This window comes from Entelurus aequoreus, linkage group LG19 (assembly GCF_033978785.1).
Source record: "Entelurus aequoreus isolate RoL-2023_Sb linkage group LG19, RoL_Eaeq_v1.1, whole genome shotgun sequence".
Taxonomy (NCBI): domain Eukaryota; kingdom Metazoa; phylum Chordata; class Actinopteri; order Syngnathiformes; family Syngnathidae; genus Entelurus; species Entelurus aequoreus.
The window spans coordinates 48,420,819-48,564,997 of record NC_084749.1 but is presented as its reverse complement, the minus strand read 5'-3'; the positions used below and the strand labels follow the sequence as shown (position 1 = coordinate 48,564,997).

At 37.8% G+C, this 144,179-nt stretch overlaps 1 long non-coding RNA gene across 1 annotated transcript; it reads right to left on the bottom strand.

The window, feature by feature from the left end:
- Positions 1-48,712: 48,712 nt before the first annotated feature.
- On the bottom strand, positions 48,713-107,152 carry LOC133634982 (uncharacterized). Its single transcript, XR_009822000.1, has 2 exons — positions 106,194-107,152; positions 48,713-49,651 (listed from the first exon to the last, which is right to left on the bottom strand). It is a non-coding gene; the product is annotated as an uncharacterized LOC133634982 (long non-coding RNA).
- Between the last annotated feature and the right edge of the window lie 37,027 nt (positions 107,153-144,179).

The following is a 144,179-nucleotide window of genomic DNA, read 5'->3' as shown; positions in this document are numbered from 1 at the left end:
TGCAGCTGTATGTAGAAATGTCTGTGTGGGGGGTGGGGGGGGGGTGTAGTCAGCGCTGCTTGCAGGAGGAAAAGTCACCGCCGCTGTCCATGGTTACTGAGGACGAGCGCCATCGAGCAGGGGTTGACGGCGAGACACAGCTGGCAGGTGATTAGTTTTCACGGGTGGTACGTGTTAATCTAATCATCTGTTGTCTTTAACAGTAAGCGGCCGGGAGCAGAGGGAGAGAGAGAGGCTACGGACACGACTGAAAAGTCACGTTCTGGGGAGAGGAAAACTGTTGATAAACATACGATCATAACAACTTTGTTAAAACCTGCAAGCTTGGATCCTGTGAAGTGTCGGTAAGTGGGACCGCTAGGAAGCTACTTCCACAGTCTGGTTGCATCAGCTCTGCTCTTTTAATGTCTTTAATGTTTTTTCTGTTCTTTGATGTTTCCCTCTTACACACATATTTATATGTAATATGGCTATGAGGTTTTTTTTTCCTTGGCCTCAGTCTGGACCCCCTACCCCAAGCGTTTACCTGTTTCTCACCTTGTTTGTAAACTGGCAGACCCGTCAGCGATCCTGTTCTGTCTCCCTGTAATGTTTTTCTACTCTTGAATGGGTTTGTGCTGAAAATCTTAATTTCTCCTCGGGGATTATTAAACTATTTCTGATTCTGATTCTGATTCTGATCCCTTTAAGTCCTCTCTTTATTTTTCGTAAATGTTTTTCCTATCGAGATTTATGTAACTGTGGTGTTGATGCAGCTTGTATACTTCAGATGCAGTCGGTTGTCGTTTGTTCTAGTATAACTTTAGGTAAACAGGCAGTGTTCCCCAAGAATTGCATTCTTATTCAACTGGGGGCCCAAAAGTTCAGTTAAAAAAACAAACCTGTGGAAGACTCACATTTTTGTAGAATATCCTTAAAATCAAAATTTTTTGTGTGTGCTTAGCTGCAAACTACACATCATTAAAGATGGAAAAGAGAGCCTAAAATTCAAGGCGGGTATCGGTGGACCTTCCCCCAGGTGTGTGTGTGTTTGTGTGTGTGTGTTCTTGTATTTCTACCCTTCTTGAGACATCAACAAGAAAAAGTACCTTCCATAGGAGGACCGGTAAACAAGTTAGGACATCAATCATGGTCCCAATACAGAAAACCATTGCATCTAATAGAGAGACAAATACTAGAGTCTGTGAACATTGCTCCAAAGTCAGGAATTGTTTGTTGATTTAATGTGCATACAAAAGTAAACATTGACAGGTGCAAAGGCAGCAATATATGATAAAACAAGACTTCCCTGTTCATCCCCGAAAATACCCGCCAGGTGAACAGATCTCTTTTGCGCCCCTGGTGGTGAAATATTTTATCACAATATTGCCAATTGGTTTGTTGTTCTTGTAAAACAGTGACATTTCTTGAGTAAAATTATGACTTTTTTCATAATTTTGCCAAGTGAAGTTGCGATACTTATTATGATATGGCCAACATTTTACAGTTTTCTCATAAAATTGTGACATTTGTCAAGTAAAATTACATTTATTTTCATAAAATGGTTAAATTGTTTAGCTTTTCTTGTAAAATTGCGACTGTTATTGAGTAAAATTCCACCTTTTATCATAAAATTGCATAAATGGTCAGGTTTTCTTGCAAAATGTTGACTTGCGTTGAGTAAAAGTATGACTTTTATTATAACATTGCCAACATTCTACGTTTTTCTTGTGAAACTGTGACCTTTTTCTTGTGAAATTACAACTAATTTTTCACAACAAGCTTTTTTACATTTACATACTATGTATATATTATTCATGTTGTAAATGCAAATCTTTATATATCTAGAAAGGGTGGGCCTAAAGAGGTAGGCATTTTTCGGAGGTCTCAAGAAGGTAAGAAATACAAGAGTGTGTGCGTGTGTGTGTGTGTGTGTGTGTGTGTGTGTTTGTGTATATGTGTGTTCTTGTATTTCTACCCTTTTTGAGACATCAACAAGAAAAAGTACCTTCCATAGGAGGACCGGTGAACAAGTTAGGACATAAATCATGGTCCCAATACAGAAAACCATTGCATCTAATAGAGAGCCAAATACTAGAGTCTGTGAACATTGCTCCAAAGTCAGGAATTTTTTGTTGATTTAATGTGCATACAAAAGTAAACATTGACAGGTGCAAAGGCAGCAATATATGATAAAACAAGACTTCCCTGTTCATCCACAAAAATACCCGCCAGGTGAACACATCTCTTTTGCACCCCTGGTGGTGAAATATTTTATCACAATATTGCCAATTTGTTTGTTGTTCTTGTAAAACAGTGACATTTCTTGAGTAAAATTATGACTTTTTTCATAATTTTGCCAAGTGAAGTTGCAATTATTATTATGATATGGCCAACATTTTACAGTTTTCTCATAAAATTGTGACATTTGTCGAGTAAAATTACATTTATTTTCATAAAATGGTTAAATTGTTTAGCTTTTCTTGTAAAATTGCGACTGTTATTGAGTAAAATTCCACCTTTTATCATAATATTGCATAAATGGTCAGGTTTTCTTGCAAAATGTTGACTTGCGTTGAGTAAAAGTATGACTTTTATTATAATATTGCCAACATTCTAGGTTTTTCTTGTGAAACTGTGACCTTTTTCTTGTGAAATTACAACTAATTTTTCACAACAAGATTTTTTACATTTACATACTATGTATATATTATTCATGTTGTAAATACAAATCTTTATATATCTAGAAAGGGTGGGCCTAAAGAGGTAGGCATTTTTCGGAGGTCTCAAGAAGGTAAGAAATACAAGAGTGTGTGTGTGTGTGTGTGTTCTTGAATTTCTACCCTTCTTGAGACATCAACAAGAAAAAGTACCTTCCATAGGAGGACCGGTGAACAACTTAGGACATAAATCATGGTCCCAATACAGAAAACCATTGCATCTAATAGAGAGCCAAATACTAGAGTCTGTGAACATTGCTCCAAAGTCAGGAATTGTTTGTTGATTTAATGTGCATACAAAAGAAAACATTGACAGGTGCAAAGGCAGCAATATATGATAAAACAAGACTTCCCTGTTCATCCCCGAAAATACCCGCCAGGTGAACAGATCTCTTTTGCGCCCCTGGTGGTGAAATATTTTATCACAATATTGCCAATTTGTTTGTTGTTCTTGTAAAACAGTGACATTTCTTGAGTAAAAATATGACTTTTTTCATAGTTTTGCCAAGTGAAGTTGCGATTATTATTATGATATGGCCAACATTTTACAGTTTTCTCATAAAATTGTGACATTTGTCGAGTAAAATTACATTTATTTTCATAAAATGGTTAAATTGTTTAGCTTTTCTTGTAAAATTGCGACTGTTATTGAGTAAAATTCCACCTTTTATCATAATATTGCATAAATGGTCAGGTTTTCTTGCAAAATGTTGACTTGCGTTGAGTAAAAGTATGACTTTTATTATAATATTGTCAACATTCTACGTTTTTCTTGTGAAACTGTGACCTTTTTCTTGTGAAATTACAACTAATTTTTCACAACAACCTTTTTTACATTTACATACTATGTATATATTATTCATGTTGTAAATACAAATCTTTATATATCTAGAAAGGGTGGGCCTAAAGAGGGAGGCATTTTTCGGAGGTCTCAAGAAGGTAAGAAATACAAGAGTGTGTGTGTGTGTGTGTGTGTTTGTGTGTATGTGTGTTCTTGTATTTCTACCCTTCTTGAGACATCAACAAGGAAAAGCACCTTCCATATGAGGACCGGTGAACAAGTTAGGACATAAATCATGGTCCCTATACAGAAAACCATTGCATCTAATAGAGAGCCAAATACTAGAGTCTGTGAACATTGCTCCAAAGTCAGGAATTTTTTGTTGATTTAATGTGCATACTAAAGACAACATTGACAGGTGCAAAGGCAGCAATATATGATAAAACAAGACGGCAGCTAAAGAAGGACTTCCCTGTTCATCCCCGAAAATATCCTCCAGGTGAACATGTTTTTTTTGCACCCCTGGTGGTGAAATATGTTATCACAATATTGCCAATTTGTTTGTTGTTCTTGTAAAACAGTGACATTTCTTGAGTAAAATGATGACTTATGTCATAATTTTGCCAAGTGAAGTTGCGATTATTATTATGATATCGCCAACATTTTACAGTTTTCTCATAAAATTGTGACATTTGTCGAGTAAAATTACATTTATTTTCGTAAAATTGTTAAAATGTTAAGCTTTTCTTGTAAAATTGCGACTGTTATTGAGTAAAATTCCAACTTTTATCACAACATTGCACAAATGGTCAGGTTTTCTTGCAAAATGTTGACTTGTGTTGAGTAAAAGTAAGTCTTTTATTATAATACTGCCAAAATTCTACGTTTTTCTTGTGAATTTGTGACCTTTTTCTTGTGAAACTCCAACTCATTTTTCACAATAAGCTTTTTTATATTTGCATAGTATGTATATATTATTCATGTTGTAAATACAAATCTTTAAATATCTAGAAAGGGTGGTCCTAAAGAGGTAGACATTTTTCGAAGGTCTCAAGAAGGTAAGAAATACAAGAATATGTGTATATGTGTGTGTGTGTTCTTGTATTTCTACCCTTCTTGAGACATCAACATTGATTGATTGATTGATTGATTGATTGATTGAAACATTTAATAGTAGATTGTACAGTACAGTACATATTCAGTACAATTGACCACTAAATGGTAACACCCGAATACGTTTTTCAACTTGTTTAACTCGGGGTCCACGTTAATCAATTCATGTTAACATCAGTTTTCTCAAAAAATTGTGACTTTGTTGAGTAAAATTACATTTATTTTCATAAAATTATTAAAATGTTAAGCTTTTCTTGTAAAATTGCGACTGTTATTGAGTTAAAGTTAAACTTTTATCATAATTTTGAACAAATGTTCAGTTTTTCTTGCAAAATTTTGAGTTGTTGAGTAAAAGTACGACTTTTATTATAATACTGCAAAAAATTGACGTTTTTCTTGTGAAATTGTGACCTTTTTCTTGTGAAATTCCAACTAATTTTTCTCAATAAGCTTTTTTATACTTGCATAGTATGTATATATTATTCATGTTGTAAATACAAATATTTAAATATCTAGAAAGAGTGGTCCTAAAGAGGTAGGCATTTTTCTGATGTGTCAAGAAAGTATGAAATACAAGAGTGTGTGTGTGTGTGTGTGTGTGTTCTTGTATTTCTACCCTTCTTGAGACATCAACATTGATTATTGATTGATTGAAACGTTTATTAGTAAATTGCACAGTACAGCACATACTCCGTACAATTGACCACTAAATGGTAACACCCCAATAAGTTTTTCAACTTGTTTAAGTTGAAAATCAATTCATGGTAACCTCAGTTTTCTCATAAAATTGTGACATTTGTCGAGTAAAATTACATTTATTTTCATAAAATTGTTTAAATGTTAAGCTTTTCTTGTAAAATGGTGACTGTTATTGAGTAAAATTCCAACTTTTATCATAATTTTGAACAAATGTTCAGTTTTTCTTGCAAAATTTTGACTAGCGTTGAGTAAAAGTACAACTTTTATTATAATACTGCCAAAATTTGACGTTTTTATTGTGAAACTGTGACTTTTTTCTTGTGAAATTCCAACTCATTTTTCACAATAAGCTTTTTTACATTTACATAGTATGTATATATTATTAATGTTGTAAATACAAATCTTTATATATCTAGAAAGGGTGGGCCTAAAGAGGTAGGCATTTTTTGGAGGTATCAAGAAGGTAAGAAATACAAGAGTGTGTGTGTGTGTGTGTGTTCTTGTATTTCTACTCTTCTTGAGACATCAACATTGATTGATTGATTGAAACTTTTATTAGTAGATTGCACAGTACAGTACATATTCCGTACAATTGACCACTAAAGTAACAACCAAATAAGTTAAATCAATTCATGGTATCATCAGTTTTCTCATAAATTGTGACATTTGGCGAGTAAAATTACATTTATTTTCATACAATTGCTTAAATGTTAAGCTTTTCCTGTAAAATGGTGACTTTTGTTGAGTAACATTCCATCTTTTTTCATACTTTTGAACAAATGTTCAGTTTTTCTTGCAAAATGTCGACTAGCGTTGAGTAAAAGTACAACTTTTACTATAATACTGCCAAAATTTGACGTTTTTCTTGTGAAACTGTGACCTTTTTCTTGTGAAATTCCAACTCATTTTTCACAATAAGCTTTTTTACATTTACATAGTATGTATATATTATTCATGTTGTAAATACAAATCTTTATATATCTAGAAAGGGTGGGCCTAAAGAGGTAGGCATTTTTTGGAGGTATCAAGAAGGTAAGAAATACAAGAGTGTGTGTGTGTGTGTGTTCTTGTATTTATACTCTTCTTGAGACATCAACATTGATTGATTGATTGAAACTTTTATTAGTAGATTGCACAGTACAGTACATATTCCGTACAATTGACCACTAAAGTAACAACCAAATAAGTTAAATCAATTCATGGTATCATCAGTTTTCTCATAAAATTGTGACATTTGGCGAGTAAAATTACATTTATTTTCATAAAATTGCTTAAATGTTAAGCTTTTCCTGTAAAATGGTGACTTTTGTTGAGTAACATTCCAACTTTTTTCATACTTTTGAACCAATGTTCAGTTTTTCTTGCAACATTTCGACTAGCGTTGAGTAAAAGTGCAACTTTTACTATAATACTGCCAAAATTCGACGTTTTTCTTGTGAAACTGTGACCTTTTTCTTGTGAAATTCCAACTCATTTTTCACAATAAGCTTTTTTACATTTACATAGTATGTATATATTATTCATGTTGTAAATACAAATCTTTATATATCTAGAAAGGGTGGGCCTACAGAGGTAGGCTTTTTTCGGAGGTCTCAAGAAGGTAAGAAATACAAGAGTGTGTGTGTGTGTGTTCTTGTATTTCTACTCTTCTTGAGACATCAACATTGATTGATTGATTGAAACTTTTATTAGTAGATTGCACAGTACAGTACATATTCCGTACAATTGACCACTAAAGTAACAACCAAATAAGTTAAATCAATTGATGGTATCATCAGTTTTCTCATAAAATTGTGACATTTGGCGAGTAAAATTACATTTATTTTCATAAAATTGCTTAAATGTTAAGCTTTTCCTGTAAAATGGTGACTTTTGTTGAGTAACATTCCAACTTTTTTCATACTTTTGAACAAATGTTCAGTTTTTCTTGCAACATTTCGACTAGCGTTGAGTAAAAGTACAGCTTTTACTATAATACTGCCAAAATTCTACGTTTTTCTTGTGAAAACCTTTTTCTTGTGAAATTCCAACTCATTTTTCACAATAAGCCTTTTTACATTTACATAGTATGTATATATTATTAATGTTGTAAATACAATTTTTTATATGTCTAGAAAGGGTGGGCCTACAGAGGTGGGCTTTTTTCGGAGGTCTCCAGAAGGTAAGACATACAAGAGTGTGTGTGTGTGTGTGTGTGTGTGTGTGTGTGTGTGACCGAGGCAGCCGACTTGGCAGCCAGTTTGAGGAAAGCTTATCTTGACAAATTGGATAAACATCTTGTGTGTGACAGGATGCTGATGGAGGGTCCGCCTGTCCACACACACACAGTCGCACACAGCTGGGTGGTTGGTTTGTTTAGCCACAGAGCGAGTGTGTCCTTGTTGCGTGTGTGCGAGTACCAACCCAGCCTAAAGGCAGGTAACAACAGGTATCCCTCCTCAAACAGAACATGCAGGTTCTCAGGTGTGTCCGCTTTCTCCCTCTCTACGCTGCCAGTGTTTGTTTGTGTGGAAAAAAAGGGAACTCCACACATGTATCAGGTTGCTTTTGTCTGCGCGTTTGACGGACTTTATGCGTATTTTATGAGTTGCATTGGGAATGTTTGGTGCGATTATCAAAACAAATAAAACAAATAAAAATAAAAGACCATAACATGAGTATTTAACCCTGTGGGGCATACATAATTTAATAGTACAAACCCTGTATCCATATGAGTTAGGAAATTGTTAGATATAAATATAAATGGAATACAATAATTTGCAAATCATTGTATTCCATTTATATTTACATTTAACACAATTTCCCAACTCATGTAGTTAAGTGGCACCAGGGCAAAAAAAGTCATCATAGAGTAAATAGTGTTTACATTTGTTTTATTTCAGTAAACACAACAAATTGTACTATTTTTTTTCCAAAGGGAAACCCTGTGTCAAGGCTTGGTAAAAGGATTGGACTCAGATGCAGAGTAGGGAACTTGACAGGCTTTTATTTTGGCAGCTTCCTTTCACCTCCAAAGTCAAGGAATACAATACTATAATTAACCAAAAAAACTACTCGATGAAAAAGGTTCCAAAAAATAGGAACAACTGAAAATCACTCCGAACGGAGGAAAACACAAAACCAAAGACAAACTAATAATTGGCGCAGTAAATGCTATAAAATGTATAAACAAAAAAACACTCCAACGGGAGGAATAAACAACAGCTATGAACAATTCTACACTATCTTATTTAATAAAGTTTAACAAAAATAGTCACTCAAAAATTGAGGAATTTAACTAATAACTTACCACTTCGGCTGAATAAAGTCAATAACAAAAAAATCACTCTGCTGAGGAGGAAAAAGGAAAACTCAAAATAGCCACGAAGGGATTCAAGAACATGGAACATAGACTGGATACAAGGCATGGACATGGACATGGACGTAGACGCTGGAAAGTACGAATGAACGAAACAATCTGGCACGGAACAAAGGAATGAGGGGGCTTATAAGACACATGAGGGTAATAGGGAACAGGTGGAAACAATCAGGGAACAGGGATGACGTCAGACTGATGACACAAAAGGAAGGGCAAGTGACCTGAAACGAGAGGAGAGTTACTTTTCAAAATAAAACATGAAAATCACGAGACAGAAAAAAACCAAGACAAGACATCCCTCACCGCGGTGTGACACCCTGACATTAGAAACAGAAAACATGCATCAAAATAAATTTAATTACCAATCGTATGTTTTTTCATTGCTAATCTTTACCCCAGTAGCCCAGTCCTTTAACATTCACTGCATGGATGACCATTGTTAGTGTTATTTCCTGTCCAGTGCTCTTATTTGTGTTCCACTTCCTGTTTTTGGTAATGCCTTGCAGTGACTTGATTGGCGATCAGGCTACCCACCTGCCTCTGATTACTAATCAGTGGTGTTTATCTGTCAGTGTCGCTTTCTGGCGATACTGGTTTGTTGTCTATTGTGACGACTGTTCCTTTTGAGCTTGAAACCTCATTACCTACATGTCGCTTCCTGTCTCTGTATCACTTTTTTTTGTCCTGATTAAGAGGAATGTTTCGACGGTGGAACGGTTGAAATGGGTTGAAAAATGTGGAAGGAGTAGTCGCCAGAAAACAGGGTGGAAATAAGGCTTTGGAAAATGAGGAACTCTGGAAAATCCGGGAATTTTTTTCATTTAAGAAGAAGAGCAGTTTGAATTTCCAGATTGGTGAAATATGTTGAAGGTGGAACAGTTTGAATAGGTTGAAAAATGTGAAAATGGTGGAAGTTTGAAAAATGGCCTTGTCGCCAGAAAAAAGAGTGGAAATAAGGCTATGGAAAATCAGAAATTCTGGAAAATCCTGGAATTTTTTTTAACTTGGAAAAAGAGTGGTTTTAATTTTCAGGATGGTGGAATATGTTGAAGGTAGAATGATTTGAATAGGTTGAAACATGTGGAAATGGTGGAAGTTTGAAAAATGGCCAGTTCATTTTAAATGGGAAACATGTCCCGGAAAACCTGGAATTCGGGGAAATCTTGGATTTTGGTGAATTTTTCAAGAAAAATCCTGCAATTCCAGAATAGGCTGAACAGTTTGAAGTTGGAACTGTTTGAATCAGATGAAAGATGTGGGAATTGTGGAACTTTGAAGAATGTCCCATTGATTTCAAATGGAATTTCAGAAAAATTGGGAATTTCGGGAAAAGCGGGATTTTTTTTTTTTAAATGATGAAGAACTTGTGTGAGTTGAAATGGTTGGTGTTGAAATGTTTCAAATCGGTCGTGAAATGTTGAAGTAGTAACATGTTCAATTGTGAAATGGTGTTACGGAATTCCTGGAATTTCGAGAAAAACGAGAATTTTTACAGTTCAAAAAACAACTTTGTTTATTGTCCTGATTAATAGAAATGTTTTGACGGTAGAACGGTTGAAGTGGATTGAAAAAATGTAGAAGGACTTGTCGCCAGAAAAAAGAGTGGAAATAAGGCTATGGAAAATCACAAATTCTGGAAAATCCTGGAATTTTTTTTAACTTGGAAAAAGAGTGGTTTTAATTTTCAGGATGGTGGAATAGGTTGAAGGTAGAATGATTTGAATAGGTTGAAACATGTGGAAATGGTGGAAGTTTGAAAAATGGCCAATTCATTTTAAATGGGAAACATGTCCCGGAAAACCTGGAATTCGGGGAAATCTTGGATTTTGGTGAATTTTTCAAGAAAAATCCTGCAATTCCAGAATAGGCTGAACAGTTTGAAGTTGGAACGGTTTGAATCAGATGAAAAATGTGGGAATTGTGGAACTTTGAAGAATGTCCCATTGATTTCAAATGGAATTTCAGAAAAATTGGGAATTTCGGGAAAAGCGGGATTTTTTTTTTTTTAAATGATGAAGTACTTGAGTGAGTTGAAATGGTTGGTGTTGAAATGTTTCAAATCGGTCGTGAAATGTTGAAGTAGTAACATGTTGAATTGTGAAATGGTGTTACAGAATTCCTGGAATTTCGGGAAAAACGGGAATTTTTACCGTTCAAAAAACAACTTTGTTTATTGTCCTGATTAATAGAAATGTTTTGACGGTAGAACGGTTGAATTGGATTGAAAAAATGTAGAAGGACTTGTCGCCAGAAAAAAGAGTGGAAATAAGGCTTTGGAAAATCAGGAATTCTGGAAAATCCGGGAATTTTTTTCATTTAAGAAGAAGAGCAGTTTGAATTTCCAGATTGGTGGAATATGTTGAAGGTGGAACAGTTTGAATAGGTTGAAAAATGTTGAAATGGTGGAAGTTTGAAAAATGGCCAATTCATTTTGAATGGGAAACATGTCCCGGAAAACCTGGAATTTGGGGAAATCTTGGATGTTGGTTAATTTTTCAAGAAAAATCCTGCAATTCCAGAATAGGCTGAACAGTTTGAAGTTGGAACGGTTTGAATCAGATGAAAAATGTGGGAATTGTGGAACTTTGAAGAATGTCCCATTGATTTCAAATGGAATTTCAGAAAAATTGGGAATTTCGGGAAAAGCGGGATTTTTTTTTTTTTAAATGATGAAGAACTTGAGTGAGTTGAAATGGTTGGTGTTGAAATGTTTCAAATCGGTCGTGAAATGTTGAAGTAGTAACATGTTGAATTGTGAAATGGTGTTACGGAATTCCTGGAATTTCGAGAAAAACGGGAATTTTTACAGTTCAAAAAACAACTTTGTTTATTGTCCTGATTAATAGAAATGTTTTGACGGTAGAACGGTTGAAGTGGATTGAAAAAATGTAGAAGGACTTGTCGCCCGAAAAAAGAGTGGAAATGAGGCTTTGGAAAATCAGGAATTCTGGAAAATCCGGGAATTTTTTTCATTTAAGAAGAAGAGCAGTTTGAATTTCCAGATTGGTGGAATATGTTGAAGGTGGAACAGTTTGAATAGGTTGAAAAATGTTGAAATGGTGGAAGTTTGAAAAATGGCCAATTCATTTTGAATGGGAAACATGTCCCGGAAAACCTGGAATTCGGGGAAATCTTGGATTTTGGTGAATTTTTCAAGAAAAATCCTGCAATTCCAGAATAGGCTGAACAGTTTGAAGTTGGAACGGTTTGAATCAGATGAAAAATGTGGGAATTGTGGAACTTTGAAGAATGTCCCATTGATTTCAAATGGAATTTCAGAAAAATTGGGAATTTCGGGAAAAGCGGGATTTTTTTTTTTTAAATGATGAAGAACTTGAGTGAGTTGAAATGGTTGGTGTTGAAATGTTTCAAATCGGTCGTGAAATGTTGAAGTAGTAACATGTTGAATTGTGAAATGGTGTTACGGAATTCCTGGAATTTCGAGAAAAACGGGAATTTTTACAGTTCAAAAAACAACTTTGTTTATTGTCCTGATTAATAGAAATGTTTTGACGGTAGAACGGTTGAAGTGGATTGAAAAAATGTAGAAGGACTTGTCGCCAGAAAAAAGAGTGGAAATAAGGCTATGGAAAATAAGAAATTCTGGAAAATCCTTGAATTTTCCTTAACTTGGAAAAAGATTGATTTTAATTTTCAGGATGGTGGAATAGGTTGAAGGTAGAATGATTTGAATAGGTTGAAACATGTGGAAATGGTGGAAGTTTGAAAAATGGCCAATTCATTTTAAATGGGAAACATGTCCCGGAAAACCTGGAATTCGGGGAAATCTTGGATTTTGGTGAATTTTTCAAGAAAAATCCTGCAAATCCAGAATAGGCTGAACAGTTTGAAGTTGGAACGGTTTGAATCAGATGAAAAATGTGGGAATTGTGGAACTTTGAAGAATGTCCCATTGATTTCAAATGGAATTTCAGAAAAATTGGGAATTTCGGGAAAAGAGGGATTTTTTTTTTTTTAAATGATGAAGAACTTGAGTGAGTTGAAATGGTTGGTGTTGAAATGTTTAAAATCGGTCGTGAAATGTTGAAGTAGTAACATGTTGAATTGTGAAATGGTGTTACGGAATTCCTGGAATTTCGAAAAAAACGGGAATTTTTACAGTTCAAAAAACAACTTTGTTTATTTTCCTGATTAATAGAAATGTTTTGACGGTAGAACGGTTGAAGTGGATTGAAAAAATGTAGAAGGACTTGTCGCCAGAAAAAAGAGTGGAAATAAAGCTATGGAAAATCAGAAATTCTGGAAAATCCTGGAATTTTTTTTAACTTGGAAAAAGAGTGGTTTTAATTTTCAGGATGGTGGAATAGGTTGAAGGTGGAATGGTTTGAATAGGTTGAAAATGTGGAATTGGTGGACGTTTGAAAAAATGTCCCGGAAAACCTGGAATTCTGGGAAATCTGGGAATTTTTTGAATTTTTCAAGGGAAAGCCCGCGATTCCAGAATAGGCTGAACAGTTTGAATCGGGTGAAAAATGTGGAATGTAGAGCGCGCCAAAATCTGGAAAAGAAGAAGAAGTTGTTGAATAATAATAAATAGATGCATTTTGGTGTACAAAAACAGCTTTGGAGCATTCACACAATAATAAGATATTGATTCAGTGATGTCCAGACCTACTGGGGGATCATACCCTCCCCATTCTGTGACGTGGGACCACAACCCACCTTTCACGTCACGTCTCCACCAAGCAGGGTACGCCATAACTGTTTCAAAAAAGAAAAGGTTAAAAAATAAGGATTTCTTTATAATGCAATCGTGTGAATAATGCGATCGGTATTTTATGGACCCTCGCAACTGCAATACATCAAACTTTGAGAGTATTAAATATTTACACAATGTATTTGTGTGCTCAATAGATAAAAAGAGACTCTCATTACAAAATAAATTATTGTTCAGAACCATGTCAGTGATTGGTGGTCCGAGGAACCCGGAGGAGAGAGTCTTCCACAGTATTCAAACTGAACAGGTAAAACATTCTTGGGGAACAAATAATAATTCCATTCGGCGTGACAGCATCAAAGTTATGCCAAAACATTGCACAGAAATGTACCTGTAAGGACGTTGAAGTTCCAAATGTACTCCTAGGGCAGGGGTCACCAACGTGGTGCCCGCGGGCACCAGGTAGCCCGTAAGGACCAGATGAGTAGCCCGCTGGCCTGTTCTAAAAATAGCTCAAATAGCAGCACTTACCAGTGAGCTGCCTCTATTTTTTTAATTTCATTTATTTACTAGCAAGCTGGTCTCGCTTTGCCCGACATTTTTGATTCTAAGAGAGACAAAACTCAAATAGAATTTGAAAATCCAAGAAAATATTTTAAAGACTTGCTCTTCACTAGTTTAAATAAATTCTTTTTTTTTTTTTTTTACTTTACTTCATATAACTTTCAGAAAGACAATTCTAGCGAAAAAATACAACCTTATAATGATTTTAGGATTTTTAAACACATTTACCTTTTTACCTTTTAAATTCCTTCCTCTTCTTTCCTGACAATGTAAATCAATGTTCAAGTGAATTTTTTTTTTTATTGTAAAGAATAATAAATGCATTTTATTTTAATTCTTCATTTTAGCTTCTGTTTTTTCGACGAAGAATATTTGTGAAATATTTCTTCAAACTTATTATGATTAAAATTCAAAAAAAATTATTCTGGCAAATCTAGAAAATCTGTAGAATCAAATTTAAATCTTATTTCAAAGTCTTTTGAATTTCTTTTTAAATTTTTGTTCTGGAAAATCTAGAAGAAATAATGATTTGTCTTTGTTAGAAATATAGCTTGGTCCAATTTGTTATATATTCTAACAAAGTGCAGATTGGATTTTAACCTATTTAAAACATGTCATCAAAATTGTGAAATTAATCTTAATCAGGAACATTTACTAATGATGTTCCATTAATTATTTTTTTAATTTTTTCAAAAAGATTCGAATTAGCTGGTTTTTCCTCTTCTTTTTTTCGGTTGAATTTTGAATTTTAAAGAGTCGAAATTGAAAATAAACTATGTTTCAAAATTTAATTGTCATTTTTTTCTTGTTTTCTCCTCTTTTAAACCGTTCAATTAAGTGCAAATATCATTAATTATTAATAATAACATAGAGTTAAAGGTAAATTGAGCAAATTGGCTATTTCTGGCAATTTATTTAAGTGTGTATCAAACTGGTAGCCCTTCGCATTAATCAGTACCCAAGAAGTAGCTCTTGCTTTCAAAAAGGTTGGTGACCCCTGTCCTAGGGTAACCACAAATGGAGAAGTGGGACTGAAGTGCAGGTTTCTTCCCCATGAGGAGTTCCCTACACATCCTGTAAAACCAGTTAGCTCATGCTGCTTGCATGTGTGCTTTGTTGGTATAGTTGTGATACAACAAGACTGATGTAGTCAGACTTTTTACGTCAAACACACCGGCGAGAGAAACCAGGATGATGCTGAAGTTCCATGAGTGTAACGTCAACACTTAAAGCTGGCCATTCATCTCCATGGTAACTGTTCAGCAGCATGGAATTATAATTCATACACAGTCCTGGTCACTTGTAAAGAACATCATGTCATGGCTGTCTTGAGTTTCCAATCATTTCTACAAGTCTTATTTTTGTTTGTGATAGAGTGGTTAGAGCACATCACATAGACAAAGATAGGACCTTCTGGAGGAAAGTTCTGTGGTCAGATGAAACAAAAAAATTGATCTGTTTGGCCACAATACCCAGCAATATGTTTGGAGGAGAAAAGGTGAGGCCTTTAATCCCAGGAACACCATACCAACCATCAAGCATGGTGGTGGTAGTATTATGCTCTGGGCCTGTTTTGCTGCCAATGGAACTGGTGCTTTACAGAGAGTAAATGGGACAATGAAAAAAGGAGGATTACCTCCAAATTCTTCAGGACAAGCTAAAATCATCAGCCCGGAGGTTGGGTCTTGGGCACAGTTGGGTGTTCCAACAGGACAATGACCCCAAACACACGTCAAAAGTGGTAAAGGAATGGCTAAATCAGGCTAGAATTAAGGTTTTTGTCATGATCTGGAATCCGGATCATGTTTTTGTTATGTTCTGTTAGTTTTGAACTCTTTTAGTTCCTGTTTGTTTACTCACCATGGTTACGTATTGCACTCACCTGCCTCTGGTTAGTGTTCGGGATGCTCACCTGTTGCTATTTAGTCTATGCCCTGGCCTCACTCAGTCATTTGTTTGCTTCACGCAGACCTCTACGTAAGTCTTGTTTTATTTCATGCCACAGTCAGATAGTTTTTGCCTTGTCCAAAGTTCGATGTTTCCTGCGCTAAGTTTTCGCCTTAGCTCCCGCGTGCGATAGGCACGCTTGCCTTTGTTGTTTGCCTGTTATTTTGTAGTTAGATTAACGAATATGTTCCTACCTGCAAGCCTTGTCCGGAACAGTCCGTTTGCATCCCGGGAGAACAAACCTCGCATTAAACTGCGAAAACCACGTCATGACAGTTTTAGAATGGCCTTCCCAAAGTCCTGACTTAAACGTGTGGACAATGCTGAAGAAACAAGTCCACGTCCGAAAACCAACACATTTAGCTGAACTGCACCAATTTTGTCAAGAGGAGTGGTCAACAATTCAAGCAGAAGCTACCAAAAGCACCTTATTGCAGTGAAACTTGCCAAGTGTGACCAGTAGATGGCAGTCAAACATAAGAAATACGTGGTAAGAGGTAAGATGGCAATATCACTCAAGTAAACAACACCAACATTTTATTTTATATGTTCCATTGAAGATATAGAACATTACACAAAGCGCTCAAAAATCTATCAAAATGTTTAAGTACGACTTTAGTAAGCTATGAAGCCACACCGCTTGAAAGATTGTCGACGCATTAAACAAACGAGTATGTGGAGGGAGGTGTGGCCAGCGCTGCCTGCAGGAGCAAAGGTCACCGCCTCTGTCCACGGTGCTGAGGACAGAGCACCATCAGATGGGGGCGTGGCAGTGCTGACGGCGAGACACAGCTGGCAGGTGATTAGATTTCACAGGTGGTACGTGTTAATCTAATCACCTGTTGTCTTTGACAGTAAGCGGCCGGGAGCAGGAGGAAAGAGAGGGTACGGACGTGACTGGAGAAAGACTTGGACAAAAATATATGCCCATTAAAACTTTGTTAAGACTGCACGCTTGGCTCCTGTGCCGTGACTACAGTGGAACTGCTAGGAAGCGACTTCCACTGAGTATTATTATGGTGTGTGTGTATAAGGTAAGACATATAATCTGGCGTTTTGTTTCGCTTTATTAAGCAAAATTAACTTTTCTTACCTTCTGGTACCTGCTGATCTGTATTTGGAATCTCCGTAAATCCTGAACAATTGTGCGCGTCCGCCTTTGCAGTCGCCGTAGTCGATAAGCTTAATTCTTTTTCTCTATCTTCTTGTTATGTGACATTCATCCTCCGCTGTTGCCATTTCTAATATAAAGTAGTGTAAAGTTCTTACTTATATCTGTCAGTAAACTCGCCATGAAAGCGCTAAAACATACCGGTGTAGTGAGTGTACATTATTCACCCAAGGAACTTTAGTTATTAGAGTTCCGGTCGGACGGTTTTTCACGAGACACATTTCCTGTGTTGTTGTTTCCGGATGAGGAGATGCTGCTCCGTTTTTGATTGAAGTAAAGTCTGAATGTCGTTAAAACAGTTAGCGCCATCTTTTGACACTTCTTCCACTCCCGTCCTTGCACGCTACACCGCTACAACAAAGATGACGGGGAGAAGACGCTGCCGAAGGTGAGCCACGACTGTCAGAAAGCGGCTTGAAGATGATCTGTAAAACATCATCTATGCTACATTTTGACCAAAGAACCACCATGACATGTTATGTAGACAACAAGGAAGTCTTTTACATTTAGAAAAAAAAAAAAAAATATGACTCCTTTAATGCGCCTTATAATCCGGTGCGCCTTATATATGAAAAAAATATTACAAATAGACCATTCTTCATGGTCCGGAAAATACGTTACATTGCTAATGCAATTGTACATTTGTCTATGCCTAATATCTGGAAAATTGTGGGGCGGCATAGCTCGGATGGTAGAGTGGCCGTGCCAGCAACTTGAGGGCTCCAGGTTCGATCCCCGCTTCCGCCATCCAAGCCACTGCCGTTGTGTCCTTGGGCAAGACAGTTTACCCACCTGCTCCCAGTGCCACTGGTTTAAATGTAACTTAGATATTGGGTTTCACTATGTACAAGTGCTTTGAGTCACTAGAGAAAACGCCATTTACCGTATTTTCCGCACTATGAGGTGCACCTAAAAACCTCCAATTTTGTCAAAAGCTGACAGTGCGCCTTATAATCCGGTGCGCCTTATATATGCACCAATATTGAGCCTCCAACAGGTAAAAGTTTCAATTAATCGCAACTACGGTAAGCAGCTGCCGACTTAATTTTCCCCCGACTTCATTTCCCCCCGTAGAAGAAGAAGAAGTGTGCGGTGCATGCTGGGATATATGACTGCGCGAGGCGTGCAGTTTCATTTCCATTTGTTTGTTTAAGTAAAGACCCCAAAATGTCTCCTATTAAGAGACACGCCTACGACGCAGAGTTTAAACTTAAGACGATCAGTCACGCAGTAGAACACGAGAATAGAGCAGCAGCGGGCATGTTTGATGCCGTATTCACCCAACTGTTTAATTCGTACACTGAAGAAGAAGAAATCGAGGGATTCGTGGATGAGGAATAACTTGTGAGCTTTCAATGTTTATTTTGTGTGTTGTGTTGTGTGACATTAACGTTTGAGCAACGTTGAGTTATTGATATATTGTTATTGCTCTGCACTATTTCCAGTGTTACTATATTGTGATAGCGCTAACGTTTGATTTACCGTAACAGTATCAGACTGTTTTTTACTTGTTTATTGAATCAGGGAAAAGTCCCCCTCCACTATGTGATATAAATGTTGCACTACATGTTATACCTTGTTGTTGTTAAAAGATAAACAAAACACCACGTCACTGACTTTACCTCGGGGGAAATAATAAAACAGCCGTTTATTCATTTTGGGAGTGAACAGAGTTGTCAGAACGGTGTTTTGTAATCAAATAAAGGCCTACTAAATCCACTACTACCGACCACGCAGTCTGATAGTTTATATATCAATGATGAAATCTTAACATTGCAACACATGCCAATACGGCCGGGTTAACTTATAAAGTGACATTTTAAATTTCCCGCTAAACTTCCGGTTGAAAACGTCTATGTATGATGACGTATGCGCGTGACGTCAATGGTTGAAACGGAAGTATGCGGACACATTGAATCCAATACAAACAGCTCTGTTTTCATCTCAAAATTCCACGGTATTCTGGACATCTGTGTTGGTGAATCTTTTGCAATTTGTTTAATGAACAATGGAGACTGCAAAGAAGAAAGTTGTAGGTGGGATCGGTGTATTAGCGGCGGACTACAGCAACACAACCAGGAGGACTTTGAGTTGGATAGCAGACGCGCTAACCGCCGACCTCACCTTGACTTCCTCCGTCTCCAGGCCGCCGACCGCATCGATGATCGGGTGAAGTCCTTCGTCGCGCCGTCGATCGCTGGAACGCAGGTGAGCACGGGTGTTGATGAGCAGATGAGGGCTGGCGTAGGTGGATAGCTAATGTTTTTAGCATAACTCTGTGAGGTCCCGTTGCTAAGTTAGCTTCAATGGCGTCGTTAGCAACAGCATTGCTAGGCTTCGACAGGCGGCACAGCATTAACCGTGTAGTTACATGTTCATGGTTTAATAGTATTGTTGATTTTCTGTCTATCCTTCCAGTCAGGGGTTTATTTCTTTTGTTTTTATATGCATTTAAGCCCGATGCTATCACGTTAGCTCCGTAGCTAAAGAGCTTCGCCGATGTATTGTCGTGGAGATAAAAGTCACTGTGAATGTCCATTTCGCGTTCTCGACCCTCATTTTCAAGAGGATATAGTATCCGAGGTGGTTTAAAATACAAATCCGTGATCCACAATAGAAAAAGGAGAAAGTGTGGAATCCAATGAGCCAGCTTGTACCTAAGTTACGGTCAGAGCGAAAAAAGATACGTCCTGCACTGCACTCTAGTCATTCACTCTCACGTTCCTCATCCACGAATATTTCATCCTGGCTCAAATTAATGGGGTAATCGTCGCTTTGTCGGTCCGAATCGCTCTCGCTGCTGGTGTAAACAATGGGGAAATGTGAGGAGCCCTTCAACCGGTGACGTCACGCTACTTCCGGTACAGGCAAGGCTTTTTTTATCAGCGAACAAAAGTTGCGAACTTTATCGTCGATGTTCTCTACTAAATCCTTTCAGCAAAAATATGGCAATATCCCAAAATTATCAAGTATGACACATAGAATGGATCTGCTATCCCCGTTTAAATAAAAAAAATCATTTCAGTAGGCCTTTAATAAAGTTTGACTGACCTATCTGACTGTTTTGTTGACATTAGCGCAGCTCCATCTAATGGATGCATAACGTGACCCCAGCCTCTACTGTAGCGTCTATTCTATGCACCTTATAATGTGGTGCGCCTTATAATGCGGTGCACCTTATTATGCGGTGCGCCTAATATATGAACAAAGTTTTAAAATATGCCATTCATTGAAGGTGCGCCTTATAGTGCGGAAAATACAGTAAATATAATTCACTTCACTTCATAGCTAAATAGTGAAGTGAATTATATAGCGCTTTTTATATAGTCACTAGAGAAAAGCGCTATATAATTCACTTCACTATTTAGTTATGAAGTGAAGTGAATTATATTTATATAGCGCTTTTTCTCTAGTGACTCAAAGCACTTTTACATAGTGAAACCCAATATCTAAGTTACATTTAAACCAGTGCGGGTGGCACCGGGAGCAGGTGGGTAAAGTGTCTTTCCCAAGGACACAAAGGTGGCGGAAGCGGGGATTGAATCCGGGGACCCCTCAAATTGCCGGCACGGCCGCTTTACCAACCGAACCACGCCACACCTTCCTCTACCTTGTTCATGGAAACATGCATGGTTTGAAGAATTGGGTCAGGTGTAGGAAGACACCTGAAGGGTGTGACGTTGTTACTCACTAGAATCACAAAAAGAACAATGGAAGAATGCAGTCGTCTTTTGCAATATGTTGTGCATTGACACCTGAGCTTGAGTACACAGTAGCATTGCTACAGTATGGAAACAAAAACATAAGAGAAAAAAAAATAAATGAAGTTACGTTCTACATTATTGCTTGAATTGTTGCAGCTGATGTAGTTACTAATGTTTACCTTCAACTTGGGAAGGTATCCACACTCAAGCAATGTATGAAAAAAAAAAGGCGGATAAGCTCTACAATTAGGGCTGCAACTTACAACTAATTTGATAATCGATTAATCTGTCGATTATTACTTCGATTAATCGATTGATAATCGGATAAATGAGACAAACTACATTTCTATCCTTTCCAGTATTTTATTGAAAAAAAAACAGCATATTGGCACCATACTTATTTTGATTATTGTTTCTCAGCTGTTTGTAAATGTTGCAGTTTATAAATAAAAGTTTATAAAAAATGAAAATAATAAAACATTTTAAAAAAAAAGTAGCGTCTGCGCATGCGCATAGCATAGATCAGGGGTGTCCAAACTTTTTCCACTGAGGGCCGCACACGGAAAAATTAAAGCATGTGGGGGCCATTCTCATATTTTTCCTTTTCAAACCATAACAAAATATATGCATTTTTTATTTGTTTTACCTTTAGGGGTCCCGGGGACCATAAAGGGTCTCAGTCATTAAAATGTTAAAAATAAGTCAGATTATTACTATTTTTTAATTATTTAGTTAACAGTAAATCTCTATATCAACTTCCAGTTGATATAAAGTAATACAAATTTAAAAAAAAATGTTTTATGGCTTTTCTGTCAAAAACAACTTAGTTTTTTTTATAGTAAAACTGAAATATGCAGTATTTTGTAATTAGAGCCCTAAAAGATCAATAATGGAGGACACCATTGATTTTAATTATTTCATATTTTTGAGTAATCACAGTGAAAAGATAAATAAAAAAATCACTAAATATATTTGGGATCCAAAAGGTGCCCCACTCATAAAGTGATACATTTTTATTAGGTTTTTCTTTTACTTTCAACACTTAAGTTACGAGATCAAATTCAGATATATCTGTCCATTTTATGCTGGAACTATTATTTTGTTTGTTTTATGCGCTTTTGTCAAAGAAAACTTTGATGTTGTCCTCTGTGTTTTTTTTTATAAATTTTGATGTCTATTTTACTGTTTTAATTGGTTTTACCCTTTAAAATCGTTTTTAATCATATTTATTTTTTATATTGTTTTTGTATTGGTCTTCTATTCATTTATTCTTTGTTTTTATTCAGTCATTGGCGTAGCATAATATTGTTTTTAATATTGTTTTTAACATGGCTGTGCAGCACTTTGGAAACATTCTTGTTGTGTAAATGTGCTATATAAATAAAGTGGATTGGATTAGATTGATGTTTTTATATGGCTACGACACAAAAAATGCAATATTTACCACGTAAAACATTTTAAAGTGAAATATTTGAAGTAATCGGAGCCCTGAAAATAATTCATTATGACATGGATTTTTTGTCATTATTTTTTTTTTTTTTGAGCAATCGCAAAAAAAGAAAAATGAAGAAAGACAAAAGAAGAAAAAAAACAGCCCGCGTGGTAGCTTTTGTGTCAACATTGCAACTTTTTCTCGTTAGATTTCACCTCATTGCACTTTTTTTAATGGTCTTTTTTATTTTTACGATAGTATTTCCAGAATGTGTGACGGGCCGGTAAACAATTAGCTGCGGGCCGCAAATGGCCCCCGGGCCGCACTTTTGAAACCCCTGGCATAGATCCAACGAATCTATGACTAAATTAATCGCCAACTATTTTTAAAAATAGATTTTAATCGATTTAATCGATTAGTTGTTGCAGCCCTATTTACAATGCTAACCCAATTTGATACAGTAGGTTTTTTTTCCGATGAACATGTTAGTCAAAAGTTGACGTAACAAACTGGTGGGTAACAAAATAGTTCAAACAAAACACCCCCCCTGCTGGTGGCTCAGGACCTGGGGTTTTTTTTTATTATTGAATATGACTGCAAAATAAACAACCATGGGGCCAAAACAAGTTGTGAGTTGTAGCACACCGGTTGTGGAGTCACAACTGTGTGACGTGTGTGCCATTGCATGAAGTCGTGTGAGCAAACGGTCGTCGTTCTTGAATACGACGCGAGTGCCAGCACTTTGGTAAAGAAGGTGAGAAACACTATGGGATTCAAAGTACGAAGGTAACGTTTTTCTGGCTTTTCCTCTTTCTCTGTCCTTTGCTGCTCACCGCCGTTTTTGCGAAGAAACGGTCTCGAATTGAAGGAAAAAATTATTCATTTGTATGTCTTTTGCATTATTTACTCCATGTAAACTTAAACTCTAGAACATGTGTTTTGTGTGTGAGTTTAATTGCAGTTTTCAATAAATTGCAGCAACTTTTTCTAATTTTTAAAAATATTTTCATGTTCTATTTACAATTATATTATATTATATATATTTTTGGCCAGTCTTGAGATGTTGTCCAGAAGTTCAAAAAACATCCAAACAACATGGAGAATGTCTGGTTAAAAACATGGTGATTTTATTTGGAGTCTACATCTGCTTAGGAATCGACTTTTATTGTACAAAACCCCAAAAAAAGTGAAATAAAAAGAGAATACAATGCTTTGCAAATCTTTTTCAACTTATATTCAATTGAATAGACTGCAAAGACAAGATATTTAACGTTCCAACTGAGAAACATTGTTATTTTTCGCAAATATTAGCTCATTTGGAATTTGATGCCTGCGACATGTTTCAAAAAAGCTGGCACAAGTGGCACAAAAGACTGAGAAAGTTGAGGAATGCTCGTCAAACACTTATTTGGAACATCCCACAGGTGAACAGGCTAATTGGGAACAGGTGGGTGCCATGATTGCGTATAAAAGCAGCTTACGTGAAATGCTCAGTCATTCACAAACAAATGCGTGAGCAAATTGTCGAACGGTTTAAGAACGACATTTATCAACCAGATTTGGAATTTAGGGATTTCACCATCTACGGTTTGAAAATAACATCAGAAGGTTCAGAGAATGTGGAGAAATCACTGCACGTAACATTGAATGCCCGTGACCTTGGGTCCCTCAGGCGGTACTGCGTCAAAAAGTGACGTCAGTGTGTAAAGGATATCACCACATGAGCTCAGGAACACTTCAGAAAACCACTGTCAGTAACTACAGTTGGTCGCTACACCTGTAAGTGCAAGTTAAAACTCTACTATGCAAAGCGAAAGCCATTTGTCAACAACACCCAGAAACGCCGCCGGCTTCGCTGGCCCGAGCTCATCTAAAATGGACTGATGCAAAGTGGAAAAGTGTTCTGTGGTCTGACGAGTCCACATTTCAAATTGTTTTTGGAAACTGTGGACGTCGTGTCCTCCGGAACGAAGAGGAAAAAAACCATCCGGTTTGTTTTAGGCGCCAAGTGTAAAAGCCAGCATGTGTGATGGTATGGGGGTGTATTAGTGCCCAAGGCATGGGTAACTTACACATCTGTGAAGGCACCATTAATGCTGAAAGGTACATACAGGTTTTGGAGCAACATATGTTGCCATCCAAGCAACGTTACCATGGACGCCCCTGCTTATTTCAGCAAGACGATGCCAAGCCAACGTGGCTTCATAGTAAAAGAGTGCGGGTACTAGACTGGCCTGCCTGTAGTCCAGACCTGTCTCCCATTGAAAATGTGTGAAGCCTAAAATAGCACAAGGGAGACCCCCGGACTGTTGAACAACTTAAGCTGTACATCAAGCAAGAATGGGAAAGAATTCCACCTGAGAAGCTTCAAAAATGTGTCTCCTCAGTTCCCAAACCTTTACTGAGTGTTGTTAAAAGGAAAGGCCATGTAACACAGTGGTAACAACTTTTTTTGCAATGTGTTGCTGCCATTAAATTCTAAATTAATGATTATTAGCACACAAAAAAATGAAGTTTCTCAGTATGAACATTAAATATCTTGTCCTTGCAGCTTATTCAATTGAATATAAGTTGAAAAGGATTTGCAAATCATTGTATTCTGTTTTTATTTACGAATTACACAACGTGCCAACTTCCCCGGTCAATTTGTCTATCGGTTTGCCTTTTAGAGCGGGTGTTGTTGATTGTATGAGCCACAGTGTCCTTTGATCTCAGACTGAGGACTGTCACAGTGTGTCTGCTCGGCGTATTTGCTGCTGCTAATATGTCATTTACTGACAGAAACGTCACTAATCCCCCGAGAGTGTTCCCTAAACTGTTTGTGTTCTTCATGCCCCAAGTACAATTACACACTTTAAGCACAAAAGAAGACATTCATTTCATCCTGAACTGTTAATGGTAGATGTTTTTCTCAAAAAAAACCAAGAAAAAAAACCCTCTCAACTAATTTGAAAAGTGTGTCCTAATCACTTGGTGTATAAAATCAAGCACTTAGGCATGGAGACGGTTTCTACAAACATTTGTGAAAGAATGGGCCGCTTTCAGTGATTTCCAGCGTGGAACTGTCATAGGATGCCACCTGTGCAACAAATCCAGTCGTGAAATTTCCTCGCTCCTAAATATTCCATAGTCAACTGTCGGCCTTAGTATAAGAAAATGGAAGATTTTGGGAACAACAGCAACTCAGCCACCGAGTGGTAGGCCACGTAAACTGACAGAGAGGGGTCAGCGGATGCTGAAGCGCATAGTGCAAAGAGGTTGCGGACTTTCCGACCTTGCAATTAGCCCACGTACAGTACGCAGAGAGCTTCATGGAATGGGTTTCCATGGCCGAGGAGCTGCATCTAAGCCATACATCACCAAGTCCAATGAAAAGCGTGGGATGAATCACACTTTTCCATCTGGCAATCTGATGGACCAGTCTGGGTTTGGAGGTCGCCAGGAGAACGCTACATTTCGGACTGCATTGTGCCGAGTGTGACATTTGGTGGAGGAGGAATTATGGTGTGGGGTTGTGTTTTTCCTTAGTTCCAGTGAAAGGAACTTTGAATGCTCAAGGATACCAAAACATTTTCATACCAAAACACTTTCAAGACATGGATGACAGAGTCTGGTGTGGATGAACTTGACTGGCCTGCACAGAGTCCTGACCCGAACCCGATAGAACACCTTTGGGATGAATTAGAACGGAGACTGAGAGCCAGGCCGTCTCCACCAACATCAGTGTGTGACCTCACCAATGCGCTTTTGGAAGAATGGTGGAAATTTCCTATGAACACTCTCCGCGACCTTGTGGACAGCCTTCCCAGAAGAGTTGAAGCTGTAATAGCTGCAAAAGGTCATATTGAACCCTATGGGTTAGGAATGTCAAAAAGAAAAATATCAGACATATTGTCGAATCAGCAATATAAGTTTATAATTTTATAGCTGCTAGATAACTTAAGTAGCTGATTAAAACGGATTTATTTGTCTATTATATCAGTAACATATCTCTTATGTGAACAAAAATAAAAGTTGCAATATGCCTTTTCTTGCACGTACTTCTTCCAATTCTTGCCAATCTCTCCCATGAGCACAATTTAGGCACACTAAAAACATTTTTTGGAAACTTTCCAAAATGTACCCCAACATTACAGACACATGTAATGTAATGTAATATGTTTAAACATCTTGCAGATGCACTCAATTTTAAGTAGACGCCTTGTGCCTTGTCTAATCTTATTTTATTTAAAATGTATTTTAAAATATGTCTATTTTATTATTATTATTTATTTATTTATTTATTTATTTATTTATTTATTTATTATTTATTATTTATTATTTATTATTTATTATTTATTATTTATTTTAATTTATTTAAATTTTTTGCTGGGAGAACACACACAGAAAATGTCTGTTTTCTCAGTACCTGTGTTATGATTTCCCTATCAAATGAATAATTAAATATTATAAAAATAAATTTAAAAAAAGATTCCATGGTGTCCATTAACAAGGCATCGCAGGACTGCTTATAAAATGCTCAGAAAAAAGTGGTAGTGGTCTGCTGCTTGTTGAAAACGTAGCAAAACGTCAAAAGTAGGAGCATGATAACACGATAACCGTAAAAGCCGCGTAGCACATGCAAAAACCTGGGCCGTGACAGAGATTTGAAAAAATACAAAATATGAATCCCAAATACAAACCCCGTTTCCATATGAGTTGGGAAATTGTGTTAGATGTAAATATAAACAGAATACAATGATTTGCAAATCCTTTTCAACCCATATTCAGTTGAATGCACTACAAAGACAACATATTTGATGTTCAAACTCATAAACTTTATTTTTTTTTGCAAATAATAATTAACTTAGAATTTCATGGCTGCAACACGTGCCAAAGTAGTTGGGAAAGGGCATGTTCACCACTGTGTTACATGGCCTTTCCTTTTAACAACACTCAGTAAACGTTTGGGAACTGAGGAGACACATTTTTGAAGCTTCTCAGGTGGAATTCTTTCCCATTCTTGCTTGATGTACAGCTTAAGTTGTTCAACAGTCCGGGGGTCTCCCTTGTGCTATTTTAGGTGCCACACATTTTCAATGGAAGACAGGTCTGGACTACAGGCAGGCCAGTCTAGTACCCGCACTCTTTTACTATGAAGCCACGTTGATGTAACACATGGCTTGGCATTGTCTTGCTGAAATAAGCAGGGGCGTCCACGGTAACGTTGCTTGGATGGCAACATATGTTGCTCCAAAAGCTGTATGTACCTTTCAGCATTAATGGTGCCTTCACAGATGTGTAAGTTACCCATGTCTTGGGCACTAATACACCCCCATACCATCACACATGCTGCCTTTTACACTTTGCGCCTAGACCAATCCGGATGGTTCTTTTCCTCTTTGGTCCGGAGGACACCACATCCACAGTTTCCAAAAAAAATCCTAAATGTGGACTCGTCAGACCACAGAACACTTTTCCACTTTGTATCGGTCCATCTTAGATGAGGTCGGGCCCAGCGAAGCCGACGGCGTTTCTGGGTGTTGTTGATAAACGGTTTCCGCCTTGCATAGGAGAGTTTTAACTTGCACTTACAGATGTAGCGACCAACTGTAGTTACTGACAGTGGGTTTCTGAAGTGTTCCTGAGCCCATGTGGTGATATCCTTTACACACTGATGTCGCTTGTTGATGCAGTACAGCCTGAGGGATGGAAGGTCACGGGCTTAGCTGCTTACGTGCAGTGATTTCTCCACATTCTTTGAACCTTTTGATGATATTACGGAGCGTAGATGGTGAAATCCCTAAATTCCTTGCAATAGCTGGTTGACAAAAGGTTTTTCTTAAACTGTTCAACAATTTGCTCACGCATTTGTTGACAAAGTGGTGACCCTCGGCCCATCCTTGTTTGTGAAAGACTGAGCATTTCATGGAATCTACTTTTATACACAATCATGGCACCCACCTGTTCCCAATTAGCCTGTTCACCTGTGGGATGTTCCAAATAAGTGTTTGATGAGCATTCCTCAACTTTATCAGTATTTATTGCCACCTTTCCCAACTTCTTTGTCACGTGTTGCTGCCATCAAATTCTAAAGTTAATTATTAGTTGCAACAAAAAAAATGTTTATCAGTTTGAACATCAAATATGTTGTCTTTGTAGCATATTCAACTGAATATGGGTTGAAAATGATTTGCAAATCATTGTATTCAGTTTATATTTACATCTAACACAATTTCCCAACTCATATGGAAACAGGGTTTGTAAAACCTAAAAGTCCCTTTGAAAATTAGCGACTGGTATGTCCTATTTGGCTTTGAGGTATTGTCTTACACCTATGGAATAATTGGACATTGACATTTAAAAAAATGAACAAGACAAAAACTGGTAGAGTGGATAAACACCACAGAAATTAAGGCCAAGAATAAAGCAATTATTTACTGAAAGGAAAAAAAAAAATCAAAGGTTTAGTATATTTGGTTAGGGCTGAAGTTGATTAAGATATTTGAAACAATTAAAAAATATGAATCCCAAATAAAACCTAAAAGTCCCTTTGAAAATTAGGGACTGGTATGTCCTATTTGGCTTTGAGGTATTGCTGAATAATTGGACATTTAAAAAAATTAACAAGACCAACACCCAGTGAAAAAAAAACAACAACAAAAAAACTGGTAGAGTGGAAAAACACCACAAAATATTTTGAGTTTGTTTATATTTCCATTTATATTTATTTAATACAATTTCCTGTTTCTCTATTCAACATGCAGTAAGAAGCAGAGTTTATTTAACACTACCCCTTTTTCCTTTACATAAGAGTTGCTAAAACTTTTGTTCACTTCCTGTTCTCAATTTGTTCACAATGTACTCCATAAGTAATGACAATAAAAATAAATAAATAATACTCTGAAGTAAGTTATATTTCATATGGTGAGATAGTAAGATGATCTAGAAAATGAATGGATGGATGAGATAAATTCAGAATGTTTATCATGGTTCTTCTTCTTTGTACTTTGTAAACACTTTAAGTTTGAAGAGTTTCTTGAAGTGGATCATATTAGTACATTGTTTGATTTCCTTGCCTAATCCATTAAAGTCCTACTGAAAGCCACTACTACCGACCACGCAGTCTGATAGTTTATATATCAATGATGAAGTCTTAACATTGCAACACATGCCAATACGGCCGGGTTAACTTATAAAGTGACATTTTAAATTTCCCGCGAAACTTCCGGTTGAAAACGTCTAGATATGATGACGTATGCGCGTGACGTCAATCGTTGAAACGGAAGTATTCGGACACCATTGAATCCAATACAAAAAAGCTCTGTTTTCATCCCAAACTTCCACAGTATTCTGGACATCTGTATTGGTGAATCTTTTGCAATTTGTTTAATGAACAATGAAGACTGCAAAGAAGAAAGTTGTAGGTGGGATCGGTGTATAAGCGGCGGACTACAGCAACACAACCAGGAGGACTTTGAGAATAGCAGACGCGCTAGCCGAACGACCCCACCTTGACTTCCTCCGTTTCCGGGCCACCAACCGCATTGGTGATCGGGTGAAGTCCTTCGTCGTACCGTCGATCGCTGGAACGCAGGTGAGCACGGGTCGTGATGAGCAGATGAGGGCTGGCGTAGGTGCAGAGCTAATGTTTTTAGCACAGCTCTGTCAAGGTTCCGTAGCTAAGTTAGCTTCAATGGCGTCGTTAGCAACAGCATTGCTAAGCTTCGCCAAGCTGGGAAGCATTAACCGTGTATTTACATGTCCAGAGTTTGGTAGTATTGTTGATCTTCTGTCTATCCTTCCAGTCAGGAACTTATTTGTTTTGTTTCTATATGCAGTTAAGCCCGATGCTATCACGTTAGCTCCGTAGCTAAAGAGCTTCACTGATGTATTGTCGTGGAGATAAGAGTCACTGTGAATGTCCATTTCGCGTTCTCGACTCTCATTTTCAAGAGGATATAGTATCCGAGGTGGTTTAAAATACAAATCCGTGATCCACAATAGAAAAAGGAGAGAGTGTGGAATCCAATGAGCCAGCTTGTACCTAAGTAACGGTCAGAGCGAAAAAAGATACGTTCTGCACTGCACTCTAGTCCTTCACTCTCACGTTCCTCATCCACAAATATTTCATCCTGGCTCAAATTAATGGGGAAATCGTCGCTTTCTCGGTCCGAATCTCTCTCGCTGCTGGTGTAAACAATGGGGAAATGTGAGGAGCCTTTCAACCTGTGACGTCACGCTACTTCCGGTACAGGCAAGGCTTTTTTTTTATCAGAGACCAAAAGTTGCGAACTTTATCATCGTTGTTCTCTACTAAATCCTTTCAGCAAAAATATGGCAATATCGCGAAATGATCAAGTATGACACATAGAATGGATCTGCTATCCCCGTTTAAATAAAAATAAAAACATCCTTTCAGTAGGCCTTAAAGGCCAAGAATACGGCAAATGTTTACTAAAATGACAAAAAAAAGTCAAGTTATGTCCTTAATACCACAAACAAAGAACACCTTCTGAAAAACTAAAACAATAATAGCAAAATAAGATTCATCCATGCAGCAGTGATCCAATGTCATCTTACTGAAAGCTACAAAAAAACAACAAAAAAACCCAGCATTAAAAAAGGTTCCCTTCTGGTTTTATGTCACAGGCCTCCTCACTGACCTCAGAAGTGAACTGTAATATTATTTTTTTTAGTTGTTCCTGTGAGGTGAGATAGTGGAATTCCACGGAACTTGAGGGCATTTCACATTTATGAAAGGTGTGGGTTTTCAATTACACTGTGTGTGTGTGTGTGTGTGTGTGTGTGTGTGTGTGTGTGTGTGTGTGTGTGTGTGTGTGTGTGTGTGTGTGTGTGTGTGTGTGTTCTTGTATTCCTACACTTCTTGAGACATCAACAAGGAAAAGTAGCTTCCATATGAGGAGGTGTGAACAAGTGATGACATAAATCATGGTCTCAATACGGAAAACCATTGCATCTAATAGAGAATGTCTCATTTGCACCCCTGGTGGTGAAATCTATCAAAATGAGGGTGGTCCCAAAAAGGAGGGATTTTTCAAATTGACCGTGTGTCGCTTTTAAAAGTGCTCCCCCTCTGGTCAACATATGAAATAACAAGTGTGTGTAAGAAATTGAAATGCGCCCCCTTTGGCCAAAAGTATTAAAAAATAAATATGCATATAGAGACATACTGACAAACCGTGGACAATGGGGTGTTTTGTTTTCCCGGAATGCAAAGGAAAGTTGGAGCGGGCAAGGCGTGAAGGTAAGGACATATTTATTTTAAAGGCCTACTGAAATGAGATTTTCATATTTAAACGGGGATAGCAGATCCATTCTATGTGTCATACTTGATCATTTCGCGATATTGCCATATTTTTGCTGAAAGGATTTAGTAGAGAACATCGACGATAAAGTTCGCAACTTTTGGTCGCTGATAAAAAAAGCTTTGCCTGTACCGGAAGTAGCGTGACGTCACAGGTTGAAGGGCTCCTCACATTTGCACATTGTTTACACCAGCAGCGAGAGCGATTCGGACCGAGAAAGCGACGATTACCCCATTAATTTGAGCGAGGATGAAAGATTTGTGGATGAGGAAAGTGAGAGTGAAGGATTAGAGTGCAGTGCAGGACGCCGGGGTGTATCTTTTTTTGCTCTGACCGTAACTTAGGTGTAAGGGCTCATTGGATTCCACACTTTCTCCTTTTTCTATTGTGGATCACGGATTTGTATTTTAAACCACCTCGGATACTATATCCTCTTGAAAATGAGAGTCGAGAACGCGAAATGGACATCCACAGTGACTTTTATCTCCACGACAATACATCGGCGAAGCACTTTAGCTTCGGAGCTAACATGATAGCATCGTGCTTAACTGCGGATAGAAACAAAAGAAATAAGCCCCTGACTGGAAGGATAGACAGAAGATCAACAATACTACTATCAGGAGACACCGAACCAAACCCTGGACCTGTAACCACACGGTTAATGCTGTGCCGCCTGTCGAAGCCTAGCAATGCTGTTGCTAACGACGCCATTGAAGTTAACTTAGCTACGGGACCTCGTCAGAGCTATGATAAAAACACTAGCGCTCCACCTACGCCAGCCCTCATCTGCTCATCAACACCCGTGCTCACCCGCGTTCCAGCGATCGACGGCGCGACGAAGGACTTCACCACGATCATCGGTGCGGTCGGCGACTAGCTTCGGATAGCGCGTCTGCTATCCAACTCAAAGTCCTCCTGGTTGTGTTGCTGCAGCCAGCCGCTAATACACCGATCCCACCTACAGCTTTCTTCTTTGCAGTCTTCATTGTTCATTAAACAAATTGCAAAAGATTCACCAACACAGATGTCCAGAATACTGTGGACTTTTGCGATGAAAACAGAGCTTTTTGTATTGGGACACAATGGTGTCCCAATACTTCCGCACAATCCGTGACGTCACACGCATACGTCATCATACATAGACGTTTTCAGCCGGAAGTTTCCCGGGAAATTTAAAATTGCACTTCATAAGTTAACCCGGCCGTATTGGCATGTGTTGCAATGTTAAGATTTCATCATTGATATATAAACTATCAGACTTGTTTTTATGTAAAATTATTACTTTTTAATGCAAACTGGTGACATTTGTCATGTAAAATTCTGACTTGAATCACAATATTGCCAATTATTTTGTTGTTCTTGTAAAATAGTGACATTTTTTGAGTAAAACCATGACTTCTGTCATCATTTTGCCACGTACAATTCGGATTATTATTATAATATTGCCAACATTTTTAAGTTTTCTTATGAAATCGTGACTTTTGTCGAGTAAAACGCTGAATCCTTTAATGAAATTGCCAAAATTGTAAGCTTTTCTTGTAAATTTGCAGCTGTTATCGAGTAAAATTCCAACTTTTATCATAATATTACACAAATGTTCACTTTTTCTTGTAAGATTCTGGCTTGACCTGAGTAATATGACAACTTTTTTTTTATAATACTAGAGGCAGGCATTTTTCAGAGGTCTCATGAAGGTAACAAACACAACAATGTGTGAGTTTGTGTGGGTGTGCACGTGTTTGTGTGTGTGTGTGTGTGTGTGTGTGTGTGCATTTTTAAAGACTGTGCGCCACATTCACTATTCACTTTTGCGCATTCTGTGTACTTGTTGGGTTGGAATTGGGGGTTAAATCACCAAAAATGATTCCCGGGCGCAGCCATTGCTGCTGCCCACTGCTCCCCTCACCTCCCAGGGGGTGATCAAGGGTGATGGGTCAAATGCGGAGAATAATTTCGCCACACCTAGTTTGTGTGTGACAATCATTGCTACTTTAAAGCCGGACAAGCAATTCTACACCAAAATAAGGTAAGTCATTAATAAAGCATCGATTTCTACATTTGACCTGAAAAAGTAAACAAAGGTAAGTATGCGATACTTTTTTTTTTTTTTTTTTTAACCTACTATTGCACCTCACTTGACTGTGTTTACTGATTAATCTGCAATCCATCACTATCAGCTCATCTCCGCCCAGTAAACACAGATATCAGTGATTGATCAGCTCGATCTGTGTCAATAGGCCTGACCTGATCAATAAGGTTAAGCACACTTATATGTTTCTTGAGAGTGTGCAAAGGCGTGTGTGCGTGTGGGTAGGTGTGTGTGAGTGTGTAGATTGTGCGGGTAAAAGCTAATAGTGTAACAGAATCGGTTTCATCACCCCAGGCGTTAAGGGTGAAGACACCAGGGGAGGAGATGTGAGAATGGGAGTGTCATAAAAAGTGTAAAAATGATTAGGCACACACACACACACACAAACATGCATATTATTGTATTTTTTACCATCTAGAGACCTCCGAAAAATGCCTACCTCTGGTATTATAAAAAAAAGTCGTCGTTTTACTCAACACAAGTCAAACTCTTGCAAGAAAAACTGAACACGTGTGCAATATTATGATAACAGTTGGAATTTTACTCGCTAACAGTTGCAAATTTACAAGAAAAGCTTACAATTTTGGCAATTTTATCAAAGGAGTCAGTTTTACTCGACAAAAGTCACAAAAAATGTGGGCAATATTATAATAATAATCGGAATTTAACGTGGCAAAATGATGACAAAAGTCATAGTTTTGCTCGAAAAATGTCACTATTTTACAAGAACAACAAAAAAATTGGCAATATTGTGATGAAAGTCTGAATTTTACACGACAAATGTCACCATTTTGCATTAAAAAGTAATAATTTTACATAAAAACATAATAATATTATGAGAAAATATAGGTTACAGAAACAAAAATATGAGAAATTGTTCTCAATTTTATAAGGAAAAAGTCGACACATTGTGAGAAAAAGACTGCTTTTAGTAAATTGTTTTATTTTTTATTTTTTGTTTGTAACTGGTTTTTAATCTTCATTATTTACTTTGTTATTACAGTATGTCTCTATATACTGTACATATTTATTTGTATTTTTTTTAAATTAATTTTGGCGCATTTCAATTTTTGACACAAACTTGTTGTTTCATATGTTGACCAGAGGGGGAGCACTTTTAAAAGCGACACATAGTAAATTAAAATAATCCCTCCTTTTTGGGACCACCCTCATTTTGATAGATTTCACCACCAGGGGTGCAAATGAGACATTCTCTATTAGATGCAATGGTTTTCCGTATTGGGACCATGATTTATGTCATCACTTGTTCACACCTCCTCATATGGAAGCTACTTTTCCTTATTGATGTCTCAAGAAGGGTAGAAATACAAGAAAACACACACACACACACACACACACACACACACACATGCACACACACTCACACAAACGCACACAATATTGCATTTGTTACCTTCATGAAACCTCCGAAAAATGCCTACCTCTAGTATTATAATAAAAGTCGTCATTTTACTCGACGCAAGTCAAAATCTTACAAGAAAAACTGAACATTTGTGCAATATTATGATAAAAGTTGGAATATTACTCAATAACAGTCGCAATTTTACAAGAAAAGCTTACAATTTTGGCAATTTTATTAAAAGAGTCAGAGTTTTATTTGACAAACGTCACAATTTTATAGGAAAACGTTAACATTTTGGCAATATTATAATAATACTCTGAATTTTACGTGGCAAAATGATGACAAAAGTCATAGTTTTACTCCAAAAATGTTACTATTTTACAAGAACAACAAAGAAAATTGCAATATTTTGATGAAAGTCAGAATTTTACATTTCAAATGTCACCATTTTGCATTAAAAAGTAATACTTTTACCAAAAAACATAATAATATTATGAGAAAATATAGCAATTTTACAGAAACCGAAATAATAAGAGACATTTTTCCCAATTTTATAAGAAAAAAGTCGACACTTTGTGAGAAAAATAGTGCTTTTAGTTAATGTATTTATTTTGTATTTTTTGTTTGTAATTGGTTTTTAATCTTCATTATTTACTTCAAGTTATTACAGTATGTCTCTATATACATATTTATTCATTTATTTTTTAATGAATTTTGACCAAAGGGGGTGCATTTCAATTTCTTACACACTTGTTATTTCATATGTTGGCCAGAGGGGGAGCACTTTTAAAACTGACACACAGTCAATTTAAAAATCCCTCCGTTTTGGAAGCACCCTCATTTTGATAGATTTCACCACCAGGGGTGCAAATGAGACATTCTCTATTAGATGCAATGGTTTTCCGTATTGGGACCATGATTTTTGTCATCACTTGTTCACACCTCCTCATATGGAAGCTACTTTTCCTTGTTGATGTCTCAAGAAGGGTAGAAATACAAGAAAGCACACACACGCACACACACACAAACAGCACACACACACAAACTCACACATTCTTGTATTTGTTACATTTTGAGACCTCCGAAAAATGCCTACCTCTAGTATTATAATAAAAGTCGTCATTTTACTCAACGCAAGTCAAAATCTTACAAGAAAAACTGAACATGTGTGCCATATTATAATAAAAGTTGGAATGTTACTCAATAACAGTCGCAAATTTACAAGAAAAGCTTAACATTTTGGCAATTTTATTAAAGGAGTCAACATTTGACTCTACAAAAGTCACAATTTTATAAGAAAACTTAAAAATGTTGGCAATATTGTAATAATAATCGGAATTTTACGTGGCAAAATTATGACAAAAGTCATAATTTTACTCAAAAAAGTTCACTAATTTAGAAGAACAACAAAAAAATTGGCAATATTGTGATGAAAGTCAGAATTTTACCTGGAAAATGTCACAATTTTGCATTAAAAAGTAATAATTTTACAAAAAAACATAATAATATTACGAGAAAATATTGCAATTTTACAGAAACAGAAAGAATGTGAGAAATTGCTCCCAATTTTATAAGGAAAAAGTCGACTGCTTTTAGTTATTTTTTACATTTTTTGTTTGTAATTGGTTTTTAATCTTCATTATTTACTTTGTTATTAAAGTATGTCTCTTTATACATATTTATTTTTATTTTTTTAATGAATCTTGGCCAAAGGAGGTCCATTCCAACTTCTTGCACACTCTTGTTATTTCAAATGTTGACCAGAGGAGGAGCACTTCAAATTTTTACACACACTTGTTATTTCATATGTTGACCAGAGGGGGAGCACTTTTAAAACCGACACAGAGTCAATTTGAAAAATCCTTCCTTTTTGGGACCACCCTCATTTTGATAGATTTCACCACCAGGGGTGCAAATGAGACATTCTCTATTAGATGCAATGGTTTTCCGTATTGGGACTATGATTTATGTCATCACTTGTTCACACCTCCTCATATGGAAGCTACTTTTCCTTGTTGATGTCTCAAGAAGGGTAGAAATACTAGAACACACACACACACACGCACACACACACACACACACACACACACACACACACACACACACACACACACACACACACACACACACACACACGTGTCTACTTCCATGCATGCAAAGCTGTGAGTTTATGAGCACACCATGTGATCCTTTACACCCATCACTAAAGATAACCAGGGGCTACTGTCCTGTCTGTGTGTGTGTGTGTGTGTGTGTGTGTGTGTGTGTGTGTGTGTGTGTGTGTGTGTGTGTGTGTGTGTGTGTGTGTGTGTGTGTGTGTGTGTGTGTGTGTGTGTGTCTGTTCTTGTATTTATCATCAACAAGGAAAAGTACCTTCCATACAAGTAAGGACCCAAATCATGGTCCCAATACAAAAAAACCATTGCATCTAATAGAGAGCCAAATACTAGAGTCCGTGAACATTGCTTCAAAGTCAAGATTTTTTTGTTGATTTAATGTGCATACAAAAGTAAACATTGACAGGTGCAAAGGCAGCAATATATGATAAAACAAGATGGCAGCTAAAGAAGGACTTCCCTGTTCATCCCCGAAAAAAACCCGCCAGGTGAACGGCTGATTTTACGACTTCCGGTGCCGACGTAAGACAACCCACGTCTCATATGTGACCATAGGATGAACAAATACACTACGCTACTAAGACTATAGTGGCCATTAACAGTTAGCTTCTATAGTTGGGTTTCCGAAAGTGCGGCACAGGGGCCATCTGTGGTCCCTGACTCCTTTGTCATCGGCCTTAAGCAAAAAACAAAAAACAAAACATAGAGATCTCATTTGCACCCCCTGGTGGTGAAATCCAGCAAAATGAGGGTGGTCCCAAAAAAGGAGGAATTTTTCAAATTGACTGTGTGTCGGTTTTACAAGTGTGCCCTCTCTGGTCAACATATGAAACAACAAGTGTGTGTAAAAATTTGAATTGCTCCCCCTCTGGCCAACATGTGTAATAACGAGTGTGTGTAAGAAATGGAATTATAGAGACATACTGTAATAACTTGAAGTAAATAATGACGATTAAAAACCAATTACAAACAAAAAATACAAAATAAATACATGAACTAAAAGCACTATTTTTCTCACAAAGTGTCGACTTTTTTCTTATAAAATTGGGAAACATTTCTCTTATTCTTTCGGTTTCTGTAAAATTGCTATATTTTCTCGTAATATTATTATGTTTTTTGGTAAAATTATTACTTTTTAATGCAAAATGGTGACATTTGCAATGTAAAATTCTGACTTTCATCAAAATATTGCAATTTTCTTTGTTGTTCTTGTAAAATAGTAAAATTTTTGGAGTAAAACTATGACTTTTGTCATCATTTTGCCACGTAAAATTCAGATTATTATTATAATATTGCCAAAATGTTAACGTTTTCCTATACAATTGTGACGTTTGTCAAATAAAACTCTGACTCTTTTAATAAAATTGCCAAAATTGTAAGCTTTTCTTGTAAAAACAATTACAAACAAAAAATTCAAAAAATTAAATGATGAACTAAAAGCTTACCTTTTTTTATATTTGCATAGTATGTATATATTATTAATGTTGTAAATACAAATCTTTATATATCTAGAAAGGCTGGTCCTAAAGAGGTAGGCAAATTTTGGAGGTCTCAAGAAGGTAACAAATACAACAATGTGTGTGTGTGTGTGTGTGTGTGTGTGTGTGTGTGTGTGTGTGTGTGTGTGTGTGTGTGTGTGTGTGTGTGTGTGTGTGTGTGTGTGTGTGTTGTAACATAGTGACCTAACCTAAACAGATTAAGTTTAGTGGTTAGGGTTCGGTCGAAGGAACACAAACGCTGCAATGTTTCCCAAACTTTATTCTGGTCCGGCCAAACATAATCTTGAACCAGCTCTAATGAATTTTCCCAAACACAATATTTTATTTGAATAAAACAACAATAAAGACTTTTCAGTGGTGAGAAGCCGCATTTTGTACCGACTGTAAACTTTTAATGCTAGACATAGGGAGACACGAAAATAATGATCTCAGTGTGGCTGGTGGACAAAATAGGACGGATTCTAGCAATATTGCGGAGATGAAAGAAAGCTGTTTTAGTAACACCCTTAACGTGTGACTCAAATGAGAGAGTTGGGTGGAAAATAACGCGGAGATATTTTACCGAGTTCCGAATTGTTTTGTTGTCAAATGTTAAGGTGGTTTTATTAAATACGTGCCGGTGTCTCACAGGACCGATAATCCGCATTTCCATTTTCTTAGGGTTCCCAGGGACTGTTAGACGCTAAGTGTTAATTTAGCGGCTCTGCAACGGGTTTTTTTCCAAGAATTTCCGAGATAAAGGGAAGGTGGGACATTGGCCGGTAGTTTACCATGAGGTCAGAATCGAGGTTACCGGTAGGTCTTTTGAGCAGACCGCTGTTTTGAATGCTAGGGGAGCAGTACCAGAGGGAAGTGATACACTAATAATATTTAGCACTGATGGTCCTAATAACACAAACAGCTCCTTGGTAAGTTTGCCAGGGAGTGCGTCAACTAAACATGTTGTTTGTTTTTGTCACAGTTTCCGTGTGGCAGCTGACCTGAACCAAAAATTGTTACCCAGCAACTCTTCGAAGCATCAAACAGGTTTACATGTGGTTATAGTGTATATATATGTATATGTGGTTATAGTGTATATATAAATTTATATGTGGTTATAGTGTATATATATGTATATGTGGTTATAGTGTGTATATATATGTATATGTGGTTATAGTGTATATATAAATTTATATGTGGTTATAATGTATATATATTTATATGTGGTTATAGTGTGTGTATATTTATATGTGGTTATAGTGTATATATAATTATATGTTGTTATAGTGTATATATATTTATATGTGGTTAAAGTGCATACATATTTATATGTGGTTATAGTGTATATATATTTATATGTGGTTATAGTGTATATATATTTATTTGTGGTTAAAGTGTATACATATTTATATGTGGTTATAGTGTATATATATTTATATGTTGTTATAGTGTATATGTGGGCTTGTATTAGGTATGTGGGCTTGTATTAAGCCTCAGGGAGTTGAACGCCCCTGCCTTACATAGTTCCGGGTCACCCTTGGGCAAGGTGTAGTACCCGAATGCCCCCCCCATCAGGGTTACGATACCCCCCATGAACTATACTATAAGAGGATGCGTTACCCGGCCCGGAGGAAGCCCGGGGCCCTCCTCCGGAGCTAGGCCCGGAGGTAGGGCTCGTCAGCGAGCGCCTGGTGGCCGGGCTTGCCACGGAGCCCGGCCGGGCACAGCCCGAAGAAGCTACGTGGACACACCATCTTCTCTGCCACGTGGGCCCACCACCCGCGGTCGGAACCAGTGGGGTCGGGTGCGCTGCCAAGTGGATGGCAGTGAAAGTGGAGGCTCCAGACGGACCAATTCGGGGCAGCAGAGGCTGACTTTCGGGACGTGGAACGTCTCTACGCTGGTGGGGAAGGAGCCTGAGCTGGTGCGAGAGGTGGAGCGCTACCGGTTGGATCTGGTGGGGCTTACCTCTACGCATAGCAAGGGCTCTGAAACCACACTCCTGGACAAGGGATGGACCTTGTTCACTTCTGGAGTTGCTCAGGGCGTGAGGGCACAGGCGGGTGTGGGGATACTCACGAGTCCCCGGCTGAGTGCCTGTACGTTGGAGTTCACCCCAGTGGACAAGAGGGTCGCCTCCCTTCGCCTTAGGGTTGGAGGGGGGAAAACTCTGACTGTTGTTTGTGCATACGCACCAAACAGGAGTTCAGAGTATTCAGCCTTCTTGGATACCTTGCATGGGGTCCTGTATGGGGCACCGGCAGGGGATTCCATAGTCTTGCTGGGGGACTTCAACGCGCACGTGGGCAATGACAGTGATACTTGGACTGGCGTGATTGGGAGGAACGGTCTCCCTGATCTGAACCTGAGTGGTGGATTGTTATTGGACTTCTGTGCTAGTCACGGACTTGCGATAACAAACACCATGTTCAAGCATAAGGATGCTCATAGGTGTACCTGGTACCAGAGCACCCTAGGCCAAAGATCAATGATCGATTTTGTAATCGTATCAGCTGATCTGAGGCCGTATGTTTTGGACACTCGGGTGAAGAGAGGGGCTGAACTGTCAACTGATCACCATCTGGTGGTGAGTTGGGTTAGATGGCGGGGGAAACCTCTGGACAGACCTGGCAAACCCAAGCGTGTAGTGCGGGTGAACTGGGAACGTTTGGAGGAGTCCTCTGTCCGGAAGGACTTCAACTCCAACCTCCGGCGGGACTTCTCTGCCATCCCTGTGGAGGTTGGGGACATTGAACAGGAATGGGCAGTGTTCAAAGCCTCTATTGCTAAAGCTGCAGCTGCGAGCTGTGGCCAGAAGGTCTTAGGTGCCTCAAGGGGCGGTAACCCTCGAACACCCTGGTGGACAGTGGTGGTCAGGGAAGCCGTCCGACTGAAGAAGGAGTCCTACCGGGGTATGTTATCCCAGGGGACTCCGGAGGCAGTTGCAAGGTACCGACGGGCCCGAAGGGCAGCGGCCGTGGCTGTGGACGAGGCTAAGCAGAGGGTGTGGGAGCAGTTCGGGGAATCCATGGAGAAGGACTATCGGGCGGCACCAAAGCTGTTCTGGAAGACCATACGGCACCTCAGGAGGGGGAAGCAGGGAACCATCCAAGCTGTGTACGGCAGGGATGGGACTTTGCTGACTTCAAGTGAGGAAGTCGTAGGGCGTTGGAAAGAGCACTTTGAGGAACTCCTGAACCCAAATACATCAGACACACCCTCCCTGATAGGAGCAGGGCCTGAGGATGATGGGGGATCGACGTCGATCTCTCGGGGTGAAGTCACTGAGGTAGTTAGACAACTCCACGGTGGCAAAGCTCCGGGGGTTGACGAGATCCGTCCAGAAATATTGAAGGCTCTGGGTGTTGATGGGCTGTCTTGGTTGATACGCCTTTTCAACATTGCGTGGAAGTCTGGGACAGTGCCGAGGGAGTGGCAGACTGGGGTGGTGGTTCCCCTTTTCAAAAAGGGGGACCAGAGGGTGTGTGCTAATTACAGGGGTATCACACTACTCAGCCTCCCTGGGAAAGTTTACGCCAAGGTACTGGAAAGGAGGGTCCGGCCGATAGTCGAACCTCAGATTCAAGAGGAGCAATGTGGATTCCGTCCTGGTCGTGGAACAACTGACCAACTCTTTACGCTTGCGGGAATCCTGGAGAGGGCCTGGGAGTATGCCTATCCAGTCTACATGTGTTTTGTGGATTTGGAGAAGGCGTATGACCGCGTCCCTCGGGAGATCTTGTGGGAGGTGCTGAGGGAGTACGGAGTGAGGGGAACCCTGCTGAGGGCCATCCAATCTCTGTACAACCAAAGCGAGAGTTGTGTCCGGGTGCTTGGATGTAAGTCGGATCCGTTTCCAGTGGGGGTTGGTCTCCGCCAGGGCTGCGCTCTGTCACCTATCCTGTTTGTGATTTTCATGGACAGGATTTCTAGGCGGAGTCGTGGCCATGGCGGAGAGGGTATACGTCTCGGGGGGCTAAAGGTTGCGTCACTGCTGTTTGCAGATGATGTGGTCCTGATGGCACCTTCGGTTCGTGACCTTCAGCTCTCACTGGATCGGTTCGCAGCCGAGTGTTCAGCGGCTGGAATGAGGATCAGCATCTCCAAATCTGAGGCCATGGTTCTCAGCAGGAAACCGATGGTTTGTACAGTCCGGGTAGGGGACAGGACTCTGTCCCAGGTGGAGGAGTTTAAGTATCTCGGGGTCTTGTTCACGAGTGAGGGAAAGATGGAGAAGGAAATCAGCCGGAGAATCGGAGCAGCTGGGGCAGTATTGCAGTCTCTCTGCCGCACTGTTGTGACGAAACGGGAGCTGAGTCAGAAGGCAAAGCTCTCGGTCTACCGAGCTATCTACATTCCTACTCTCACCTATGGTCATGAAGTGTGGGTAATGACCGAAAGAATAAGATCGCGGATACAAGCGGCCGAAATGAGTTTCCTCAGAAGGGTGGCTGGCATCTCCCTTAGAGATAGGGTGAGAAGTGCAGTCACCCGAGAGAGACTCGGAGTAGAGCCGCTGCTCCTTCGCTTGGAAAGGAGCCAGCTTAGGTGGTTCGGGCATCTCGTGCGGATGCCTCACGAGCGTCTCCCTAGGGAGGTCCTTGTTGCACGTCCCACTGGGAGGAGACCCCCCGGCAGGCCAAGGACCAGATGGGGGGATTACATCTCCTCTCTGGCCTGGAAACGCTTCGGGATTCCCCAGGAGGAAGTCGCAAATGTTGCTCTGGAGAGGGAAGTCTGGGGGTCTTTGCTGGAGCTGCTGTCCCCGCGACCCGATTCCGGATAAGCGGTTGAAGATGGATGGATGGATGGATGGATAGTGTATATATATTTATATGTGGTTATAGTATATATATATATATATTTATATGTGGTTATAGTATATATATATATATATATATATATATATATATATATATATATATATATATATATATATATATATATATATATATATATATATATATATATATATATATATATATATATATATATATATATATATATGTGGTTATAGTGTATATATATTTATATGTGGTTATAGTGTATATATATTTATATGTGGTTATAGTATATATATTTATATGTGGTTATAGTGTATATATATTTATATGTGGTTATAGTGTATATATATGTATATGTGGTTATAGTGTATACATATCTATATGTGGTTTTAGTGTATATATATTTATATGTGGTTATAGTATATATATATTTATATGTGGTTATAGTGTATATATATTTATATGTGGTTATAGTATATATATATTTATATGTGGTTATAGTGTATATACATTTATATGTGGTTATAGTGTATATATATTTATATGTGGTTATAGTGTATATATATATGTATATATATATATATATATATATATATATATTTATATGTGGTTATAGTGTATATATATTTATATGTGGTTATAGTGTATATATATTTATATTTGGTTATAGTGTATATATATTTATATGTGGTTATAGTGTATATATATTTGTATTTGGTTATAGTGTAATATATATTTATATGTGGTTATAGTGTATATATATTTATATGTGGTTATAGTGTATATATATATATTTATATGTGGTTATAGTGTATATATATTTATATGTGCTTATAGTGTATATATATATTTATATGTGGTTATAGTGTATATATATTTGTATTTGGTTATAGTGTAATATATATGTATATGTGGTTATAGTGTATATATATTTATATGTGGTTATAGTGTATATATATTTATATGTGGTTATAGTGTATATATATATTTATATGTGGTTATAGTATATATATATTTATATGTGGTTATAGTGTATATATAATGATAATACATGATAAATGGGTTATACTTGTATAGCGCTTTTCTGCCTTCAAGGTACTCAAAGCGCTTTGACACTATTTCCACATTCACCCATTCACACACCCATTCACACACTGATGCCATGCAAGGCGCTAACCAGCACCCATCAGGAGCAAGGGTGAAGTGTCTTGCCCAAGGACACAACGTATTTTCTCATTCTGTTTTGCACACTCTTGGAGTAAACATGTGCATAGTCATGTACATAGTGTATATATATATATATATATATATATATATATATATATATATATATATATATATATATATATATATATATATATATATATATATATATATATATATATATATATATATATATATATATATATATATATATATATATATATATATATATATGTTTTTCAAATCACCTGACATGTATACTGTGTATATGTACATCATTTATAAATGTTTTATGTAATTTTTTATACACATATTTCAGGTTGTATATATTTTATTATTGAATGTATCAAAAGTGATGAATATTTATGGCTTTTTGTGCCATCCATTTGCCTTTTTAAAGCATTACATGGATTCAATTCCTTTAAGCTGTCAATAAACTTCTCAATCAATCAATCAATCAAACTGATCCAAGTTAATTATATATGGATATTGATAATTAGAGCATATTTTTGCGGTTGTATCGCACAGCTAAAGACGATAATGAGGGAGTATTACTGATTTCTTAAGTTTAGTTTAGTAACCGCAGCTTCGACGGTTGCTTTGTTTCCCAAGGCTTGAAAAAGACTGCAAACTTAGACAACACAGTATGCCCCAAAACAACTTCTTCTAGGTTTCCATTGTTCAATGTCTGTGCTCTGTTCCACATTTCAGTCCATCCCTTTGGCCAGTCTGAGATTGTTGTACTCCGGCATCCTAAAAACCCCTGCTAAGGCTGATACTGATCTTTGATTAGTACTATTTTAGTGCAACTGCCAGTTGACAACCTGTCTAACTACAAACTACGTATTCTATTCTTGGGCATCCTACTCCTTTTTATGGCCTTGTAAGAGCCTGTTTGTTCTCTGAAGGGGGTCGTTAACAGCAGGGTAAGAGATTTGAAGTTTCCTTGCAATTTCTCGTATTACATAGCCTTCCTTTGCAAACACAACTACTATAAAGCCTGACAGGTATCTCGGGATCCAAATGATCCCAAACCTTTGAGTCAAACGCAGAGGTGGGTAGAGTAGCCAGAAATTGTACTCAAGTAAGAGTACTGTTGTTTTAGAGATTTATTACTCAAGTAAAAGTAAGGAGTAGTCACCCAAATATTTACTTGAGTTGCTGGAAATGGGTCTCTATACACCTATGTAGATATTGCACCAAAAAGCAGACATTTGCAGCTAGAATAGTCATTTACCACATTAGCAATGTATAGAGTGTATTTCTTTCAAGTTAAGACTAGTTTAAAGTTATCTTCATTGAAAAGTACAGTGCTTTTCCTTCAAAAATAAGGACATTTCAATGTGACCCCAAACTTTTGAACGGTAGTGTACATGCCTTTTATGCCCCCAGACGCGGGTCCGAGCACTGGCAACGTCACTTTCTAATTGTGTATACATAAACATTACGTTTATTACGATAACGCATGCTGTGTTTATTCTTTATTAATAGAGACGTGTCGGGAAAAAAAAGGATCACTTAAAACTAAAAACAACAAATTTAACTAAATATCTTCTGTTCTGTGCATCTTTGTCCAAGTTACATTATAGTGTCAGTTTCCTCTTCAAGCCCATAAGCCGTATGTGAAAGAAAAAACACACAACTTGCCATATAATACTACCTTGTTGGCGAATTACAAACACAAAATACATTTGAAACATTTTATTATACGTATGTTATTTGAATGGTCAAACCTTTATTGTGATTCGAGAGACATAACGGACACAACAAATCAATGCATCACACGTTATGTGGTTGGGATACGTCTGTTTGTCATTATACATTTGGCCAGCAGGTGGTTTCTTGTGCAGAAGAGGGCTTGAAACTTAGGTCCCGTTTACACTAAGCTGGCTAAGGTTATCCAGGGTAAATCCCACCTAACCTTATCAGTGTCCGCACTTACACAATGGTCGTTTAAGACCCCCTTACCCCTCCGTCTGCCGGGGCAACGCGACCTAGTACGCATGCGCGGAAAATGCGCACGTCATAGTCACCTCCAGTGTTGCTTTGTGTGCACGTTCTTAAATGTAACTTATCTGAACAATATCCAGTGTTGTGGTATTTCAATGAACTGGAATCCAGTGTGCTGTGGGGCCCTATTGTAGTGAATCACACCTGAGACATCATCAATTAATCACATCTTTATTAGACAAGTAAACAATGTGATAAAGAACATTTGACAACAATCAATCTAGGGATCTAGATATCTGGTCAGGACACTCCTCACTCTTTTGCCTTCACCTTTATTGTCCATTCCTTTTTGGTGACTTTATATACTCTGGACCTAGACGTTGAGTCTGCGACAATAACTGATACAGTCTGCTTTGCCAGTCCAAATGCATTCGATGTTTTCCATAGTCTTCCCTCGACGGCCAGGTAATACAAAGCCACAAAATGCAACGGGTCCACCAGACCCACAAACGCTGGCTGAGTAACAACAATATGAACGTTGCACGGGACATTTCTCTGCCAGTTTCTGCATCCCACAGGGATTATTTTCTTGTGTTTCTGCACCTGCCGTTCGCACACAAGGTTGCAACATTGTTTGTCAACACTGTCTGCTCTCATTTTCTCGCACATTTGACCCTCTGATGTTCTGTGTACCTACACTCTGTCCTCCTCCTGTCTCGGCCTGCTGTGTGTGTGTGTGTGTGTGTGGTACACAAAACATTAATTTCCACACTTCTATTAGCCCGGACATCTTATATGTAATATAAATGTGTAGGGGGGGGGGGGGGGGGTATATGGTGTGTGGTCATTAAATATGTATTCTGATATATGTTCTTCCCAGAAAATGAGCCAAAGTCAGTGAGTCTCATTGTATCATTTTTCTTTTAATAAAAAAAATGAAAACGGGTCCCACAGACCCAAACACCACACAAGGGTTAAATGTAACTTAGATACTGGGTTTCACTATGTAAAAGTGCTTTGAGTCACTAGAGAAAAGCGCTATATAAATATAATTCACTTCACTTTAACCTCTTAAGTCCCAAGCTGTTTGTTTACATGCTTTTTTTTATTATTTCTCTTTGATATTTGGGCTTATTGGACCCTAATTAGAATAAAAACTAAAAATCATCTTTTAATACGATGTACTTAGTCCATAAGTACACAAAAGTGTACTTAATGTGTAGTGACATGCACATTGTTATTTTTACACTTTTTTTTTTCCAAATTCCATTGTGTGTTGTACTCTTCTGACACCAGCAGATGGCAGTATAAGTGTCCACATAAGTGGCCATACGACCCCAATTCAGTAGTGTGCACAATTTTGGCAATAAGAGCTAAAAGGTGCATGTGGCCGCTAAGGCCTTTAGAGCAGTGTTTTTCAACCTTTTTTGAGCCAAGGCACATTTTTTGCGTTGAAAAAATCTGGAGGCACACCACCAGCAGAAATCATAAAAAAACAAAAAAACTCAGTTGTCAGTAAAAAGTCGTTGTCGCAGTTGTTGGATATGAATTTAAACCATAACCAAGCATGCATCACTATAGCTCTTGTCTCAAATTAGGTGTACTGTCACCACCTGTCACATCACGCCATGACTTATTTGGAGTTTTTCATGTTTTCCTGTGTGTAGTGTTTTAGTTCTTGTCTTGCGCTCCTATTTTGGTGGCCTTTTTCTCTTTTTTTGGTGTTTTCCTGCAGCAGTTTCATGTCTTCCTTTGAGCGATATTACCCGCATCTACTTTGTTTTAGCGCTCAAGAATATTTCAGTTGTTTTTATCCTTCTTTGTGTGGACATTGTTATGTCATGTTCGGATGTACATTCGGATGCTGTCTTTGCTCCACAGTAAGTCTTTGCTGTTGTCCAGCATTCTGTTTTTGTTTACTTTGTAGCCAGTTTGTAGTTAAGTTTCACTGCCTTTTCTTAGGGGCACTCACCTTTTGTTTATTTTTGTTTTAAGCATTAGACACCTTTTTACCTGCACGCTGCCTCCCGCTGTTTCCGACATCTACAAAGCAATTAGCTACCGGCTGCCACCTACTGATATGGAAGAGTATTACATGGTTATGCTGCCGAGCTCTTGACAGCAGCAACACTCAACAACAACACATCATTTGCAGACTATAATTACTGGTTTGCAAAAAATATTTTTAACCCAAATAGGTGAAATTAGATAATCTCCCACGGCACACCAGACTGGTTGAAAAACACTGCTTTAGAGGATAAGTGAACAACACACTCGTTGACCAACTGACACACCACGTCTACTACAGTTTGACGAAGCACACCAACTCCAGTGAAACCACCTGCTCCAAACAACCCGTAATAAATCGATTTTATTATCAATATTCTGTGTGATCTTTTTTCTTGCGCACATCCAGCAGACTCCTGTTCTTTTTTTTTTTTTTTTTTTTTTTTTTCATTTTTTTTTTTTTCGTTGACCAACTGACACACCACGTCTACTACAGTTTGACGAAGCACACCAACTCCAGTGAAACCACCTGCTCCAAACAACCCGTAATAAATCGATTTTATTATCAATATTCTGTGTGATCTTTTTTCTTGCGCACATCCAGCAGACTCCTGTTCTTTTTTTTTTTTTCTCATTTTTTTTTTTCGTTGACCAACTGACACACCACGTCTACTACAGTTTGACGAAGCACACCAACTCCAGTGAAACCGCCTGCTCCAAACAACCCGTAATAAATCGATTTTATTATCAATATTCTGTGTGATCTTTTTTCTTGCGCACATCCAGCAGACTCCTGTTCTTTTTTTTTTTTTTTTTTTTTTTTTCATTTTTTTTTTTTTCGTTGACCAACTGACACACCCCGTCTACTACAGTTTGACGAAGCACACCAACTCCAGTGAAACCACCTGCTCCAAACAACCCGTAATAAATCGATTGTATTATCAATATTCTGTGTGATCTTTTTTCTTGCGCACATCCAGCAGACTCCTGTTCTTTTTTTTTTTTTTTTTTTTTTTTTTTTAATTTTTTTTTTTTTTTTTTTTTTTCATTTTCAATCCAGTTTGGATCCGTTCAGCTTGATTGTTCACTTCGCTTCACCCGGACCACGGAAAAATCCGTAACCCGCGTCCGCTGGTGATGTGATTGTGTGTCCGTGTGATGTCAGCGTCTTGGCCCTTTGGTCTGATGTAACAGCTTCAGCGGCTCCTGCACAAAAGAGAGAAAGTGAGGTTAGTGTGATGCTGGGAGAGAGAGAGAGAGAGAGGCAGGTTAGTGTATCCACATGAAAGTCTTCCCTCGCCCGGTGCAATCATCCATGCAGGATGAAGGGATCCGTGCACAGTAGGCAAGGAGTCGCTGCTTTTTTTAAGGAATAATGGGGGGAAAAAAAGAAATGTTGAAGAAACGCATTTGTGTTTTTCTTCAATATTAAGCCGGTTGCATTTGTACTTCGGGTAGGAATTTCTAAATAAGGCGAGCAAGATAAGTGGAGACACTGTTGTGGATGGATCAGGCTTCTGCGAGCAGTCAAGTGCATGCACACACACACACACACACACACACACACACACACACACACACACACACACACACACACACACACACACACACACACACACACACACACACACACACACACACATGTCCTCGCTCCTAAATATTCCAAAGTCAACTTTTACTATAAGGAAATGGAAGAGTTTGGGGAACAACAGCAACTCAGCCACCAAGTGGTAGGCCACGTAAACTGACTAGAGAGGGGTCAGCGGATGCCGAAGCGCATAGTGCAAAAGACTTTCTGCACAGTCAGTTGCTACAGAGCTCCAAACGTCATGTGACCTTCCAATTAGCCCACGTACAGTACGCAGAGAGCTTCATGGATTGGGTTTCCATGGCCGAGCAGCTGCGTCTAAGCCAAGGATGTCCAAAGTGCGGCCCGCAGGTAATTTTTTAACGGCCCCACGGCACATTCTAAAAATACGATAAAAAAAAATAAAAAACATACAAAGTGGTATAAAAGAGTAAAGAGGTGACAATAAAATGTTGCTATGTTGACTCTAACACTAAGCTGTCATGCAGGCAGTTTCTTTCTTTAAAACATAATAATGAATAAAAAACAACGTCATTATGAATTGTTGACCTATTCAAGGCTCCAATTAGGTCACGTTAAGTATTCCACTTTGAGATATTTTTTGGGGGAAAATGTTGCATATTTTGTGTTTGCAATATACAAAACTATGTTGTTGTTTTTTTTTAAAGAGGGGCCTAAAATGAACAAACAAGGAACATAATAAACAACAATACAAGTTATAATGGACGAATAGATCTGAAGTTGATCTCGAGACTATTGTGTTAACAGTTTTCTTTTTAAATTACGATTTATTTTTTAACACTTTACTGAGCAGGACCCTTTTGGATGCCCAATAATTTTAGTGGGACTTTTTTTTTTTTTTTAAGTGTCATTGCTCAAAAAAAAAAAAAAAATTAAAATCAATGTTGTTATGAGTTATGTTATGAGCTCCAATTATTATATAATCTGAAATGTTCAACTTTAAAATTTTATTGGGGGAAAATATTTAATATTTTGTGTTTTTTCCATAAAAAACTGGGTTTTCTTTCACAAAAAGGGCATACAACTTAAATCTAAAAAAAAAAAAAAAAAACGTTATATTGACAGATATACCTAATATTGATATAGATATTTAAACTTTGAATAATAATAATAATAATAATAATAATAATACTAAATAATGACATTTTTAAAACATTTTTTTAACCTAAACCCTTTGGAGTCCCTGGTATCAAGTCTGAGTGGAGGCCTAAATGTATATTTTTTATACATATATTGTGGAGTGATTAATCATGTTTTTCCATCTGGCAATCTGATGGACCAGTCTGGGTTTGGAGGTTGACAGGAGAACGCTACATATCGGACTGCATTGTGCCGAGTGTGAAATTTGGTGGAGGTGTGGTATGGTGTGGGGTTGGTTTTCAGTAGTCGGGCTTGGCCCCTTAGTTCCAGTGAAAGGAACTTTGAATGCTCCAGGATACCAAAACATTTTTGGACAATTCCATGCTCCCAACCTTGTGGGAACAGTTTGGAGCGGGCCCCTTCCTCTTCCAACATGACTGTGCAAGCAAGGTCCATAAAGACATGGATGACAGAGTCTGGTGTGGATGGACTTGACTGGTCTGCACAGAGTCCTGACCTGAACCCGATAGAACACCTTTGGGATGAATTAGAACGGAGACTGAGAGCCAGGCCTTCTCCACCAACATCAGTGTGTGACCTCACCAATGCGCTTTTGGAAGAATGGTGGACAATTCCTATAAACACACTCTGCAACCTTGTGGACAGCCTTCCCAGAAGAGTTGAAGCTGTAATAGCTGCAAAAGGTCATATTGAACCCTATGGGTTAGGAATGGGATGGCACTTCAAGTTCATATGTGAGTCAAGGCAGGTGGCCAAATACTTTTGGCAATATAGTGTGTAGTCATTTTTGTTGTTATTAGTTTTACTTTTTCTATCTGACAATATACATCACAATATATTATTTGGTAATCAAACCAAAATGGGTTGCAAAGGCACCTACTTCGACTGCTGACGTTTGCGGTAAAATATTGCATACTTTCTAGTTGTATTATTTTGACAAACTTATTATTATTCTACTTGCTAATTTCCTGTTAATATATATGTTTACTTTCTGTTGTAACATGTTTATAACTACACTTCTATTAAAATGTATTGCACACTTATTCTTCTGTTGTTTGGATACTTTGTTAGTTACTACAAATCTGGGTATGGATCAAATACTACGGGGGCATATTTTTTTTTCATCTGACCACAGAACTTTCCTCCAGAAGGTCTTATCTTTGTCCATGTGATGTCAGATGAAACAAAAATGGAGCTGTTTGGCCACAATACCCAGCAATATGTTTGGAGGAGAAAATGTGAGGCCTTTAATCCCAGGAACAGCACACCTACCGTCAAGCATGGTGGTGGTAGTATTATGCTCTGGGCCTGTTTTGCTGCCAATGGAACTGGTTCTTTACAGAGAGTAAATGGGACAATGAAAAAGGAGGATTACCTTCAAATTCTTCAGGACAAGCTAAAATCATCAGCCCGGAGGTTGGGTCTTGGGCGCAGTTGGGTGTTCCAACAGGACAATGACCCCAAACACACGTCAAAAGTGTTAGAGGAATAGCTAAATCAGGCTAGAATGAAGGTTTTAGAAGGGCCTTCCCAAAGTCCTGACTTAAACGTGCGGACAATGCTGAAGAAACAAGTCCATGTCAGAAAACCAACACATTTAGCTGAACTGCACCAATTTTGTCAAGAGGAGTGGTCAACAATTCAAGCAAAAGCTTGTGGATGGCTACCAAAAGCGCCTTATTGCAGTGAAACTTGCCAAGTTAATATGTGTTAATATATACATACAGCAATATTAACATTGCTGTATGTATACTTTTGACCCAGTAGATTTGCTCACATTTTCAGTAGACCCATAATAAATTCATAAAAGAACCAAACTTCATGAATCATCATAACAAAATAACGGTTGTAGAAATTATTGGAAACTCAAGACAGCCATGACATCATGTTCTTTACAAGTGTATGTAAACTTTTGAACACAACTGTATATATATATATATATATATATATATATATATATATATATATATATATATATATATATATATATATATATATATATATATATATATATATATATATATATATATATATATATATATATATATATATATATATATATATATATATATATATATATATATATATATATATATATATATATATACACTACCGTTCATAGTTTGGGGTCACATTGAAATGTCCTTATTTTTGAAGGAAAAGCACTGTACTTTTCAATGAAGATAACTTTCAACTAGTCTTAACTTTAAAGAAATACACTCTATACATTGCTAATGTGGTAAATGACTATTCTAGCTGCAAATGTCTGCTTTTTGGTGCAATATCTACATGGGTGTATAGAGGCCCATTTACAGCAACTATCACTCCAGTGTTCTAATGGTACAATGTGTTTGCTCATTGGCTCAGAAGGCTAATTGATGACTAGAAAACCCTTGTGCAATCATGTTCACACATCTGAAAAGAGTTTAGCTCGTTACAGAAGCTACACAACTGACCTTCCTTTGAGCAGATTGAGTTTCTGGAGCATCACATTTGTGGGCTCAATTAAACGCTCAAAATGGCCAGAAAAAGAGAACTTTCATCTGAAACTCGACAGTCTATGCTTGTTCTTAGAAATGAAGGCTATTCCACAAAATTGTTTGGGTGACCCCAAACTTTTGAACGGTAGTGTATATATATATATATATATATATATATATATATATATTTTTTTTTTTTTTTTTTTTTTTTAATTTTTTTTTTAATTTATTTATTTTTTTTAATTATTATTTTTTTTTTAAATTTTTTTTTTTTTTTTGTAATATCTATATTTGTGTTATATCCATGGTTGATCATTTGCATCTCCTCTATTTTTGCAATTTTTTTTCCTGTCTGCTTTGCTTATTTGCTGCAAGTTGGTGGCTGACATCCTGTTTTAATTCAGCTAAGTATTGTTTTATACGTTCTTTGATTTCTCCTTTGAGTATTTAAAAGCCATCCCTTAGGTTCGACTTGAGTTTATTTATCTGTTTTCTTATATCTTCCTGTCCCGTAAGAACAGCCGTTGCTGTCTTAATCTATATCGGGTTTTTAGTCGTCCAATTTCCAGTTTTTTTTTTTTGTTGGCTTTAATACCCTTGGACATATCGTCTCAATCCCCCATGTATTACCTCCAAATTTAGTAAACAACTATTTATTTCACGCTCTGCAGCCAATCAGTAGTGGGACATTATCTTTTGAAATGACAACAAAGGAAGCAGGAGTTACAGGTCATGTACAATAAATATGCCAGGATGTATTGCACGTGCAATAGTCTATTGTTGATTGGGTTAAATCGGGGGTGTCCAAAGTGTGGCCCGGGGGACATTTGCGGCCCGCAGCCAATTGTTAAGCGGCCCGCCACATATTCTAGAATTGCTATTGCAAAAATTAAAAATTAACATTAAAAGGAACAGTTGCAATGTTGACACAAAGCTGTCATGCAGGCTGTTTGTTTTTATTTTGTCTTTCTTTATTTTGCTTTTTTGCCATTGCTTAAAAAAAAAAAACATTTTTTTTTTTTAAATTCAATGTTATAATCAATTATTGATCTATTCAAGGCTCCAATTACTTCAAATATTTCAGTTTAAAATGTTTTATGTTGAAAATATTCCATATATTGTGTGGTTGCCATATAAAAACAATGTTTTATTTGACATAAGAGCATAAAACAAACAAAATAATTGTTCAAACGTAGAATGGACAGATATATCTGAAGTTGATCTCGTAATAAAAAATATATGATAAAAATGTATCACTTCATGAGTGGGGGACCTTTTGGATCCCAAATGTATTTAATGGGATTTTATTGATCTTTTCACTGTGATTAATCAAAAATAATAATAAATTAAATACAATGGTGTCCTGCAATATTGATCTTTTTAGGGCTCCAATTACTTCACATCAAACATTGCTTTCTGAATGTTTTGGGCGGTGGGCAAAATACTGCATATTTCAGTTTTACTAGAAAAAACAAAGTTGTCTTTGACAGGAAAGGCATTTTTTTAACGTTATATCAACCTGAAGTTGATATAGAGATTTACTGTAAGCGTTAAATTAAAAAAAAAAATAATAATGTGACTTATTTTTAACATTTTAATGACTGAGACCCTTTATAATTATATATTTTGTTATGATTTGAAAATGAAAAATAATTAATTTTTCCGTGTGCGGCCCTCAGTGGAAAAAGTTTGGACACACCTGGGTTAAATACTCCTTATTGTTGTTTATATAACACAGTGCGTATGTTTTTTTTTGTTTTTTTTTCGCCGAACTGAAACCATAAATCACTGCTCTGAGACGTGGACCAGCAAGAAATGATTTGTTCTCTGCGCTGCAATGTTACAATGTTTTACGAGGCTGTGCTATAATTCAAAATGCATGAAAAAAAAAAAAAAAAAAAATCATTTATTGAGCATCTCTTCAAACAGCTTAGTCTTTAACTGCCTCCCTGAGTGTGTTTTGAAATGAAAGGCCTGTCTCTTTTTTCTAATAATTGTCTATTCTCATTTTTAGTACAGCCAGCTTCCTCTTGATGGATTCCCCTTGTGATTTATCAAATACAATTATCCTGCGACTTATTCTGGAGGACCGTTAATGTGTGTATGTGTCAGCTCGAGTGTGTTTAAATAGCATTAAGTAATTGGAAAGCAGGACAGGAGACGGGGAAAATAAATAGTCTTGGAATTACTCAACCCCCTCCCCCCTTCACCCCTTTTTTTAAATATACCCTCACTCATCCTCACTATGGCACCTTCAGAAATGTTGGCCTGCAATTATGACCGTCTGCCAGTGAAGATGATTTGTAATTACAGAGAAATGATTGGAATTGTTTTTTTTTTTTTAGGCCGTGCAGATGGTTACATGGACTAGAGAAATTGTTAAATTATTATGAAGTTCCATACCTCATTTGTTAATGAAGTGTACAGGTGACGTCCCGGTCAGTATGATAACTGAAGCGTGAAGATTTCAACGGCCGAACAGGTTGTAAGTTAGTCATCGCTGTTTAATAGGAATTACGGATAATCATTCTCGATATAAATGTGTGGATTGGAATCCAAACTGCAAAAGACACTGAAATTATAGAGCGCAATTTTGAGTTTTGGGGTTGGGTTTTTTTATTAGATCGCAATTTTTGCCAGTCCTGATGTGTGTGTCCAGTTTGGTGAGTTTTGAAGCATGTTAAGGGGGTCAAATTACAGCTCAAAGAGGCAAAAGTGACTGTTTTTACTAAACTTTTGTTTTGAAGGGGAAATTGCAAACTTCCTGTTGATTTTTGCTGAAAGATGTCAGTGTATGAAATCTAGGTCTAAGTGAGACCTACTGTAAATAGAGGTTTTTGTTTCATGTCTCTACGACATTCCTACTCGAAGTTACAGGCAGTTTTGTCTGAGTTTTCTTCCTAGGAGCTGTTGTGTCTGTGTTTTCTTCCTAGGGGGCGCTAGAGCGCAATTGTAAGTTTTGGGGTTAGGTTTTTTTATTAGATCGCAATTTTTGCCAGTCCTGATGTGTGTGTCCAGTTTGGTGAGTTTTGAAGCATGTTAAGGGGGTCAAATTACAGCTCAAAGAGGCAAGAGTGACTGTTTTTACTAAACTTTTGTTTTGAAGGGGAAATTGCAAACTTCCTGTTGATTTTTGCTGAAAGATGTCAGTGTATGAAATCTAGGTCTAAGTGAGACCTACTGTAAATAGAGGTTTTTGTTTCATGTTTCATTCCTACTGGAAGTTACAGGCAGTTTTGTCTGTGTTTTCTTCCTAGGGGGCGCTAGGGCGCAATTTTGAGTTTTGGGGTTTGGTTTTTGATTAAATCGCTTTGTTCGCCAGTACTGATGTGTGTGTCAAATTTGGTGAGTTTTGAAGCATGTTAAGGGGGTCAAATTACAGCTCAAAGCTGCGGAATAATAATAAAGAATAATAATAAAACCTTACAATTTCAATAGGGTCCTCTGTCCCAAAGGGACATTGCTGTCCCTAATAAGATTACAACGGCCGAACAGGTTGTAACTTAGCCATCGCTGTTTAATAGGAATTACGGATAATCATTCTCGATATAAATGCGTAGATCGGAATCCAAACTGCAAAAGACACTGAAATTATATATGTTACATACCGTATTTTTCGGAGTATAAGTCGCTCCGGAGTATAAGTCGCACCTGCCGAAAATGCATAATAAAGAAGGAAAAAAACATATATAAGTCGCACTGGAGTATAAGTCGCATTTTTTTGGGGAAATGTATTTGATAAAACCCAACACCAAGAATAGACATTTGAAAGGCAATTTAAAATTAAAGCTGCAAGCAGCGATGGACGAGACCGACTTTGACGGCGCATACAATCCAAACCGGAGCAGTAATTAAAACTCTTTCGTCAACTTTTAATCAGAAGGGTTCAATCTCTTTCCTGTGCTAATTTGAAGCCGACACGACAAACGCGCTCAGAGGAGATAATATTTGAAAAAAGGTGACCGGTTAATAAGAAACTTTTGTTTTGAAGGGGGAATTGCAAACATCCTGTTGATTTTTGCTGGGGGTTGTCAATACATGAAATGTAGGTCTAAGTGAGACCTACATTGAGACCTACATAGAGGTTTTTGTTTCATGTCTCTACGACATTCCTACTCGAAGTTACAGGCAGTTTTGTCTGAGTTTTCTTCCTAGGAGCAGTTGTGTCTGTGTTTTCTTCCTAGGGAGCGCTAGAGCGCAATTTTGAGTTTTGGGTTGTTTTTTTTTTTTAATTAGATCGCAATTTTTGCCAGTCTTGATGTGTGTGTCGAGTTTGGTGAGTTTTGAAGTATGTTAAGGGGGTCAAATTACAGCTCAAAGAGGCAAAAGTGACTGTTTTTACTAAACTTTTGTTTTGAAGGGGAAATTGCAAACTTCCTGTTGATTTTTGCTGAAAGATGTCAGTGTATGAAATCTAGGTCTAAGTGAGACCTACTGTACATAGAGGTTTTTGTTTCATGTCTCTACGCCATTCCTACTGGAAGTTACAGGCAGTTTTGTCTGTGTTTTCTTCATAGGGGGCGCTAGGGCGCAATTTTGAGTTTTGGGGTTTGGTTTTTGATTAAATCGCTTTGTTTGCCAGTACTGATGTGTGTGTCAAATTTGGTGAGTTTTGAAGCATGTTAAAGGGGGTCAAATTACCGCTCAAAGCTGCGGAATATGAATAAAGAATAATAATAAAACCTTTCAATTTCAATAGGGTCCTCTGTCCTAAAGGGACATTGCGGTCCCTAATAGATAAAGAATAGTGAACAACAGGCTGAATAAGTGTACGTTATATGAGGCATAAATAACCAACTGAGAACGTGCCTGGTATGTTAACGTAACATATTATGGTAAGAGTCATTCAAATAACTATAACATATAGAACATGCTATACGTTTACCAAACAATGTGTCACTCCTAATCGCTAAATCCCATGAAATCTAATACGTCTAGTCCAGGGGTGTCCAAACTTTTTCCACTGAGGGCCGCACACAAGCCGGGGGCCATTTTGATATTTTTTTATTTTAAAAACCAATACAACAAATGTATAAAAATATACATTTAGGCCTCCACTCAGGCTTGATCCCGGTGAACCCAAATGGTTTTGGTCAAAAAAAAAATAAAAAAATTTAGTATTATTATTATTATTATCCAAAGTTTAAATCTCTGGATCAACATTACGTCTATCTGTCAATATAACGTTTTTAAACATTTAAGTTATGTGCCCTTTTTGTCAAAAAAAACCCTGTTTTTTTTATGGAAAAAACACCAAATATGCAATATTTTCCCCCAATGAAATTTTAAAGTGGAATATTTGAGATTATACAATAATTGGAGCCTTAAAAAGGTCAATGACTCATAACATCATTGATTTTAATTCATTATTATTTTTTGAGCAATGACACACACAAAAAAATCCCACTAAAATGATTTAACATCAAAGTGTTAAAAATTATATTATACATTTTTTATACCGTTCACTTTTAACACAATAATCTCGAGATCAGCTTCAGATCTATCCGTCAATTATAAGTTGTATTGTTGTTCGTGTTTTTTTGTTTGTTGTTTTATGCCCTTCTTTAAAAAAAAAACCAACAGCTCAGTTTTTTATATGGCAAACACAAAATATGCAACATTTTCCCCAAAAAATATCTCAAAGTGGAATATTTAATGTGACATAATTGGAGCCTCGAATAGGTCAATAATTCATAATGACGTTGATTTTAATTCATTATTATGTTTTAGAGAATGACAGCTTTGTGTTATTAGAGTAAACATTGCAACATTTTCTTGTTACATTCCACCTGTTTGCTCTTTTGTACCACTTTTTATGTTTTACATTTTTTTAAATGACATTTTTAGTATGTGCCGTGGGGCCGTTAAAAAACGTCTTGCGAGCCGCTAATGGCCCCCGGGCCGCACTTTGGACACCCCTGGTCTAGTCTCTTACGTGAATGAGCTAAATAATATTATTTGATATTTTATGGTAATGTGTTACCGGCCAAACTATGGAAAAAACTGCGACTTATAGTCCGAAAAATACAGTATACGTTATTGTGGAATTTGCCATCAGACACGGTACAGGAGCCAAGCGTGTATTTTTTAACAAGATTTTAATAATAATGGTTTAACATAAGTTTTCTCTCCAGTCGAACGTTACTTTTCAGTCACGTCCGTATCCTCTCTCTCCTCCTGCTCCCGGGCCGCTTACTGTTAAAGACAACAGATGATTAGATGAACACGCACCACCTGTGGAATCTGATCAGCTGCCAGCTGTGTCTCGCCGTCAGCACTGCCACGCCCCCGTCTGATGGTGCTCTGTCCTCAGCACCATGGACAGAGGCGGTGACCTTTGCTCCTGAAGGCATATAATAAGCATCCTCTTTGTTTTCGGTCATCTATGTTACACCGTTACACCACCCCGAAAGGGACGAGCGGTAGAAAATGGATGGATGAATGGGTTCCCAAATTTATATATATATATATATATATATATATATATATATATATATATATATATATATATATATATATGTATATGTATATATGTATATATGTATATATGTATATATATATATATATATATATATATATATATATATATATATATATATATATATATATATATATATATATATATATATATATATATATACGTATATATATATATATATATACAAATAAAAAGTGACGATAAAGGTGAAGTTATAACACTGAAACGCCCTCAGGAAGATGTGCTTTAAGACATGGCTAGCTAGCTAGCGGCTAACGTCCATTAGCTACTTCTAAATCACTAATCCTTGTCTCCATGGCGACGAATAAAATTAGTTTCTTACAAGTATCATCCCTGCAGGACGAGGAATAGCTAAACATGTTTCACTACAAACCGTAGCTCACCGGCATCACAATGTAAACAAACGCCATTGGTGGATCTACACCTAACATCCACTGTAATGATACCAAGCACAGGAGCGTATCTAGTCAATATTACCATGATTACGTCGATATTTTTTGGCATCACATCATCTTCTTTCATATTTTTTAAATGTATATTATGTTTATAAACTCAGGAAATATGTCCCTGGACACATGAGGACTTTGAATATGACCAATGTATGATCCTGTAACTACTTGCTATCGGATTGATACCCAAATTTGTGGTATCATCCAAAACGAATGTAAAGTATCCAAACAACAGAAGAACAAGTGATTATTACATTTTAACAGAAGTGTAGATAGAACATGTTAAAAGAGAAAATAAGCAGATATTAACAGTAAATGAACAAGTAGATTGATAATACATTTTCTACCGCTTGTCCTTAATAATGTTGACAAAATAATAGGTAGATAAATGACACAATATGTTACTGCATACGTCAGCAGACTAAATTAAGAGTCTTTGTTTGTTTACTTACTACTAAAAGACAAGTTGTCTTGTATGTTCACTTATTTATTTAAGGACGAACTTGCAATAAGAAACATATGTTTAATTTTACAATAAGATTTTTTGTTAAAATAAAGCCAATAATGCATTTTTTTTTTGTGGTCCCCTTTATTAAGAAAAGTATCGAAAAGTACCGAAAAGTCTCGAAACACCGGTACCAAAATATTGGTATCGGGACAACACTAGTGGGCTCATACATGAAGTGTACAACCCATGCACCGTAACCATGAAGTAAAAACTGGACTCTCTCCAAAAATTCTGTTCAAGGGATCTGGATGGACCAGGGACCAGGGACCAGGGACCAGGGACCAGGGACCAGGGACCAGGGACCAGGGACAAGTCATTGACAACATTGACACATTTGTCACAACACAATTCGCCGTGCCTTAATGAGGAGGAAAAACAAAAACTCTTCCCAAAGTCCGTCACTTTTCGTGCCCCACTGTACCCTTGTACCGTCCACCCCTCCCCCCTGGTTCCCCTTACCAGCTCGGTGGGACCCTCTCTCTCTCTCCCTCTCTCCCTGTCTCTTAACCCCTCTCACCCCCTCCCTCAGGGCAGAAGTAAACCACGCCTTGAGGCCCTGCTCCCATTGTGAGCCCTCTGCTACTTCTGTTTGGGACCTTTGTGTGCCGCTAATCAGGCGTGGGGCCATGCTCAGCTCCAAATGTGTGTCCGCGAGTATAGTGTGTGTGTGTGTGTGTGTGTGTCTGTGTGTGTGTCTGCGTCCCTTGCCCTCATTACGTAGCCACACTGGGAGGCCGGCATGGGAAGTTTCTGCTGCAGTACACACCTCCCTCCAACCCTCCGTCACCCTCTTTGCTCCCCCCCCCCCCCCGAGCTGTCCATCACTCTCCTCTTAACCCCCTCTTATCTCACCAACATACTTTCAACTAAACTGGACACCCATTTTTGCATCATACTCATCATAACTCAGCTCCAATGATTTTACAGGACAATTAAAAATAAACACTATTATTGTTTTGGAGTACCAACAGGAAAGTTATTGTGTGAATGCTCCAAAGCATTCACACAATATGGTTTTCTATACCAAAATTAATCTATTTATTCTTATTCTTCTCGAGAATTTGCCGCATTTTACCTTCCACATTTTTCACCCGATTCCAACCCTTTCCAATTTATCCTTGACAAATTCCAAAAATTCCCAGATTTTCCAGAATTCTAGGTTTTCCGGGACATTTTCCCTGTTCAAAATGAACTGGCCATTTTTCAAACTTCCACCATTTCCACATTTTTCAACCTATTCAAGCCATTCCACCTTCAACACATTCCATCATTCTGTAAATTCCAACTTTATTTCTTCCAGGCTCCAAAAATTTCCAGAATTTTCCAGAATTCCTGCTTTTCCAAAGCCCTATTTCCACCCTTTTTTTTCCTTCTACATTTTTCAACGTATTTCAACCGTTCCACCATCAAAACATTCCTCTTAATCAGGACAAAAAACTAAATTTTTCTAAAAATTGGAAACAGTCCCAATATTCCCGAAATTACAGGAATTCCGTAATACCATTTATCAATTCAACATGTTACTACTTCAGCATTTCTCCACCGATTTGAAAAATTTCAACACAATCCATTGCAACTCATTCAGACAATTCAATGTTTTACCATTTACAAAAAAATTCCCGCTTTTCCCGAAATGTCCAATTTTTCTGAAATTCCAATTAAAATCAATGGGAAATTCTTCAAAGTTCCACAACTTCCAAATTTGTCATCTGATTCAAACCGTTCCACCTTCAAAATATTCAGCCTGTTCAGGAACTGTGCTGTACTTCAATAATTCTAAAAAATAATTCCAGAATTTCCCATAATTATTTTTTTTTTGCATTTTCCCCTTTCAAAATTAATTGGCCATTTTTCAAACTTCCACCATTTCCGTATTTTTCAACCTATTCAAGCCATTCCACCTATAACACATTCCAACATTCTGATAATTCCAACTTTATTTCTTACTAGTTCCAAAAAATTCCAGAATTTTCCAGAATTCCTGCTTTTCCAAAGCCCTATTTCCACCCTTTTTTCTGGCGACTACTCATTCTACATTTTTCAACGTATTTCAACCGTTCCACCATCAAAACATTCTTCTTAATCAGGACAAAAAACAAAATTTTTCTAAAAATTGGAAAAAGTCCCAATTTTCCCGAAATTCCAGGAATTCCGTAATAACATTTATCAATTCAACATGTTACTACTTTTTACATTTCTCCACCGATTTGAAAAATGTCAACACAATCCATTGCAACTCATTCAGACAATTCAATGTTTTACCATTTACAAAAAAAATCCCGCTTTTCCCGAAATGTCCAATTTTTCTGAAATTCCAATTACAATCAATGGGGAATTCTTCAAAGTTCCACAACTTCCACATTTTTCATTTAATTCAAACCATTACACCTTCAAAATATTCAGCCTGTTCAGGAACTGTGCTGTACTTCAATAATTCTAAAAAATAATTCCAGAATTTCCCATAATTATTTTTTTTTTGCAATTTCCCCTTTCAAAATTAATTGGCCATTTTTCAAACTTCCACCATTTCCACATTTTTCAACCTATTCAAGCCATTCCACCTAGAACACATTCCAACATTCTGATAATTCCAACTTTATTTCTTACTAGTTCCAAAAAATTCCAGAATTTTCCAGAATTCCTGCTTTTCCAAAGCCCTATTTCCACACTTTTTTCTGGCGACTACTCCTTCTACATTTTTCAACGTATTTCAACCGTTCCACCATCAAAACATTCCTCTTAATCAGTAAAAAAAACTAAATTTTTCTAAAAATTGGAAACAGTCCCAATTTTCCCGAAATTCCAGGAATTCCGTAATACCATTTATCAATTCAACATGTTACTACTTCAGCATTTCTCCACCGATTTGAAAAATTTCAACACAATCCATTGCAACTCATTCAGACAATTCAATGTTTTACCATTTACAAAAAAATTCCCGCTTTTCCCGAAATGTCCAATTTTTCTGAAATTCCAATTAAAATCAATGGGAAATTCTTCAAAGTTCCACAACTTCCAAATTTGTCATCTGATTCAAACCGTTCCACCTTCAAAATATTCAGCCTGTTCAGGAACTGTGCTGTACTTCAATAATTCTAAAAAATAATTCCAGAATTTCCCATAATTATTTTTTTTTTGCATTTTCCCCTTTCAAAATTAATTGGCCATTTTTCAAACTTCCACCATTTCCACATTTTTCAACCTATTCAAGCCATTCCACCTATAACACATTCCAACATTCTGATAATTCCAACTTTATTTCTTACTAGTTCCAAAAAATTCCAGAATTTTCCAGAATTCCTGCTTTTCCAAAGCCCTATTTCCACCCTTTTTTCTGGCGACTACTCATTCTACATTTTTCAACGTATTTCAACCGTTCCACCATCAAAACATTCCTCTTAATCAGGACAAAAAACTAAATTTTTCTAAAAATTGGAAAAAGTCCCAATTTTCCCGAAATTCCAGGAATTCCGTAATAACATTTATCAATTCAACATGTTACTACTTTTTACATTTCTCCACCGATTTGAAAAATGTCAACACAATCCATTGCAACTCATTCAGACAATTCAATGTTTTACCATTTACAAAAAAAATCCCGCTTTTCCCGAAATGTCCAATTTTTCTGAAATTCCAATTACAATCAATGGGGAATTCTTCAAAGTTCCACAACTTCCACATTTTTCATTTAATTCAAACCATTCCACCTTCAAAATATTCAGCCTGTTCAGGAACTGTGCTGTACTTCAATAATTCTAAAAAATAATTCCAGAATTTCCCATAATTATTTTTTTTTTGCAATTTCCCCTTTCAAAATTAATTGGCCATTTTTCAAACTTCCACCATTTCCACATTTTTCAACCTATTCAAGCCATTCCACCTATAACACATTCCAACATTCTGATAATTCCAACTTTATTTCTTACTAGTTCCAAAAAATTCCAGAATTTTCCAGAATTCCTGCTTTTCCAAAGCCCTATTTCCACACTTTTTTCTGGCGACTACTCCTTCTACATTTTTCAACGTATTTCAACCGTTCCACCATCAAAACATTCCTCTTAATCAGTAAAAAAAACTAAATTTTTCTAAAAATTGGAAACAGTCCCAATTTTCCCGAAATTCCAGGAATTCCGTAATACCATTTATCAATTCAACATGTTACTACTTCAGCATTTCTCCACCGATTTGAAAAATTTCAACACAATCCATTGCAACTCATTCAGACAATTCAATGTTTTACCATTTACAAAAAAATTCCCGCTTTTCCCGAAATGTCAATTTTTTCTGAAATTCCAATTAAAATCAATGGGAAATTCTTCAAAGTTCCACAACTTCCACATTTTTCATTTAATTCAAACCGTTCCACCTTCAAAATATTCAGCCTGTTCAGGAACTGTGCTGTACTTCAATAATTCTAAAAAATTATTCCAGAATTTCCCATAATTATTTTTTTTTTGCAATTTCCCCTTTCAAAATTAATTGGCCATTTTTCAAACTTCCACCATTTCCACATTTTTCAACCTATTCAAGCCATTCCACCTTCAACACATTCCAACATTCTGATAATTCCAACTTTATTTCTTCCAAGTTCCAAAAATGTCCAGAATTTTCCAGAATTCCTGCTTTTCCAAAGCCCTATTTCCACACTTTTTTCTGGCGACTACTCCTTCTACATTTTTCAACGTATTTCAACCGTTCCACCATCAAAACATTCCTCTTAATCAGGACAAAAAACTAAATTTTTCTAAAAATTGGAAACAGTCCCAATTTTCCCGAAATTCCAGGAATTCCGTAATACCATTTATCAATTCAACATGTTAGTTACTACTTCAGCATTTCTCCACCGATTTGAAAAAATTCAACACAATCCATTGCAACTCATTCAGACAATTCAATGTTTTACCATTTACAAAAAAATTCCCGCTTTTCCCGAAATGTCCAATTTTTCTGAAATTCCAATTAAAATCAATGGGAAATTCTTCAAAGTTCCACAACTTCCACATTTTTCATCTGATTCAAACCGTTCCACCTTCAAAATATTCAGCCTGTTCAGGAACTGTGCTGTACTTCAATAATTCTAAAAAATAATTCCAGAATTTCCCATAATTATTTTTTTTTTGCATTTTCCCCTTTCAAAATTAATTGGCCATTTTTCAAACTTCCACCATTTCCACATTTTTCAACCTATTCAAGCCATTCCACCTTCAACACATTCCATCATTCTGTAAATTGCAACTTTATTTCTTCCAAGTTCCAAAAATTTCCAGAATTTTCCAGAATTCCTGCTTTTCCAAAGCCCTATTTCCACACTTTTTTCTGGCGACTACTCCTTCTACATTTTTCAACGTATTTCAACCGTTCCACCATCAAAACATTCCTCTTAATCAGGACAAAAAACTAAATTTTTCTAAAAATGGGAAACAGTCCCAATTTTCCCGAAATTCCAGGAATTCCGTAATAACATTTATCAATTCAACATGTTACTACTTTTTACATTTCTCCACCGATTTGAAAAATTTCAACACAATCCATTGCAACTCATTCAGACAATTCAATGTTTTACCATTTACAAAAAAATTCCCCGCTTTTCCCGAAATGTCCAATTTTTCTGAAATTCCAATTAAAATCAATGGGAAATTCTTCAAAGTTCCACAACTTCCACATTTTTCATTTAATTCAAACCGTTCCACCTTCAAAATATTCAGCCTGTTCAGGAACTGTGCTGTACTTCAATAATTCTAAAAAATTATTCCAGAATTTCCCATAATTATTTTTTTTTTGCAATTTCCCCTTTCAAAATTAATTGGCCATTTTTCAAACTTCCACCATTTCCACATTTTTCAACCTATTCAAGCCATTCCACCTTCAACACATTCCATCTTTCTGTAAATTCCAACTTTATTTCTTCCAAGTTCCAAAAATTTCCAGAATTTTCCAGAATTCCTGCTTTTCCAAAGCCCTATTTCCACACTTTTTTCTGGCGACTACTCCTTCTACATTTTTCAACGTATTTCAACCGTTCCACCATCAAAACATTCCTCTTAATCAGGACAAAAAACTAAATTTTTCTAAAAATTGGAAACAGTCCCAATTTTCCCGAAATTCCAGGAATTCCGTAATACCATTTATCAATTCAACATGTTAGTTACTACTTCAGCATTTCTCCACCGATTTGAAAAAATTCAACACAATCCATTGCAACTCATTCAGACAATTCAATGTTTTACCATTTACAAAAAAATTCCCGCTTTTCCCGAAATGTCCAATTTTTCTGAAATTCCAATTAAAATCAATGGGAAATTCTTCAAAGTTCCACAACTTCCACATTTTTCATCTGATTCAAACCGTTCCACCTTCAAAATATTCAGCCTGTTCAGGAACTGTGCTGTACTTCAATAATTCTAAAAAATAATTCCAGAATTTCCCATAATTATTTTTTTTTTGCATTTTCCCCTTTCAAAATTAATTGGCCATTTTTCAAACTTCCACCATTTCCACATTTTTCAACCTATTCAAGCCATTCCACCTTCAACACATTCCATCATTCTGTAAATTGCAACTTTATTTCTTCCAAGTTCCAAAAATTTCCAGAATTTTCCAGAATTCCTGCTTTTCCAAAGCCCTATTTCCACACTTTTTCTGGCGACTACTCCTTCTACATTTTTCAACGTATTTCAACCGTTCCACCATCAAAACATTCCTCTTAATCAGGACAAAAAACTAAATTTTTCTAAAAATGGGAAACAGTCCCAATTTTCCCGAAATTCCAGGAATTCCGTAATAACATTTATCAATTCAACATGTTACTACTTTTTACATTTCTCCACCGATTTGAAAAATTTCAACACAATCCATTGCAACTCATTCAGACAATTCAATGTTTTACCATTTACAAAAAAATTCCCCGCTTTTCCCGAAATGTCCAATTTTTCTGAAATTCCAATTAAAATCAATGGGAAATTCTTCAAAGTTCCACAACTTCCACATTTTTCATTTAATTCAAACCGTTCCACCTTCAAAATATTCAGCTTGTTCAGGAACTGTGCTGTACTTCAATAATTCTAAAAAATTATTCCAGAATTTCCCATAATTATTTTTTTTTTGCAATTTCCCCTTTCAAAATTAATTGGCCATTTTTCAAACTTCCACCATTTCCACATTTTTCAACCTATTCAAGCCATTCCACCTTCAACACATTCCATCTTTCTGTAAATTCCAACTTTATTTCTTCCAAGTTCCAAAAATTTCCAGAATTTTCCAGAATTCCTGCTTTTCCAAAGCCCTATTTCCACACTTTTTTCTGGCGACTACTCCTTCTACATTTTTCAACGCATTTCAACCGTTCCACCATCAAAACATTCCTCTTAATCAGGACAAAAAACAAAATTTTTCTAAAAATTGGAAACAGTCCCAATTTTCCCGAAATTCCAGGAATTCCGTAATACCATTTATCAATTCAACATGTTACTACTTCAGCATTTCTCCACCGATTTGAAAAATTTCAACACAATCCATTGCAACTCATTCAGACAATTCAATGTTTTACCATTTACAAAAAAAATTCCGCTTTTCCCGAAATGTCCAATTTTTCTGAAATTCCAATTAAAATCAATGGGAAATTCTTCAAAGTTCCACAACTTCCAAATTTTTCATCTGATTCAAACCGTTCCACCTTCAAAATATTCAGCCTGTTCAGGAACTGTGCTGTACTTCAATAATTCTAAAAAATAATTCCAGAATTTCCCATAATTATTTTTTTTTGCATTTTCCCCTTTCAAAATTAATTGGCCATTTTTCAAACTTCCACCATTTCCACATTTTTCAACCTATTCAAGCCATTCCACCTTCAACACATTCCATCTTTCTGTAAATTCCAACTTTATTTCTTCCAAGTTCCAAAAATTTCCAGAATTTTCCAGAATTCCTGCTTTTCCAAAGCCCTATTTCCACACTTTTTTCTGGCGACTACTCCTTCTACATTTTTCAACGTATTTCAACCGTTCTACCATCAAAACATTCCTCTTAATCAGGACAAAAAACTAAATTTTTCTAAAAATGGGAAACAGTCCCAATTTTCCCGAAATTCCAGGAATTCCGTAATAACATTTATCAATTCAACATGTTACTACTTTTTACATTTCTCCACCGATTTGAAAAATTTCAACACAATCCATTGCAACTCATTCAGACAATTCAATGTTTTACCATTTACAAAAAAATTCCCCGCTTTTCCCGAAATGTCCAATTTTTCTGAAATTCCAATTAAAATCAATGGGAAATTCTTCAAAGTTCCACAACTTCCACATTTTTCATTTAATTCAAACCGTTCCACCTTCAAAATATTCAGCCTGTTCAGGAACTGTGCTGTACTTCAATAATTATAAAAAAAAATTCCAGAATTTCCCATAATTATTTTTTTTTGCATTTTCCCCTTTCAAAATTAATTGGCCATTTTTCAAACCTCCACCATTTCCACATTTTTCAACCTATTCAAGCCATTCCACCTTCAACACATTCCATCTTTCTGTAAATTCCAACTTTATTTCTTCCAAGTTCCAAAAATTTCCAGAATTTTCCAGAATTCCTGCTTTTCCAAAGCCCTATTTCCACACTTTTTTCTGGCGACTACTCCTTCTACATTTTTCAACGTATTTCAACCGTTCCACCATCAAAACATTCCTCTTAATCAGGACAAAAAACTAAATTTTTCTAAAAATGGGAAACAGTCCCAATTTTCCCGAAATTCCAGGAATTCCGTAATAACATTTATCAATTCAACATGTTACTACTTTTTACATTTCTCCACCGATTTGAAAAATTTCAACACAATCCATTGCAACTCATTCAGACAATTCAATGTTTTACCATTTACAAAAAAATTCCCCGCTTTTCCCGAAATGTCCAATTTTTCTGAAATTCCAATTAAAATCAATGGGAAATTCTTCAAAGTTCCACAACTTCCACATTTTTCATTTAATTCAAACCGTTCCACCTTCAAAATATTCAGCCTGTTCAGGAACTGTGCTGTACTTCAATAATTCTAAAAAATTATTCCAGAATTTCCCATAATTATTTTTTTTTTGCAATTTCCCCTTTCAAAATTAATTGGCCATTTTTCAAACTTCCACCATTTCCACATTTTTCAACCTATTCAAGCCATTCCACCTTCAACACATTCCATCTTTCTGTAAATTCCACCTTTATTTCTTCCAAGTTCCAAAAATTTCCAGAATTTTCCAGAATTCCTGCTTTTCCAAAGCCCTATTTCCACACTTTTTTCTGGCGACTACTCCTTCTACATTTTTCAACGTATTTCAACCGTTCCACCATCAAAACATTCCTCTTAATCAGGACAAAAAACAAAATTTTTCTAAAAATTGGAAACAGTCCCAATTTTCCCGAAATTCCAGGAATTCCGTAATACCATTTATCAATTCAACATGTTACTACTTCAGCATTTTTCCACCGATTTGAAAAATTTCAACACAATCCATTGCAACTCATTCAGACAATTCAATGTTTTACCATTTACAAAAAAAATTCCGCTTTTCCCGAAATGTCCAATTTTTCTGAAATTCCAATTAAAATCAATGGGAAATTCTTCAAAGTTCCACAACTTCCAAATTTTTCATCTGATTCAAACCGTTCCACCTTCAAAATATTCAGCCTGTTCAGGAACTGTGCTGTACTTCAATAATTCTAAAAAATAATTCCAGAATTTCCCATAATTATTTTTTTTTGCATTTTCCCCTTTCAAAATTAATTGGCCATTTTTCAAACTTCCACCATTTCCACATTTTTCAACCTATTCAAGCCATTCCACCTTCAACACATTCCATCTTTCTGTAAATTCCAACTTTATTTCTTCCAAGTTCCAAAAATTTCCAGAATTTTCCAGAATTCCTGCTTTTCCAAAGCCCTATTTCCACACTTTTTTCTGGCGACTACTCCTTCTACATTTTTCAACGTATTTCAACCGTTCCACCATCAAAACATTCCTCTTAATCAGGACAAAAAACTAAATTTTTCTAAAAATGGGAAACAGTCCCAATTTTCCCGAAATTCCAGGAATTCCGTAATAACATTTATCAATTCAACATGTTACTACTTTTTACATTTCTCCACCGATTTGAAAAATTTCAACACAATCCATTGCAACTCATTCAGACAATTCAATGTTTTACCATTTACAAAAAAATTCCCCGCTTTTCCCGAAATGTCCAATTTTTCTGAAATTCCAATTAAAATCAATGGGAAATTCTTCAAAGTTCCACAACTTCCACATTTTTCATTTAATTCAAACCGTTCCACCTTCAAAATATTCAGCCTGTTCAGGAACTGTGCTGTACTTCAATAATTCTAAAAAATTATTCCAGAATTTCCCATAATTATTTTTTTTTTGCAATTTCCCCTTTCAAAATTAATTGGCCATTTTTCAAACTTCCACCATTTCCACATTTTTCAACCTATTCAAGCCATTCCACCTTCAACACATTCCATCTTTCTGTAAATTCCACCTTTATTTCTTCCAAGTTCCAAAAATTTCCAGAATTTTCCAGAATTCCTGCTTTTCCAAAGCCCTATTTCCACACTTTTTTCTGGCGACTACTCCTTCTACATTTTTCAACGTATTTCAACCGTTCCACCATCAAAACATTCCTCTTAATCAGGACAAAAAACTAAATTTTTCTAAAAATTGGAAACAGTCCCAATTTTCCCGAAATTCCAGGAATTCCGTAATACCATTTATCAATTCAACATGTTACTACTTCAGCATTTCTCCACCGATTTGAAAAATTTCAACACAATCCATTGCAACTCATTCAGACAATTCAATGTTTTACCATTTACAAAAAAAATTCCGCTTTTCCCGAAATGTCCAATTTTTCTGAAATTCCAATTAAAATCAATGGGAAATTCTTCAAAGTTCCACAACTTCCAAATTTTTCATCTGATTCAAACCGTTCCACCTTCAAAATATTCAGCCTGTTCAGGAACTGTGCTGTACTTCAATAATTCTAAAAAATAATTCCAGAATTTCCCATAATTATTTTTTTTTGCATTTTCCCCTTTCAAAATTAATTGGCCATTTTTCAAACTTCCACCATTTCCACATTTTTCAACCTATTCAAGCCATTCCACCTTCAACACATTCCATCTTTCTGTAAATTCCAACTTTATTTCTTCCAAGTTCCAAAAATTTCCAGAATTTTCCAGAATTCCTGCTTTTCCAAAGCCCTATTTCCACACTTTTTTCTGGCGACTACTCCTTCTACATTTTTCAACGTATTTCAATGTTCCACCATCAAAACATTCCTCTTAATCAGGACAAAAAACTGAATTTTTCTAAAAATTGGAAACAGTCCCAATTTTCCCGAAATTCCAGGAATTCCGTAATACCCTTTATCAAATCAACATGTTACTACTTTAGCATTTCTCCACCGATTTGAAAAATTTCAACACAATCCATTGCAACTCATTCAGACAATTCAATGTTTTACCATTTACAAAAAAATTCCCGCTTTTCCCGAAATGTCCAATTTTTCTGAAATTCCAATTAAAATCAATGGGAAATTCTTCAAAGTTCCACAACTTCCACATTTTTCATCTGATTCAAACCGTTCCACCTTCAAAATATTCAGCCTGTTCAGGAACTGTGCTGTACTTCAATAATTCTAAAAAATAATTCCAGAATTTCCCATAATTATTTTTTTTTTTGCATTTTCCCCTTTCAAAATTAATTGGCCATTTTTCAAACTTCCACCATTTCCACATTTTTCAACCTATTCAAGCCATTCCACCTTCAAAACATTCCATCATTCTGTAAATTCCAACTTTATTTCTTCCAAGTTCCAAAAATTTCCAGAATTTTCCAGAATTCCTGCTTTTCCAAAGCCCTATTTCCACACTTTTTTCTGGCGACTACTCCTTCTACATTTTTCAACGTATTTCAACCGTTCCACCATCAAAACATTCCTCTTAATCAGGAAAAAAAACAAAATGTTTCTAAAAATTGGAAACAGTCCCAATTTTCCCGAAATTCCAGGAATTCCGTAATACCATTTATCAATTCAACATGTTACTACTTCAGCATTTCTCCACCGATTTGAAACATTTCAACACAATCCATTGCAACTCATTCAGACAATTCAATGTTTTACCATTTACAAAAAAATTCCCGATTTTCCCGAAATGTCCAATTTTTCTGAAATTCCCATTGAAATCAATGGAACATTCTTCAAAGTTCTACAACTTCCACATTTTTCATCTGATTCAAACTGTTCCAACTTTAAAATATTCAGTCTGTTCAGGAATTGTGTGCTCTACTTCAACAATTCTAAAAATAAATTCCAACATTTTCCATTATTCCTTCTTTTTTTGCATGTTCCCCTTTCAAAATGAATTGGCCATTTTTAAAACTTCCACAATTACCACATACTTCAACCCATTCAAACCATTCCATCTTCAACACATTCCACCATTCTGGAAATTCAAAAAAATTCCAGATTTTCCCAAAATTCCCTAATACCATTTACTACTTCAACATTTATTGCCCGATTTAAACAATTCTAACACCAACCAATTCAGTTCATTCAGGACATTCATGCTCCTAATCATTTTCACAAAAATCCCACTAATAACTTATATTTTTTCATAAAACAAGGTCCAACTTGACGTAAAAGTTAATGGCAGTCCTACTTTTCAAGCTGCAATGTTGCCAAATGAGGAATCAAGATTAGTTAAAGCAGGGTTGTCAAACTCATTTTAGCTCAGGGGCCGCATGGAGGAAAATCTATTCCCAAGTGGGCCGTAATGGTAAAATTATGGCATGATAACTTAAAAATAAAAACAACTCCAGGTTGTTTTCTTTGATTTACTTTGGCCCAAAAATAGAACAAGCACATTATGAAAACGTACAAATCACAAATATTATTCTGGACATAACACTTCGAGTTTGCTGAGAATTCTGAGTAAATTGGCTCAGCTTCAAAAACACAATGATCTTAGACTTGGTCTCAGTGTATCTACAAAGCCAGGATTAAACTTTAAGTCACAGACTTTCTGGAATTGAACCAAAAACACAACTCTTCGAGGTATCAAATACATCCTTGGTCATGTCCACGTATCAATCCAGAGCTAACTCAACCAACCGCAAGAAACTGAGGTAAAAACTATTCAAAAGGGTTAAGTTCACTTTTCTCGTGTTCGACAGAGACATTTTGGGACAACAAGGGTGCAGAAGACCTAAAACGGCAGGTTTTAAGTCTCATGTGGGTCGAGGAGGAGGAGCCACAGTCACCCTTTACTGTGTACCTCTCGCTTGGCCGTTTGCTTGTCTAACAGAATTGCTATCGTGACATCCAGTGGACACATTTTAGAACAGCAGTTTCTTTCGTAAAAAAACTAACAAAAACAAAGCAGCTAATTTTTATACTTGGCAAACTCATCACCGTACGTTTCACACCCCTGAGTTAAAGAACGAATAGTGATCATATTATTAAATGACGTTGAAATAAATGTCGAGAACAATCACAAACATTTTGGGTCATTTCATTCAATGTAAGAAGTGGATAAATAAATGCTTGTTTCAGGGTTCATACGGGTGCTTAAAAACCTTGAAAATGCTTGGATTTTAATGTTGTTCTTTCAAGGTTTGAAAAGTGCTTGGAAATGCTTGGAAATGTTCATCCTATTTCTCGGCAGTCTGACTCAATAGGCTAAATATAACATTTTTAAAAATTAAATAAGTTTCCTTAAAAATGAAAGCTACACGCTTGATCTGTTGGCTTTGCACGAGCCCTTGCATTAGGTTGTTGTCATGTAAATGCGGCTCTGTGTCGCCCCCAAGAGGACAGGTGGTGCATCGGTCCATCATGCCGGGAGGGTGTCGTTTTAATGAACATTGGATGGAAAATGACGAATACAAACTTTTGGGTAAAACGTGGACCCAATCCACGTGTAGCCTTCTGCAAAGTATGCAAAATGGAAATTAATTTGCACTTTTTGGACTTGTTTGCACTGTGAAGGTCTGCGGGCCTGCCGCGGAGCGGGGTGTGTAAGGACCGGCAGGTGATTGGATTACCCAGCTGGGGCTGATCGTCCAATCACCTGCAGCAGCCGGACCGAGACACAGTTGTTGGAGTTGGAGTTGGAGTTGCTGAGCGGTCGCGCTCTGGACATTGAAACTGGAAAGTGGGGTGTGTTTTCCTAGCGTGTGTGTGTGCGCTGCCAAATAAAAAGACATTGCTAACACCAGACATCCGGGCTATCGTGGAGATTTGTCGGCATCAGGTGAACCCACGGGAGGAAGACTTCCACAGTCATATGTAATTTGTAACCTTTTGCACAACATAGAGCTGAGTTACTGTGAATGATGTTGAGTTTTTATACAACATGGTTCGATGTTTTTTTTTCTCCGATATTTTGTTTGTCTACTTAACTTGTCTGACTACCTCAGTTAAAGCAAACAAGTAAAATTTGTTGTTTTTGTCGATTGTATTAAAATGGTTACAATATTTGACTTGTTGGTATTGTGAAGGTCATGTAATGTATACTTTGTAACCTTGTTGACATTGAATAGTCAATTTTCTATGCCCCATTCAGTTAATGATAAATACTGGTTCAATGTTAGGCTTAGGTTTTAGCAGATTTCCCCTATTTTTCCTACGGACAGTATTTTGGTGACCTCAAACAACAAGGCTATGCATTGAATCACACTGGTTTTTATGTTAAAATACTGAACAGATGTTTATTGGGATAAGGTAAACATCTGTTCAGTATTTTAACATAAAAGTGTTTGATTGTGAGGCATTAAAAGCCACAAAATGCAACGGGTCCATCAGACCCACAAACGCTGGCTGAGTAACAACAATATGAACATTTCACAAGGATTAATGATAACTACTGGTTCAATGTTTGGCTTAGGTTTTAGCAGATTTTCACTATTTTTCCTACAGACAACATTTTGGTGACCTCAAACAACAAGGCTATGGATTGAATAACACTGGTTTTCGCCTCTTGAAGGGTACTGGAACAAACTGGAAAATTGATCTTGAAAGTCCGTAGAAAGTGCTTGAATTTGTGTTAAAAACAACACAAATGGAGACACGTTTGCAAACACCAATGACATCGAATAGTCAATTTTCTATGCCCCATTCAGTTAATGATAACTGCTGGTTTAATGTTAGGCTTAGGTTTTTCGCAGATTTTCACTATTTTTTCCTACGGACAGCATTTTGGTGACCTCAAACAACAAGGCTATGGATTGATTCACACTGGTTTTCATCTCTTGAGTTGTACTGAAAAAAAAACTGGAAAATCGATCTTGAAAGTCCTTAGAAAGTGCTTGAAATTGGCCGTGGAAAAGGTATACGAACCCTGTTGTTTGAACTTGTAAAACCAAGGTTTCTCTGTCGATGTTTCCTGGGACAGAAACTAGCACTGATCTCAACCATTAATAATCCTAACAACGCAGAGAAATGATCTCTTTGATCATAATGATTAAGTCAATTTATTATCACTTGAAAATGGGGGCTGGACTGAGTCGACTGACTGTTGCGCTTTATTGCTCCCTCTGGCACCCGCTGAGTACCCTCTCACCCTTCTGTTCCCCCTTTACCTCCCTCTCATCTGTCCATCCTTGCTTTTCACTCGCTGATTCCCGTGAACACACCACCCCCCAACCTCGGCCTCAATGATGTATCACCTGTCTGAGAGGGTCTGTGCATCTGTTTGGGCCCGATGAGTTCTAGGTACCCGTGCACCTTGACTTGAGGACAAGCTTTGTCTAATCTTGAGTCAACCACTCCACTCCAAGCTCAAATTTCCCTGCGGGAAAGGGGACAACTTTATCCCTCGGACTACATCAACTCTTATAATTTGCTGGGTTAGCATTAGGGTTAGGGCGGGGGTCAGCAACCCGCGGCTCTTGGCTCTTTAGTGCCGCCCTATTCTTTATTCACATTTTATCAACCATCACGACATTTATCTTAACTCAATGGCCTAATTCTTCAACTGAATTCAACCTTAAGTAGGACTTCACACACAATCGTCAATATTTACAAAACTGGAAAGTACAGGAGTCTTATGAATAAAACAAAAACATTCTTCTCAAACTAATTTATCATCAGGTCAGCTGCGTCATGCCTCAACGTTTACTCACTTATTTACTTAACACTGCCTGCACTCTAGACCTGGGGTGTCAAACGTGCGACCCGTAGAACAGGTTTAATCCGGCCCGCAAGATAAGTTTGCCAAGTATAAAACTGAGCTGCAACTTTTTAATGAAATAAATATCTGTTCTAAATGTGTCAACAGTAAGATACAAAGACTTCACTCATCTTTGTAGTTAGAGTTCCATGCAGCACTCAAAATTGTTTAACGGCACGATGCGCACCCTGAACTCCATTGTAACAATGTGTCTTTCTATATTTGTTGTTTATTCTATGTTATGTTATGCTTAAATCTACCGTGTTCACATTGGTTAGGTTTGCAGGTTGTGAAACAACAAAATAGTTTCCTTTAACTTACTATCCTTATATTAATGTGGAACAGTTTTGTTAATAAATGAGTGAAATTGAAATTTTGAGGGTGCGTGTATTTATATCACGTTATGCAGTTTACACGCACAAATACGGTGTGAATCAATCCGTGCTGTTTAATGTCATTGAGTGCTGTAAGTAAGAAAAATAAACACAACATTTATAAAACAACACAAATGGAGACACGTTTGCAAACACCAATGACATTGAATAGTCACACTGCTTCATTTTCTATGCCCCATTCCGTTAATGATAACTGCTGGTTCAATGTTAGGCTTAGGTTTTAGCAGATTATCCCTATTTTTCCTACGGACAGCATTTGCAAACACCAATGACATTGAATAGTCACACTGCAAATTATGCAAAAAGGAAATTTATTTGCACTTTTTGGACTTGTTTGCACTGTGAACGTCATATGTCATTTGTAACCTTTTGCACAACATAGAGCTGAGTTAATGTGAATGGTTTTGTAGTTTTTGCACAACATGGTTGTATGCATTTCTTGCTCTATTATTGTGTAGCTACCTCAATGAAAGCAAAAATAAATTAACTTTAGTCATTTTGTTAATTTGTTATCATAGCCACAGTTATAAGGCTAGATATGCTTAATGAAAGGTGACTGATGCGCACCCTGAACTCCATTGTAACAATGTGTCTTTCTACATTTGTTGTTTATTCTATTTGATGTTATGCTTAAATATAACATGTTCACATTTGTTAGGTTTGCAGGTTGTGAAACAAACAAAATAGTTTCCTTTAACTTATTATCCTTATATTAATGTGGAACAGTTTTGTTAATAAATGAGTGAAATTGACGTGTTGATATCTTTTTCACAACTTAGAGCTGAGTTAATATAAATGATTTTGTAGTTTTTACACAACATAGTTGTATGCATTTATTGCTCTATTATTTTCTATTATTGTCTGAAAACCAAAACAGTTAAAAACAACACAAATGGAGACACGTTTGCACACACCAATGACATCGAATAGTCAATTTTCTATGCCCCATTCAGTTAATGATAACTGCTGGTTCAATGTTATATATTGCATGTGAAAAATAAGGTATCTAAAAGCGTATTCATTTTGAACAAGGTTAAATACGGTTTCCCGTATAATACAATGACAATATTATATTGCTCAATTATTCTACCTTATTTCAATTATTGTGCAGAAATATGGTGAAATACATATCACAGCAACATAATGCCTTTATTTCTTTCCCAGAAAAGAGCAATTCATATCATTTTTACAGTAGGATATAGAGACCACACAAATCCACTCTTCATTAGGTCAGGATTATTAAAACTAAAAGACATTGTAGAATTGCATACTCTATTAGTGATGTTCAAAGCTAGAAATAAAGTTCTTCCAAAGGACTTACAAAAGTTATTTGTGTTCACGTGTGAAGATGAGAACCATAGAAGGCCGTATGATTTTAAACATCCCAGAGTGTGAAAGCATGGATTTCTCTAGACAAAGACTTAAAAAGTTGCAAGAATATCTTTGAATTTAAAAAGAGTTACAAAAAGAGACAACTGGAATTATATCAAACTGATTTTTGATTTTGATGGACGTTTAATTTTGAAAATGCTTAAAAGAAAATTAAAAGTATTTTGGAGTTCGAGTGTTGGTGGAGGGAACAGTGATAAAATCATCTAAAATAATTTGTGTTAAAAAGGGGGCAGATAAATGTAAGAATAGTATTCTTCCATCTGCTCCTTTCTGATCATGGAAATGTATAAGAAACAAAAAAACATTGAAAATGTCAACTGTATATGGTTTGTATATATGCATTTTCATGAAAGGAATATAAAGAAATGATGAAATGATGAATGTTAGGCTTAGGTTTTAGCAGTTTTTTTCCTATTTTTCCTACAGACAGAATTTGGCGACCTCAAACAACAAGATTCACACTGGTTTTCGCCTTTTGAAGGGTACTGGAAAAAACTGGACAATTGATCTCGAAAGTCCTTAAAAAGTGCTCGAATCTGGCTGTGGAAAAGGTGTACCAACCCCGTTGTTTTAACTTGAAAAAACAACGTTTCTCAGTCGATGTTTACTGGGACAGAAACTAGCACTGATTAAAGGTGGATCTCAACCATTGATAATCCTAACAACGCAGAGAAATGAAAAGGTGTACGAACCCTGAATTAATTAGGAGGTTTGTGAGCGGTCATAGACATAGTTATATATTTATATATATATATATATATATATATATATATATATATATATATATATATATATATATATATATATATATATATATATATATATATATATATATATATATATATACATATATGTTGGAGCAATACGTGGTTGTGTGTGGACAAAAAGTCAAGAAATAGAGAGAGGTGATGATTAGCGGTGACTCAGGGCTTGTGTGACGATAATCCCCTGAAAATCTACACTCGTACAGGTGCTCACTAAATCCAATTACCAAGCGAGGAGGTGGGAAAAGAGGAACAGAAAACCGGTTATACCGCCTTCGTGGTGGAAGTGAAATAAAGTATTTATAAACCTGGCATAAAATGACAAACGTTGTAATGTATTTCACGTGTTTTTTATTGTAATTAAGCTTTGACTCATGGTTAATTAAGCACATCATCTCAGTGTTGTGTTTTTATGGCAGTCCAAATGTGTGTCCGAAGCAAAGTACAGACCCATCCTTGGGATCTCAGTAAGACTACACTGCAAAAACTGAAATCAAAGTAAGATGAAATATCTCAAATAAGGGTGATATTTGCTTATTTTCTGTCTGTTTTTTGGTCCTAAATGATCTCAGTAAGATATTACAGCTTGTTTCTGAGATTTGATGACCTATATTGAGTGAAACATGCTTGAAACTAGAATATCAACTGTTGCAAAGCTGTGTCATCAACACTCACAAGTATAAAACTACTTTTTTTAAAGTAATCATTTCTTATTTCAAGCATGAACAAAAAAAAAATCATGACTTTGACAAAATTGTGTCTCATAATTAAAACAGATGACAGCCAAATGGACTTTGCTGTTTTATTTTCAATGAAACAAGAGAAAATACATTCATAGTAGTACTCAGGTAAATTCTTCAAAATTACTATACAGAAAAATTTGGCCGGGGGCCGGGCTGTGTATATATATATATATATATATATATATATATATATATATATATATATATATATATATATATATATATATATATATATATATATATATATATATATATATATATATACCGTAATTTCCGGACTATAAGCCGCACCTGACTATAAGCCGCACCAGCTAAATTTAGGGGAAAATACAGATTGCTCCATATATAAGCCGCACCCGACTATAAGCCGCAGGGTTTTGATGTGTAATTACCGTAGTATATAGGGGTTCCTGCTACCACGGAGGGGATTGTCGGTTAATTAAGCACATCATCTCAGTGTTGTGTCTTTATGGCAGTCCAAATGTGTGTCCGAAGCAAAGTACAGACCCATCCTTGGGATCTCAGTAAGACTACACTGCAAAAACTGAAATCAAAGTAAGATGAAATATCTCAAACAAGGGTGATATTTGCTTATTTTCTGTCTGATAGAGTCTTGTTTTTGGTCCTAAATGATCTCAGTAAGATATCACAGCTTGTTTCTGAGATTTGATGACCTATATTGAGTAAAACATGCTTGAAACTAGAATATCAACTGTTGCAAAGCTGTGTCATCAACACTCACAAGTATAAAACTACTTTTTTTTAAAGTAATCCTTTCTTATTTCAAGCATGAACAAAAAAAAAATCATGAATTTGACAAAATTGTGTCTCATAATTAAAACAGATGACAGCCAAATGGACTTTGCTGTTTTATTTTCAATGAAACAAGAGAAAATACGTGTAGTGGATTGTCCGAAGCTTAAACAGGCAACAAAAGTAGCTTAGTACAACAAATTTATTTACCCATTATCAGAAGTGCAGGTTGAATTAAGTTGGCCGTGCAGACAGACCACATGTTACTCCGGAGCAAACAAGACACACACAAGCCAAAATCACTCTCGAGTTCCGGTCTTCTGCCATTTTTTATATGTCTGTTGTGCGTCATTGTTCCTTATCGAGTGCGTCAATGTCTTGTTGTTTTTCCTATCTGTTCCATAACAACTCGAATCCTTTAGACAGTCAACACATTCTGTAGACAGGTTGGCACGACTTAATATTCACTTTTGTCCCACAACTGGTCCATTCAATGGCACAAAATACAAGAGAATGGAAAATGAGCGGACATTCTTAAAAGACAAGAAATATAGGTCAAAAGGTCAGAAATTCTACGACACGTACATAGTAGTACTCAGGTAAATTCTTCAAAATTACTATAAAGAAAAATTTGGCCGGGGGCCGGGCTGTGTATATATATATATATATATATATATATATATATATATATATATATATATATATATATATATATATATATATATATATATATATATATATATATATATATATATATATATATATATACACCGTAATTTCCGGACTATAAGCCGCACCTGACTATAAGCCGCACCAGCTAGTTTTAGGGGAAAATACAGATTGCTCCATATATAAGCCGCACCCGACTATAAGCCGCAGGGTTTTGATGTGTAATTAGCGTAGTATATAGGGGTTCCTGCTACCACGGAGGGGATTGTCGGGACAGAGATGACTGTTTGGGAACGCAAAGCGTCCCATTTATTAACTATAAATCTTTCAATCCTTCAATCAAACTTTCACATCTTTGACATGGCGAACAGCATTCGTGCAGAGCACAAATAATACAACGGTGCAAAGTAATACAAAGTGCTCGCCTGTACGTTATCAAAATAACCAGAATATCCGGTATATAAAAAGTCAGTCTTTAATCATTGTGTCATCGTCTTCCTCCTGCGTACTAAAACCACCGAAATCCTCTTCGTCGGTGTCGGAGAAGAACAGGCCGTAAATAAGCCGCACCCTTGTATAAGCCGCACCCTTGTATAAGCCGCAGGGACCAAAACGAGGGGAAAAAGTAGCGGCTTATAGTCCGGAAATTACGGTATATATACATAAAGGTATATATATATATTACTTGCGCACTAATTGACTGAAAGAGCACGCACTTGGCGCGATGATCTCATGTTATCGATGGAAAAATGCATTTTTAGACCGTATGATTTGCCTGAGCGGCTAGGAGACCCCGAGAGTAACAAGCGGTTGCCTTGTTGCCTTTCCATTAAGAACAATAAACTAGTTTTTAGTATAAGTTTGCAGGTTTCAAGAAATGTAATTCCGAGCGCATATCATTATGTCAAGATAATGGCACTAGCATTTACTTCATTTAAGACAGGGGATGTCCAAAGTGCGGCCCGGGGGCCATTTGCGGCCCGCGGGTCATCTTTTAACGGCCCCACGGCCCATTTTAAAATACGATTAAAAAAATTAAAAACATAAAAAGTGGTATGAAAGAGCAAACAGGTGAAATGTAACAAGAAAATGTTGCAATGTTTACTCTAATAACACAAAGCTGCCATGCAGGCTGTTTCTTTCTTTAGAAAATAATAATGAATCAAAATCAATGTTATTATGAATTATTGACCTATCCAAGGCTCCAATTACGTCACATAAAATATTGCACTTTGAGATATTTTTTGGGGAAAATGTTGCATATTTTGTGTTTGCCTTATAAAAAATTTAGCTTTTTTTTTTTTTTTTTTAAAGAAGGGCCTAAAACGAACAAACAAAAAACATAAACAACAATACAACGTACAGTACCATTCAAAAGTTTGGGGTCACATTGAAATGTCCTTATTTTTGAAGGAAAAGCACTGTACTTTTCAATGAAGATAACTTTAAACTAGTCTTAACTTTAAAGAAATACACTCTATACATTGCTAATGTGGTAAATGACTATTGTAGCTGCAAATGTCTGGTTTTTGGTGCAATATCTACATAGGTGTATAGAGGCCCATTTCCAGCAACTATCACTCCAGTGTTCTAATGGTACAATGTGTTTGCTCATTGGCTCAGAAGGCTAATTGTCATGTTCACACATCTGAAAACAGTTTAGCTCGTTACAGAAGCTACAAAACGGACCTTCCTTTGAGCAGATTGAGTTTCTGGAGCATCACATTTGTGGGGTCAATTAAACGCTCAAAATGGCCAGAAAAAGAGAACTTTCATCTGAAACTCGACAGTCTATTCTTGTTCTTAGAAATGAAGGCTATTCCACTAAATTGTTTGGGTGACCCCAAACTTTTGAACGGTAGTGTATAATTGACGGATAGATCTGAAGTTGATCTCGAGATTATTGTGTTAAAAGTAAACAGTTAAAAAAAATTATAATTTATTTTTTAACACTTTAATGAGTAGGAGCCTTTTGGTTCCCCAATCATTTTTGTGTGATTTGTTTTTAAGTGTCATGGCTCAAAAAGTAATAATGAATTAAAATCAATGGTCTTATGAGTTTTTGACCTTTTTAAGGCTCCGATTATTATATATTTTGAAATATTCCTCTTAAAAATTTTATTGGGTGAAAATATTGTATATTTTGTGTTTTTTCCATAAAAAAACTGGGTTTTCTTTGACAAAAAGAGCGTACGACTTAAATCTTTAAAAACGTTATATTGACGGATAGACCTAATGCTGATCTAGAGATAATAATACTGAATAATGACACATTTTCAATATTTTTGGACCAAAACCCTCGGGGGTCCCCGGGATCAAGCCTGAGTGGAGGCCTTAATGTATATTTTTTATGCATATATTGTATTGGTTTTTAAAATAAAAAAAATATCAAAATGGCCCCCGCTTGCTTTGATTTTTCAGTGTGCGGCCCTCAGTGGAAAAAGTTTGGACACCCCTGATTTAAGAAGATTTTTCAACATATTGAGCAAAAAGGGTCTCACTTTTTTTTTTCTATCAAGAAAAGTGCACTTAAAGGCCTACTGAAAGCCACTACTAGCGACCACGCAGTCTGATAGTTTATATATCAATGATGAAATCTTAACATTGCAACACATGCCAATACGGCCGGGTTAACTTATAAAGTGACATTTTAAATTTCCCGCTAAACTTCCGGTTGAAAACGCCTTTGGATGATGACGTATGCGCGTGACGTCACCAGTGAAACAGAAGTATCGGTACCCCATTGAAAACAATACAAAAAAGCTCTGTTTTCATCTCATAATTCCACAGTATTCTGGACATCTGTGTTGGTGAATCTTTTGCAATTTGTTTAATGAACAATGAAGACTGCAAAGAAGAAAGCTGTGGGTGGGATCGGTGTATTAGCGGCTGGCTGCAGCAACACAACCAGGAGGACTTTGACTTGGATAGCAGACGCGCTATCCGACGCTAGCCGCCGACCGCATCGATGATCGGGTGAAGTCCTTCGTCCTTCCGTCGATCGCTGGAACGCAGGTGAGCACGGGTGTTGATGAGCAGATGAGGGCTGGCTGGCGTAGGTGGCGCGCTAATGTTTTTATTATAGCTCTGTGAGGTCCCGTTATACTAAGTTAGCTTCAATGGCGTCATTAGCAACAGCATTTTTAAGCTTCGCCAAGCTGGAAAGCATTAACCGTGTATTCACATGTTCATGGTGTAATAGTATTGTTGATTTTCTGTCTATCTTTCCAGTCAAGGGTTTATGTATTTTGTTTCTATCTGCATTTGAGCCCGATGCTATCACGTTAGCTCCCTAGCTAAGTTAGCTTCAATGGCGTCGTTAGCAACAGCATTGTTAACCTTCGCCAGGCTGGAAAGCATTAACCGTGTATTTACATGTCCATGGTTTAATAGTATTGTTGATCTTCTGTCTATCCTTCCAGTCAGGGATTTATTTATTTTGTTTCTATATGCAGTTAAGCACGATGCTATCACGTTAGCTCCGTAGCTAAAGAGCTTCGTCGATGTATTGTCGTGGAGATAAAAGTCACTGTGAATGTCCATTTTGCGTTCTCGACTCTCATTTTCAAGAGGATATAGTATCCGAGGTGGTTTAAAATACAAATCCGTGATCCACAATAGAAAAAGGAGAAAGTGTGGAATCCAATGAGCCAGCTTGTACCTAAGTTACGGTCAGAGCGAAAAAAGATATGTCTTGCACTGCATTCTAGTCCGTCACTCTAATGTTCCTCATCCACGAATCTTTCATCCTGGCTCAAATTAATGGGGTAATCGTCGCTTTCTCGGTCCGAAATCGCTCTCGCCGCTTTAAAAACAATAGGAAAATATGAGGAGGCGATCAACTGACTACGTCACGCTACTTCCGGTACAGGCAAGGCTTTTTTTTATCAGAGACCAAAAGTTGGGAACTTTATCGTCGATGTTCTCTACTAAATCCTTTCATCAAAAATATGGCAATATTGCGAAATGATCAAGTACGACACATAGAATGGATCTGCTATCCCTGTTTTAAAACAAAATAATTCATTTCAGTAGGCCTTTAATGTACTTATTTTAAGGTATTTTTGGGTTCATTGAGGTTAGCTAATTGGACTTGTTTTGGAAAGTCTTGACAAGCCAAATTTTCTTGTTCTATTGGCAGATAATTTTCCTTAGTTCAAGTAAAATACCCCCTCATTTGTGTATGTTTTTTTCTTGTTTTTGAACACTGACTTTTTGCGGTGTAAAATCATGCTATTTGGTAACAGTAGAAGAGAAAGTCTAAGACAAATACAAAAAGACGGAATAAAAATTGAAAGAGTGAATGAAAGCAAATATTTAAGTGTAATGATTGATGATAAATTGAACTCATGTAAAAAAAATATACAACATAAAGTAGCAAGAAACACGTCAATAGTTAGAGACTTCGGGCAATGTTTTTCAACCTTTTTAGAGCCGAGGCACTTTTTTTTCATTTAAAAAAAATACGGAGGCACACCACCAGCAGAAAAGGTTAAAAAAAGAAACTCCACCAGGTTGTCGTGCCTTATTTTGAGTTTTTTGTTGTTAGTTCCTGTCTTGCGCTGTTATTTTGGTGACCCTTCCTGTTTTGTTGGTGTTCTCCTGTAGCAGCTTCACGCCTTCCTTTGAGTTCTATCGCCCGCACCTGCTCTGTTTTCGCAATCAAGACTATTTAAGTTGTGTGTACGCTATCCTTCTTTGTGGGGACATTCTTGATTGTCATGTCATGTACGGATGTGCTTTGTGGACGCCGTCTTTGCTCCACACGCTGTAAGTTTTTGCTGTCGTCCAGCATTCTGTTTTTGTTTACTTTCCAGCCAGTTCAGTTTTACTTTTGTTTCGCATAGCCATCCCTACGCTTCAGTGCCTTTTCCTAGAGGGACTTGCCTTTTGTTAATTTTTTGGTTTAAGCGTTACATACCTTTTTTACCTGCACCCTGCCTCCCGCTGTGCTCTGCATATTGGGATCACGACAAACCATGCTCGACGCGTTCCGACTTCTACAAAGCAATGAACTACCTGCTGCCACCTACTGATATGGAGTATTACATGGTTACCCTGCCGAGCTCTACACAGCACAGGCACTAGACAACGGCACATTATTATGATGATTTATTTGCAAAAAAATATTTTTTGGACCAATTAGGTGAAGTTGCTTAGTTTCCCACGGCACACCAGACCAGGCAGTGGTTGAAAATCACTGACTTAGAGACTTAGACTTGCTTAATTCCTCCGGGGTTGTGGGGGCTGAGTAGCGCTTTAATAGCGGCAGCCAGCCTCCAGGGCCCCAACTCCCCCCTCCTCTGTTGCGAGTTGTTGTGATTACATGTACCATGTTTATGTGTGCCGTGCTATGTGAGGTTTTTTCCTCGGACTCAGTCTGGACCACTCCTGAGGGTCCAGCCTCAGACTGATATTTTTTTTACTCTTCCCCCCTTTCCCAATGTTACCTTTTTCCCACCTTTTTAAGGAGCGCTGTAAGTGGCTGATCCGTTGGCGGTCCCGTCTTGTCCCCCTGTAACGTATGTCTGCTCTTAGCGGGATTGTGCCGAAAATGTAATTTCAGTTCTTATGTGTCTTGTACATGTTAAGAATGGACAAAATAAAGCTGCTGTCTGTCTTTTATTGTCATTCAAATTTGAACTTGACAGTACAGATAAGAACGGAATTCAGTTGCATTAGCTCGTTTGTAGTGCAGAATAAAAGAGCAATAAAGTGCAGATATAAATAAACAGATTACTGTACAGATAAATATATTGCACTTTTGCATATGCATCCACGTTTATGGATGTATGTTATATTGTCTTTGGTGACACTTTAGTATGGGGAACATATTCACCATTGATTGGTTGATTATTAACATGCAAATTAGTAACATATTGGCTCTTAATTAGTCATTATGAAGTGCTTATTAATTGGCATGGCCTTATTATACAACCAGTAAGCCATTAACTAAGAGTCTTCCCTCAATAACCTCAGAATTATTGCTTATTAGTAGCCCTAACCCTAACCCTTATATGTCCCCTTAGCGTCCGAATAACTCTAAATTAAGTTTTTGTTACTTAAAATATGTTCCACGGAATATGTTCCCCGTACTAAAGTATTAATCCGTTTTTGGGGGGTGAATTGAGTAGATTATTATGATGCGTTCAAGAGTCTTACGGCCTGAGGGAAGAAGCTCAGTGTTTCCCACACATTCATTTATTTGTGGCGGCCCGCCACGAAAGAATTACGTCCGCCACAAATAGATTTTTATTTTTTTATTATTTTTATTTTTTATTTTTTTGTCCTGTCCAGCTTCTCAGGCAAATCATATAGTTGATGTAGATGCCCATATAGGCTGTTCAGATTTACTTTACAAAAGAGAAGTGTATGATACTTCTCTTGTTGCCTTATTTGTATTTGGCCACTACTGTTTTCTGTTTATTTGTTACTGACTGTGGCAGGACACCTCTGCCTCTGTTTCACTTTATGTTGCTGGTAAATAATATGGTTGTAGTAGTAGGCTAAAGTTAAATTATTTAGTATGCACTAATTAAAGGGGCAGAGCTTTAAGAGACATTTTAGCTTTTATATTTTATAAGATTTTTTTTTTTTAAGAACCACAATTAATAAATATATTTCAGTGAATAACTTATTGTTCAAATTTGTATATAAATATGGACTTAAAGTGTTGTAATTATATTGTAAAATGGATGGATGGATGGACGTTTCAAACAAAACTGTTATTATTAATTAGTAAGTATACATTTTTTGAGCCTTTTTAGAGAAAATCATATCGTTGTAGTAAATTATGCAAATTCCTCGATGATGTCATGGTGACCACAGCCATAGCCACGCCCCCACCGCCACAGGTATCTTGGCAGTTTATGGGAAACACTGAAGCTGTTACAGAACCTGGAGGTTCTGCTACGGAGGCTGCGGAACCTCTTTCTAGAGTCCGGCAGTGAAAACAGTCCTTGGTGGGGGTGGGAGGAGTCTCTACAGATGTTCTGAGCCCTGGTCAGGCAGCGGCTTTTTGCGATTTAATAATGAATAGTGAATAAATAATTTGGAATAAAGCAAAACATGTTCTAGACCAAAAATCACTCCATATTCTCTACTGCTCACTAGTGTTACATATCTGAGTTATTGTGTAGAAATATGGGGAAATAACTACAAAAGTACACTTTATTCATTAACGGTGTTACAAAAAAGATCAGTTAGGATAATAATACATAATGTTGGATATAGAGAACATACAAACCCTTTATTTATTGAATGGAAAATACTGAAATTCCACGACGTAGTGAATTTGCAAACAAGGATCCCCACATCTGCGGCCCCCTCCAAGGTTTCTCATTGTCATCCCACTGGGTTGAGTTTTTCATTGCCCTGATGTGGGATCTGAGCCGAGGATGTCGTTGTGGCTCGTGCAGCCCTTTGAGACACTCGTGATTTAGGGCTATATAAATAAACAGATTGATTGATACTTAGTACAAACCCCGTTTCCATAAGAGTTGGGAAATTGTGTTAGATGTAAATATAAACGGAATACAATGATTTGCAAATCATTTTCAACCCATATTCAGTTGAATATGCTACAAAGACAACATATTTGATGTTCAAACTGATAAACATTTTTTTTTTGGCAAATAATCATTAACTTTAGAAATTGATGCCAGGAACACGTAACAAATAAGTTGGGAAAGGTGGCAATAAATACTGATAAAGTTGAGGAATGCTCATCAAACACTTATTTGGAACATCCCACAGGTGAACAGGCAAATTGGGAACAGGTGGGTGCCATGATTGGGTATAAAAGTAGATTCCATGAAATGCTCAGTCATTCACAAACAAGGATGGGGCGAGGGTCACCACTTTGTCAACAAATGCGTGAGCAAATTGTTGAACAGTTTAAGAAAAACCTTTCTCAACCAGCTATTGCAAGGAATTTAGGGATTTCACCATCTACGCTCCGTAATATCATCAAAGGGTTCAGAGAATGTGGAGAAATCACTGCACGTAAGCAGCTAAGCCCGTGACCTTCCATCCCTCAGGCTGTACTGCATCAACAAGCGACATCAGTGTGTAAAGGATATCACCACATGGGCTCAGGAACACTTCAGAAACCCACTGTCAGTAACTACAGTTGGTCGCTACATCTGTAAGTGCAAGTTAAAACTCTCCTATGAAAGGCGAAAACTGTTTATCAACAACACCCAGAAACGCCGTCGGCTTCACTGGGCCTGAGCTCATCTAAGATGGACTGATACAAAGTGGAAAAGTGTTCTTTGGTCTGACGAGTCCACATTTCAAATTTTTGTTGGAAACTGTGGACGTCGTGTCCTCCGGACCAAAGAGGAAAAGAACCATCCGGATTGTTCTAGGCGCAAAGTGTAAAAGCAAGCATGTGTAATGGTATGGGGGTGTATTAGTGCCCAAGACTTGGGTAACTTACACATCTGTGAAGGCACCATTAATGCTGAAAGGTACATACAGGTTTTGGAGCAACATATGTTGCCATCCAAGCAACGTTACCATGGACGCCCCTGCTTATTTCAGCAAGACAATGCCAAGCCACGTGTTACATCAACGTGGCTTCATAGTAAAAGAGTGCGGGTACTAGACTGGCCTGCCTGTAGTCCAGACCTGTTTCCCATTGAACATGTGTGGTGCATTATGAAGCCTAAAATAGCACAAGGGAGACCCCCGGACTGTTGAACAACTTAAGCTGTACATCAAGCAAGAATGGGAAAGAATTCCACTTCAAAAATGTGTCTCCTCAGTTCCCAAACCTTTACTGAGTGTTGTTAAAAGGAAAGGCCATGTAACACAGTGGTGAACATGCCCTTTCCCAACTACTTTGGCACGTGTTGCAGCCATGAAATTCTAAGTTAATTATTATTTGCAAAAAAAGTTCATGAGTTTGAACATCAAATATGTTGTCTTTGTAGTGCATTCAACTGAATATGAGTTGAAAAGGATTTGCAAATCATTGTATTCTGTTTATATTTACATCTAACACAATTTCCCAACTCATATGGAAACGGGGTTTGTACTAATAAGCAATAATTCTGAGGTTAATGAGGGAAGACTCTTAGTTAATGACTTACTGCTTGTATAAGAAGGCCATGCAGAATAAGGCGTTAATAAGTACTTAATAATGACTAATTAAGAGCCAATATGTTACTAATTTGCATGTTAATAAGCAACTAATTAATGGTGAGTATGTTCCCCATACTAAAGTGTTACCGTATGCATGCATGTTCCAAATAAACTCAAACTCAACTCAATCTTATTGGTGTGTCTGGTGGGACTGTAAAAAGTCAGTTATAAATTATTTAATGTCTCCGTGTGGCCCGGGAGCAAACGCGTCACGGACCGGTGCCGGTAACCCGGACCGGTGGTTGGTGACCACCGGTGTAGCAGACTTTTACGGCCACGTTTTATACACAGAGAAGCTGTAAAAGTGACCCCCGGCCATGCTGTTTTATTTGTTTACACACAACTTAACTATAAAAGCTGGCTGCTTCACCAGGGTGTGATGTTCAACAACATTTAGTATCATCTGTCCTCAGTCAAGTTTATTTGGCTTGTCTAGGTGTCAAACCCGTATAATATAATAATATAACAACAACAAAAACGTACTAGTAAAGTTGTCCTTTAGTTTTTCAAATATCAGACTGTGCTTATCTTCAATGTTGAAAATGTTCATGCACACAGTATTTATATGTAAGATAACTATCAAGGGCATTATATTGCTTAAATGGGTGTTATTTAGCTGGAAATGACAAACAAAAGATGACATCGTTGTGCAAAACCCCCAAACCAGTGAAGTTGTCACGTTGCGTGAATCGTAAATAAAAACAGAATACAATGATTTGCAAATCCTTTTTCGACTTATATTCAATTGAATAGACTGCAAAGACAAGATATTTAACGTTCCCAACTGGAAAACTTTGCCTGATTTAGCCATTCCTTTACCACTTTTGACGTGTGTTTGGGGTCATTGTCCTGTTGGAACACCCAACTGCGCCCAAGACCCAACCTCCGGGCTGATGATTTTAGCTTGTCCTGAAGAATTTGGAGGTAATCCTCCTTTTTCATTGTCCCATTTACTCTCTGTAAAGCACCAGTTCCATTGGCAGCAAAACAGGCCCAGAGCATAATACTACCACCACCATGCTTGACGGTAGGCATGGTGTTCCTGGGATTAAAGGCCTCATCTTTTCTCCTCCAAACATATTGCTGGGTATTGTGGCCAAACAGCTCAATTTTTGTTTCATCTGACCGCAAGGTCTTATCTTTGTCACTGTGAGGTCAGATGAAACAAAAATTGTTGATCTGCGTATAAGAAGGGGCGGCCCTGAGTATATGTTAGGCTATAGTCAAGAAAGCTTCAATTAGTCACACTTGTGAGCATTTTTGTCTATTTTTGTGGGGGAAAAAGCACAGTGTGAAGTAATTACTTTTAAGTTGTTGAACAAGTGACCATTTTTGAGGCTACAAGTGCTTCGAGTGTCCCATTAGTACGCCTAGTAGACTGTACAGTACAGTATGTGCAAACATGCCAAACAGGATAAAGGCTGCCTCCTCTATGTTTGATTCTGATACATGATGCTTTAGTCCTTTACCTGTTCCCTCCCTTCATCTTGCCTTTCATTGCCTGTTCACTCTAATACAAGTAGACATTGATTTCATTCCAACATTCCAGAATAGGGCTCCATAAAAATCAAGTAAAAACAATTGTGATGTTGATTCACACTTATAGGCTAATCTAATTTCTGAAAATGTTACCTAGAAAGCAGCAACACAAACAAACACTGCCATTGTACTTTTTCATTGTCCCATTTACTCTCTGTAAAGCACCAGTTCCATTGGCAGCAAAACAGGCCCAGAGCATAATACTACCACCACCATGCTTGACGGTATGTGTGGTGTTCCCGGGATTAAAGGCCTCACCTTTTCTCCTCCAAACATATTGCTGGGTATTGTGGCCAAACAGCTCAATTTTTGTTTCATCTGACCGCAGAACTTTCCTCCATAAGGTCTTATCTTTGTCCATGTGATGTCACATGAAACAAAAATTGTTGATCTGCGTATAAGAAGGGGCGGCCCTGAGTTTATGTCAAGCTTTTGTCAAGAAAGCTTTAATTAGTCGCGCCAAACAGCCCAATTTTTGTTTCATCTGACATCACATGGACAAAGATAAGACCCTCTGGAGGAAAGTTCTGTGACCCAGCAGATTTGCTCACATTTTCAGTAGACCCATAATAAATTCATAAAAGAACCAAACTTCATGAATGTTTTTTTGTGACCAGCAAGTATGTGCTCCAATCACTCTATCACAAAAAAATAAGAGTTGTAGAAATGATTGGAAACTCAAGACAGCCATGACATGATGTATGTACAACTTTTACATCATAGCTGTATTTTACAACAAACAATAACCGACTGTCAGTAATTCAACAGCAAACAGACAATACAAAACAAATTAGATGGAGCGAAAACTTCTTTGCAGAATGTTTACCTCCCACCATGCCCTATCAGCATCTGTGCCGTCACTCCTCCCCCCTTCACTCTCTGCTTGACATGGTATGACATTATGTTCTTTACAAGTCTATGTAAACTTTTGACCACGACCCTAGACGTGGGAGATTATCTTATCGATACTCTTGCGTCCACCTGTGTCATTGTGAGGGATGATCACTTCCTCCTGTTAAATAATGAAAAGCCGAAGATGAGAGGCGGGAGAGAAGGCGAGAAGGAGCACCGAAAGGGAGAAGAAATAAAAGAGACCGCCAGACTTGTAATGGAGGTTTGATTAGCAAGCATGTAATGTACTTTACCCCCACAGCTGGAGACGCGGGAGCATGGTGAAAAGAGGCGAGGGATGGAGGGAAAGGTATTGCAGGAAGGAGGAGTACGTATAGGCAGCCCTCTCAGCAGGTCCTCGCATCCCCCTTCCTTCTACGCTACTTTAGATCAGGACAGAAGTCTCCCCCCACCCCGACTCTAAAACCTAACATAACCTCCTCTGGCTGCACCCCTCCTACACACTAACGCCATCTCCCTATAGATGCACCATGCTGTGCGAGCGGCGGGTGTGGGAGCGGTAGGATGAGGTTGGAGGTCAGAAGCAGGAAGAGTTTTTTTTTTTTTTTTTGGTTTTTTTTGTTCCCCCTCTTTCCCGCCCCCATTAACAAGCTGCAAGTCTGCATGCAGGAAGTTGTTTGTGCAGAGACAATGCGAGTTTATTCCAATCCAGCGGGGTTAAATTGGCTGTGTTGTCACTCAGATGGTTTTAGGGGTGATGAAGGGCTCATGGACACGTTGAGGTGGCGTCCCCCCCGGTAAATACAGAGGCTACACGTTGACGCTGCAGGGTATGATGCAACAAAATAACAAAAAATCCAACAAAAAAATACAACCTTTGTATGAAGTTTTTTATTTTTCATTTTTTTATTTTTTATTTTTTTATTTTTATTTATTTATTTATTTATTTTTTATAATGTCCTGCCCAGCTTCTCGGGCCGGAGCAGGAGGGGATAGAAAGAGAGAAAAAGGAAGACAGAGGGGGGAATTGTGGGGACAAGAGGGGGATTAGACAGAGAGACAAAAACAACAACAGCAAACACAACAACAACAACAACAACAACAGAGCAACATCAGCAAATACGACATGTACAAATATGATGGTAAAAGTAATAGCAAATAAGCAGTTAGCGAAAATGTAAAAAAAAAAAATACAGAAATGACAATGAGCATTATTACACTAAAAATGGAGCAATATGAATACCAATAGAAATAGTGCTATTGATAATAAACAATACCAGTACTTTACCTTTATTATCAACAATACAATTGTTCAAATGCAACAATACATATACGTCATGATAACTTGAGATACGAAAGAATGCAGAAAAATGGAGGGGAAGAAAGAGAAGCAACCTTAACCTTGTAGATTGTTATAGTAACAATAGGTTAAGTTTTGTCAGTGTGCCATGTGTTATACCCAGTTTACCCTAGGGCAACAACGTTAATATATGTTTGATGAAACGTGATTATGTGCATGAGTGTATGTGTGCATATGTACTTGTATATGTACAGTATGTGTATGTGTGCTTGTACAGTGAATGTATATGTACAGTATGTGTATATGTGTGTACAGCGAATGTATATGTACAGTATGTGTATACAGTATGTGTGTTTGAACAGAGAATGTATATGTACAGTATGTGTAAATGTGTGTTTGTACAGTGAATGTATATGTACAGTATATGTATGTGTGTGTTTGTACAGTGAATGTATGTGTAGTATGTGTATGTGTGTGTTTGTACAGTGAATGTATATGTACAGTATGTGTATATGTATGTTTTTACAGTGAATGTATATGTACAGTATGTGTATAAAGTATGTTTGTATAATGAATGTGCGTGTGGATGTACGAACTTTGAGTGTGTAAATATGTACTGTATTTATTTGTATATGTATGTGGTAGCGTAGGTACCTATGTATGTCTGTATGTATGTGTGTGAGTATATGTGAATTTGCATGTACAATACATTTGACTCCCAGTTTTTATTTTTTTATTAAATCAACCTACGTTTCTGGGTGTTGTTGATAAACGGTTTCCGCCTTGCATAGGAGAGTTTTAACTTGCACTTACAGATGTAGCGACCAACTGTAGTTACTGACAGTGGGTTTCTGAAGTGTTCCTGAGCCCATGTGGTGATATCCTTTACACACTGATGTCGCTTGTTGATGCAGTACAGCCTGAGGGATGGAAGGTCACGGGCTTAGCTGCTTACGTGCAGTGATTTCTCCACATTCTCTGAACCCTTTGATGATATTACGGAGCGTAGATGGTGAAATCCGTAAATTCCTTGCAATAGCTGCTTGAGAAAGGTTTTTCTTAAACTGTTCAACAATTTGCTCACGCATTTGTTGACAAAGTGGTGACCCTCGCCCCATCCTTGTTTGTGAATGACCGAGCATTTCATGGAATCTACTTTTATACCCAATCATGGCACCCACCTGTTCCCAATGTGCCTGCTCACCTGTGGGATGTTCCAAATAAGTGTTTGATGAGCATTCCTCAACTTTCCCAGTCTTTTTTGCCACTTTTCCCAACTTCTTTGTCACGTGTTAATGATTAATGATTATTAGCAAAAAAAAAAAAAAATGTTTATCAGTTTGAACATCCAATATGTTGTCTTTGTAGCATATTCAATTGAATATGGGTTGAAAATGATTTGAAAATCATTGTATTCCGTTTATATTTACATCTAACACAATTTCCCAACTCATATGGAAACGGGGTTTGTAAAAAAAACACAAGATGCACTTTAATTAGTGCACTAACCCAAAAAACTTCCCTTCCCCATTCTCACTCATTCACACCAAAGGGGTTGTTTATTTCTGTTATTACATTTCTGGTTCCTACAATATAGAACAATACAGTCTGCAAGTGATACACACACGATTGTGTGTGCTGCTGGTCCACTGACATTTTCATCAATTACTATTTTTTTTATATTTGTTTACTTTCTTTTTTATTCAAGAAAATGTTTTTTTTTCATTTATATTTTTTTAATCTTATTTTATTTATTTTTTTTTAAAAAAAGGACCTTATCTTTACCAGACCAGGTTGTCAATGACATTAGATTGTTTAAAGGGTTCTTAAAACCAGGTCCAGTCCAGATTATGTCCAGGTTGGGCTCGGCAACACACACCTTCATTTATGTACACTGAAAATTAGGGAACACAACAGATTTCATATCATCTGTATGAAGTTGTTTACAAAACAATGCAAATTATATTTGTGTCTGTGATCAAAACAAGGCTCCAATCCGTAATGGACCGGGTTGGGGTGTTGCACAGGTTGGCATCCTATGACAGTTCCACGCTGGAAATCACTGAGAGCGGCCCATTCTTTCACAAATGTTTGTAGAAACAGTCTCCGTGCCTAAGTGCTTGATTTGATACACCTGTGGCCGGGCCAAGTGATTAGGACACCTGATTAGGCCACCCTCTTTGGATGGGTGGCCAAATACTTTTGGCAATATAGTGTATGTCGGATTTGAGACCACATGCAAAATATTAAAAAAATCAATAATAATTGTACTGTTTACAATATGGGTCCCCAAAATCCGACCAACCAGCGACTACAATGTCCCAAGTTAAAAACAAAAATGAAAAGTACATTTATTTTTATTTTGTCCTGTCCTGTCCAGCCACTCAGGCAAACCGTATTGTTGCTGTAGATGTTTATATCAGCTGTACATATTTACTTTACAAATAATTGACATCACATGGACAAAGATAAGACCTTCTGGAGGAAAGTTCTGAGGTCAGATGAAACAAAAAATTTGAGCTGTTTGGCCACAATACCCAGCAATATGTTTGGAGGAGAAAAAGGTGAGGCCTTTAATCCCAGGAACACCATTCCTACCGTAAAGCATGGTGGTGGTAGTATTATGCTTTGGGCCTGTTTTGCTGCCAATGGAACTGGTGCTTTACAGAGAGTAAATGGGACAATGAAAAAGGAGGATTACCTCCAAATTCTTCAGGACAAGCTAAAATCATCAGCCCGGAGGTTGGGTCTTGGGCGCAGTTGGGTGTTCCCACAGGACAACGACCCCAAACACACGTCAAAAGTGGTAAAGGAATGGCTAAATCAGGCTAGAATTAAGGTTTTAGAATGGCCTTCCCAAAGTCCTGACTTAAACGTGTTTGTTTTGGACTCCTTTAATTCCTGTTTGTGCACCTCTTGTGTTTGTTACCATGGCTACTTCTGATTTTCACCTGCCTCTGTTGTTCGGGACGCTCACCTGTTGCTCATCAAGAGACATTATTTAAGCCTGCCTTTGCCAGTCAGTCGGGCTGGCTTCTTTGTTTGCTTCATGCTCGCGTCACGTAAGTTGTGCTTGTCCCCTAGCCTATGCTAAGTTTAGTTTTGAGTGCAATTGGCATCTTGTTCCGGCAGTTAGTTTTCTGTTTTTGTACCTATATGAGTGTTTTTTGAGAATTAAAGGCCTACTGAAATGATTTTTATTTATTTAAACGGGGATAGCAGATCCATTCTATGTGTCATACTTGATCATTTCGCGATATTGCCATATTTTTGCTGAAAGGATTTAGTAGAGAACATCGACGATAAAGTTCGCAACTTTTGGTCGCTGATAAAAAAAAGCCTTGCCTGTACCGGAAGTAGCGTGACGTCGCAAGTTGAAAGGCTCCTCACATTTCCCCATTGTTTACACCAGCAGCGAGAGTTATTCGGACCGAGGAAGCGACGATTACCCCATTAATTTGAGCCAGGATGAAAGATTCGTGGATGAGGAACGTGAGAGTGAAGGACTAGAGTGCAGTGCAGGACGCATCTTTTTTCGCTCGGACCGTAACTTAGGTACAAGCTGGCTCACTGGATTCCACACTTTCTCCTTTTTCTATTGTGGATCACGGATTTGTATTTTAAACCACCTCGGATACTATATCCTCTTGAAAATGAGAGTCGAGAACGCGAAATGGACATTCACAGTGACTTTTATCTCCACAACAATACATCGGTGAAGCACTTTAGCTACGGAGCTAACGAGATAGCATCGGGCTTAACTGTAGATAGAAAAAATAAATAAAATAAACCCCTGACTGGAAGGAAAGACAGAAGATCAACAATACTATTAAACCATGGACATGTAACTACACGGTTAATGCTTTCCAGCCTGGCGAAGGTTAACAATGCTGTTGCTAACGACACCATTGAAGCTAACTTAGCAACGGGACCTCACACAGCTATGCTAAAAACATTAGCTATCCACCTACGCCAGCCAGCCCTCATCTACTCATCAACACCCGTGCTCACCTGCGTTCCAGCGATCGACGGAGCGACGAAGGACTTCACCCGATCATCGATGCGGTCGGCGGCTAGCGTCGGATAGCGTGTCTGCTATCCAAATCAAAGTCCTCCTGGTTGTGTTGCTGCAGCCAGTCGCTAATACACCGATCCCACCTACAACTTTCTTCTTTGCAGTCTCCATTGTTCATTAAACAAATTGCAAAAGATTCACCAACACAGATGTCCAGAATACTGTGGAATTTTGAGATGAAAACCAAGCTTTTTGTATTGGATACAATGGTGTCCGAATACTTCCGTTTCAACCATTGACGTCACGCGCATACGTCATCATACATAGACGTTTTCAATCGGAAATTTAGCGGGAAATTTAAAATTGCACTTTATAAGTTAACCCGGCCGTATTGGCATGTGTTGCAATGTTAAGATTTCCTCATTGATATATAAACTATCAGACTGCATGGTCGGTAGTAGTGGCTTACTAGTTCATTTTCTACCGTCTCCTAGCCGCTCAGGCAAATCATATTGTCGAAAAATGCATTTTACCATCGATAACTTGACATGCAGCAAGTGCGCTCTTTAAGTCAATTAGTGCGCGAGGAATATATATGTATGAATACATATATATATATATATATATATATATATATATATATATATATATATATATATATATATATATATATATATATATATATATATATATATATATATACACATAGACACATACATATATACAAATATATACATATATATATATATACATATATACACATATAAATATACACATATACACATATATATATATATATATGTATATATATATATATATATATATACATATATATATATATATATATATATATATATATATATACAAATATAGACACATACATATATACACATATACATATACAGTATATATATATATATATATATATATATATATATATATATATATATATATATATATATATATATATATATATATATATATATATATATATATATATATATATATATATATATATATATATATATATATACATGGACATAAACATATACATATACATATATACACACACATATTTACATATACATATACATATATACACACACATATTTACATATACATATACATATATACACACACACATTTACATATAATATATATATATATATATATATATATATATATATATATATATATATATATATACATATATACACACACACACACACATATATATATACCTGTATATATATATATATATATATATATATATATATATATATATATATATATATATATATAGCGCGGCCCCCAGCCAAATTGTTTTACCCCAATGCGGCCCCGGAGTCAAAAAGTTTGGGGACCCCTGGTCTAAATGTTTTCCACCAAGGGCCGCATACTAAAAAGTCTAGTATGGGGGTTCCATTTTGATATTTAAAAAAAAAAAAATTCACATCACCAAAACTTTGTGTTATAGGTGACTAAAATTATTATTATTATATTATTATTACACTGGTTTAAATGTAACTTAGATATTGGGTTTCACTATGTAAAAGTGAGTCACTAGAGAAAAGCGCTATATAAATGTAATTCACTTCACACTTCACAATCACTCTATCATGATTGGAAACTCAAAACAGCCATGACATGGTGTTCTTTACAAGTGTATGTAAACTTTTGACCACGACTGTATTGTACAAAAAACAATAACCGACTCTCAGTAATTCAACAGCAAACAGACAATACAAAACAAATTAGATGGAGCAAAACTTCTTTGCAGAATGTTTACCTCCCACCATGCCCAGCGTTTGTGCCGTCACTCCCCCCTCCTCACTCTATGCTTCACTGTGCTGTCGGCTCAGGGTGTGAGCAGAGCAACGTTAATGTGTGGAGACACCTGACAAGCCCGCTGGCCTTTAGGGCTCAGCCTAACCACTCTGGACCCGAACTCATCGGGGAATTAAACCTGCAAAACCAAACAGTCCCTGTGGGAGATGGTCGGCATCTGCCGGGCTGACCAGGGAAACGTCTTTTAAAAGGAGAGTGCTGTGATCTAGTCGAAACTTTTTCAAATAAAAACATTAAAAACATTTAAATAAGATTAGTCTTGTCAAGTGGTCATAAAACCGCAAAACGGTGCCTTTAAATATGACACCGACAGAAAATCTTAGTTCTGGATTTTCCCCAAATGCTTTCTGACAAGAGGGCCAAGAGTCAGTCCCTCCAATATGTTCCGACTACCACTAAAGCTCTTTTCTGGCAGTCAAGAGTACAGTAGTGCATTAACTTAAAAAATTAATGAGGATTTCCCAGTGTTTAAAGTACAGTAGCTTGTTAACGCCCGGTATCTGTAAAGCCACACATGGCCCCTCTCTACTGTCTCTCTCCAGATGCCCTCATTAATTTTAGATTGCCTCTAAATGAGTCCCCTTCATCGTGGCGGAGGTCCACTAAATTAGATTCATTTATATTTAAATTGTGAAACAGCCGTTGTTAATGAGAAAATTGTTATTTTGGGGGGTTACTCTAGATGGGCTGATAGTTGGACAGCTCAGTGCTGAGAGGACTACAGTCAATAGAGGAGGGCCAAATGATTTTAAAAAATTAGCATTGACATTAATGTTAAAATTGTGAACGAATGTGTTGTTATTTTACAAATGTTATCCTCTTAAAACTCCAATATGGGGGCAACGAAGCTCTGGCTATACTGTGTATTCAAATAAATCCGTAGTCAAAGTTGCTATAGCCATGCAATTTCTCTACGTACTGTGTCAGCTGAAGGCTCCGCAAAAAGACTTCAAGACAAAAATTATCGGTTAATCGGTCCTGCTAGACACCAACATCTATTTAATAATACCACCTTAACATTTGACAACCAAACAATTAAACAAGGCGACTCGGTAAAGAATCTGGGTATTATCTTCGACCCAACTCTCTCGTTTGAGTCACACATTAAGAGTGTTACTAAAACGGCCTTCTTTCATCTCCGTAATATCGCTAAAATTCGTTCCATCTTGTCCACTAGCGACGCTGAGATCATTATTCATGCGTTCGTTACGTCTCGTCTCGATTACTGTAACGTATTATTTTCGGGTCTCCCTATGTCTAGCATTAAAAGATTACAGTTGGTACAAAATGCGGCTGCAAGGCTTTTGACAAAAACAAGAAAGTTTGATCAAATTACGCCTATACTGGCTCACCTGCACTGGCTTCCTGTGCACTTAAGATGCGACTTTAAGGTTTTACTACTTACGTATAAAATACTACACGGTTTAGCTCCAGCCTATCTCGCCGATTGTATTGTACCATATGTCCCGACAAGAAATCTGCGTTCAAAGAACTCCGGCTTATTAGTGATTCCCAGAGCCAAAAAAAGTCTGCGGGCTATAGAGCGTTTTCTATTCGGGCTCCAGTACTCTGGAATGCCCTCCCGGTAACAGTTAGAGATGCTACCTCAGTAGAAGCATTTAAGTCCCATCTTAAAACTCATTTGTATAATCTAGCCTTTAAATAGACCCCCCTTTTTTAGACCAGTTGATCTGCCGTTTCTTTTCTTCTCTCCTCTTCTCCCCTGTCCCTTGCGAGGGGGAGTTGCATAGGTCCGGTGGCCATGGATGAAGTGCTGGCTGTCCAGAGTCGGGACCCCGGGTGGACCACTAGCCTGTGCATCGGTTGGGGACATCTCTGCGCTGCTGACCCTTCTCCGCTCGGGATGGTTTCCTGTTGGCCCCGCTGTGGACTGGACTCCCGCTGATGTGTTGGATCCACTGTGGACTGGACTTTCACAATGTTATGTCAGACCCACTCGACATCCATTGCTTTCGGTCTCCCCTAGAGGGACCCACATATGCGGTCCTCTCCAAGGTTTCTCATAGTCATTCACCGACGTCCCACTGGGGTGAGTTTTTCCTTGCCCGTATGTGGGCTCTGTACCGAGGATGTCGTTGTGGCTTGTACAGCCCTTTGAGACACTTGTGATTTAGGGCTATATAAATAAACATTGATTGATTGATTGATTGACAAAAAGAAGACAATTCAAACTCAAACACTTAAATGGACCAATATTGCAAACAAGCTAACGGTCCAAGACCAGCATATGTAACTAGAAGAGGCCATTCCTGAAGGAATTGCGGGTGAATGCTTCAATGCTGAAGTTGAACTGAAATGCTGACAGAATGTAGTATGAATGTAAGAGTACTTTGAATGTTGGAATGGTTTGAAAAGGTTGAAAAATGTGGGAATTGTGCAACTTGGAAAAAACGTCCCATTCATTTCAATGGGAACTTCCTGGAAATTTGGGAATTTTGGGAAAAGCGGGGTTCTTTGAAAATGATTAGGAGCATGGATGTCCTGAATGGGCTGAATTGAATGGTGTTAGAATTGTTTAAATCGGGCAAGAAATGATCTGTGTTGGCCTTGTGATGAGGTGGCGACTTGTCTAGGGTGTACCACGCCTTCCGCCCGAATGCAGCTGATATAGGCTCCAGCACCCCCCGCGACCCCGAAAGGGACAAGCGGTAGAAAACGAATGGATAGATAATGTTGTTGTTGTTTTTTTTACAATTACCTATTGCGGTTAATAGTGTATATCATTTATTTGTCGTTATTTATATTTTCTGAATAAATTATGTGATAATGTTCATCAGTCAACTCATCGGTGTTCATTTTCAATCTATCAAGATACAAAAATATATATCAAAATCAAATGACAGGGTGTAATTTATGTAGTTTGATCATTTTCCTCGACTGGTGCACTAACATCATGTGGTTTATTTATTTTTTTACATATCTTATCGGCGGTCACTCAAAGCGAGTATGACGATCCTCCTGGTAGGGGTGTATCCCTTTATGGAGGATGCCTGTGCGTGACTTAGTTTAACGTGGGGAGACTGGTGCACAGACAGTCACCACACGATCCTTGACAGAATCGGGTCAGGGTCCAGTGGCATGGAGTCCAAGACGACTGGGGACCGTTTTCTGCTGCAGCCTTCTTCTGCCATCGCAGCCGTTGTGGTAGTTCTTAAATCTACCGTCTTCCGCCTGCTTCGCCGTTGAGGTCTTCACCGTATCCCTTGCTCGGGGGCAGTCAGGTACTAGGCCTTTGCCAAGGGCCACCTGGGGTAACAGTAGTAAAGGGGTTAACTTCCTAGTGCCCCAAGACCCCATAGAGGAGCCTCCACTGCCGGATGCACTTTAACGTCATGTCCAGGGCATATTTAACATAATCTACAAAGCTACAAATAATTGCTATTGCACCATCTAGTGGACACATTTAGAACTGCTATTTATTTCATTCAAAAATTTCAGGTTAATTTTTATACTCGGCAAACTCATCCCCCAGCCCGGATAAAACCTGTCCTCGGGCCGTACGTTTGACACCCCTGGCATCATTCATTCAAATGAATTCACCTTTATAATTAGCGACAATGAAATGTAATCAAACCAGTGTCGCTTTGAACTCGTCCACAATATTTTTTTAATACCGCATGCAGTTTGATCATTTTCCTCGACTTGTGCACTAACATCATGTGGTTTATTTATTTTTTGACACATCTAACATCATCTACAAAGATACAAATAATTGCTATTGCGCCATCTAGTGGACACATTTAGAACAGCTATTTATTTCATTCAAACATTTCAGGTTAATTTTTATACTTGGCAAATTCATCCCTCAGGCCGGATAGAACCGGTCCTCGGGCCGTACATTTGACACCCCTGGCATAATTCATTCAAATGAATTCACCTTTACAATTAGCGACAATGAAATGTAATCAAAACAGTGCCCCTTTGAACGTCCCCATAATTTGTTAATACCGCACGCAGTTTGATCATTTTCCTCGACTGGTGCACTAACATCGTGTGGTTTATTTATTTTTTGACACATCTAACATCATCTACAAAGATACAAATAATTGCTATTGCACCATCTAGTGGACACATTTAGAACAGCTATTTATTTCACTCAAAAATGTCAGGTTAATTTTTATACTTGGCAAACTCATCCCCCAGGCCGGCTAAAACCTGTCATCGGGCCGATTCATTCAAATGAATTCACCTTTACAATTAGCGACAATGAAATGTAATCAAACCAGTGCCCTTTGAACTCGTCCCCATCATTTTTTTAATATCGCGTGCAGTTTGATAATTTTCCTCGACTGGTGCACTAAAATCATGTGGTTTATTCATGTTTTGACATATCTAACATCATCTACAAAGATACAAAGAATTGCTATTGCGCCATCTAGTGCACACATTTAGAACAGCTATTTATTACATTCAAAAATTTCAGGTTAATTTTTATACTCGGCAAACTCATCCCCCAGGCCGGATAAAACCTGTCCTCGGGCCGTACATTTGACACCACTGGCATAATTCATTCAAATGAATTCACCTTTACAATTAGCGACAATGAAATGTAATCAAAACAGTGCCCCTTTGAACGTCCCCATAATTTGTTAATACCGCATGCAGTTTGATCATTTTCCTCGACTGGTGCACTAACATCATGTGGTTTATTTATTTGTTGACACATCTAACATCATCTACAAAGATACAAATAATTGCTATTGCACCATCTAGTGGACACATTTAGAACAGCTATTTATTTCACTCAAAAATTTCAGGTAAATTTTTATACTTGGCAAACTCATCCCCCAGGCCGGCTAAAACCTGTCATCGGGCCGATTCATTCAAATGAATTCACCTTTACAATTAGCGACAATGAAATGTAATCAAACCAGTGCCCCTTGAGCTCGTCCCCATCATTTTTTAATATTGCATGCTGGTGATGGCTCAGCGGGAGACACCCACATGTTGACTCTACAGGTGTCAGTGCTTCATGTGACACACCGTCAAGGCAGGCCTTTCGACCTAAACTGCTAAACGCGGGGTGTTGAAAATGCCACATCTACGGAGCTGTGACGGTAGGTGTAACAAGAGAGTTTCCTCCATCCCCATGAGCACATCCATCCAACCCCACTCATATAAAAGCACAAATCACAAAGTGTTTTACAGCCGCAGGTTTCCTTGCAAGGCTTCTCACAGCTCTCGGGCGTCCTATAGCAACCCCCGGCGGCTTCTCCCCGGCAGGAATTTGACTGCTAGGAATCTAAGTGCCAGGCGTTTAAAAACCCGAGGAATGCTATTGTTCCGGTCACAGCTGCAGTAGCTTGAGCCCGGCTACTGCTGCCACTGTGTGTGTCAGTGTGTGTGTTAGTGTGTGTATTAGTGTGGGGTTTTTGAGGAGGGGGGGGAGGAGGAGGAGGAGGAGGAGGAGGAAGACGTGCGGGAGGAGTCGAAGGTGCGAAAAAGGCAACTTTACGTGTTTCCAGTGCTTTGTGGTCTCATGACAAAGCAGCGCATAGTTGACAGCAATTTGACAGATTCCTCATGCCTGGGAGGTTGTGCCACTGATGTTTCACTGCAAAGCTCAAAAAGGAAGAAAAAAAAAAACACTCACCTGCTACAACGTTAGGTACACCTGCACAATTAAGAGTTAATACACGATACCATCTCTACCTTTATGGAGATAATACTCGTCTGTTTTGACTGACCAGGTCAATGAGTAAATAACAAGTGTCAACAAAGTACAAATTCATTAGTAAGAGGCAAGTGTTTCTTGCATAAGTAATATGTAAACCAGGTAGAGTTGGGCAGGTTACCGAAATTTCCAGGCTATAACCACGACTTTGAACTGGGGTTGTACGGTATACCGGTAATAGTATAGAACCGCGGTACTAATGAATCATATTCAGTACTATACCGCCTCTGAAAAGTACCGGTCCCCCACCACCTGGCTCCCTCATCGTTGTCACGTCGCATCATTGCTGGTTTGCGAGCATGTTCGGCAGCGCACAATCACAGAGTACTTACAAGCAGACACAGTGTGTAGACAGAAAAGGGTGAAACGGATGCATTTTGGCTAAGGTGAAGCTATAACACTGAAACGCCCTCAGGAAGAGGTGCTTTAAGACATGGCTAGCTAGCTAGTGGCTAAAGTCCATAAGTTTCTTACAAGTATCATCCCTGCAGGACGAGGAATAGCTAAACATGCTTCACTACACACCGTAGCTTACCGGTGTCAAAATCTGAAAAAACGCCATTGGTGGATCTACACCTAAAATCCACTGTAATGATACCAAGTACATGAGCGTATCCAGTCGGTACTACTATGATTACGTTCATATTTTTTGGCATCACAACAACTTTTTTTGTTTTTTTAAATGTATATTATGTTTATAAACTCAGGAAATATGTCCCTGCACACATGAGGACTTTGAATATGACCAATGTATCGGATTGATACCCAAATTTGTGGTATCATCCAAAACTAATGTAAAGCATCCAAACAACAGAAGAATAAGTGATTATTACATTTTAACAGAAGTGTAGATAGAACATGTTAAAAGAGAAAAGTAAGCAGGTATTAACAGTAAATGAACAAGTAGACTAATAATCCATTTTCTACCACTTGTCCTTAATAATGTTGACAAAATAATATAATGGAAAGTGACACAATATGTTACTGCATATGTCAGCAGACTAATTAGGAGCCAATGTTTACTACTAAAAGACAAGTTGTCTTGTATGTTCACTATTTAATTTAAGGGCAAACTTGCAATAATAAACATATGTTTAATGTACTCTAAGATGTTTTGTTAAAATAAACCCAATAATGCAATTTTTTGTGGTCCCCTTTATTTAGAAAAGTATCAAAAAGTATCAAAAAGGTACCGGTACCGGTACCAAGATATCGGTATCGGGACAACACTACTTTGAACCCTGCATTATACAATGCTGCAGCTAATTTATGAAATAATTTGTGTTCACGAGCTTCAATTGCGGACAATAAATTTAGCCCCGTCTCAACCGATGAAATAAATGAACAGTCACCGTGGACCAATGAAATTGTTCACATTAAACCAAATGCACTGACACAATCATTCCATTAGCCATTTAGCGCCTTATGGACTCACCCTCATCATGCAGAAGAAACCATGAAATGCGCAAGAAGCAGCCCCAAAGCCAAAGACGATAAACCCGGCGCATCGAAAAAGGAAACAGGTGTAACATGTAAACCAGACAGTGTTGGGCAGATTACCGTAATTTCCAGACGATAACCACTACTTTTTCCCCACGCTTTGTACCCTGCATTATACAATGCTGCAGCTAATTCAAATGCCGCCAATAAATTTAGCCTTGTCTCAACCAATGAAATTACTGAACAGTCACCGTGGACCAATGAAATTGTTCAAATTAAATCAAATGCACTCACACAATCATTCCATTAGCCATTTAGCGCCTTATGGACTCACCCTTATCATGGAGAAGACACAATGAAATGCGTAAGATGCAGCCCCAAAGCCAAAGACGATAAACCCGGGGCATCGAAAAAGGAAACAGGTGTAATATGTAAATCAGGCAGTGTTGGGCAGATTACCGTAATTACCAGACGATAACCACTACTTTTTTCCCACACTTTTTACCCTGCATTATACAATGCTGCAGCTAATTCATATGCCGCCAATAAATTTAGCCTTGTCTCAACCAATGAAATTACTGAACAGTCACCGTGGACCAATGAAATTGTTCACTTTAAATCAAATGCATTCACACAATCATTCAATTAGCCATTTAGCGCCTTATGGACTCACCCTTATAATGGAGAATACACAATGAAATGCGTAAGATGCAGCCCCAAAGGCAAAGACGATAAACCCGGGGCATCGAAAAAGGAAACAGGTGTAATATGTAAACCAGTCAGTGTTGGACAGATTACCGTAATTACCAGACGATAACCACTACTTTTTTCCCACGCTTTGTACCCTGCATTATACAATGCTGCAGCTAATTCATATGCCGCCAATACATTTAGCCTTGTCTCAACCGATGAAATTACTGAACAGTCACCGTGGACCAATGAAATTGTTCACTTTAAATCAAATGCATTCACACAATCATTCAATTAGCCATTTAGCGCCTTATGGACTCACCCTTATCATGGAGAAGAAAGAATGAAATGCGCAAAATGCAACCCCAAAGCCAAAGACGATCAACCCGGGGCATCGAAAAAGGAAACAGGTGTAATATGTAAACCAGGCAGTGTTGGGCAGATTACCGTAATTTCCAGACTATAACCACTACTTTTTTCCCACGCTTTGCACCCTGCATTATACAATGCTGCAGCTAATTTATGAAATAATTTGTGTTCACAAGCTTCAATTGCGGCCAATTAATTTAGCCCCGTCTCAACCGATGAAATAAATGAACAGTCACCGTGGACCAATAAAATTGTTCACATTAAACTGACTGCACTCACACAATCATTCAATTAGCCATTTAGCGCCTTATGGACTCACCCTCATCATGCAGAAGAAACCATGAAATGCGCAAGAAGCAGCCCCAAAGCCAAAGACGATAAACCCGGGGCATCGAAAAAGGAAACAGGTGTAACATGTAAACCAGGCAGTGTTGGGCAGATTACCGTAATTACCAGACGATAACCACTACTTTTTTCCCACACTTTTTACCCTGCATTATACAATGCTGCAGCTAATTCATATGCCGCCAATAAATTTAGCCTTGTCTCAACCAATTACATTACTGAACAGTCACTGTGGACCAATGACATTGTTCACTTTAAATCAAATGCATTCACACAATCATTCAATTAGCCATTTAGCGCCTTATGGACTCACCCCTATCATGGAGAAGAAACAATGAAATGCGCGAGTAGCAGCCCCAAAGCCAAAGACGATCAACCCGGTGCATCAAAAAAGATTTGGTCACATTTTCAGTAGACCCATAATACATTCATAAAAGAACCAAACTTCATGAATGTTTTTTGTGACCAACAAGTATGTGCTCCAATCACTCTATCACAAAAAAAATAAGAGTTGTAGAAAATATTGGAAACTCAAGACAGCCATGACATGATGTTCTTTACAAGTGTATGTACACTTTTGGACCACGACTGTGTATGTGTTTGTATGCTCCTAAAATCTGGAACAGTCTTACAGAACGTTTGAGACGGGCCTCAACCTTGGCAGAGTTCAAACCAAGTTCCACACGTAGTAAAACGCCACAGGTTGAAGTATATAGCTACGCAGTAAACAAGTGGTCACGAAAATTCCATGACAACCGTGGTGACAAACAAAAGCCTCATTTAAAAAGGGTGGTCTGCACCACTTTTGCACTTGTTATCAGTTGTACACACAGTCTTAGTTGATCACTTGCAACAGACCCACTAATAGTTAGCACTATTTTATAGTTTGCACATATTTAGCACTTTGAGTAAGCCCTTATCGTACTGAAAATTAACCGAACTGTGACCTCAATACCTACCAAACCCTGTTACATTTTTATTTATAACCCATAATAGCCCATCACATTATTACATGTTTTGCAGGTGTATGGAAAGAGAGTGTATATATATGTGTACTTGTATGAAACGTTATTTATTTTAATTAATTTTTGATTAATTATAGTTACTCGTTACTTTACCAAAGAAGTAATTGACTAACGGAATTACTCTTTACTCTTTACCAAAAAAAATTAAAATCTTTAAATATTTGGCGTATGCATTTGAGTTATGTTTAATGTAAGCGGGGTAGGTCCCTTTAAAAGGAGGCGCCTGTTGCTTAGTGACGTGTGACATCATCAAGGGTTTCAACGGAGCTGAGTTTTTTAGCTTTAGCAGTTAAAGGCCTACTGAAATGATTTGTATTTATTTAAACGGGGATAGCAGATCCATTCTATGTGTCATACTTGATCATTTCGCGATATTGCCATATTTTCGCTGAAAGGATTTAGTATAGAACAACGACGGTAAAGTTCGCAACTTTTGGTCGCTGATAAAAAAAACCTTGCCTATACCGGAAGTAGCTTCACGTCACAGGAGGTAGTATTCCTCACAATTCCCCGTTGTTTACAATGGAGCGAGAGATATTCGGACCGAGAAAGCGACGATTACCCCATTAATGTGAGCGAGGATGAAAGATTCGTGGATGAGGAACGTTAGAGTGAAGAACTAGAGAGGCGGTGCGGGGTGTATCTTTTTTCGCTCTGACCGTAACTTAGGTACAAGGTGGCGCTTAAAGTCTGTGTAATCCCAAACAAGGTAAAGGGGCGGTATAGCTCGGTTGGTAGAGCGGCCGTGCCAGCAACTTGAGGGTTGCAGGTTCGATCCCCGCTTCCGCCATCCTAGTCACTGCCGTTGTGTCCTTGGGCAAGACACTTTACCCACCTGCTCCCAGTGCCACCCACACTGGTTTAAATGTAACTTAGATATTGGGTTTCACAATGTAAAGCGCTTTGAGTCACTTGAGAAAAAGCGCTATATAAATGTAATTCACTTCACTTCACTTCACGTTACAGATGGAGGTATGAAATGGTATATATATTTTAAGATCAATAAAATATATGTTTGCAGTTATACACTATGATTATGTCAGGTTCAAACACCGATGACATTTATTAAACAGACAAGAAGCAAGGAATCATGCAGAGACAGAGTTCAATTTTGCTCAATGAGGAGAGACGTTATTGGGCTGTACTTTGATTGATTGATTGAGACTTTTATTAGTAGATTGCACAGTACAGTACATATTCCGTACCATTGACCACTAAATGGTAACACCCGAATACGTTTTTCAACTTCTTTAAGTCGGGGTCCACGTTAATCAAGTCATGGTACGTACTCTAGTTACAGATCCGAACTACGCTCTAAAGTCCAGCCCACTTGCTCCACTATTTATTTGTGAGGTCCCTGGTTACGTCACTGAAGGAAGGGGGGGGTCATCTCATCAGCCCCAGTTAGACACAATATATGACTATTCACGAAATGCACATTTGCTGACACTCGCGATATCGCCCTGTCTCTGCTCTGTCTGCGACACAAACGCTGATACGAGGCCATGTCCCTTTGCACAGATAGAAAAGTACAACTTCAGCACAATTGATAATAACTATAGCAACGGCCTTTAAGCATAAGAGTTGTGTGATAATTTACACACAATTATTCCAACAGATTACACTGTAATATCTCAATTATTTCCGGCATAATCCCGCCCATCATACCATGTCCAAGTTATCAAGCACACTGGACACAAACTTTCCTTTTTTTTGTCCTTTTAGACCTGCTGTCAATTTACATGGAAGTGTCCTGTGACAGTCTTGCATCCATTTTTTTCTACTCCCCATAGTTGAACGGAAATTTGGTTACACCCTTTTGCGTCTGTGTTTACACAAAATAGAAAGGTGAACGATCAGCACACCTTTGAGGTGTTTTTACAAGCTAAATAGCTATTCTTACATAACAAACTGAAAACAACCACGACGAGAACGCAGGCAGGTGCTCGGGACACTTAACAGATTAAGATGGTTAGACCTAAGGCAGCGCTGCGCGATATGGACACAACTATATATTCTGATAACCAATATATATATATATATATCACAATATAGCACGTTTTCTTAATATTCTGTACATACACACAAAATAATTGTCAATGTATCCTGTATTTTCTCATTTTATTTACAAAACCCAAAACCAGTGAAGTCGGGATGTTGTGTTATTCATTAAAAAAATAAAAATAAAATATATTCAATTGAATTGACTGCAAAGACAATTAATTTTTGTTTTGCAAATAATCATTAACTTAGAATTTAATGGCAGCAACACATTGAAAAAAAAGTTGTCACAGGAGCATTTTTACCACTGTGTTACATGGCCTTTCCTTTTAACAACACTCAGTAAACGTTTGGGAACTGAGGATGAGGAGACACATTTTTGAAGCTTTTCCGGTGGAATTCTTTCCCATTCTTGCTTGATGTACAGCTTAAGTTGTTCAACAGTCCGGGGGTCTCCCTTGTGCTATTTTAGGCTTCACACATTTTCAATGGGAGACAGGTCTGGACTACAGGCAGGCCAGTCTAGTACCCACACTCGTTTACAATGAAGCCACACTGTTGTAACAGGCATTGTCTTGCTGAAATAAGCAGGGGCGCCCATGAATAAGACGTTGCTTGTATGGCAACATACACTACCGTTCAAAAGTTTGGGGTCACATTGAAATGTCCTTATTTTTGAAGGAAAAGCACTGTACTTTTCAATGAAGATAACTTTAAACTAGTCTTAACTTTAAAGAAATACACTCTATACATTGCTAATGTGGTAAATGACTATTCTAGCTGCAAATGTCTGGTTTTTGGTGCAATATCTACATAGGTGTATAGAGGCCCATTTCCAGCAACTATCACTCCAGTGTTCTAATGGTACAATGTGTTTGCTCATTGGCTCAGAAGGCTAATTGATGATTAGAAAACCCTTGTGCAATCATGTTCACACGTCTGAAAACAGTTTAGCTCGATACAGAAGCTACAAAACGGACCTTCCTTTGAGCAGATTGAGTCTCTGGAGCATCACATTTGTGGGGTCAATTAAACGCTCAAAATGGCCAGAAAAAGAGAACTTTCATCCGAAACTCGACAGTCTATTCTTGTTCTTAGAAATTAAGGCTATTCCACAAAATTGTTTGGGTGACCCCAAACTTTTGAACGGTAGTGTATGTTGCTCCAAAAGCTGTATGTACCTTTCAGCATTAATGGTGTCTTCACAGATGTGTAAGTTACCCATGCCTTGGGCACTAATACACCCCCATACCATCACACATGCTTCCTTTTGAACCTTGCGCCTATAACAATCCAGATGGTTCTTTACCTCTTTGGTCACGACGTCCACAGTTTCCAAACACAATTTGAAATGTGGACTCGTCAGACCACAGAACACTTTTACACTTTGCATCAGTCCATCTTAGATGAGCTCGGACCGAGCGTTTCTGGGTGTTGTTGATAAATGGCTTTCGCATTGCATATTCGAATTTTAACTTGCACTTACAGACGTAGCGACGAAGTGTAGTTACTGACAGTGGTTTTCTGAAGTGTTCCTGAGCCCATGTGGTGATATCCTTCACACACTGATGTCGCTATTTGATGCACCATCTAAGGTCCGTAATATCATCGCTTACGTGCAGTGATTTCTCCAGATTCTCTGAACCCTTTGATGACATCACGGAGCGTAGATGGTGAAATCCCTGAATTCCTTGCAATAGCTGGTTGAGAAATGTTGTTCTTAAACGGTTCGACAATTTACTCGCGCTTTTGTTCACAAAGTGGCGACCCTCGAAAAATAGCGCTCGTCCGCCTTTGTAGTCCATACCGATACCGTAGTTGATAAGCTTCTTCTTTTTCTCTATCTTCTTGTTATGTGACATTCATCCTCCGCTGTTGCCATTTCTAATATAAAGTAGTGTAAAGTTCTTACTTATATCTGTCAGTAAACTCGCCATGAAAGCGCTAAAACATACCGGTGTAGTGAGTTTACATTATTTACCCGAGGAACTTTAGTTATTAGAGTTCCGGTCGGACGGCGCCTTATAATCCGGTGCGCCTTATATATGAAAAAAGATCAAAAATAGACCATTCATCGGCAGTGTGCCTTATAATCCAGTGCGCCCTATGGTCCGGAAAATACGGTACTTGTTGAAAGTATGTTGAAAGTATAGTCGACAACAGATCGCGTGTGTTTCCGATACACATTCCCGGAAAGGAACTATCGGGGCAGCAAAGCTTCTCTCACTTTCACTGTATTTGTCTCATTATTTCTCTCTGCTCCCGTCCTTCTTTCTAGTAATTACCATCCAGCTGCTTGGTGGAACAATGCTTGGCATTCTTCCAGGCGGCTGACTTCATACACTCTGTGCCACGCTCAATTTAGAGCGCAACGGAAGCTGGGCATGACTGGCACCCCCCAGGGCATTACTGTGTCTCTCTGTGGGACCTTATGTGTGTGTGCGTGTGTGTGTGTGTGTTCTTGTATTTCTCACCTTCTTGAGACATCAACAAGGAAAAGTAGCTTCAAGTTAGGACCAAAAATCATGGTCCCAATACGGAAAACCATTGCATCTAATAGAGAGCCAAATACTAGAGTCCGTGAACATTGCTCCAAAGTCAGGATTTTTTTTTGTTGATTTAATGTGCATACAAAAGTAAACATTGACAGGTGCAAAGGCAGCAATATATGATCAAACAAGACAGCAGCTAAGGAAGGACTTCCCTGTTCATCCACCCGCCAGGTGAAAAGCTGATTTTACGACTTCCGGTGCTGACGTAAGACAACCCGCGTCCCATATGTGACCATAGGATGAACAAATACACTACGGTACTAAGACTATAGTGGCCATTAACAGTTAGCGTCTACAGCTGGGTTGCCCAAAGTGCGACACAGGGGCCATCTGTGGTCCCTGACTCGTTTTTCATCGGCCTTAAGCACATTACAGAAAATAAAAAATATACTGTGGATCTCATTTGCACCTCTGGTGGTGAAATCTAGCAAAATGAGGGTGGTCCCAAAAAGGAGGGATTTTTCAAACTGACTGTGTGACGGTTTTAAAAGTGCTCCCCTTCTGGTCAACATATGAAATAACAAGTGTGTGTAAGAAATTGAAATATGCCCACTTTGGCCAACATTGTTTTTTTTAAATATATATATATATAAATATTTATATATATATATATATATATATATATATATATATATATATATATATATATATATATATATATATACATATATATATATATATATATATATATATATATATATATATGTAAAATAGTGACATTTTTTTAGTAAAATTAGGACTTTTGTCATAATTTTGCCGAGTACAATTCCGATTATTATTATAATATTGCCAGATTGTTAGTTTTCTTATAAAAATATATATAAATATATATATATATATATATATATATATATATATATATATATATATATATATATATATATATATATATATATATATATATATATATATATATATATATATATATATATATTTTTTTTTTTTTTTTAAATTAATTTTGGCCAAAAAGGGCATATTTCAATTTCTTACACACACTTGTTATTTAATATGTTGACCAGAGGGTATATCTTATAAAAGTATATATATATATATATATATATATATATATATATATATATATATATATATATATATATATATATATATATATATATATATATATATATATATATATATATAAATGTATATATATATATATATATATATATATATATATATATATATATATATATATATATATATATATATATATATATATATAAATGTATATATATATAAATGTATATATATATAAATATATATATATATATATATAAATGTATATGTATATATATATATATATATGTATATAAATGTATATATATATATATATATATGTGTGTGTATATATATATATATATATATATATATATATATATATATATATATATATATATATATATATATATATATATATATATATATATATATATATATATATATATATATATATATATATATATATATATATATATATATATATATGTATATTTATATATATATATATATATATATATATATATATTTTTTTTTTTTTTTTAATTTTTTTTTTTTATTAATTTTGGCCAAAGGGGGCTTTTTTCAATTTCTTACACACACTTGTTATTTCATATGTTGACCAGAGGGTATATTTATATATATATATATATATATATATATATATATATATATATATATATATATATATATATATATATATAGAGAGAGAGAGAGAGAGAGAGAGAGAGAGAGAGAGAGAGAGAGAGATACTGTAATAACTTGAAGTAAATAATGAAAATTAAAAACAAACAAAAAATAAAATAAATAAAAAACAAAAAGACCTAAAAGCAGTCTTTTTCTTACAATGTGTCGATTTTTTTCTTATAAAATTGGGGACAATTTCTGTAATTGTTTCTGTAATATTGCAATATTTTCTCGTAAAATTACTACTTTTTTATGTAAAATTATTACTTTTTAATGCAAAATGGTGACATTTGTCGTATAAAATTCGGACTTGTATCACAATATTGCCAATGTATCTGTTGTTCTTGTAAAATAGTGACATTTTTTGAGTAAAATTATGACTTTTGTCATGATTTTGCCGAGAACAATTCCGAGTATTATTATAATATTGCCAGATTGTTACAGTTTTCCTAAAAAAATGGTGACTTTTGTTGTGTAAAATTACGACTCTTTTCATAAAATTGCCAAAATGTTAAGTTTTTCTTGTAAATGTGCGTCTGTTATTGAGTAAAATTCCAACTTTTATCATAATATTGCACAAATGTTCAGTTTTTCTTGTAAAATTTTGACTTGAGTCGAGTAAAATTAAGAATTGTATTATAATACTACAGAGAGACTTCCCATGTCTAAAAGGAAGTCTCTCTGTCTATAATATTAGAGGTTGGCATTTTTTGCAGGTCTCATGAAGGTAGAAAATACAAGAATGTGTGTGTGTGTGTGTGTGTGTGTGTGTGTGTGTGTGTGTGTGTGTGTGTGTGTGTGTGTGTGTGTGTGTGTGTGTGTGTGTGTGTGTGTGTGCATGTGTGTGTGTGTGTGTACGTGTACGTGCGTACCTTAAATCCTGAGGTTCCCCTTTGCCATTAAGCTATTTCATTGTCCTGTTCTCTTCATTAAATCTTCTGTCACCTCACTGAAAAAAAATAAAACACAAGTGGAAAGTTAATCAATTTGTTGCAGTGTCAAGTATTTTAAAATGGACTATACATTTATTAGCCCGGAAATGTGGAAATTCAACGATTGCAAATCCTCACTGACAAAGCAGCTGAATATTACCTTATTTCCCAGACTAGATGCTGCTAATTATTTTTCTCCACGCTTTAAACCCTGTCGCTTATAAAACAGTGCAGCAATGTTATCTTATTTTTTTTCTTTTGCGAACGGACATAATGTTAGTATTCAACAAATAGTTTTCATATAACACTGACAGAGACATAGAAAAGGTCTGTTATTGTTTGTGCTACGGTGCCATCTTTCGGACCAGTTCGCTCACGGCGAACAATCATTTCTATAACTTTTTTGTGATAGAGTGATTGATGCAGCAGGTAGCTAATTGCTTTGTAGATGTGGGAAACAGCGGGAGGCAGCGTGCAGGTAAAAAAAGGTGTCTAATGCTAAAACCACAAATAAACAAAAGGTGAGTTCCCCTAAGACAAGGCATTGAAGCTTAGAGAAGGCTATGCAGAACAAAACTAAGACGGAACTGGCTACAAAGTAAACAAAAACAGAATGCTGGACGACAGCAAAGACTTACTGTGGAGCAAAGACGGCGTCCACAAAGAACATCCGAACATGACATGACAATCAACAATGTCCACACAAAGAAGGATAAAAACAACTGAAATATTCTTAATTGCTAAAACAAAGTAGATGCGGGAAATATCGCTCAAAGGAAGACATGAAACTGCTACAGGAAAATACCAAAAAAAGAGAAAAAGCCACCAAAATAGGAGCGCAACACAAGAACTAAAACACGACACACAGGAAAACAGCAAAAAAGTCAAAATAAGTCAGGATGTGATGTGACAGGTGGTGACAGTACACCTACTTTGAGACAAGAGCTATAGTGATGCATGCTTGGTTATGATTTAAAGTCATACCCAACAATTGCGACAACGACTTTTTACTGTCAACGGAGTTTCGTTTTTTAATGACACACACACACACACACACACACACACACACACACACACACACACACACACACACACACACACACACACACACACACACACACACACACACACACACACACACACACACACACACACACACACTTTCTTGAGACCTCCGGAAAATGCCTACATCTTTAGGACCACCCTTTCTAGATATATAAAGATTTGTATTTACAACATTAATAATATACACATACTATGCACATATAAAAAAACTTGTTGTGACAAATAGTTAGAATTTCACAAGAAAAAGGTTACAATTTTACAAGAAAAACTTTGAATTTTTTCAGTATTATAATAAAAGTCGTAATTTTACTCAACGCAAGTTAAAATTTTACCGGAAAAACTCAACATTTGTGCAAAATTATGATACAAGTTGGATTTTTACTCAATAACAGTCGCAATTTTCCATAAAGGCTTAAAATGTTGGCAATTTTATGAAAAGAGTCGTAATTTTACTCGAAAATGTCACAGTTTTATAAGAAAACTTTAAAAATTGGACAATATTCTAATAATTATCGGAATTTTACTCAGCAAAATTATGACAAAAGTCATAGTTTTACTCAAAAATTGTCACTATTTTACAAAAACAACACAAAAATTGCAGATATTGTGATAAAAGTCGGAATTTTAAAACACAAATGTCACCATTTTGCATTAAAAAGTAATAATTTTGCATAAAAAAAGTAACAATCTTACGAGAAAATATTGCAATATTACAGAAACAGAAAGAATATGAGAAATTGTTCCCAATTTGATGAGAAAAAAGTTGACACATTGTGAGAAAAAGACTGCTTTTAGTTAATTATTATTATTTATTTTTTTGTAATTGTTAATTATTTATTTATTTATTCATTTTGTAATTGTTTTTTAAATCTTCATTATTTACTTCAAGTCATTACAGTATGTCTCTATATACATATTGATTTGATTTATTTTTAAATAATTTTGGCCAAAGGGGGTGCATTTCAATTTCTTACACACACTTGTTATGTCATATGTTGACCAGAGGGGGAGCACTTTTAAAAGCGACACACAGTCAATTTGAAAAATCCCTCTTTTTTTTGTACCACCCTCTTTTTGGTAGATTTCACCACCAGGGGTGCAAATGAGACATTCTCTATTAGATGCAATGGTTTTCCGTATTGTGACCATGATTTATGTCATCACTTGTTGACCGTGGAAGGTACTTTTCCTTATTGGTGTCTCAACAATGGTAGAAATACAAGCACACACACACACACACACACACACACACACACACACACACACACACACACACACACACACACACACACACACACACACACACACACACACACACACACACACACACACACACACACACACACACACACACACACACACACTTTCTTGAGACCTCCGGAAAATGCCTACATCTTTAGGACCACCCTTTCTAGATATATAAAGATTTGTATTTACAACATTAATAATATATACATACTATGCACATATAAAAAAACTTGTTGTGAAAAATAGTTGGAATTTCACAAGAAAAAGGTTACAATTTTACAAGAAAAACTTTGAATTGTTGCAGTATTATAATAAAAGTCGTAATTTTACTCAACGCAAGTTAAAATTTTACCGGAAAGAATTATGATAAAAGTTGGATTTTTACTCAATAACAGTCGCAATTTTCCATAAAGGCTTAAAATGTTGGCAATTTTATGAAAAGAGTCGTAATTTTACTCGAAAAAGTCACAGTTTTATAAGAAAACTTTAAAAATTGGACAATATTCTAATAATAATCAGCAAAATTATGACAAAAGTCATAGTTTTACTCAAAAAATGTCACTATTTTACAAAAACAACACAAAAATTGTTGATATTGTGATAAAAGTCAGAATTTTAAATGACAAATGTCACCATTTTGCATTAAAAAGTAATAATTTTGCATAAAAATATTGCAATAATACAGAAACAGAAAGAATATGAGAAATTGTTCCCAATTTGATGAGAAAAAAGTTGACACATTGTGAGAAAAAGACTGCTTTTAGTTAATTATTATTATTATTATTTTTTTTTGTAATTGTTAATTATTTATTTTTTTATTTATTTTGTAATTGTTTTTTAAATCTTCATTATTTACTTCAAGTCATTACAGTATGTCTCTATATACATATTGATTTGATTTATTTTTAAATAATTTCTGCCAAAGGGGGTGCATTTCAATTTCTTACACACACTTGTTATGTCATATGTTGACCAGAGGGGGAGCACTTTTAAAAGCGACACACAGTCAATTTGAAAAATCCCTCTTTTTTTTGTACCACCCTCTTTTTGGTAGATTTCACCACCAGGGGTGCAAATGAGACATTCTCTATTAGATGCAATGGTTTTCCGTATTGTGACCATGATTTATGTCATCACTTGTTGACCGTGGAAGGTACTTTTCCTTATTGGTGTCTCAACAATGGTAGAAATACAATAATACACACACACACACACACACACACACACACACACACACACACACACACACACACACACACACACACACACACACACACACACACACACACACACACACACACACACACACACACACACCCAAACAGAGTATTTGGTGAGAGATCCAACACCCACAACTTCATTCAACATGGACAGTGTATACAGTCATAGCACACACACAAACATGCATACAAACACACATAGTACCACTCTCACTCCAGACTTCAGTGAATAGGGAGAAGCACAATCCAACTCTTCCTTTGGAGTACAATGAGGACCTGTCTGCACCCAGTTTCCCCACCCCATCTTTTTTTTTTTTGTGCCAAAAAAGCAACACAACTAAACACAACACACACACACACAGTCGCAGTGAAGCGCTTATTTTTAGGACAGAAGCTCATTTAAGAAGGAGACAAGCGGTAGTTGATCTGCAAAGTATAAAAAATGTCTGTGTTCCACACAGAGATGACATAAAAACATAAAGCTTCACAGTTCTTTCGGATAGTCCCGACATCCCGATGACATGGTGTGATCGGACACTACTTGACACCACTTTCACAGTACACACGGTATTCTTTCTACAAACCCCGTTTCCATATGAGTTGGGTAATTGTGTTAGATGTAAATATAAACGGAATACAATGATTTGCAAAGCATTTTCAAGCCATATTCAGTTGAATATGCTACAAAGACAACATATTTGATGGTCAAACAGATAAATATTTATTTGTTTGGCAAATAATCATTAACTTTAGAATTTGATGTCAGCAACACGTGACAAAGAAGTTGGGAAAGGTGGCAATAAATACTGATAAAGTTGAGGAATGCTCATCAAACACTTATTTGGAACATCCCACAGGTGAACAGGCTAATTGGGAACAGGTGGGTGCCATGATGGGGTATAAAAGTAGATTCCATGAAATGCTCAGTCATTCACAAACAAGGATGGGGCGAGGGTCACCACTTTGTCAACAAATGCGTGAGCAAATTGTTGAACAGTTTAAGATAAACTCTTTCTCAAGCAGCTATTGCAAGGAATTTAGGGATTTCACCATCTACGCTCCGTAATATCATCAAAGGGTTCAGAGAATCTGGAGAAATCACTGCACGTAAGCAGCTAAGCCCGTGACCTTCCATCCCTCAGGCTGTACTGCATCAACAAGCGACAACAGTATGTAAAGGATATCACCACATGGGCTCAGCAACACTTCAGAAACCCACTGTCAGTAACTACAGTTGGTCGCTACATCTGTAAGTGCAAGTTAAAACTCTCCTATGCAAGACGAAAACCGTTTATCAACAACACCCAGAAACGCCGTCGGCTTCGCTGGGCCTGAGCTCATCTAAGATGGACTGATACAAAGTGGAAAAGTGTTCTGTGGTCTGACGAGTCCACATTTCAAATTGTTTTTGGAAACTGTGGACGTCGTGTCCTCCAGACCAAAGAGGAAAAGAACCATCTGGATTGTTATGGGCGCAAAGTGTAAAAGCCAGCATGTGTGATGGTACGGGGGTGTATTAGTGCCCAAGACATGGGTAACTTACACATCTGTGAAGGCACCATTAATGCTGAAAGGTACATACAGCTTTTGGAGCAACATATGTTGCCATCCAAGCAACGTTACCATGGACGCCCCTGCTTATTTCAGCAAGACAATGCCAAGCCACGTGTTACATCAACGTGGCTTCATAGTAAAAGAGTGCGGGTACTAGACTGGCCTGCCTGTAGTCCAGACCTGTCTCCCATTGAAAATGTGTGGCGCATTATGAAGCCTAAAATAGCAGAAGGGAGACCCCCGGACTGTTGAACAACTTAAGCTGTACATCAAGCAAGAATGGGAAAGAATTCCACCTGAGAAGCTTCAAAAATGTGTCTCCTCAGTTCCCAAATAATAATAATAATAATAACTGGGATTTATATAGCGCTTTTCTAAGTACCCAAAGTCGCTTTACATGTTAAAAACCCATCATTCATTCACACCTGGTGGTGGTAAGCTACTTTCGTAGCCACAGCTGCCCTGGGGTAGACTGACGGAAGGATATTTACTGAGTGTAGTTAAAAGGAAAGGCCATGTAACACAGTGGTGAACATGCCCTTTCCCAACTACTTTGTCACGTGTTGCAGCCATGAAATTCTAAGTGAATTATTATTTGTTTATAAGTTTGAACATCAAATATGTTGTCTTTGTAGTGCATTCAATTGAATATGGGTTGAAAAGGATTTACAAATCATTGTATTCTGTTTATATTTAAATCTAACACAATTTCCCAACTCATATGGAAACGGGGTTTGTAGATTGAACGCAACACGCCCACTAATAGCACACACTTGTTTTATAGATTGCCCACACTGTCAAGGTATTTACATCTTAGTAACCCTAAGATTTCACCTTTGGTTTTCAGTAGACCGTGGCAATATGCCGTGAGATACAAAAGTGTTACCATGGCTACTTAAAGTTGGCATCTTTCTCTCCCCACCTGAAAGGTATGCAGGCTGGGCCGAGGGCCAGGCCAAAACAAACAGAGGTGTGTTTTGGATTTTACTCCTCACTAACTGGTGCTCTAAGAACTGAACGGTCATCTTTGGAAAGTGACCCAATGTGGTTATGGTATGGTTTGTGTCTTGTACTTCAGTATTACCGCACAGACAACGTGATTTAATAAAATTGTACGAGTGTGAAGCCACTGGGATGGGAATCAGTACCTCCAAGTCCGAGTCCATGGTTCTCGCCCGGAAAAGGGTGGAGTGCCATCTCCGGGTTGGGGAGGAGATCTTGCCCCAAGAGGAGGAGTTCAAGTACCTCGGAGTCTTGTTCACGAGTGAGGGAAAAGTGGATCGTGAGATTGACAGGCGGATCGGTGCAGCGTCTCCAGTAATGCGGATGCTGTATCGATCCGTTGTGGTGAAGAAGGAGCTGAGCCGGAAGGCAAAGCTCTCAATTTACCGGTCGATCTACGTTCCCATCCTCACCTATGGTCATGAATTTTGGGTTATGACCGAAAGGACAAGATCATGGGTACAAGCGGCCGAAATGGGAATCAGCACCTCCAAGTTCGAGTCCATGGTTCTCGACCGGAAAAGGGTGGAGTGCCATCTCCGGGTTGGGGAGGAGATCTTGCCCCAAGTGGAGGAGTTCAAGTACCTCGGAGTCTTGTTCACGAGTGAGGGAAGAGTGGATTGTGAGATCGACAGGCGGATCGGTGCAGCGTCTTCAGTAATGCGGACGCTTTATTGATGCGTTGTGGTGAACAAGGAGCTGAGCCGGAAGGCAAAGCTCTCAATTTGCCGGTCCAATCCTCACCTATGGTCATGAGCTTTGGGTTATGACCGAAAGGACAAGATTACGGGTACAAGCGGCCGAAATGGGAATCAGCACCTCCAATTCCGAGTCCATGGTTCTCGCCCGGAAAAGGGTGGAGTGCCATCTCCGGGTTGGGGAGGAGCTCTTGCCCCAAGTGGAGGAGTTCAAGTACCTCGGAGTCTTGTTCACGAGTGAGGGAAAAGTGGATCGTGAGATCGACAGGCGGATCGGTGCGGCGTCTTTAGTAATGCGGACGCTGTATCGATCCGTTGTGGTGAAGAAGGAGCTGAGCCGGAAGGCAAAGCTCTCAATTTACCGGTCGATCTACGTTCCCATCCTCACCTATGGTCATGAGCTTTGGGTTATGACCGAAAGGACAAGATCACGGGTACAAGCGGCCGAAATGGGAATCAGCACCTCCAAGTTCGAGTCCATGGTTCTCGACCGGAAAAGGGTGGAGTGCCATCTCCGGGTTGGGGAGGAGATCTTGCCCCAAGTGGAGGAGTTCAAGTACCTCGGAGTCTTGTTCACGAGTGAGGGAAGAGTGGATTGTGAGATCGACAGGCGGATCGGTGCAGCTTCTTCAGTAATGCGGACGCTTTATTGATGCGTTGTGGTGAACAAGGAGCTGAGCCGGAAGGCAAAGCTCTCAATTTGCCGGTCCAATCCTCACCTATGGTCATGAGCTTTGGGTTATGACCGAAAGGACAAGATTACGGGTACAAGCGGCCGAAATGGGAATCAGCACCTCCAATTCCGAGTCCATGGTTCTCGCCCGGAAAAGGGTGGAGTGCCATCTCCGGGTTGGGGAGGAGCTCTTGCCCCAAGTGGAGGAGTTCAAGTACCTCGGAGTCTTGTTCACGAGTGAGGGAAAAGTGGATCGTGAGATCGACAGGCGGATCGGTGCGGCGTCTTTAGTAATGCGGACGCTGTATCGATCCGTTGTGGTGAAGAAGGAGCTGAGCCGGAAGGCAAAGCTCTCAATTCACCGGTCGATCTACGTTCCCATCCTCACCTATGGTCATGAGCTTTGGGTTATGACCGAAAGGACAAGATCACGGGTACAAGCGGCCGAAATGAGTTTCCTCCGCCGGGTGGTGGGGCTCTCCCTTAGAGATAGGGTGAGAAGCTCTGCCATCCGGGAGGAGCTCAAAGTAAAGCCACTGCTCCTCCACATGGAGAGGAGCCAGATGAGGTGGTTCGGGCATCTGGTCAGGATGCCACCCGAACGTCTCCCTAGGGAGGTGTTTTGGGCACGTCCGACTGGTAGGAGGCCGCGGGGAAGACCCAGGACACATTGGGAAGACTATGTCTCCCGGCTGGCCTGGGAACGCCTCGGGAGGAGCTGGACGAAGTGGCTGGGGAGAGGGAAGTCTGGGTTTCCCTGCTTAGGCTGCTGCCCCCGCGACCTGACCTGGGATAAGCGGAAGAAGATGGATGAATTTACGTTTTAAGCTTGTTGTAAGCCGTGTGGTAAGCGTCCCGATTACATAAACGTATTTGTTTGTGCACATTAATACATTTGTGTTAAAGTGTTTGCTAAAGGCAGCGATCCCCCAAGACTGGGCCCCCCAACAGTGTGCAGAGGGATTGTGTGTAGTCTGGAAAGGGGTTTTGGGCCCTGGCTTTGTTTGTCTCTCTGTGCTGACATCACCGTGCTGATGGCACAAAATCCCCGTTCTACCGCACACAGCATTTTCCAAACAAAACACCAGCACGTGCACGTCGTGCACATACATGCGCCCGCTACCACTAATGCCAACTTGACCAAAAAACAACCCCCCCCCCCCCCTCCCCACTCTACGCATATGCAGACACCATGTATGCGCCAATGATCGACGTTGTCAGGTCTGTGGCTCATGTCATTAAAAAGAAACATGAAATTGTTTCATGGTGTCATGTTGTTATATGGAGTAACTTCCTGCTATGATGTGTTGTACTGGTGTGTAGTAAGGAGAACAAATATAGTGTTTCATTTAGTCGTGGCGGCAGGGGATCAACCATTGTTGGTCTATTTCAGGGGTCGGCAACCCAAAATGTTGAAAGAGCCATATTGGACGAAATATACAAAAAAAAAATGTGTCTGGAGTCGCAAAAAATGAAAAGTCTTATATAAGTGTTAAAACGGAGGCAACACATGACGTAAGTGTCTATATTACTCCCCCCCCTTCGTCCGCCGGCGCAACGCGACCTAGTACGCATGCGCGGAAAATGTGCACGTCATAGTCACCTCCAACGTTCCCTCTAAGGTGCGCGCCTGTGCAATTGCGCACTGCTCAAGCGACCTATAAAATATATTTTTTACAAACAGGAAGTTGCAGGAATGTACACATGACCCCCTGCTTACATCTCATTGTGCAACATGTGGATGTTTTAATGGGAACTAAATGCAATGTCTGAAAGGGGTACACATTATTTCCAAAGCAGGACCTCCACCCAGACAAACAATACAAGTACACAGTTCATGAAAAACTATATTTGTTGTTATTGTCATTGTAAGTGGGCCTAAACACTTATAGACCTAGTACACTTATAGACCTAGTACGCATGCGCGGAAAATGCGCACGTCATAGTCACCTCCAACGTTCCCTCTAAGATGCGCGCCTGTGCAATTGCGCACTGCTCAAGCGTCCTCTGCGCACGGCAAATCTATGCCACGCACAAAATCAAATAAAAAAATAAGCGCACCTTTTTGGTGACTTTATATACTGTGGACCTAGACGTTGAGTCCGTGACATACATGGCGGACAATAACTGATACAGTCTGCTTTGCCAGTCCAAAAGCATTCGCCGTCTTCCGTAGTCTTCCCTCGACGGCCGGGTAATACAAAGCACACGCTTACCTTTTTTTTATCACATCCACGGTAGCCCGCATTCTCGTTTACTCTCCTACGACAAATGGGCAAAGTTTTTCGGTAATCACAGCTGACCCGGACATTGGAAAGTCCTCCTGCCGTCTGGGAAGTGTTGTATCCCAAATAGCTGCAATCGCTTTCTCTTAAGGTATTCATGTGTGATTTCCACAAGCGTCCGTACAAACACGGGCATGTCTGGATGACTCACATCCATATTGGCAGCAGTCTTTCTGGCGTCGCTTCCTCTCCGAACTCAGTTTGTAAACGATCGATGAGTCCATACAAAGCTAAGAGACGGAGATTCAAGAAATACACGGCGCACTTACCCATGTAAAAACCTTAAATGCTGGTTTCGTGTGGCTGAAACGGGGCTTAGGCTAAATAATTATTTGTTTAAGGGGTTATCCGACATAGCCTGAGAGTAAATTCCATAGGCAAAGGGAGACTGGGTACAAAAAAGACATTGGTTGGGGACGTTCTGCGCTGCTGACCTGTCTCCGCTCGGAATGGTCTCCTGCTGGTCCCACTATGGACTGGACTCTCACTATTATGTTAGATCCACTATGGACTGGACTCTCACTATTATGTTAGATCCACTATGGACTGCACTCTCACTATTATGTTAGATCCACTATGGACTGGACTCTCACGTTATTATGTTAGATCCACTATGGACTGGACTCTCACAATATTATGTTAGATCCACTGTGGACTGGACTCTCACTATTATGTTAGATCCACTATGGACTGGACTCTCACACTATTATGTTAGATCCACTATGGACTGGACTCACACTATTATGTTAGATCCACTATGGACTGGACTCTCACGTTATTATGTTAGATCCACTATGGACTGGACTCTCACTATTATGTTAGATCCACTATGGACTGGACTCTCACTACTATGTTAGATCCACTATGGACTGGACTCTCACTATTATGTTAGATCCACTATGGACTGGACTCTCACTATTATGTTCGATCCACTATGGACTGGACTCTTACTATTATGTTAGATCCACTATGGACTGGACCCTCACATTATTATGTTAGATCCACTATGGACTGGACTCTCACTATTATGTTAGATCCACTATGGACTGGACTCTCACAATATTATGTTAGATCCACTATGGACTGCACTCTCACTATTATGTTAGATCCACTATGGACTGGACTCTCACTATTATGTTAGATCCTCTATGGACTGGACTCTCACTATTATGTTAGATCCACTATGGACTGGACTCTCACAATATTATGTTGGATCCACTATGGACTGGACTCTCACAATACTATGTTAGATCCACTATGGACTGGACTCTCACACTATTATGTTAGATCCACTATGGACTGGACTCTCACTATTATGTTAGATCCTCTATGGACTGGACTCTCACTATTATGTTAGATCCACTATGGACTGGACTCTCACAATATTATGTTGGATCCACTATGGACTGGACTCTCACTATTATGTTAGATCCACTATGGACTGGACTCTCACTATTATGTTAGATCCACTATGGACTGGACTCACACTATTATGTTAGATCCACTATGGACTGGACTCTCACTATTATGTTAGATCCACTATGGACTGGACTCTCACAATATTATGTTGGATCCACTATGGACTGGACTCTCACAATACTATGTTAGATCCACTATGGACTGGACTCTCACACTATTATGTTAGATCCACGATGGACTGGACTCTCACTATTATGTTAGATCCACTATGTACTGGACTCTCACAATATTATGTTAGATCCACTATGGACTGGACTCTCACTATTATGTTAGATCCACTATGGACTGGACTCTCACTATTATGTTAGATCCACTATGTACTGGACTCTCACAATATTATGTTAGATCCACTATGGACTGGACTCTCACTATTATGTTAGATCCACTATGGACTGGACTCTCACTATTATGTTAGATCCACTATGTACTGGACTCTCACAATATTATGTTAGATCCACTATAGACTGGACTCTCACTATTATGTTAGATCCACTATGGACTGGACTCTCACTATTATGTTAGATCCACTATGTACTGGACTCTCACAATATTATGTTAGATCCACTATGGACTGGACTCTCACTATTATGTTAGATCCACTATGGACTGGACTCTCACTATTATGTTAGATCCACTATGTACTGGACTCTCACAATATTATGTTAGATCCACTATGGACTGGACTCTCACTATTATGTTAGATCCACTATGGACTGGACTCTCACTATTATGTTAGATCCACTATGGACTGGACTCTCACAATATTATGTTAGATCCACTATGGACTGGACTCTCACAATATTATGTTAGATCCACTTCCATGTGATAGTTCTCATTTTATTAGGTTCCAACATGTTTTTGTTTGTTACATCTTGTAAATATCAATTACTGTGGTGGAGCATCCGAGCTGCAGAACACAAAGCTTTGCATGTCAGCCATTAGGCTAATTGTTGCCCCACACAAAGTGTATTTACTCATAAGCTCAGCCATTTGACTCTGTTTTTTTTACATAGCCCGATTAAACATTAATCCGGTGGCTTTCTCTCCCCTCTCGTGGTGTCTTTGGTATGCACGAAGCTCCGGGACGGGGAGGACTCCGCATGAATCACTTCCTCTCAAACTGGAAGTAGGGCTTAAGCTCTTTCCTATCACTAGATGTTACCACTTATTTGGTATGTGCGAAAAACAACATACTTTTTTTTTGCTTTGTCAGGGATCAAACGGAGGTAGTTGCGTGAAATGAGTGTGCCAGGCCAAGTTCCAGCTAAATTCATGTTTCAAATAAGTTTGGTGAACTTTAACCAGAAAACATGTTTTTTGGATTAAAAAATTTAAATTAGTGTATTTTTTTCTTGTTGTCTTTCTTTTACTTTTGTCATTGTTTTACTTTTTACCTGTTGTTCACCTTTTTCGTAAGGGGCGACGGAAGTTGGCAGACCCGTCAGCGATCCTGTTCTGTCTCCCTGTAATGTTTGTCTGACCTTGAATGGGTTTGTGCTGAAAATCTTAATTACCCCTCAAGGATTAATACATTATCTTGTATATTTACCCTTTAGTATTTAGTTTTATTGATGCTAACTACTGCTGTCAAATAATTAATCAGATTATTCAATATTTACCTATTTGAATGAAAATGTTTTCCTGTTCATTTTGTATTTTAATTACTGCTGTTGAATGACTAATTATTTACTCAGGTTAATCTCAATTATATATATACACACATATATATATATATATATATATATATATATATATATATATATATATATATATATATATATATATATATATATATATATATATATATATATATATATATATATATATATATATATACATATATATATATATATATATATATATATATATGTATATATATATATATATATATATATATATATATATATATATATATATATATATATATATATATATATATATATATATATATATATATATACATATATATATATATATATATATATACATACTGTAAAAAAAAATCATATTTTTATGGTTAATTTACTCTAAATTTCTACTGTAATTTTTCTATTTTTTTTTAAATAGTTTATAAAACTGTAGAATTGAAGACATTGTCTCTAAATAAACAATCCGCCTGTTATTTAAAGTAATATGCCAGTAATGACAAACTATGTATATTTCTATTTTTTTTTTACAGAAAAATACCTAATTAATTATACATAGCATTTTCTGTTTTCTTAAAAATTACAGTAATTATCTTTCATTAAATATGCAGCTTGTTATATAAAAGTCGATGTCCATACTAACAATCTAGAATAAAGGTATTTTTCTGCAGAACTGTTCGCATCGTCACTTTATTAAAGGTGGTTGATCTTAATAATTTAGTAAAAATCTGTAAAATTACGATATTTTCCTGCAAAACGTTTCGTGAAAATGTCTGTAAATATAATTTGGTTTACAATGTTTTATTTTAATTGTATGGTTTTCGTTTGGCAGCTGGTAGCTTGTTATATAAAAGTCGATGTCCATACTAACAATCTAGAATAAAGGTATTTTCCTGCAGAACTGTTCGCATCGTCACTTTATTAAAAGGTGGTTGATCTTAAAAATTCAGACGAAATCTGTAAAATAAAGGTATTTTTCTGTGGAACTGCCTGCATTGTCACTTCATTAAAGGTGTTTGATCGTAATAATTTGGAAAAACTCTGTATTTTTCTGCAGAACTGTTTGCATCGTCACTTTATTAAAGGTGGTTGATCTTAATAATTTAGTAAAAATCTGTAAAATTACGATATTTTCCTGCAAAACGTTTCGTGAAAATTTCTGTAAATATAATTTGGTTTACAATGTTTTATTTTAATTGTATGGTTTTCGTTTGGCAGCTGGTAGCTTGTTATATAAAAGTCGATGTCCATACTAACAATCTAGAATAAAGGTATTTTTCTGCAGAACTGTTCGCATCGTCACTTTATTAAAAGGTGGTTGATCTTAAAAATTCAGACAAAATCTGTAAAATAATGGTATTTTTCTGTGGAACTGCCTGCATTGTCACTTTATTAAAGGTGTTTGATCGTAATAATTTGGAAAATCTCTGTAGAATAAAGGTATTTTTCTGCAGAACTGTTTGCATCGTCACTTTATTAAAGGTGGTTGATCTTAATAATTTAGTAAAAATCTGTAAAATTACGATATTTTCCTGCAAAACGTTTCATTAAAATTTCTGTAAATATAATTTGGTTTACAATGTTTTATTTTAATTGTATGGTTTTCGTTTGGCAGCCATAGCTGCCAGTAAATGACCGTTTTTTTACAGAATTTTTTTTACAGTGTATATTTAACAGTTAATGTTTTGGGTTTTTTTTATGTTTTTTTTATTTATTTTTTTTATTCCAGTTACTATGTCTAATCAAATTAATCTCGCATGATCATAATTTTGATATAAAATCAATTACTTGCTTGTCGAGATGCAATTTTTATTGTGTGTGTTTATGTGCCTGTATATTTACCCTAAAAGTGAATATTTTAGTTTAATTTATTCTAATCACTGCTGTCAAAATAATCATTTAAATCAGATTAATCACACTATGGAAATGTGATTAATCACAACAATTACAATAATGACTTGCTCATTAAAATGGAATGTCATTATTGATTCTAATTACTACTGTCAAATGATTGTTTAATCAGATTAATAACCTTTTATCATTTTGATTAATCACGATTAATCATAATCAATTAGATTGTAGGAATGCAATTGTATTGCAAACATACCTGTCTGCAGTCAAAGTAAAATTGTGTGAATAATCTGATTTAAAAATGATTAATCAAATGTATTTTGGTGATGAATCACATGCATTAACGTTGACAGTCCTAATTCTGGTCCAACAAGAGTTACATTATTTATAGACAATGCCCTGACGGGTTGACACTGCCTACAGACACACGTAGGAACACAATACCGTAGGAAAGCAGAGCACACATGCTTAAACGGCCAACCACTCACTCCGGGGACCCGGGAAGTGGCTGGGATGGACCCCGCACTTACAGCTACTCAGAGCCAATCAAAGCTGATAGTGCAGAGATGTACACCAGCCAGCCATACACTCTTCCTCTCCATCACACACACATAAAAAACAAATACCCTTTTTAGTGTTTCCTCTCACTTACAATACATAAAGAAGACTTGGGACAGACATAGAGTATTGCTATATATACCGTATTTTTCGGAGTATAAGTCGCTCCGGCCGAAAATGCATAGTAAAGAAGGAAAAAAACATATGTAAGTCGCACTGGAGTATAAGTCGCATTTTTTGGGGAAATGTATTTGATAAAAGCCAACACCAAGAATAGACATTTGAAAGTTAATTTAAAATAAATAAAGAATAGTGAACAACAGGCTGAATAAGTGTACGTTATATATGAGGCATAACTGAGAACGTGCCTGGTATGTTAAAGGTCTACTGAAATAAAATGTTCTTATTCAAACGGGGATAGCAGATGTGTCATACTTGATCATTTCGCGATATTGCCATATTTTTGCTGAAAGGATTTAGTAGAGAACATCGACGATAAAGTTCGCAACTTTTTGTCGCTGATTAAAAAAAAAGCCTTGCATGTACCGGAAGTAGCGTGACGTCGCAGGTTGAAGGGCTCCTCGCATTTCCCCATTGTTTACACCAGCAGCGAGAGCGATTCGGACCGAGAAAGCGACGATTACCCCATTAATTTGAGCCAGGACGAACGATTCGTGGATGAGGAACGTGAGAGTGAAGGACTCGAGTGCAGTGCAGGACGTATCTTTTTCGCTCTGACCGTAACTTAGGTACACGCTGGCTCATTGGATTCCACACTTTCTCCTTTTTGTATTGTGGATCACGGATTTGTATTTAAAACCACCTCGGATACTATATCCTCTTGAAAATGAGAGTCGAGCACGCGAAATGGACATTCACAGTGACTTTTATCTCCACGACAATACATCAGCGAAGCACTTTAGCTACGGAGCTAACGAGATAGCATCGTGCTTAAATGCAGATAGAAACAAAAGAAATAAACCCCTGACTGGAAGGATAGACAGAAGATCAACAATACTATTAAACCATGGACATGTAACTACACGGTTAATGCTTTCCAGCCTGGCGAAGCTTAACAATGCTGTTGCTAACGACGCCATTGAAGCTAACTTAGCAACGGGACCTCACAGAGCTATGATAAAAACATTAGCGCTCCACCTACGCCAGCCAGCCCTCATCTGCTCATCAACACCCGTGCTCACCTGCGTTCCAGCGATCGACGGAAGGACGAAGGACTTCACCCGATCATCCGTGCGGTCAGCGGCTAGCGTCGGATAGCGCGTCTGCTATCCAAGTCAAAGTCCTCCTGGTTGTGTTGCTGCAGCCAGCCGCTAATACACCGATCCCACCTACAACTTTCTTCTTTGCAGTCTCCATTGTTCATTTAACAAATTGCAAAAGATTCACCAACACAGATGTCCAGAATACTGTGGAATTTTGCGATGAAAACAGAGCTTTTTTGTATTGGATACAATGTGTCCCAAAACTTCCGTTTAACAATTGACGTCACGCGCATACGTCATCATACATAGACGTTTTCAACCGGAAGTTTAGCGGGAAATTTAAAATGTCACTTTATAAGTTAACCCGGCCGTATTGGCATGTGTTGCAATGTTAAGATTTCATCATTGATATATAAACTATCAGACTGTGTGGTCGCTAGTAGTGGCTTTCAGTAGGCCTTTAACGTAACATATTATGGTAAGAGTCATTCAAATAACTATAACATATAGAACATGCTATACGTTTACCAAACAATCTGTCACTCCTAATCGCTAAATCCCATGAAATCTTATACGTCTAGTCTCTTACGTGAATGAGCTAAATAATATTATTTGATATTTTACAGTAATGTGTTAATAATTTCACATATAAGTCGCACCCCCGGCCAAACTATGAAAAAAACTTTTGTGAATAATCTGATATATGTGTGAGTGCGTGTGTGTTTGTGCGTGTGCGTGTGTGTGTTTGTGTGTGTGTGGTGAGCATCTAGTGCTACATATATGTTTTCATCCTTCTAGCTATAGTGGAAAGGGGGGCCCTCACAACCTACTTACCAAACATGGGTCCACTCAAAGTAGGCAAGACATGTATGTGTGTGTGTGTGTGTGTGTGTGTGTGTGTGTGTGCGTGCGTGTGCGTGTGCGTGTGTGTGTGTGTGGTGAGCATCTTTTGCTAGATATATTTTTGTCATCCTTCTAGCTATAGTGGAAAGGGGGGCCCTCACAACCTACTTACCAATTATGGGTTCACACAAAGTAGGCAAGACATGTATGTGTGTGTGTGTGTGTGTGTGTGTGTGTGTGTGTGTGTGTGTGTGTGTGTGTGTGTGTGTGTGTGTGTGTGTGGTGAGCATCTAGTGCTAGATATATTGTTTTCATCCTTCTAGCTATAGTGGAAAGGGGGGCCCTCACCAACCTACTTACCAAACGTGGGTCCACACAAAGTAGGCAAGACATGTACCGAAAAATACGGTATATATATGAAATAAAAATATAATATAATACAGTTTGTGGTCAAAAGAACATAATGTCATGGCTGTCTTGAGTTTCCAATCATTTCTACAACTCTTATTTTTTCGTGATAGAGTGATTGGAGCACATACTTGTTGGTCACAGAAAAACATTCCTGAAGTTTGCTTCTTTTTATGAATTTATTATGGGTCTACTGAAAATGGGTCAAAAGTATACATACAGCAATGTTAATATTTACTTACATGTCCCTTGGCAAGTTTCACTGCAATAAGGCGCTTTTGGTAGCCATCCACAAGCTTCTGCTTGAATTGTTGACCACTCCTCTTGACAAAATTGGTGCAGTTCAGCAAAATGTGTTGGTTTTCTGACATGGACTTGTTTCTTCAGCATTGTCCACACGTTTAAGTCAGGACTTTGGGAAGGCCATTCTAAAACCTTCATTCTAGCCTGATTTAGCCATTCCTTATACCACTTTTGAGGTGTGTTTGGGGTCATTGTCCTGTTGGAACACCCAACTGCGCCCAAGACCCAACCTCCGGGCTGACGATTTTAGCTTGTCCTGAAGAATTTGGATTTCCATTGTCCCATTTACTCTCTGTAAAGCACCAGTTCCATTGGCAACAAAACAGGCCCAGAGCATAATACTACCACCACCATGCTTGACGGTAGGCATGGTGTTCCTGAGATTAAAGGCCTCACCTTTTCTCCTCCAAACATATTGCTGGGTGTTGTGGCCAAACAGCTCCATTTTTTGTTTCATCTGACATCACATGGACAAAGATAAGACCTTCTGGAGGAAAGTTCTGTGGTCAGATGAAACAAAAATGGAGCTGTTTGGCCACAATACCCAGCAATATGTTCTTTTTTTTTTAAAGTACACATTCTATAGTGATGAGGCAGGTTGATGGAACAGAATGGAAGAGGAGGCTCTGTGAGAGCGTGTCGGAGTAGCGGTGTGGAAGAGGTAAGACTAATAGGGAGGGGTGAAGTTGTGGTAGGCCTCTAAGTAGAGATGTCCGATAAATGCTTTAAAATGTAAAATCGGAAATTATGGGTATCGTTTTTTTTTATTATCGGTATCGGTTTTTTTGTTTGTTTTGTTTTGGTTTTTTTATTAAATCAACATAAAAGACACAAGATACACTTACAATTAGTGCACCAACCCAAAAAACCTCCCTCCCCCATTTACACTCATTCACACAAAAGGGTTGTTTCTTTTTTGTTATTAATATTCTGCTTCCTACATTATATATCAATATATATCAATACAGTCTGCAAGGGATACAGTCCGTAAGCACACATGATTGTGCGTGCTGCTGCTCCACTAATAGTACTAACCTTTAACAGTTATTTTTACTCATTTTCATTCATTACTAGTTTCTATGTAACTGTTTTTATATTGTTTTACTTTCTTTTTTATTCAAGAATTTTTTTTAAATTTATTTACATTATTTTATTTTTTATTTTTTTTTAAAAAGGACCTTATCTTCACCATACCTGGTTGTCCAAATTAGGCATAATAATGTGTTAATTCCACCACTGTATATATCGGTATCGGTTGATATCAGAATTGGTAATAAAAGAGTTGGACAATATCGGAATATCGGCAAAAAGTCATTATCGGACATCCCTACCTCTAAAGTGTAAAGACGGATTTTGTCAAATCTTTCTGTCTTTTACTGTACACACAAAATACCTATTCCTCTCAAATATTATTCACAAATCTGTCTAAGCACTTCTTCTTTGCTAAGATAATCAATCCCACCTCACAGGTGTGGCATACCAGGATGCTGATTAAACAGCATGATTATTGCACAGGTGTGCCTTAGGCTGCCCACAGTAAAAGGCCACGCTGAGGCCGGTTATCCAGGGTAAATCACACCTAACCTTATCCGTGTCCACACACACACAATGGCTGTTTAAGACCCCCATCCCCTGCGCACGTCACCTCCAGTGTTGCTTTGTGTGCAAGTTCTTAAATGTAACTTATCTGAACAATATCCAGTGTTGTGGTATTTCAATGAACTGGAATCCAGTGTGCTGTGGGGCCCTATTTTAGTGTACAATATACATAAACATCCCTCCTGTCTGTGCCGCTTCCTTCCCCCTGTACACATAACATGTTTATCCTAAACATTCCTGCCACTTCCTTTTATACACTACCACGTTTTTACCAAGTTTTTTTTTTTTTTGACATAAACTGCAATAATATTGTGAAGTGAAGTGAATTATATTTATATAGCGCTTTCCTTTAGTGACTCAAAGCGCTTTAACATAGTGAAACCCATTATTTAAGTTACATTTAAACCGGTGTGGGCGGCACTGGGAGCAGGTGGGTAAAGTATCTTGCCCAAGGGCACAACGGCAGTGACTAGGATCCCTATTAAAAATATATATATCCTTTGAGCCTTCCTTAACACACAATTGAGCATGCACACATATTCTTGTTTCCACAATTACCAACACATAAACACATTTTAACCAACTTTCTAATAAACTTTTAATGACCACTCGAAAGGTTCAGCTCGTCAACGAGTGCTACTTGAAAGCTGCACACACACACACACACACACACACACACACACACACACATTCTTGTATTTGTAACCCTCATGAGACTTCCGAAAAATGCCCACCCCTTTAGGACCACCCTTTCTAGATATATAAAGATGTGTATTTACAAAATTAATAATATATACATACTATGCAAATACAAAAAAGATTGTTGTGCAAAATGAGTTAGAATTTCACAAGAAAAAAGTCACAGTTTCACAAGAAAAACTTCAAATTTTGGCAGTATTGTAATAAAAGTCCTCGTTTTACTCAACGCAAGTCAACATTTAACAAGAAAAACTGAACATTTGTGCAAAGTTATGAAAAAAGTTGGAATTTTACTCAATAACAGTCACAATTTTACAAGAAAAGCTAAAATTTTTGGCAATTTTATGAAAAGAGTCGTAATTTTACTCGACAAAAGTCGCAGTTTTAAAAGAAAACTTTAAAATGTTGGCAATATTATAATAATCAGAATTTTACTTGTCAAAATTATGACAAAAGTCGTATTACTCAAAAAATTTCACTATTTTCGAAGGACAACAGAAAAATTGGCAATATTGTGATAAAAGTCTGAAATTTTTCTGAAAAATGTCACCATTTTGCAATAAAAAGTAATAATTTTACATAAAAAAGTAATAATTTTACGAGAAAATATTGCAGTACTACTAATATGAGAAATTGTTCCCAATTTTATAAGAAAGAAGTCGACACAACATGAGAAAAAGACTCCTTTTAGTTAATTTTGGCAATATTGTGATAAAAGTCATAATTTTATATGACAAATGTCACCATTTTGCAATCAAAAGTAATAATTTTACAATAAAAAAGTCATAATTTTACGAGAAAATATTGCAGTACTACAGAAACAGAAAGAATATGAGAAACTGTTCCCAATTTTATAAGAAAGAAGTTGACACAATTTGAGAAAAATACTGCTTTTAGTTAATTTTGGCAATATTGTGATAAAAGTCAGAAATTTACATGACAAATGTCACCATTTTGCAATAAAAAGTAATAATTTTACATTAAAAAAGTCATAATTTTACGAGAAAATATTGCAATACTACAGAAACAGAAAAAAATATGAGAAATTGTTCCCAATTTTATAAAAAAAGAAGTTGACACAATCTGAGAAAAAGACTGCTTTTAGTTAATTTTGGCAATATTGTGATACAAGTCAGAATTTTAAATGACAAATGTCACCATTTTGCAATAAAAAGTAATCATTTTACATTAAAAAAAGTCATAATTTTACGAAAAAATATTGCAGTACAACAGAAACAGAAAAAATATGAGAAATTGTTCCCAATTTTATAAAAAAATAAGTTGACACAATCTGAGAAAAAGACTGCTTATAGTTAATTTTGGCAATATTGTGATAAAAGTTCAAATTTTATATGACAAAGTCGCCATTTTGCATTAAAAAGTAATGCTTTTACGAGAAAATATTGCAATATTACAGAAACAGAAAGAATATGAGAAGTTTCCCAATTTTATAAGAAAGAAGTCGACACAATGTGAGAAAAAGACTGCTTTTAAATAATGTTTTTTTTTTTCTATTTTTGTTTGTAATTAGTTTTTAATCTTCATTATTTACTTCTAGTTAGTACAGTATGTCTCTATATATAAATATTTATTTCATTTGTTTCATCAATTTCGGCCGCATTTCAATTTCTTGAACACACTTGTTATTTCATATGTTGCCCAGAGGGGGAACACTTTTAAAACCGACACACAGTCAATTTGAAAAACCCCTCCTTTTTGGGACCACCCTCATTTTGATAGATTTCACCACCAGGGGTGCAAATGAGACATTCTCTATTAGATGCAATGGTTTTCCGTATTGGGACCATGATTTATGTCATCACTTGTTCACACCTCCTCATATGGAAGCTACTTTTCGTTGTTGATGTCTCAAGAAGGGTAGGAATACAAGAACACACACACACACAGACACACACACACACACACACACACACACACACACACACACACTGAGGTCCTGTCAGGGCTAACTAAGTGGAGTGGCCAGCAAGGCAGCATTTGGCCGGACAGAGGTTGCCGGGGGTTACGGGGGATTGGGTGGACCACCTGCTGAGTTTCAGCCACCAACTGACTGAAAACATTTACATCAGAAACCCTCGCTATGGAGACAGGTGAAGACTACGGGAAAAAAAAGAAAAAAACCAATGGCACAGAAGATTAGAAAGTTGGACAATCTAAATATTTATTCTTTAAAAAAGTCCCCAACATTTCTTTACTATAAACAACTAATGTTCCTCCTTCCTGTTTGCTTAATAGCCTCTGAAGTTATGCTGACCTTTACAATTCCCATTCGGAGGTAAAAGAGAAGGTGTCGGGGGAAGTCGGACCCTTTCTACCAGTCATATATCTTTAAAATAAAAGAACAAATCAGTAATTATACGAGAGTTCAGGATGACTTTCACCCTGCAACGAAGACTTCTTATTTTTAACCACACCTATTTGGAGTTTTCGGGGGGCTGCACCTTCCTTCCATCTACACCCCTTCTACACTAAACTATGTCTAAGCCGGATAACCCCTTAAACGAATAATTATTTAGCCTAAGTCCCGTTTCAGCCACACTAAACTATCGTTTCAGGTCCCCCTCCTTGGACATTTTTTTTACACGGGTAAGTGCGCCATGCATTTCTTGAATCTCCGGCTCTTAGCTTTGTATGAACTTATTGATTGTTTGTGTCCTGGGCATGACGTTAAAGTGCATCCGGCAGTGGAGGCTCCTCTATGGGGTCTTGGGGCACTCGGAGGTTAACCCCTTTACTACTGTTACCCCAGGTGGCCCTCGGCAACGGCCTAGTACCTGACTTCCCCCTAGCCAGGGGCTATGTCAAAAAATAAATAAACCACATGATGTTAGTGCACCAGTCGAGGATAATGATCAAACTGCATGCGGTATTAAAAAAATGATGGGGACGAGTTCAAAGCGGCACTGGTTTGATTACATTTCATTGTCGCTAATTGTAAAGGTGAATTCATTTGAATGAATTATGCCAGGGGTGTCAAACGTACGGCCCGAGGACAGGTTTTATCCGGCCCACCATGTGAGTTTGCTAAGTATAAAAATGAACCTGAAATTTTTGAATAAAATAAACAGCTGTTCTAAATGTGTCCACTAGATGGCGCAATAGCAATTCTTTGTATCTTTGTAGATGATGTTGGATATGTCCTGGGCATGACGTTAAAGTGCATCCGGCAGTGGAGGCTCCTCTATGGGGTCTTGGGGCACTCAGAAGTTAACCCCTTTACTACTGTTACCCCAGGTGGCCCTTGGCAAAGGCCTAGTACCTGACTGCCCCCTAGCCAGGGATACGGTGAAGACCTCAACGGCGAAGCAGGCGGAATACAGTAGATTTAAGAACTACCACAACGACTGCGATGGCGGAAGAAGGCTGAAGCAGAAAAGGGTCCCCAGTCGTCTTGGACTCCATGCCACTGGACCCTGACCCGATTCTGTCAAGGATCGTGTGGTGACTGTCTGTGCACCAGTCTCCCCACGTAAAACAATGTGATGATGATGACCGCGCCCCACACAGGAAGTGACGTCAGAAAGAACACGCCACAGCCAGCTTCATAATAAAGCGGTTTCGTAACTCGGAGGTAACCACTGGAAATATGGAGGCGAGTCATCCAGACATGCCCGTGTTTCTCCTTCTTCTACATGTACAGACGCTTGTGGAAATCACACATGAATACCTAAAGAGAAAGCCATTGCAGCTATTTGGGATACAACACTTCTCAGACGGCAAGAGAACTTTCGAATGTCCGGGTCAGCTGTGATTCTACTTACCGAAAAACTTTGTCCATTTGTCGAAGGAGAGACAACGAGAATGCGGGCTCCCGTGGATGTGATAAAAAAAAAGGGAGCGTGTGCTTTGTATTACCTGGCCGTCGAGGGAAGACTACGGAAAACATTGAATGCATTTGGACTGGCAAAGCAGACTGTATCAGTTATTGTCCGCCATGTATGTCACGGACTCAACGTCTAGGTCCAGAGTATATCAAGTCGAGAGAAGACTACGGAAAACATATTTTTTGCGGCTCCAGGCAGATTTTTTATTTTTTGTTGTATTTTTGGGTTGCCGACCCCTGTTCTAAATCGATACAGGTGAGTCCCTACAAGTGACGTATATGAAACATTCTGGAGTGATTGACATGTGACAGCCATGCGACTATCGCAGAATATGCATACCCTTGTATTTTTTGCCATTACTCAATAAAATGCTTTTTTTTTGTGAACATTTTCAATTTTCATACTTTTATTTGGGTGTACCCTGCCTTCCGCCCGAACGCAGCTAGGATGGGCTCCAGTCACCCCCTCGATATTGAGAGGGACAAGCGGTAGAAAATGGTTGGATGGATGGGTTAATACTTTCCCAATGACAGATACTGATTACTACACTATATTACCAAAAGTATTTGGCCGCCTGCCTTGACTCACATATGAACTTGAATTGCCATCCCATTCTTAACCCATAGGGTTCAATATGATCTGGGTCTACCCTTTGCAGCTATTACAGCTTCAACTCTTCTGGGAAGGCTGTCCACAAGGTTGCGGAGTGTCCATCCATCCATCCATCCATCCATCCATCCATCTTCTTCCGCTTATCCGAGGTCGGGTCACGGGAGCAGCAGCCTAAGAAGGGAAGCCCAGACTTCCCTCTCCCCATCCACTTCATCCAGCTCCTCCCGGGGGATCCAGAGGCGTTCCCAGGCCAGCCGGGAGACATAGTCTTCCCAACGTGTCCTGGGTCTTCCCTTTGGCCTCCTACCGGTCGGACGTGCCCTAAACAAATCCCTAGGGAGGCGTCCGGGTGGCATCCTGACCAGATGCCCGAACCACCCGGATGGCAGAGCTTCTCACCCTATCTCTAAGGGAGAGCCCCGCCACCCGGCGGAGGAAACTCATTTCGGCCGCTTGTACTCGTGATCTTGTCCTTTCGGTCTTCGGTCATAACCCAAAACTCATGACCATAGGTGAGGATGGGAACGTAGATCGACCGGTAAATTGAGAGCTTTGCCTTCCGGCTCAGCTCCTTCTTCACCACAACGGATCGATACAGCGTCCGCATTACTGAAGACGCCGCACCGATCCGCCTGTCGACCTTACCATCCACTCTTCCCTCACTCGTGAACAAGACTCCGAGGTACTTGAACTCCTCCACTTGGGGAAAGATCTCCTCCCCAACCCGGAGATGGCACTTCACTCTTTTCCGGGCGAGAACCATGGACTCGGACTTGGAGGTGCTGATTCCCATTTCGGCCGCTTGTACCCGTGATCTTGTCCTTTCGGTCATAACCCAAAGCTCATGACCAAAGTTAAAGATGGGAACGTAGATCGACCGGTAAATTGAGAGCTTTGCCTTCCGGCTCAGCTCCTTCTTCATCACAACGGACTGATACAGCGTCCGCATTACTGAAGACGCCGCACCGATCCGCCTGTCGATCTCACCATCCACTCTTCCCTCACTCGTGAACAAGACTCCGAGGTACTTGAACTCCTCCACTTGGGGCAGGGTCTCCTCCCCAACCCGGAGATGGCACTCCACCCTTTTCCGGGCGAGAACCATGGCTTCGGACTTGGAGGCGCTGATTCGGAGTGTGTTTATAGGAATTCCAAAAAGCGCATTGGTGAGGTCACACACTGATGTTGGTGGAGAAGGCCTGACTCTCAGTCTCCGTTCTAATTCATCCCAAAGGTGTTCTATCGGGTTCAGGTCAGGACTCTGTGCCGGCCACTCAAGTCCATCCACACCAGACTCTGTCATCCATGTCTTTATGGACCTTGCTTTGTGCACTGGTGCACAAGGTTGGGAGCATGGAATTGTCCAAACATGTTTTGGTATCCTGGAGCATTCAAAGTTCCTTTTCACAGGAACTAAAAGGCCCAAGCCCAACTCCTGAAAAGCAACCCCACACCATAATTCCTCCTCCACCAAATTTCAAACTCAATGCAGTCCGAAATGCAACCTCCAACCCCAGACTGGTCCATCAGATTGCCAGATGGAAAAGCCTGATTCATCAGTCCAGAGGAGGCGTTTCCAAGGCTCTAGAGTCCAGTGTAGATTATTTTAAGAAAATTACGCTAGATTAGTCGGAATGTCTGAGGGTATAATCAGCTTAATTTCAGTCCCTGAAAAACTTTTTGGTGCCACAAAAGTTTTAGATACTGAGCTTGGCAGTGGCCTTTTTCCCCCCTCCTAAAAATATCCATTCATCCCCCATCTCCTCGTGTGTGTGTGTGTGTGTGTGTGTGTGTGTTGCTGGGTTGGGGGGTAGTGTTGGGTGTGTCGGGTGGAGGGTGGGGGGCGGGGGTGGGGTTACTGTGACCCACAGACTGACCTCCTCAAACTTCAAACTAAATACTTCTGGCAGTTACCACGA